Below are 144,179 nucleotides of genomic sequence, written 5' to 3' on the forward strand. Positions count from 1 at the left end.
TATATGGGAGACTACATTTAAACCTACATTGAAGAGAGCAAGGTGGTATGTAGACTCTAAGTGAAGACTGCGTCACTTTCCCATTATACATGGGAGCTTCTCCATATCAAGGTTACGTCAGGATTACTAATAGTCTCTTATATAGAAATCCTTATAGCTTCAAAGTTGGACATCCCCAGGTATTTGACTTCCAAGCCTCAGTTGATAACTAAATGTACATCTCAGTTGTCCTATTACACACATCTTACTGAAATCAAACAATAACCATCATTAGACAGTGGTAAACAAGAAAAACCACAGTCACCTTGTGACAAAACAGATGCATGGTATGATTTTTTGGGCGAATTACTCTTTTGTCCCTCATAACCTAGTGGGCCTTGGTAGCTACTGACAAGAACCATTACTAGGCTGTTTCAAACTGTTCTGCTTGTGCTCAAATATTATATCTATATAACAACCTGTCATTATTATGCATGTCAATATGAAGTCTGAGGTTTATTTTCTGTGGTATCTGAGTGCCACACACTAGTGGAAGTAATGAAGAGACAATTTATGTATTTTGGTGTAAGTATAGAACAGCTTTGTTTAGTGCACAGGGGAAACTTGAAAAGCACTTGAATGTTCCCAGACATTTGTTTTATATAAACTAAACTATGTACATTTTCAGTTGATATAAAATTATGAACAGTATCAGGTAAAATTTGTAACCACTGACAACTTATGCTCAATTTTGCCAATCTATCACTGCAAAATATCGACTATAAACACTGTGTTTTGCTTGTACAATATTTTATCGCTATATCGTGCATTGCATACTAGACATGGATTACCGTATATAGCACATAATTATACACACAGTACTATCTGTTGCTCTAGGTAAGGCAAAACCATAGCAAATGTTCAGTTGTCAGCGATATGCTGAATCAGGTCTATAGTTTTAAATTAATACCTACCATACAATTGTGTCCTCGTGTGGCTGGTCACTTGCAGTAGCTTTGGGGATAGTCAGTTTCTTTCATTATTTAATTTCCTTGCTATCCCACTATGGACTTTGCTTCATGTATATGTCATTTGTTGCATTTGTGTAGTTTTAAGCATAATTCATTTGAGCATTATGAAGATGACAAGACATATCCTACCACCAACAGTAGCAAATGTAAATATAATTTCCTTTGTTTTAAATAAATTTTTTAATTAGCATTTAATAGTCTACTGATAATGACCTTAACCATTGTCCATTATTAACTAGCTTTCCCTTTTGTGCATTCTTATGGGTTTTGTTAACCCAGCCTTGTGATGTCATGTGGTGTACATGTGTTAAAAAGTAGCAGTGATCTCTACAGTGTTTGGGTTAGTCACCTACAAATATTTAATATATCTATACATGTGGGCTTTGGGTGGAACAGGTTGAAAACTGTGATGGACAATGCATAAACGTTTTAGACATTTGTTTGTGTAAACATAATATATACCATTACATTTTGTGCAGTGGTAGTTAAGCAGGTGTAAATACTTGCTATGGTAGCTACCAGGAACTGAAGTTGTATACACTACCTGTTGTTTGATGGGTTATATAACAGCTGGATTCAGGGGCTAAAAGGGGCCAAAAGGCTGTACTGGTAAGTGACTTTTGGCTAACTGTAAATTGTTATGAGGCTAGTTGTAAAACTCAGCAAGGTGAACCACAGAACAGTTAAGTATGTGTAATCTTTTTTACTGGGATATTATTGAAATACCTCAAGGTCTATCTAAAAAAAGCTACTTTTCTCCACCATAAAACATTGCTTACAATCCAATCTTATGACATTATAGCTAGTTAATTTTTATTTTTTATTACAGTCCACTTAAAAATTTTAAATACACAGATTATTCAGCTTTCAAAACATATAGCAACATAGCACTTTTTTTTCATTTGTCTCCTTAGGTTCGTAAAATTACTTCGAGACCTCAACTAATTTTCCCAAATTGCTTCAGATTGCTGTATCTTGTCACAGTTAATTTTAAAAATGGAGTATGCATACCCCCAGTCCCAGCTAGTTGGTGAGAATTCCCTTCACCCTTCTGTTCTACTGGCACTTTGCTACACAAACCCACTCTTCATTTTAATTGTTTGTACAATCATGACAATGTAGAATATAGCTATATATATATAACATACATACTTCAAACATAAATTCATACTTTCAATTTTAATAATTACAGTGTATATTCTGTGAGTGCTTTCCCACATATATGTGTCAAATACCCCCTGGTTTCAGGTTTGGTTAGTTATAAAAGATTACGTAGTTTTTTAGCCACTGACTGGATGTAAAGTTTTATTAGTGATCTCACCCCAAGCCTTAGCTGTGTTGTGGTGTTTATAATCAAGAAGTCATGTTGTTATACTGCAAACATTTTTTTTTCATTTTGATGAATTGGTTTCTATTCCTGCAAGGGAACACCTTCATTGTTCACTAAAATATGTACTGCATTCCCCACATTGTGGCTTTTGCAATGATCTTGTTGAAAACAGTAATCTAATGATTACTTGCTGTTGATATGGTTGAGCCAAGCCTTGTTTTGCTAATGTCTTCTGTTACAGTCATTTGTCATCTCTGTCTTAGTATGGTACAAATGGGACAATTCACACTCCTGGTGTGTAAATCATTAGCACATTGTCACATCAAAGCGATAATAGTAACAACACTATACATGTACTGTAGCTAGTGATATAAAACAGACACTTGCATATATTCTTCTTGTCAAATGTATGTAGCTCATGGCGTCTTTTGCCTTTTCATTTATTGTTAGTTGTTATATATGTTCTATGCATTCCATACCTGTGATATCTTTCATTGAATAGTCCCAAATTTAATTGCACCAGAATATCAATGCATAGCTACTTATAATCCTAAAGTCTAGCACATACTGTAATACAGTACTGATTTATATTGCCTATATATTGTTAATGGTTCTACTACCAGAAAACCAATACGTATGTCCAGAATGTTCACTGGCCAGCAGAAACTGTCTGTTATGTCTTCTCCACTTATAGTTTTTCAGACTTGAAATCGGTATACTCCAGCATTGTGTTTGATAAGAAAACTGCCTCCTTCTGTAATTTTTGCTGCACTGTGGTCTTCTGGCTTGATGCAATGAAACAATATAAACCTGTAGAATTGTTTTGCAACATATTGTTGAAGTAGTTTGTAGTTGGGAAATTGACAAAACCGTTTCTGTTTTTTCCTACTATGCTGAAAAAAGACAAGCCACAAAGTTGCATTATCACTTCTAGGATAGGTACAATATTTTAGGGTGCCATCCTGTTAACATGTATGGTCTAGCTTACACAAGTGTTAATTGATAATGAAATTGCAAACTCTGGTTGGTATAAAATGAGGTAGTCCTGGGACAAGGAGCATAACTCAGCTAGTTCTGGAAGATATTACAAGGTTGCAGCAAGATGAAAGCAGCTTTGGTTTTACTGCTGGTTGGCACTGCTATCCTCTTTGTAGAAGCTACTGTGAGTTATCTGATAGTGAAGAACTTTACATGGAATTAAACTGTTTCTCCTTGCAGAGTTATGAATACTACCGTCCACCATCCTGTGGTCGATGTAACCTCAGAGACTTTAAAGGAAAGCAAGGACCTCCTGGCCCAAAGGTATGGAAAATCTTGTAGACTAAAGTATCTTATAGCTTCCAAGGATATAGTTTACTAAAAGTGTATGTAGGGACCTCCTGGCCCTGATGGCCCCAAAGGACCCTCTGGAGCTCCAGGAGATAAAGGAGAACCTGGTGATGATGGAGAACCTGGTGAACCTGGTGAACCAGGAGAGACAGGACCTAGGGGAGCCCCTGGAAGATGCTTGAACAAGATAGTACCTGGTCGACCAGGAATGAAGGGAAACAAAGGAGAGCCCGGTGAACCAGGAGAGTCTGGTGAAGATGGAGCCCCTGGACCACAAGGACCAAAGGGAAAATGTTGCCGATATGCACGACCTGGAAGCAAAGGAGAACCCGGTGAGCCAGGAGAACCAGGCGAACCTGGAGAACCTGGCGAACCAGGAGAGCCTGGTGATAAGGGACAAAAGGGAAAGACAATTGGACTAGAAAAGCTTGAGGATAAGATTGGTAATGGCATCAGGTTTCTTCGTGAGAAGTTACAAGACTGCTGCGACAAAAACCAGGGGAAAACCTACTATGCTGGTGATGATGATGATGAAGATGATGATGACAAGCGTAAAAGATCAACAGATTACTATAGTTCTTGCCCACCATATGGGAAGGTTAGTGTAGTAATATATTGGCAATGCTGATTTTACACTTTTTCTGGTGCCATATAGTATGTGAAAGGACCACGTGGTGACCCCGGCCCCAAAGGACCACCAGTAAGTTATAATAATACATCTAATAATGCCCTATACTCATCTGTGATGAACTTTACAGGGAGACAAGGGTGAACCCGGCCCAGATGGTAAAGATGGAGCTCCTGGAGCCCCTGGAAAGCCTGGAAATGATGGAGCTCCTGGAAACCCTGGAGACAAAGGAGAAACTGGTGACAAGGGCCGTGATGCTACTGCAAGAGATTGTGCTCCATGTCCACCATCTGGTGCTCCTAAGGGATTCCAAGGCCGTCCTGGTGTTCCAGGAAACTCAGGCCGACCAGGAAGGCCCGGTCCCCAAGGACGACCTGGTGAAGCTGGTAAATGCATCCCTGGAGATCGTGGAGAGCCAGGTGAACCTGGTGAATCAGGTGAACCTGGACAAGATGGCGAACCTGGTGAACCAGGCCAACCCGGCAGACCTGGAGATGATGTTGGTATCCGAAGAGCTCAACGTGCTAGTATTATTTTCCAATTAATTGGAAAAGCAAAGGCTTTGCTTGCCAAGTGCTGCTATGGAGCTTACTACAAGCGTGACACTGAGGAAACAGCTGCAGTAGAAGTTTCAGACAGGGAGGCCAGGCAATCAGGCTACAAATGTGTATACTATGCCCAGTATGCTGATGGAAAATACTGCAGACAGTACTACAGGTACTGTCCATTCATTAAGGGACCAACTGGTCCACCAGGACCTAAGGGACCTCGGGGACCAGCTGGAAATCCAGGAGCAGCCGGTGAACCAGGAGAGTCAGGTGTACCAGGTGAAGATGGAGAACCTGGTGAGCCAGGAGAACCAGGTGAACCTGGTGAGCAAGGACCAAGAGGAAACAACTTCATCCAGAAGTGTTCAGGCAATGGACCACGAGGAGAGAAGGGTGACCAAGGAGACCAAGGTGAACCTGGTGAACCAGGAGCACCAGGACCCAAAGGACCTAAAGGAGAACCATGTGCAGACCTCAAGGGAGCTCCAGGAAGACAAGGAAGACCAGGTGCACCTGGAGAAGATGGAGATGATGGTGAACCAGGAGAACCAGGAGCCAAGGGACCAAAGGGTGACAAGGGAGAGGGAGATATTTCTAAGGATGACTTTGAGCAATACAAGAACATCCTGAAGGAAATCATTAATCGTATTCTCTCAAAGAAATGCTGCAGAAGACCTAATTACTACTAGATTATTGACCCAGATGGAACTATCCATGTATGATATTCTTATTTTTATTATTGTATGTATTTAACATTGATTTATATTCATAAATACTTTAAATTTCACTTATTCCACATTTTAGTACCTTGGGGTTTACCCAAATCCTGAATGGTTGTTCCTTTATGCCAGTGAATGGCAATGTGATGTTAATAATCAATATGACATCCACTAGACTTAAGAATGTATTTTCCCAAAACACTTGCTATCTACAGTACAGCTGACCAAATATTCAGGAAACCATACAGACTGGGAATCAAAATTCTTTGCAATTCAACTGCTCCTTATAAACATCACCACTTCATGATCATTAACTTCTTGCTCTAGTGATATTTCACTTCTGAGTTGATAATGAATTTGGATTTCGAGTTCACCGGAGTGTTTAAAAGGTTGGAAGGTACCAAGGTAGAACAGGTTGTTAGGTGAATGAGCCAATCACCACCATGTACGTCAATCTTGATTGTCAGTGAAATTCAAATTGAAGCAGTCGTATGATAACACTATTTAACCATGTAAGCTGGTTAGCATTTTATACTGTTCTCTAGATGTGCCCTAACAATTGGCAAACCCCTCATTTGGCATACCATGATTCATACATTTCTTATACTACAGTATCCACGGAGCATGGTGACCTACTCTCTGTATTTTGCATGGGTCAGCGCATTGAGAGCTGTCACCAGCTGAAATTCTGAATGAGTAGCATGGATTGGATGTTTGTGAATCGATGATGAATCAATTAAGGTATATGTGTGTACACTGGATTGTTTGCAAATCTGCTAAAATTTTGTTTCAAACTTCAAAAACATTTCCCTGGAAAATTTAAGTTATGTATATTTTATTTCTATGGGTAAGACCTTTGATGAACTTTTAACAGGAGCACTTTGAAACCTGTGTATTTTTGATCTGCTCCTGATACTACTTTCAGATTCATATGGTTTTTATACAATATACATGCGTACACACACATATTACATACATGTGACCAGATTTGCAAATAGGGGGTCTTCACACACACATCCTATTTATCAATTTTGACGATTCATAACTTTAGATTGGAAAAAGCTATTGACTCGAAATTTGGTCAGTAGTGAGTACCAACATTTAGCTTAATGGATGGAGAATATTTCAAGTTTATAAAATTATGCTACTTGAATATTAATTATGATCTACCGAGTTCATATAATTGGAAAATCCCTTTTCAAAAATCCAGCCGGTCACATATGCTGAGCATATATAGCTAGTGAGAATATCTATATTATTGTAATTTTCCTCATTTATTTCATTCACACTTCATTTTTCTTGTACCGGTATATTTTGTGACTATGCATGTTGTAACCTTTGTATATTCCCCATTATGCCAGTATTCAAAGTCTAATAATATTAATCAGTCCCGAATAGTAAAGTAAGGAGCAATTAGCTATGTGCAATTGTACCAGTCTGTCTGTGCCGAATTGCTTTTCTGGGAGGGAGAATACTTAAAGGAAAAAAGCAGTCAGTGCTACCTACAACTGTACATAATTAACAACAAGCTTATTTGTCATAAAAGTATATGCATCTATACGTTTTTATTTATTTTTTATTAAGGCTTTACAGCGCAAGTACTGAAGGTCTGTAGGACACTTGGTCCTACAGCCTGTTTACAGTAAATTAAAATAATATAACTATAGGCTTCAGCCAATTATGCTTTAAAATGATCATATAAATTCACTACAGTTTTAAATTACCTGCATAATGAACTCAACCTTTCGCTTGTTGTGCTGGAATTACTTTACCACTGTAAGTCTTTTGCATAGTAGGACAAGATGTGGTGGAGTGGATATATACTGGTATTTCAATTATATCTAGGCTTAATAATTATGCTAGCATTATGGCTATAATTATGTATACCAGAATGAAATGGGATGTGTAACAGACCACTTTTCCCAAAGTAATTCTACCAATCACCCAAAATTCAATTTACTAAGCTTTAAACATCACTACCAAGCTTTGTCAAATTTATACTTATAGTTTTAAACACCTTCTGTACTTTAACACACCACACAACTGGAATGATGTCTTGCCATGTACGTAATGCAAGTATGATGAATACTTCAACACTGTGATTGACCTAAGTTTAATTGGAAGGTTTATACTAGCAGCAAATAATGATAAAGCAAAGTCACTGTTGAAGCAGTACAGCTAGCGAATTGAAAAGTACTTGACCCAGCTGCAGTTTATGTATGATTTATTTCTGAGTAAATGTTTAATGTAAATCAGATAAATATAATAAACAAATATATACAATTTATAGTGTTCAATCCTCGGTCAGAATTACAACTCAGTAAGCCTTGCGGCAACATTTTCTGGACTGCAGAACTTCCTCGATTCTTCTTAGTAGAGCATATTGTTGATTGAAGAAATTCTTGGAGACATCACCTTCACCTGGGGCACCTTTATCACCCGGTCTACCTGGCACTCCTGGTCGTCCATCTTTACCATCTTCTCCAGGCACACCAGGTTTTCCTGGCTCACCAGCACGACCATAAGAAGGTAAGCAAGCATCTCCCTTAGGTCCAGGAGCTCCAGGACGTCCTGGTCGTCCTGGAATACCAGATTTTCCTGGTACTCCTTTATCTCCCTTGCTTCCTGATGAAGGACAATAAGAGTAGACATTGTCTCCTGGGGATCCTGGTTTTCCTTTTGGTCCAGGAGATCCTCGACTTCCTTTCTGTCCTGGTGGTCCTTTAGGCCCAGGCCTACCAGGTGGTCCATATACGCCAGGGGGACCAGGATCACCATCAGGTCCCTTGGGTCCAGGGGGTCCACTACGACCTTTCTTGAATGGACAAACTCCATAATAATAGTCACAGGAGCTTCCTCCAGGATAGTTGACATAGTACTTGCATGGTTTGTAGTAGGATGCAGTTCTGGTGTCCCTCGTCTCTCCTGTGATATCGCTGCCATCATCCAACTCAAGATCTTCCTCAGAGTTCTCCTCCATCTCTTCACTATCTCTCTTGTGGTAGCCACTGCAACACGAAGACAAGCTGTTCTTGAGTCTGTATATGTAAGATTGGAGCTGTTTTAGACGGACAGCATTCTTCAAGCTAACATCTTGACCAGGACTACCATCATAGCCAGGCTTTCCAGGTGCACCATCTTTTCCAGGTTGTCCACCTCTTCCTGGTTTTCCAGGTTGTCCATGTTTTCCTGGGTAACACTTGGCATCATCTCCAGGTGGTCCATTTGGTCCTCTAGGTCCAGGGGCTCCTCGTTCTCCAGGCTTTCCCGGATAACCAGCATCTCCTTTTTGTGAATAGTATGGACGACACTTGGGGCAATCATCCTTGCTTCCATCAGCACCATCTTTTCCTGGTGGTCCTTGTGGGCCAGGATATCCTGGTTTTCCAGGATATCCAGGACGTCCCTGTTCTCCTTGTTCACCCGGATAGCCAGGTACTCCAGGTTCACCATCTTTTCCCTTGAAAAAATATTATAGTTATTTTTACTGTTTGTTTAAGCACCAACTAACGGCAATGAGTATTAATTTTTCACATCACATTTATCTTACCTTGTCACCACGGTATCCAGGGTGACCTGTACTTCCATATGTGTACTACAAAGAATATTAGATTCAAACTTGATTAATATTTTAGAGTACAAGGTACCTTCCCATGTGGTGGGCACTGGCTGTTGTAACCACCTGTGGTACGCTTGTGTTTGCTATCATAGTTATATCCATAGTATCCAGCTGTGTGTTTTTAAGGTCGTCACTTTTTAAAGCTTATACAGTACATTCTATTTGTCTAACCTCCTCTGCAGCATGTGCTCAACTACACATAATAAACAGGAGCAAGTGATTATTGTAAACTTATTGTTTTATGCATGTTATTACCTTAGATCTTAGACTCCTAACAGCTTCTACAATCTTCTTTTCAGCCTAACAGATGCATGTGGTGTTAGTCATGTACATATTTATTATTGTACGACATCTTTGTTTTAGTGAATCTTACCTCTTCAAGTCCCCAGGTTTTTCCCTGTCTTCCAGGACTTCCCGGGTATCCCTACAAGAGTTAATTGTGTGTCACTAGTTATATGGTTTTGAGTTATCTTACTGGACGGCCTGGTTTTCCATCTCTTCCTGGGTAACCTGGTTTGCCTGGTTGTCCCTAAAATTAGAATATAATTTATGGTGAGCACAACATGGACACCAGTGTGTATGTAGATTACTAGTTCATATAAGGTGAACATACCTTATCACCATATGGTATATATTTGCAGCATTTTCCCTATATAAATTAATAGTACACACATACATGTGAGAGCCTCTTATTGTATTGTAACTAACTTTCTCTCCCTTGTATCCAGGTGGGCCTGGGTATCCAGGAGCACCATAGTATCCCTGTAGGAAAATAATAATTGAGTATGTTTTGATAATTGGTTTTGTGAATTAGTTACATTTTTCCCAGGGTCTCCATCTTCACCAGGTGCACCTGGCTTGCCTGGTCTATTGAAACATCTTCCTGGTCTTCCTGGTGGACCATATGGTCCAGGGTAGCCATCGTCTCCAGGTTCACCATTAGGACCTGGGTAGCCTTTCTGACCAGGAGCACCAGGGGCTCCATTTTTTCCCGGTGGACCAGGACGACCCTACACACAAACCACACAGGCATGGATTATGATATTCATTCAGTTGACTATAATGGTTAGCTAACAAGTATAGGCATGCAGAATTTCATACCGTTGGGCCTTTGGGTCCATTTGGTCCTTTGTAATCATTATAGTCACATTTCCCACAGATCTGATAATCATCATTATAGGGATCCTGAAATAGTCACATCATCTACTATCCATCAACTTCATTAAACTCACCGTAGCTTCTGCCAAGAGGAGAGCAGAAGATAGTACTCCTATAATAACAAAAATTGTCTTCATTTTACAAACTAATGATGTTTGCTGAGCTGAGCTGTCTTTAAATAGTTAACAACTGTGTGCACGGATTTCCTTTTTGGTGTTGTTGATTTTGCAATCAGGTGGTATTTATACTTACTTATTTAATTTTCTATATATGCAGTGTTTGTTCCTTATCATGTTATAGCCTTCCTGATCATTACAATGTGTTACAATGTGTATACACAAATACTTAATTCAATGTTTGCATTTATAGCTCCAACACAAGCATGCAGGTGCAGAATTATAATACACATGAGACCAGATTTATGAAACAGTGCACAACCATTTTAGCATCTCATTATTTACAATTAATTTGGTACTGAAATTTGATTTGAAGTATTTAAATTTGCAGGATAGTCCTTTATTTTTGCGAAGAGAAGTAATTTATAATATGCACATAGGGCAGGTACCAACACTAGTAAAAAAGGAGACAAAGTTGTACTTCTTCTATCATGGGCTTTTTCAACATAAGTCATGTGATGATAGTAATGCTAAACAAACACGCACACACCCAACACACTGTTTATTTATTACTATAATTTACAGGTAAATTATAAGGCTGTCCAGCCTATTGCACTTGATCAACAGGTTAAAAAGATACAACAAGATATACCAATTACATATGTACTATGTATATAAATAGTGTTAGGTGAATAATAATAAACCAATTTGATAACATCATGATCATCCATTAATGTCAGATATTAGCCTGACCAAACTGTCAGATTTGTATGCAAGGAAGAAAGCCATGAATGACGTAATAGTTTTCTCTAATTCATCATACTATACACGTAGGTAACCAACAAATGTAGTACATTATTCAATCAATTTATAGATACAGTATGGTGATAAATTTGAAATAGACAACAGTATATTCAACCATGCAGTCCTATGTGTTACACAAATGCTATTGAGAAGTTCTTGTTTTACACATACAGCATGCAGTGCAAGAAGAACACTGAGATCTGAGTTATTTTAATGGTATCTGCTTGCCACACAATAGCGGTAATATTAAATAAGTAATTTGGCTTGGCAAAACAGAAATAAACTTTACTGGGGAACATTTGAATATTCCCAGACATTTGTTTTATATAAACTAAACTTTGTACATTTTCAGTTGATATAAATATGTATAGTGCTTTATAATCAAAGTTTGTTTACGTTACTACTGGCAACTTATGCTCCATTGCCTACAGTACATATCTATAGCTATTGAGTGATGCAACATACTAGCAACTTGTTCAAATTACTGTCCATGTATGCATGAAATTGTAGATGTTAAAATTTTGCAAACAAAGGCAACTGTTTTCGCTGTGGAGTGCTAGTAGAGTCATTGAACAGTTTGGTGATTTTTCTATGTACAGCGGAGGAAATTCAAGCACGAGGATAATCGGGACATAAAATTTAAGCAGCAAAAACTGACCTGAAAAGTTAAGACACTTTGTACATACAAGATGCCAAGGTGTCCATGTAATGTTAATATAACTATATACAGGTTTCTCTGTATACCAACCTCTATCAAAGTTCATGCAATATTAACGTGTGAAGCTTAAGAGGTGAACCACTTACTCATTTTTATACATGAGTGTACCATATGTGTACTTTAGGGTATATAAGGCCATGAGAATTTTTATTGCCTGGAGAATGAATTGCAAAATCACTCTACAACAATAGTCAGTATAGCTCATATTTGCAACCAGATTTGCCTTTTTCACACACAAAATTTGACCCCTATTTTGAACTTTGAAAGTTCTTAACTTTTATCACTGCATATAACCATCTGAAATTTTCCATGAGTGAATCTGCAGTATCTGGCAAGTTTGATACAAAAAGCAGCTTAACCAGTGAAGGGATAAACTGTTATGACAATTTGTTTGCTTACATGTAAAACATGTTGAAAAGTACTTTACGCAAACCTGGTCACATTTATTTATGCTGTTGAAACATTTATTGGTTTTGCAAACATATTTTTGTTTATGTTAACACTATACAAAATTAATGTTATAGAGATCACTAAAAACATTTCAGCATGTTAAATCGTACAGTGAAGCACGTCAAACCCTACTGAAACCTAGCACTTGAAAATGTCACACACAGATTTCTATTCAAGTCACACTCCATAATAATGGTGATATGAAATAGCTTGTTACATACTTGTAATAACACTAAATAGCTGCCCAATAAGAAAGAGACGTCAGTGGAGACACTTGATGAGTGTTCAGAGATTATACAGTTATATACACTATCCCATAGTTTTTGGGTTATAGTAGCTATCTTATTTAGTACAAACAAACATTTGTGGGTGACTTTCAAGGATTAACTAGAAACATAGAACAATAATATTATGTTAATAATAACACAAGATGCTGCAACCATGTGCACAAATAGGAGCTTTGATCAGTGAGTAACTACAATAAGAAAAGCAGGTAGTGCATGATAGGAAAAATTTGACAGTGTTTTGTTGTAAATAATAAAACTCTAAAAAGCAGACTTATTTCAGGAACTATGCATCACTACCAACACAAATAATGTCTATGTAAGTACTACTAATGTTCAACTTTGTTCCAGGAGAGTATAGCTTCCCTTTCCTCAAGAGTTCTTCAAAAACAGGTTTCGATTGTGGGTTGCATCTCCAGTTACAAAAGTTTTAATTGTGGGTTTGTTTATTCAGTTGATTAGTAGTTGTTTCCATTATGGCTATATGATTGGTATGGATTTTTATATTTTAAAATTGTTAGTTGGTTTATTTGGTTAGAGTTATCAGCTTCAGTATAATCGATGATAATATTACGTAGCTGCCAACTCAGTCATTTAGCAAACTGGTAATTTACAGTTTCATAATGCAGCTATAGCATATTCACCCACTTTTGTCTATGAATGTAAAATTTGTATCAGCTACCTTCTGATTTGACCCCATACATGCTGTGGGTTATGGTGCTGGCATTTGTAGCTAGCTATAGTACGTTCACGTTGAGCTGAACCCTCAAAAACATTTAATAACTCATGGATGCAATTACACACGATCTTGAAATTTGGCTCATTTGTAGTACTGCTTGACCCGCTAAAAATATTTCAAAATCTTTTTGTTCAGATGTTAGACATAATATTTATGGCCAATCAAAGTTTTCACAATACATTTCCTATGGGGAAGCCATATAAGTACAGTGTCCATTACAGCCCTTTCCTGAACTTGTAATGGAGCCAAACCGTATGTGTCTGTTGTTGACACCTTTGCTGTTACCAATAATCATCTGGTTGGCTGAAATGTTAACTCTGTTGAGAAAAAATCCACTTTTAATTTTTATCTGTTTTTCAGGGTTCAGCTCAACGTGAACATACTATATATAGATCAGTCTTCATAACCCCGAGCGGCAGATCTAGAAATAAGTCGACTATCACAGATAGCCCATAAATGCAAATATATATAATTTTATAGTTGCACTTGCTAAGGATTGTCAGTGGACTAGCTAATAGCCACTAGTACCCTCCATTGCATTCTGCTTTTCTAGCTGGCCAAAATACTAAACTGAAATCTGTGAATTGTAACTGCAACTCCCATGCAGTGAAATGCATGCAATACATATTTCATGTCTCCAGCATTGGTAACAAAATATTAATATAGGCTAAGGAGCATGCATACTATGCTAATAAATGCTTGGTAGCTACTAATGAAAAGATTATCATGCATGCATGATAGCTACTCAATACATATTGCAATCAGTCTTGATTTAATGGAAAAGTAAAATTTAATGATATAAACTGAAATTCCACTAAAACACTCAGATTCACCTTTATAGGGCCTAATTTTCAAAAGTTTCCTGGGGGGGGGGGGGGCATACCCCCAGACCCCCTAGATTCGCATGGTAGCACACTAATGTAGTCATTATTCCAAATAGCTAATTTGACCATGGATACTACATAAATCTTACCACTAAGGCCTTGTGAGAAGGCTTGTTATCTTCTAATTTCTGGCTCAGTAGTTACCTATGTCTCTGTCCAGCTTAGCCTCCCATTTCAAAAATTCTAGATCCGCCCCTGATACAGTATTATTAATCCACGAAAAGAGCAGATTGCTTTGTATATAGATCAGTGGAAAGTTGATGCACTTCTTCTAAACACCAAGTATGTACGCATATACCAGTAACTTGCTGTAAACATTGAACAAAGTTATCACCTTGAACTGTGTATAAAACAACCCAACAATCTACATCTGTAAGACCAGCTGCAAGGCATGCACCTAGTTAGAAATACATTATTTAATATATTATAATAAAGTGTATAATTATTGACATTTTTGACTGCTCACTATAGTGGACCTACAATTCTTAGAGAATGTTTTCTAAGATGAGTGCTTTATTAGGATTTTGACAAAAAGCATTAGGTCATCTTTACCCGCTACTGTGTCACTGCATGTGGTTCGCAGTTAACATTCAAGTACCAAGATATTGATCAATTGCAATATCTAGATGCATAGCAGATGGTAGCTTCACAGAATCTTTGTTTAATTTATGCACACCAGCAAGTGAGAACTTTGAAGATAAACCTATCTCATCTGGTATTAAGAAACATAAAATAATTTTTATTGTGAATTCATAAAAAATCTGCATGGGGGTCGCATTAAAAAACATTCCATCTATGCCTTCTTATTGAATTGAGTAAGTATAGCAATGGCTGCTCTATATATTGCAAAATAATTGATGTTGCTGCAAGCCAAAACTGGACCAGCTGACTACTTGCTATGGCTCCAGTATTTAATGCATCTATAAATTACAGTAGGAAAATGCCAACAAAATATTTCGTCTTAGGCAGTATATTGATGAAAAACAGAATCAAGGAATAAATTTTAAAATAATTCACTAACAATTATTGCTGGCAACCACAAGTGAGGGAATAATAACAACTCTATTCTTGATTATTACAGGAGCCCTAGTATATTATGTATTTGTACCATAAATAACTTTTGGTCACTGTAACTTTATCATGCATCAAAAGATTGTGGAGGAAACATATCATGGGCAGCCATGAACACGAGTAGAAGTATCAAGTTAAAAGTATTAATGAAAATCAGTACATATAAAATCAAAACAAGAATCATAAGTGTAGATCTTGTTAGTTCATTTAGTAGTAATATGGGTTTCTGCAGCATTTCTTTGAGAGAATACGATCAATGATTTCCTTTAAGATACTTCTGTATCGCTCAAAGTCATCCTTAGAAATATCTCCCTCTCCCTTATCACCCTTTGGTCCCTTGGCTCCTGGTTCTCCTGGTTCACCATCATCTCCATCTTCTCCAGGTGCACCTGGTCTTCCTGGTCTGCCTGGAGCTCCCTTGAGGTCTGCACATGGTTCTCCTTTAGGTCCTTTGGGTCCTGGTGCTCCTGGTTCACCAGGTTCACCCTGGTCTCCTTGGTCACCCTTCTCTCCTCGTGGTCCATTGCCTGGACACTTCTGGATGAAGTTGTCTCCTTTTGGTCCTTGCTCACCAGGTTCTCCCGGTTCTCCTGGCTCACCAGGTTCTCCATCTTCACCTGGTACACCTGGCTCTCCTGGTTTACCAGGTGCTCCTTGATCTCCGGCTGGTCCCTGAGGTCCTTTAGGTCCTGGTGGACCAGTTGGTCCCTTAATGAATGGGCAGTACCTGTAGTACTGTCTGCAGTATTTTCCATCAGCATACTGGGCATAGTATACACATTTGTAGCCTGATTGCCTGGCCTCCCTGTCTGAAACTTCTACTGCAGCTGTTTCCTCAGTGTCACGCTTGTAGTAAGCTCCATAGCAACACTTGGCAAGCAAAGCCCTGGCCCTGGAAATCAACTGGAAAATAATGCCAGCACGTTGAGCTTTTCGGATGCCAACATCATCTCCAGGTCTGCCGGATTGACCTGGTTCACCAGGTTCACCATCTTGTCCAGGTTCACCTGGTTCACCAGGTTCACCTGGCTCTCCACGATCTCCAGGGATACATTTACCAGCTTCACCAGGTGGTCCTTGGGGGCCGGGCCTTCCTGGTCGGCCTGAGTTTCCTGGAACACCAGGACGGCCTTGGAAGCCCTTAGGGGCACTGGATGGTGGACATGGAGCACAATCTCTTGGAGTAGCATCACGACCCTTGTCACCAGTTTCTCCTTTGTCTCCAGGGTTTCCAGGTGCTCCATCATTTCCAGGTTTTCCAGGGGCTCCAGGAGCTCCATCTTTACCATCTGGGCCGGGTTCCCCCTTGTCTCCCTGTAAAGTTCATCACAGATGAGCATAGGGTATTATTAGATGTATTATAATAACTTACTGGTGGTCCTTTGGGGCCAGGGTCACCACGTGGTCCTTTCACATACTAAATTAATGGTAACAGAAGATCCTATTTCATCATTGTCAACATCAGTAGACTTACCTTTCCATATCGTGGGCAAAAGCTGGAGTAATCTGCTGTTCTCTTATGTTTTCCACTATCACTACCATAGGATTTGCCGTCATTTTTGTCACAGCAGTCTTGTAACTTCTCACGAAGGAACCTGATGCTATTACCGATCCTATTCTCAAGCTTTTCCAGTCCAATAGTCTTTCCCTTTTGTCCCTTATCACCAGGCTCTCCTGGTTCGCCAGGTTCTCCAGATTCGCCTGGTTCTCCTGGCTCACCAGGTTCTCCTTTGCTTCCAGGTCGTGCATATCGGCAACATTTTCCCTTTGGTCCTTGTGATCCAGGGGCTCCATCTTCACCAGGTTCTCCTGGTTCACCGGACTCTCCTTTGTTTCCCTTCATTCCTGGTCGACCAGGTATTATCCTGTTGAAGCATCTTCCAGGGGGTCCCTTAGGTCCTTTCTCTCCTGGTTCACCAGGTTCACCAGGTTCTCCATCATCACCAGGCTCTCCTTTATCTCCTCTATCTCCAGGGGGCCCTTTGGGGCCATCAGGGCCAGGAGGTCCCTACATGCATAATACTTTTAATAAAACTATATCCCTGAAGCTAATAAGATACTTTATTGGTCTATAAGGCTTTCCATACCTTTGGGCCAGGAGGTCCTTGCTTTCCTTTAAAGTCTCTGAGGTTACATCGGCCACAGGATGGTGGACGATAGTATTCATAACTCTGCAAGGAGAAACAGTTTCATTGCCTGTAAAGTTCTTTGCTACTGGATAACTCACAGTAGCCTCTACAAAGAGGATAGCAGTGCCAACCAGCAGTAGAACCAAAGCTGCTTTCATCTTGCTGCAACCTTGTATTATCTTCCAGAACCAGCTGAGGTATGCTGCTTGTCCCAGAACTACCTCATTTTATACCAACCAAAGTTTGGTGGTTTAATCATCAATTAACATTTGTGTAATCTAGACCATGCATACTAACAGAATAGCACCCTACAAATTGCACCTATCCTAAGACTACACAAGTGGTAATGTAATTGGATGGCTTGCCTTTGTTCATCATGCTAGGAAAGACAGTGAATTAATTTCCCCACCACAAATCAATTCACTACAGTCAACCATATGGTGCATTAATTTTCAACAGGTTTGTGTCTCTTTGTGTCAGCCCAGCATGATAGATTTAACACATTTCAACTAAGAATGAAATTTCATTAATTGATTACTCAGACAGGAGGCAACTTTCTTACTGTACACAATGGAACGCACTAATTATATAATATTGGGTGGAACATGGTCTGCGATGTCTATGGTCTATATAAATTTAACATATTGTGATTAACGACAAGCGTAAATTTGAAAGCACTTGTATGCACATATAGCATTGTACAGTAAACTTGCAACTGAATGCTCACAAGAAAATGAGCTGCATAAATATAAATCATATACAGTACTGGTATTATACAGATTAACATTAAAATAATCAAATCAATGCTTCAGAGCTGGCAGCTAGCCTCCACCTATACATACGTAAAGTAGAGTAATACTACTGTATGTTCAGGTATGTGTTACTGCAGCAAACAGTAAACAGTTTCTGTGTAAATAGAGTATAATTTATACTAGACACCTTTTAACTTGCAAACTCTAGTAGATCCTAAAGATAGATAAAATGTATTGATGGCATTATTAATAAGGACACCTAGGGGGTATTATTTGATCAAAGAGGTGGCTCTAGCAAAGAGGTTTCAGTGCAGAGCTCAATGAAGCAGAAGATGTGATAAAACCTGGCATGGATATCAGTTATGAAAGACTTACTATTAATGCTTTGAATTTACACTTGGAGGATTTAGTATAATACGATTACTGGTTTTTATAGCCTTTCCAAATGCATGTATTTAACAATCCATAACTTGTGAATGAAGAAATCTGGTTACCTTGTAGCCATCACATACCACTATTGCCTGATGTAGTCTGTGCTATCTACCTCAATGACAGAGGGAGAATGAGAATTATATATATGACAATCCATAAAAAGTCACAATGATGAAATCACAAATTGCAAAGGATGATGTGTCATCTCCCCGGAAAAGAATTTAAACCTTTCAACTAAAAAAATATGTATATAATATATAGTGACACCAACAGCAGGATTTCTTGAGTAACATAGCATTCAAGTAAGGTTACCAATAAAAATTACCGTAGACATCAAGTTACTATAAATGGTGATATTATATGTATATAGATAAAACAAATGTCTAGGTAGTTCAAGTATTGCCTATCAAACTGCTGTTCTCTACAATAGCTCACATTGATAGATATGTGGGCAACTAACCATAACAATAGCTCAGTAGCATTAACACTGCCACCAGTGATGGAACTTGGTTAACAAAACCCATAAAAATGCATGACAATTAGATTCAGTTGAGAGCCAGTAATGTACAATGGTTAACAGCAGACAGTTAATTTATTGAAAGATTTAATAAAGAACAAAGGAAATAAAGTACCATTACATTTGCAGTCAGTTCTTGTGGCTGTGCTGCTGTTGTTGGTGTAAAGAGTGTCATCTACATTGTACTCTAATGGATCATAAAGTACAGTAAAACTCATACATTACATTCTGAATATAAAACCCTGCTTGAAAATATGGCCAAGCACTCTTTTTGATCTTGTAATATTTCGCCCAGAATTCTTAGTTTAAGATACAATAAACTCTGGGGGGTTTCTTTGTTTCTTAGTTCAAGCCACCTGCAATTAGGTCTAAATTTTTATTGTTAATGAGCTCTCAACTTTTCTGTGCAGGACTGTGTCAGCAACGACAGTTGAATGACAGACAAATTATTATAGTACTGGTATGTTCATGTTTCATGTATTTTTTTTTCTGTGGTGAATACTTTGATGGCCTGTAAACAAAATGTTGAACATTTGAATGAAGACTTTTAATGGGTCAAGTAGCACTACAAATAAGCCATTAGTAATTCCATTTGCAAGTTATTTAATGTTTTTGAGAAATAAGTTCAACGTGAACTTACTATATAATAGTCCATTACATTAAACATTATTATTGGACACACTATGAAATATATACATGCATGTATGCAGGGAGGTAACTTTTATTGTGTCTGAAATTGGCACATCCTATAGGAGAGGCTTATAACAGTAAAATACCAGTAATCAGATTGTTTATCAATACTACATGACTCAGCAGAGTTTTGACTTAACTAGTGAATTATTAGCAGTAACAGGATGGGTGGGTGAGTAGTAATTGGTTGCACACCCACCTCTTCTCTTTGAAATATTATTTGATAAGAGTTAAGGAGAGATGTTTATGCAGTATATGCTAATTCATTTGTCAGTTACTGCCATGTTTATTAGATAATATGGTTGTCACGGTTGACATCATGTGCGGGTCTTGCTACAAACTATAGTCAAGACTAAATGTACTGTAAAATAATGGCCATGAAACTATTAGCAACAATTCACCTGTTTACTAGGAGCCTTACTGAAACATATGTAAAATTGTATAACAACTTTGAGGTCACTGTTATATGTAAACATTACATTGAACACATCAATGGAATAACACATCAATGGAATAACAATTACTTTGTGCAAGTAAGCCAGTTTGCTCCTTACTTCACCATCAATACTAAAAAATTTAATGAAGTTGCATTTATTTGGAGCAATCATGTTGTACAACAGGCTGTTGGTACCATGCACTCAATAGTGAAGCTGTGAACTTTGTCACTAGCAAAAATTTTACCCCTTGAAAATAATTCACTATTAAATACCTTCACGGCGCCTTGGCAGTATTGGTGAGGTATTACCAAGCCCAAAAGTGCCTTCAGTATGATCAAAAATGTTTCCAATAGGTTGGTACGAAATTTTAGTAACTTTTAATTCAGTGGAATTTTCTACTGATTGACTGACTGACTGACTAACTCATGTTGCAGTACGTACAATGCACACATCAAGGACATACCTTTGTCCTCCTTTGTGTCACATTTCTCTTTGCTAACAGCCTTAAGGTGTCAAGCAAATGATGGCTTCCCTACCATTGAAACTGAGTTGTAGTAATAGGATTGATGCATTAGTTACTAACACAAGTATGAGGCAAGCCAAGGACATATGCCAATGAATAATGTATTAACACCTGCCTTTGAGCACATATCGACACCTAACTGTACTGTACATTGTGTCCTTAACTACTATGCAGTTCCATGAACTCTGTACTGTATGACTTTACTGCTCAAGACCAGTAAGACATGCACACATCATAAATGTTTTCCAGTGTGTCAACACTGTAATGCTGTCTGCCATTGCATAGTAGTATCCTTGTAATGCTTACATACTATAAGACTTTCCACTTATTTACAAACACTCTATCCACAGATAGCTAACAGGCCAAAGGCATAATTGTGTTCGTGACTTGTACTAAGACAACAATATTGGTGCTAGATAAAGTCTTAAATTTCCTAGTTACATTGAACATACCTGCAAGCACATGCGTACATAAGCAATATGGTAAACAATGCAGATAAACTTGCAACTGAATTCCTGCAAGAAAATAAGCTGCATAAATATAAATCATATACAGTACTGGTATTGTACAGATAAACATTAAAAGTCGAATCAAAATTTGAATTGCTTCAGAGCTGGCAGCTACTATACATACAGTAGAGTTAATACTACTGTATGTTCAGGTATATATTACTGCAGCAAACAATAAACAATTTCTGTGTAAATAGAGTACAATTTATACTAGACACTTACAAACGCTAGTAGGTCCTAAAGATAGGTAAGATGTACTTGATGACATTATTATAATGTCACCTAGTTAATTGGGGGGTATTATTTGGTCCAAGAGGTGGCTCTAGCAGTGAGGTGGGGGTATTATTCGGTTCAAGAGGTGGCTCTAGCCAATACGAGCTCTGAAAGAAATCGTAATATTGGTAGCATTTGAGTCTGACAGCCATACTGAGTACATAACGAACACGCCTCATCATACACCACATTTTCAACTGACTTCAAGCCTCTTTACTTTCTGAGGAGGTAATCAACATCACTTCAGGGATGGAGTCCTTTTTTGGACTGACAACACAATTTCAAATCATTCACATTCCACGTAATAATGCCATAGATAATAAAGTAAGCATTGACAGCTTCTTCCCACTATACCGTGATCTCAAATAAACTGAAACATGTCTGATCCATTATCAGTTTTGGTGTGACATACCTCATGGAGGTATATGCTGACCAGCTGTAATGTACTCATAAATTATTCATTTGTAGAAATGATTCAATCACTCCTTAACTCTGCAACATAAACTCATCAAGATACTGTTATATTTTTGCCTGTAAATGTGCATAACTTGGATTAAAGGAAGGGAAGCAGAAAAAATTACTGTGCAGTGAGTTGATTAGGTTCCTTGATATAGGGAGTGGTCATAAGTATACTGGCATGTTAAAATGCTGTAATAAAAGATCACAATGGTGAAAAATTCTCGTTCTAGGCATTCAAGGTTCCCAATAGGAATTCTCAAGCGCTAAGGATGAATTATCAAACACACATGTTTGTCTAGACTCATGAGAAAGATATTCTCTGATGTTGATAGGCATCCTTTGATGTGCTGATGTACTCCATAGCAGCTTTTATGAGGTTTCAGCTAGCAATGGTACACTTGTGTTACTTCCTTGGGTGGCTTGTATCCTAGCAACTAAGTGGCCATTATTATTGGTAGAATAAACAGCAGACAACCACATTGGTCATGGATTAGTCAAACAATGTCTGGTCAGATGTCCAAGAGCACATATGGGCATTGTTCAGAAATGACCACATTCCCATCACCATACATATGTAAGCATAAGCTTTTATATAGCTACAACCATCGGCAACACCAAAATTGTACTCTTGGTATCATGATAATTGAAATACCACAATATATTGCAAATACTGATAGTGTTTGCAGCATCAACATTTGAGCCGTTCTAAAGATTCTGTGGTCTTTCAGTGAAATATACTCTTTATATACCTCTTTTAAAAAAAAATCCATAATCTCAAACTTCGTAATACTGTTCATCACTACTGTAGAATTCAGAGTTGCTTGTCACAGCCTGCCAAGCGGGTAACATTTTTCTATAGATCCTGTAATGCCTTTGTGAAACTACACACACTAACACGGCTCTGTATAAATGCTTTTAATTAACTCTTTAAGCTCTTTCAGGAAAATTATAGATCAACATGTTTGTTTTTTTCTTCCACATACTGCAACTAGACTCAACCACGGCACTTTTGGGAATTATTGAAAAGGTTTCAAATCTTTTTGCAAAGGCCTGGAATGGTAAGATTCAACTGTGAAATGATGTTGTGGGGTGATTTTACCCATTTCTAGCCAGCTGGGCCATGGGTACAAAGCAGCTCCTCGGCTTCTACTTTAGTGTTGGAAACCAGTAGCTGTAAGTACATACTACATCTCAGAGTGGAATCTTTGTTTAGTTTGGATATGCATAGTCTGAGTTACAGGAATTTGACCTATGAACATTGGAAGCTTCAAGTATTAGATTAGAAACAAGACAATTGAATACTCATGGAAGCCCTGACTTACACTGCATTGCATCAGAAGCACATTGAATCCTATGGACAACATGGAATCCTTGTCTAGAGGATTTGATAAGCTCCTGATTGTATTACAATAAAGCACTGATAATGTTCTGAGGGTATTTAGCCCACAATTCTAAAACTATGATCGATCACTAGATATAGTATAAAACAAACAGGGATAGTATATCTTGGGATTTGTTGATATGCAGTACATTGGTGAATAACAAGCTAAATTACATTTGATGAAATAAACTTTGGTGAATCCAAGCTCAGTATTTAGGTTATTCTGAGGCACTATGAGTAATTGGCGGGTTAAATAAACGATGGCGAATTTGTGGCAAATCTCCAAATTCGCTAACCCCTTCTATACGGTATACAGTTCCAGCCATCAGGCTTTGGTCAGCAAATCCCTTGCAGCCGTGGTATACTGGTAACTATTACATATATACAGTATAGAAGAAATATGCAGAAAATGTGATACACACATGAAATTATTGAAGCAAAAAAAATGATTGTGATGTGTTCAAGGATTACAGCAAAATCCAGACAAACCATTAGGTGGTTTAGATGTTTAGACCATGGATTTTGCAGGAGCAAAACTATATACCATGGATGCATGGTAAATGTAGCTACAAAACAGTTATATAGCACAGTGCACTATGCAGTAGATTTATTCGGTGAGCTTTTGTACTTACATAAATGCACAAAAATTCAACACCAACTTACATCTAAATGAGTTTCGATTCTTTTGATCACAGTACCTGTATGAAAGTAGTTAACAATAATTACAGTACATCCCATGCTGAATCACGATATCAACATCAGATATTTATGACTGGCTATCTACATAAAAATAGATGGATGAAAGCAGGTTATTGTATATGTATTAGAGCATACAAACGGTAGACCTGACAAAGGAGAGACCACCAATTCTATATATTATTAGTTTTTTACATTTGGAAGAAAAAAAAATCACATTCTAATAATAACTTGAAGGGGAATTCTTGTTGTATTTGCAAGTTTTATATATTAAATCAAATAATAGCATTGTTTGTGTGTTAAAGGAAAGACCCATTCTCCTCAAATATATGCAACACTGCAATATTCGGGGATATTCTAGAAAGTACGGAGTATTGTGATTAAAGTATTATTAATAAGTCAATAATAGTACATATAAAATCAAATCAGAATTTCATGCATGGATAGTTTCATTTTGATTGATTGTTTAGTAGTAAGATCTACCGCAGCATTTCTTTGAGAGAATACTATCAGTGATTTCCTTCAAGATACTCCTGTACTGCTCAGAGTCTTCCTCAGAAATATCTCCCTCTCCCTTGTCACCCTTTGGTCCCTTAGCTCCTGGTTCTCCTGGTTCACCATCATCTCCATCTTCTCCAGGTGCACCTGGCCTTCCTGGCTTGCCTGGAGCTCCCTTGAGGTCTGCACATGGTTCTCCTTTAGGTCCTTTGGGTCCTGGTGCTCCTGGTTCACCAGGTTCACCCTGGTCTCCTTGGTCACCCTTCTCTCCTCGTGGCCCATTTCCTGGACACTTCTGGATGAAGTTGTCTCCTCTTGGTCCTCGCTCACCGGGTTCACCGGGTTCTCCTGGCTCACCAGGTTCTCCATCTTCACCTGGTACACCTGGTTCTCCTGGTTTACCGGCTGCTCCTGGTTGTCCAGCTGGTCCCCGAGGTCCCTTAGGTCCTGGTGGACCAGTTGGTCCCTTAATGAATGGACAGTACCTGTAGTACTGGTTGCAGTGTTTTCCATCAGCCAATTGGACATAGTATACACATTTGTAGCCTGATTGCCTGACCTCCCTGTCTGAAACTTCTACCGCAGCTGTTTCTTCAGTGTCACGCTTGTAGTAAGCTCCGTAGCAGCACTTGGCAAGCAAAGCCCTGGCTCTGGAAATTAATCGGAAAATAGCACTAGCACGTTTAGGTTTTCGGATGTACACATTATCACCAGAACTCCCGGGTTGACCTGGTTCACCAGGTTCACCATCTTGTCCAGATTCACCTGATTCACCAGGTTCGCCAGGGTCACCAGGTTCTCCAGGAATACATTGGCCAGGTTCGCCGGGTGGGCCTGGGTAACCAGGCCTTCCTGGTTTTCCTGGGTTGCCAGGCATACCTGGACGGCCTTGGTATCCTTTAGGAGATTTAGATGGAGGACATGCAGCACAATCTTTGAGAGTAGCATCATGACCCTTGTCACCAGGTGGTCCTTGGACTCCAGGTTTTCCAGGTGCTCCATCACTTCCAGGCTTTCCGGGGGCCCCGGGAGCGCCATCATCTCCAGTTGGACCAGGTTCACCCTTGTCTCCCTGTAAAGTTCATCACAGATGAGTATAGAGCATTATTAGATTTATTATAATAACTTACTGGTGGTCCTTTGGGGCCAGGGTCACCACGTGGTCCCTTAACATACTACATAGTGGCAGATGTTATCAACATTACTTACACACTGTATGCTAACCTTTCCATATCGTGGGCAAGAACTGCTGTAACCAGTTGATCTTTTGTGCTTACCATCATCATGGACATATCCTTGGTTTTTGTCACAACAGTTTTGCAGCTGCTCACGAAGATAATTGATGCTATTACCAATTCTATCCTCAAGCTTTTCCAGTCCAATTGTCTTCCCCTTTTGTCCCTTGGTACCAGGCTCACCTGGTTCACCTGCCTCTCCAGGGTCGCCAGGTTCTCCTGGTTTACCAGGTTCGCCTGGTTTGCCAGGTGGTGCATATCGGCAACATTTTCCCTTTGGTCCTTGTGGACCAGGGGCTCCATCTTTGCCAGGTGCTCCTGGCCATCCGGGCTCTCCTTTGTTTCCCTTCATTCCTGGTGGACCCCGTACTATCCTGTTCCAGCACTTTCCAGAGTAGCCCTTAGGTCCTTGCTCTCCTGGTTCACCAGGATTTCCAGGTTCCCCATCATCACCAGGTTCTCCTTTATATCCCGGAGCTCCAGTGGGTCCTTTGGGGCCATCAGGGCCAGGGGGTCCCTAAATACATAAACCACTCATAGTAAATTACATGCTAACAGCACTCCTTAGTTTGTAAGTAGTTTTATACCTTTGGGCCAGGAGGTCCTTGCTTTCCTTTAAAATCTTTGAAGTTACATTTGCCACAGGATGGTGGGCGGTAGGCCTGCAAGTATATAAACCAGTTCACCTCCTGTTAAATTCTACTTTAATGAATTAACTCACAACAGCCTCTGTAAAGAGGATCGCAGTGCCAACCACCAGCAGAACCAAAGCTGCCTTCATCTTGTACTCTTCCAGAAATGGCTGAGCTATGCTTCAAGCTCCAGCACTGCCTCATTTTATACCAACCAGAGTTGGCAATTATATCAATTAAAATTTAGACTCATACATTATAATAGTATAGTTCTACACAACATTGCACCTTGCTCAAGACTACACAAGTGATATTGTTTGTCTTTGTTCAACATGACAGGAAAAACTGTTTCTTTGTCAATATTCCAACCACAAACAAATTACACATTAGCTATATAGTAAACAAATTTGTCAGCCAATAATTTTTCGCCAGTACTTGGTTGCATGCATTAACTACATCACATAAATTCAACGTATCATGATTAACAATAATTGTAAACTTTAAAAAAGCATGTGCACGCACATACCATTGTACAGTGAACTTGCAACTAGTGAACACCTGCAAGCAGGCCAAGTTGCATAACATAATACAAATATAAATAATATAGTATATGCGTATACTTGAAGATAAACATTATCACAATATAGTTTTCATATGATTTTAATGAATTCTAAATTCTGGATCACCTTCATCATCAGAGCTGTCGGTAGACACCTTAGATTAAGTGTTAAGTGAAACAAAATTTTGACAATGCATATCACAATTATATACTATTTGTGACTGGATCTGCAAGAACTCCACGTTTGTGCATTTTTCGAATTCTATTTTATTACATTTTCTTTTAGCCAAAAGAATAGTCAACTACTATAGTTTCAGCCCTAGAAGCTGAGAGCTTTAGAAATTACAGCACTACAAAGTGGTAACAACAGAAAGATCGATTTGCACAGTAATAATAAGGAAAATAAACTACAGGTGCTTAACAAAACAGTTATAGCAGTTTTGTACTGAATTTTGCCATCATGCTCCCCACGAACGAGCAAATCCACTGCTGGGAAAGTTATGTCTTACAATAATTTCCTAAAACCAGGGTGAAGGTGAAAATTTGAGAAAAATATGAGAGGGAACCACATGTTTACCACAATGTAAACTAATGCATCTTCCATCTCATTGGGAGTACTGACATTGTAGTTCATTACATAAAAACATTCAAAATACTTTTTATTTTTTGTATTATTTTACCCGAAACACATTCTACAGTAAAATTAGGCTTGTGTGGGTGTTTTTGCAGATCCAGTTGCATTTTTACACATACAAATATTATCAACTCTTAATTAATATGAAAAAAGGATACAATTCTCTTTTTCTTTTTTGAACTTGAGCTTTCACCACCTTTTTTGTGACTTCTCTTTTTAGATGTGTTTCCTCCAGTACTGCCAGTACTACTACCAGATGACATCCTTGATCTGCTGGATTTCCTTGTGATAGGACCATCAGCATTGGCAACCTCCACCTACACAGAGTTGTATAAATTTGCTACAGGTTTAGTTGTGCTATTTAACAGTAGGGGAAGATTGCAATTTCCAACCAATAAATACTTTAAAGATTTTTATTTATGTATCTTTTCATTATTAAGGGTTTACAGCACAAGTGCTGAAGATCTGTAGGACACCTGGTCCTACAGCCTGTTACAAAAAGTATGTTTGAAAAGGTGGATTTGTCAGGAGGCACTGGTTGAATATAATCAAGCTGAAACATGATTTTACAAACTGAATCATGTAATGAGTTTCTATGATTGACAGCTAACTATTGTGTGTAATAACACTGCATTCACACTAGCACGATAGCACGGTTCAGTTCAACTCGGTTCAGTATGGCACAGTATTGCCTCTGTTCCACACTACGCAGTCTCACTCACTCACCAAGTTATCCAGTTTCCATAAGCGCACAATTAAATATTAATTAAATATTAATTAAATTGCTTACTAAAATTGAATGCAGCTCTTGCCCTTCAAGCCTTTTGTGCTGGAATTCTTTCATTTCAACAAGACAGCAATAGATAGGCAGCCGTGCAGAACTGCAGAAATCACACCACGAATTGAAGTGAGTGAAACAGTAACTGTCACAACAACAAGTAGTTCATAACTGTCGCTAGGCTTTCTTTCGTGCTGAAACTTGTGTCAAACAGTGTTTCTGGGCCCTTCTTCATTGCATGTTGAGTTTATAAAACTATTTTGTGCACCTGGTGAATAATTATCGTACCGTACCATGCTGGCCTGATTCATTCGGGTGGGCTGGCTCGGTTCAGTTGGGCCCGGTACAGACGGTGTTCACATTGCACTTTTTATCAAGCCATACTGTTCCGAACTGTGCTACTGGGCTAGTGTGAACGGTGTGTTATAAGTGCACTGTAACTACAATAGGCACCCAACAACAAGACTGGTTTAGGTCTGAGATGTGCCACTTTGCACACCTAGACAGATCTCATAAAGGTGTTGATTCATAGGTAGTGCACAAATGGCTTCACAAAGTACACTCTAATTTTCCTTGTGGTTAACATTTTCACACATTATTTCCAATGTATACTAGGATTGGACATTATAACAATATATCATTGCTATTGTGATAAAAGCATGAGATGATAACTGTATCAAAGTTATTTTACACATTGTGATATATCAAGTTCATGATATACCATGTTACATTGCTTACAAATTGAAATACCATTAATGAAACTGTCTTACAAATGTAGCAAACCATATGTTGTATGTAATTTTTATAGATTAAGGGTTATTTTTGGGATGGATACAACAATACGAGTCAAGAGAAAAACATATTTTGCATGTAATATCAAATATCGTGATAAATACATCCATGACAAGTACAAGAAAAAAATTGGAATTTTCAACTAGAGTAGGGACCATAGCACATCGGGTATCTTGGGCACAGTAGGGATATAACACTTCTTATTGTTTTACTGTGATTTAATATCATGGACTACTGCAACTTGTTTCAGTAGTTTATATTGATGTGCTATGGTCCCTACTCTAGTTGAAAATTCCAAATTTTTTTGTGTACTTGTTTGTTAACTTTTTTTTGTAAATAATTTTATTATGACTGGCGAACCCATGTATACCACATCTGAAATGGCACCGTGCACCCCAGCTATATCAATTATTGTCCGAAAAGTGAAGTATCCATTACGCTTGGTTGTCAGCTATGTTCAACCCGTTATACAGCATTTCGAATCAAGAAGAACTTTTCCGGAAGCACCTCTACAATCTACGCATACCAAAAGAAATGGTGCCACGCCCCAATTTTATTAATTATCATCTGAAAAGTGAAGTATCCATTACGCTCCGCTGTTGGCTATGTTCAACCCATTACACAGCAATACGAATCAACAACTGTTTGAAAAGCACCTCTCAATCAAAATAGCCACTATGAAAGATACGGACGATTTCTGTTTAGAAGGGAAGCCATCACGTGCTCGCACCAAATCAACACCTTTCCCTGTCAGTAAAGATGAATGGGACACAAAGGAGGACACTGGTAAGTCCATGAAGAATGCATTGTACGTACTGCGGTATGCCAAAAGGCACCTGTCAGGCCAAAGCAACATTGAACAGTGAAAAAATCAAGCACGTAGCCTTAGCCGTTACTGAGTTACGCTTGTCTGAAGGCATCATTCAGTTACTTACTTACTCAGTCAGTAGAAAAATTCATCGAATAAAAATTTTTTTTAAATTCCATAGCAACTTGTTGAAAGCGTTTCGGATCAATCCGAAAGCTTGTTTGGGCTTAGTTTTACCTCACCAATACTGCCTCGTCGTCAGGGAAAATTGAGGCTGGTTTTTGGGTGAGTGTTATTTCATGAGCCACGCCTATTCCTTTGTGGTCCCTACTATACAGTTACTACTATCGTACTGTATGATATATTGTGGTGCACTTTTTTCAATATTGCCCAACCCTAATGTGTACTTGTGTCATTGTGAAAACATAGTCTAAAAGACATTAAACAGAAAAAGGTTAACACATAGTCGAGCAATGTACAGACAAAGAGTGCTGCTACTTTGGCACCATTCTCTTCCAATTGATACAGTGTGTATGTACATGGCACAATAGTAAACAATCATGTTACCAAAAAAGAGGAAAAATTAAGAGCATTAGGAATTAGAAACAAGAACCTTGCCTTTATTTCAGTCAACATTGTTTTAGTTTGGGATGGATATTGTACACAGTTTGTAGTAGTGTCTGCTTGATACAACGATTGTATAGAAGAAAGATAAATTAGAATAGATTGGTGTCCCCTTCTAGCAAAGTATTCACACAGTTCAAATACAAATTCTCTAAAAGTGATAACTTCACTATATTGACACGTCCAAGTGATGATGAAGTCATTAAGAAGGAGAAGTCTCATAGAGAAGCTTAATTGCTCCTATTGTTTAGTGCCATTAATACAATATTTTTTGAAACTCATCAATCAAGTGTGGTATAGATTCAAGTTTACAGTGAAATTATATGGACACTCTTACTCACTGGGACAATGGATGGGAGAGTATATATAGTTAACCAACTGAATTTCTACAAAGCAACTAAGGTGAAGTCCTTTTGTAAAACAAGTTACATTGCTGAGAGCATCTAGCATGTGTAATATTTGTGTGCAGTTCTTTACACTTGCTATGAAGCAGGAGAAGGTGTTCTGATTAGATATCGTAATTAGCCATTTTCAATTTAAAATTTTTCATGTAAACTAAGTCCACTGTTAATGCATGTAGACTTGAAAACAGAGACATAGCTATGCACGTACAGGCCACAATGTGGGAGAACAAAATGGTGTACGTAGATCACAAACAATTAAGATTTACGTGCCCTCTGTTCCAGTAAAGAACCACAACTTTTCAAAGTGACACTTTAACAAAAAGATGTTTTGCAATGGATTCCTCAGTTTCTACGTAATAGTTAGAGACCTACCATGAGGATCTTCATGATTTTAAAAACCCGAGGCAAAGCCGAGGTTTTTTTCAAGCCACAAATCTCCAGCATGAGGTGCAGCTAAACAAGACAAGAAATCCTAGAGGTTTGTTAACTGTGCTAGGCTCCAAATTTCACGTGGCACATGGCCAATAATAGAAAAAGTGGATTTCTTTATGTTTACCAAGTAAAAAAGTTTTCTTACGGCGTGGAAATCACACTTCATATAAAGGATTTGCACAGGAACCAAATTCCAAATATTGGTACAAGTGGTGACTGCGTTCCACGAGAGTTAATCCATGAACACTCAAGATCAGGTTTTCTTATTAGGTGCATGCACTTAACAAATACATGTTAATAATAAAAAATTGGAAAGTTTTATTAAGTGTATGCACCTAACAACAGCATTATATACATGTATACAAACAATTGTCTATAGGTAGTTAAAGTGTTGTCCATCAAGTTTTAAATTTGCTTTCAGTCACAACTCATGTAATAGCTATATTTGTACTGTTATGTGAATGACTAACCATAACAATAGAAACCATTACCACTACACCAGGTGGCATAAAGCAAAACCCATAAAAATGAGTTGAGTCCATGGGAATAATGCAAGCCAATAATGGACAATGGTTAAGGTCATTATTAGCAGACTATTAATATTAATTGAAAGAATACAAAAGAAATTAAGTACCTTTACATCTGTAGTAGTTTGTGCTACTGCTGGTACTGTTGGTGGTGGAATGTCTTTGTCATCACTGTCATCTTCATCGTGCTCAAATGGATCCAAAGAATTCAGCAAATTCTTAAACTACACAGAAGTATGAAATACATATATACTGTATTACATACAAAGATCCAATATACCTGGAAGTAGATAGTTAAGCACTCTTCTTTTGATCTTATAACCTTTTTCTTAGAATTTTCAGCCTTAAGCATATTAATTATAAACTCTGGGTTAAACACAACCCCTTGTTTCCGAGTTGGGGCTTTGTCATAAGCCTTAGTGTTGCTCTCAGTTGGAGAATATTGCTGGCATTTGCTACAGAAAGCGATAACCATGCTTATACAATAATAATATGTGTGACGTACCTGTCAGTTAGTCCATACAACTGTTTCAAATGTTGTTTAAGAACTAATAATAGCATACAGCCTTGACTATTCGAACAGCAAACATTCAGTGGAGAAAGGTTTTCAACCTTTTGACCTATAGACATTTAAGCACAAAAGATGTATTATATAGCATAACAGATTTCTCACCTAAGCTATCCATTGTTTCTGTGTCGTCATCGTGTGTGGCATTAATCCCAAGTGCCTTAAAACATCACATTACATAAATGGTACACAAGTAAATCAAAACATTACCTCTTTAAATTGTTGTAATATTGAAGAGCCTGTTACTGATAGAGTCATCTCCACATGATGTACCACAAAAAGTGGTTCCTCTAATGTTGAGTAGGGCAGGAAGGCCATAATGTCTGCCAAGTAAAGTAGCCAACCAGCAGGACTCTGTGAAGATACGTACAGCTAACCCTTGAATATTACTCATAAGTTTAATGGCTTTACTTTAATATCTTCAAAATGTCTTAACAAGGACTTTAGAAATGCTCTTCTATGCTGTTTATGTGATCGAATTAAAGAGTAAAGATGAGCTATCTTGCAGTGTGGATTAGTTGATTGCCCAGTACACCCACGAACAACATCCTATAAAGAGAGTACATCTTAATTCGACGATACTAGCCATACAGTTAAAACTTACTGATGCTATCAACTTTTGAAACTCATAAGATTTTTTCACTCCAGCTTGTAGTTGTGTCTATTGCATACAATTTATCATAATACTTCACTGATGTAAAGAAGGTAATAGACCTGCATGAAGGTTCCATATTTACTGTCAATTTCATTCATCAACTGTTCAGCCTTTAGCCTGACAGATGACTCACTATCTGTGCTCATTGTTATTAGGTATGGAATACACTGTAAGATCAGACACCAATATTTATTACCACAACAAACTAAACCTAGTAATTAACAAGTCTAGCAGGTAACTATTCGTAGCTATGAAACCTTGAAAATAAGAGCTACAAAATTCTGCAGACTTTGGATAGTACCACTCGTGACAGAGACAAAGTATCTATCAATACTTAGCAAATCACATAGAGAGGAACTATGCATGAAAAAGCATGATGGGATAATTTGTAAAATTTGGCCTGTCCATTACGAGAGGCCTTTGATAGCAGTATAAGTGCCTATCAACAATATGTGACTCAGCAGTGTTTTGACCTAAACTGTGAATTGTTAACAATAACAGGATGGGTGGATGAGTAGTAATTGGTTGGCCAACCACAACCATTACTTCACCTTAGACAGTCTATTAGATAAGAGGATAACAGGCCAAAACCTAGGAGAATCTCAAGTGCAGCCTGCGGCCAAGAACAATGGCAAATTCTATTTAATTGGATGTCACTTAAGCCCGAGACATGCCTTTAGTGTACCACAAGAATTCAGCATTACAGATTTGCCTATATCCTTCTTTTCTCTAGCAAGAAGCTTTAAATTCGTGGGCAATGTATCAATGGCTTTCTTGAAATGGTTAAGATTGCAAAAACTGGAACCATTCCTGAAATTTTTAACCCATGCTTGATACAGTTGAATTAAGTTGATTAATTGCAGACAACTTTGTTACTTGTTTCAGATTTTTAGAATTAAACTGTGTGGCTGAGGCTTTTGGTACAGATAAAATCCTTACTTCCCTTACTAAAACATCTCTAACTAAGACATTTAGTATACTGTGCAAGACCTTGTCCATGTTGTCGATGAGTATTACTAGCAAGACTATTTATTGACAAAAACAGTACACGCCATATTTAAGTAATGCTAAACTAGTGGCCATTTAGATATTTTGTTATCAGAGGAGATTGGAGACACCTTGTACTGCAAAAGCGTGTGAAATTAAGAGAACAATGTTGCACTGCACTATCTTATGTCCATGTTTTTACTTTCTTCAACAAAACAGGCTTTAGTGTACATTAAACACTGCTTAGTATGTCCAACCTTAAGAGAAGTGGTCATGAAACTACAAGAAATACTTCATATGTTTGTGAATTAAGCACATTGATTTAGTGATGCTACTGCCTAAAAACTCGATGCTAAGCATTAGAAAAGAACAATGCCCAGCTCCTGGTATGCTATACTTAGTGTATACAGTGAAAACTTTAAAACACTGTACTGTTCATAGTACATGACTCACATTATAGAACACAGCACATAGAGACTTTCTACATAGAAGTACAGACATACATAAGAACACAGAAATACACAAGCGCACAGAAACACAGAAACATGCACACACACAGAATTTCTACACAGAAGCATACAGAGACTTTCTACACAGACGTACAGACATAAGAACACAGAAACACACACACAAGCCCACAGAAACACAGAAGAATATACGTACAAAGAAACAGAAACACACACATACACAGCACAGAGAAACCAAATAAGATCTATTGAAATGGAATCACTTCTCATTTGACAGCTGTATAATAGTCATTACCTACTGGACTGTCAGTGAAAACATTCATTTAGTCTAGTAAAGTATTTCTTGTTTCTGACACCATAGCCAATATGGGATGTACATAACAATTACTAAACCAGTAGACACACAAGGGATGCCAAGCACATCATGTAACACTGATGTAATCAAACTTCAAAATGATACGTTGAGTATAACAGCAACAACAATATCTGTAGTAAGTAAAGACCTAAAGTATTTGTGAGAATGTCTGCACACCAGGTCTAATATTGCAAAAAGCAAATAAAATTAGCAGTAACCATTGGAGATATTACCATCACTATATGACAATAACCAATAAGAAATAACTATAGACAGCAACCATATAAAATGTTGACACTTCATTAGAGTTCAGTCAATACTTGAGATACCATAATTCCACAAGTTGCCAAAACCACAGCCATACAGGGTAGTGCTATATATCACAGTTGACAATTGAAGGGGGAATGCATTAAAAAGTTTGGTGTGTGATGACGAACACACCTTAGCAACAGTGATACATTCTCACCTGGGCAGGATGTACCAGTCCTTGTCTTAAAATTAGATTAAGGACTGTTAAACTTGTGAGCCTGACTTGCAAATGGACAGTGAAGAAAGACGCAAAGATGTCTTGTAAAAACAGTTGAGCTGCGGCACTGCTAATACTGAAGAGATTAATGTATAATTCTACATGAAAATATATGTAACAGTTGCTATATACCTTGCGTTTTTGTCGCCTATTGAAATTAGATCTTGTGCCTCTGCATACCCTGAATAAAATCAACAAACTGTAAAGTCTTAAGAGTGAAATACAAAGTGACAAAAAGAGCCACACATTTCATCTATGTAGCAAGTAGCAACTAACATTCATGATCAGCTTCTTGTAATCTGGTTTCTTCAGCATTGAAATGTGCTAACAAATTTTTTAATATCTGCAGAAAATGTTGAAATAGAGCACATGTAGGCAGAATTTCACAATTTGTATGTACGCATCGACATATTTTAAGCACGTGCATTATGCAATGTGTATGTGTGTGTGTGTGTGTGTGTGTGTGTGTGTGTGTGTGTGTGTGTGTGTGTGTGTGTGTGTGTGTGTGTGTGTGTGTGTGTGTGTGTGTGTGTGTGTGTGTGTGTGTGTGTGTGTGATTATGCGTGTGTGCGCATGCACATACTACATATCAAAGCATCTACATATGGTAACACACACATACCTGGCATTTCTTTGGAATAGTAGGGCTGGACAGCCAGGATTGATATAGCTTTTTAATATGCTCCTGTAACATCAGGTCAGGATATCGGATACACAGGAAACCTGTGCATGCAACACAAGACAAAAAAAAACACAGACACAATGAATTGACATTTTACACTTTAACAGTTAGCTAGCTATATATGGGATACATCATATGGTTAAAACACTTACCAATTCCAGTAACTGCTTTTAGTTGTGTTTCAGCATGATCATATGATGTGAAATACATCAGTAGAGGTAAAACTCTGGTCTTCACTAATGACGGTGACTATAAAAACACAATAAATATAAACTACATAAATATATACATGTTGCTGTAGTACATACCTTAGGTGAGGTCTTCTGAGAAATGGCATCAATGTCAAAGTGTTTACAGAATAATCCAACGGTAAATAGTGACCGCAGAATAGAAGGTCTCAGTGATACCAACTTGGGATTTCTCTTGTCCTTCAAGTGAATTGTTCGTACTGACTCTAACAAATCTGCAACAGTAAATATAATAAACTGTATATATACACACACACCAAATAATGTATACTAGTGGTTATCCAAAGACATGGCATGTGGTACAGCCTGGCATGCCACACCAGTGTGCTATTCAATTGGATTCAAGAAATAAGTCAAGAATTGGATCAGTAGATAGAGTAACCATTGTTTGGTGGTTTGAAAGAAAGCAGAATAATGCATGGCTATGGAGTCACAACACAAAACTTGAATGTGTATATAGCATGTGATTGTGTTTCATGAGTCATGTCTACCAGATAAACCAATTACTGAAATTTTAATCTATTTTTATATTAGGTATCGTGAAGGTTTGGGCTCTTCTGGCCAAAAATATCACCCTAAAACCAGCCTCACAATACCTTCATGGTGCCTTGGCAGTATTGGTTAGGTATAACCAAGCCCAAAAGTGCCTTCAGTACGACCTGAAACACTTCTAAAAAATTTAAAAATATATATTTAGTGGAATTTTCTACTGACTGACTGACTGACTGACTGATGCCTTCAGACAAGTGCAACTCAATAATGACTACGGGCTTGATTCTTTCACTGTTCGACGTTGCTTCGTCCAGAGACGTGCCTTTTGGCATACCGCAGTGTGTACAAGGCACGCATCATGGAATACCTAAGTTACCTTTATCCTCCTTTGTGTCCCATTTCTTTTTGCTGACAGCTCAAGGTGTCGATTCGTGGTAGTTAGCATGATGGCTTCCCTATGGGAATCGTCCATATTTTCCATGGTGACACTGTGAAATGGGCTGAACATAGCAGGAAAAGTGATGGCCATTCACTTTCAACTCAGTTGATAGCTGGGGCACACAAACTGTCCGTATTTTTCGTGGTGACTGGATTGATTGCAGAGGCGTTTCTCCTATTGTTCTTCATTTGTAGCACTGTGTAATGGGCTGAACATAGTTGAAAGTGAAGTGTAATGGCCATTCACTTTCGCGTCAGTAATTAATAGCTGGCGTGCGTTCAGACAAAATCATTAACTCTAATTTCTTTTGATGGGGTATGCACATGGGTTCACTCTTCATAATAATGTTACAAAAAAAAGTAAACAAACAAGTATAAGGAAAAATTAGGATTTTAAGTTCGATTAGGGATTATAGACAAAAAATCTGGGAAACAAGGGAGGTTGCCTACACCCACAGATATACTACTGGACTTTTAATCCCTACTTCAGTCATGGGTATACTGTTGTTGTTTTTTTTAAAGGCAAAATTTAACATGATAGTATTTATTTAATTTTTATTTATTTATTAAGGCTTTATATAGCACAAGTGCTGAAGGTCTGTAGGACACCTGGTCCTACAGCCTGTTTACAGTTGCTACATAAAGTGTGTTTGAAAATGTGGAGGAAGAAAAAAAATCCATGGGCAGCCTCAAACCTACAGCCATCCGATTAATGCTCGAACGCTTACAGGAGTCTGCCAGGCAGTCAGAATGCTTTCTCCTTGTCAATTTCATGTATATGTATCCATAGGAAAGCTAGAGAGTGACTTATTATCTAAAAGTATTCCATATGGAACCAAATGGGTATGATTGCATACTATTATTTCTAACAACTATCATGATAATTGATTAATCACCACTATCGCTCAGCTCTATACTGAAAACTGGTATGTAGATGGAATAATCATCTCAAAAGAGTGATTCAGAGCATTACAATAACCTGATTTACAAAACCAAGCACACAACAAGTGCATACTCTAATAGTACAGTCATGCTAATACAGTAGAGTCAATTCTCCGAACCCTGATTATCTGAATGTTTAATTATCCGAATAACAAAGTGACTGCTCAATTAGAGTATTGTGTCAAAACCCTCCTCAATATTAGTTTGAATAATCAACTCTCCACTGTATAGCATACAATCATGGCTGCAAAATTGTTATCAGATATAATAACACAACCATATAGAGGGTTCACATGCGAAAAGTATTGTGGCGCGAATTATAAAAATGCTTAACAACCGTTGCTAATCTGACATTTGTGAGGTTTACTTTTCAATGGTACGCAATGGGGCGAGTACACGTACTTGGTCACCACACTTTACCAAATAACAGAATCTCTGTCAAAAGCTAGGATAAGGTTAGAAACAAACATTAAATACTAGCAATAAGTTGGACAAGTGGAATATCAATTTTTCGTCGATTAGCTATGAACATTAACACTTTGTACAATTTTGACAACGGCTATATATATCCTAGTTTATACAAGTGACTAACCTAGCGAACATGTTCCATTCTACACTGAACCATTGAGAATGGCTGCAGCCTTCACTTGCGTACCTCACAAATGTCTGACAAGCAACGGTTGTTAAGCATTTTACGAAAATACATCATAACGCGTCACGCGTGCAATCCCCCTCTATAACCATCAGCCGATCTGTTATTCCTGAAGAAAACATAAGGCAGGTAAACCTCACCTACATGGAATGGCTTTGGCCTGAAGGGGGCATACTATTACAAAAGAAGTATCAAACAGCCAAGCTATGAGGTGTGGCATCCAAAAATGTCAATGTGAAATCAAAGATGGCAGCCAAGAAATGGCTGTGATGCTATAAGATCAATTCTGATTTGCTAAAGAAACAATCAACCCCTATACTTTTTGAATACTATATTTTTAGCAACAACTTTCGAAGATGTTACATATTAACAGGCAACAAGAAATGCAATTGGTAAATAGATGGTATTGTAACTCAGAGCTTGGTATGAATATGTATGTAGATACTACAACGGGTGTTATCCAAGTTAACAAGGATTTCATATTATTAAAAAAAACCTGCTACCTATGTATTGGCATGTATGTGCGAGCTAGAAAGACATATTTTCTCTATCTGCACTTGTGTGGGCACAGTTGGGTAGATTAGGTGAAACCAAGAGTACATAATATTTTTATTATGTGCTCTTGGTGAAACACTTACCATAAAATTTGTGAAAACTATCCTTGATGAGCTTGAAATTCTTTGTAACTCTATTGACTATTGCACTCAAACAGCTCAGACAACTTTGAACAACCTATACACATATGATTTACGCATGTACACATCAATCGGTTTAAAATAAAATAATATGTGACCGGCTGAGCAAATACCCGCCATTCTTCAAATTCGGATTTTTGCACTTAAGTTTCATTGCGTACCAAAGCAATCATAACGTGCGTAAGCTATTATGTGCCATGTGTATTTTTATTTCACTACATTATAACAAAAAAGAATTTTTGCAAAGATGGGTTTTCTCCCAGCCGGTCACATATGTATGTGTATGCATGTATACATGTACATACATAAGTATGTATAAATGTATGTTGCATGTATGAATGTATATATACATATACAAATGGCATAGCAGAGGTACTCAATCAGCAGATACTGTATAGAGGGAAACTTTGGCGGGAGAAAACTTTGGCGATTTGCTATAAATTTGCCAAAGTTTAGTCCGCCAATTACTCGTAGTGCCTCAGATTAGCATCTTTATAGCTAAACATTGAGATTGTATGAATTCGCCAAAGTTTATTTCGCCAAATGCGATTTAGCTTGCTACTCACCAAAATTTTCCTTCTATATATACGGTACTCAATTAACTGATTGCACAGTATCATTGGTATGGTTGCATAAGAGGTTTCTGTTATCAGAAACAAGACAATTAAATATCCTCATGGATAAGTAGTAATTACAAAAACACTAGCAATGTCATGCACTAAAAATTATACACAATCTAACATAACCAAAACTTTCAACATGTAGGTACGTAACACAACACAACGCAACATAACTCAATGGCTACTTTGCATAGCAGCCAGATGAATGGTGTAGGACACATACAACTATCATGTTAACTTATATACAGGTTATAACTACTTGCCATTTGCCCTTGTTTCATGGTAAGCTTGATAATATCTTCTTCAAGACTGGCTAAGAACATTTCACTGGGGTGGTCAATCAATGGAACTACCAGCTCCAGGATGGAAGCAACATAGTGAACAACCATCACATCTTCTTGATTCTAATAGTACACAAATTTAAAATGTACATCACTTATACTATGGAGCTTACAGTACACTGTGTGCTCAGGTAAGGTTGTAGTGTGGTGGCATGTTTCAACATTAGTCTTGGCTTTACTTTACAAAATATTGTCAGCGTGGACATGCAGTTAGCTAGATGAAACTTTTCACCATCAAAAATACCTACACAAAAGGAATGATATAATACAATTCACAAGTATATAAACTGACCCTTCTCATCAAGAGCAAGAACCACTTTCATTAAACAGTCAACAATCTTCTGGAAGGCTTTAAGGGTAGCATTGATGGTACCAGTATCCTCACTCTTCAGTAACTAAGAGAATATTTTGTGGTCAATATAGGCATGATATGATTACGTGATGTACCTGTTGGAGTAATAACTCAAACCAATCATTCCCTGTGTCTTTGCAAGAACCAACCTGTGTGGGAAAAATAGATTGAGATACACAAACTTTATATAAAAGTTTATAAGTAGAGTAAAATAATATCACAGTGGCAAAGTATGGGTATGTAAAATGGAAAAGGTAAGCAGAAATTTTATGGTATTGAAACTATTAAAAGGAAAATAATCAACCTAACAGGATGCCCAGCTGCATGTATGCATTTACAACTAAAGCCATAGAAGTTATCAATATTTACATTTTCAGTTTACTATGGAAATGTTTTGGTTTCTACAAAATTGTTTTCTTACTAGACACAATAATAGAAACATAGAGAGCTAGTACAGATGTTACTGTCTTACCACTGCTATGATGCTCTTAACTTTCTGGATGAGCTCATCATCAGTGCCAGTACTAGCATTAGTGAACCACAGCTGGTGGAAGGCTCCAGTGACAAGCAACTGGGAAATAACAAAGTGAATATGTTACATCCACAAAACATGTGTAGTATGATCTAATACAGTAATAAAGGCATGAAGTCTACTTACAACCTACTATAAACTGTTTTGAGCACACATGTGACTTTTTAAAGACAGTGGAAAGAAGGTTGTGTGTGTGTGTATGCGTGTATGTGCGTGTGTGTGTGTGTGCGTGTATTATACTTTGACGCCTTCTTCATCAGTAATCCGTCTCAACAACTTAACATGACAATCTGTCAGCTTAGGAAAGTCCGGCATGTGGATACAAATGTCTCTCAATATCTTGATGACTCGCTTCCTTACACTAACACCTGAATCCTACACAAAAACAACTGTAAACTTCAGCTGGTATGTACCATCGAGTGTTTGTTTACCAGTATTCTCTCACTCAACATATCATAGTATTGAAGAGAAATTTCTGGCTGTGTTAAAATGAAGCGCCCTAGTAAGTCAACAGTAGCTTCTCTGACTAAAGTGGACTGGTCACCCAAACGCTTTCGTACAGACACTTGCATCTCGTTCTGCAGTAAAATATGAGAAATTACTTACATATACAAATAAAACAACACAGGAAGAAAAAGCCAACAATGGCTACATAAAACCAACTCGATTAGCAATTACTATAGACTTACCCTTGATAAAATAGTCGGATCAGCTGCTACTATAACTGATAATGCCTTCATAGCTTTAGTCCTAACATGGACGGCTGGTTCATTCAATACTTTCAACAACTACAAATAATCAGCACAAAAAGTTATAAATACAAAATTAATGGTACGTTAAGTATCTAACCTGTAGTAAGTAGAAATCAAAACTCTTACTGAGTGCTCTAAATGATGACAAGTATCTTGTGACTATCATAGCCCCTGCATCATCAATGGATTCCTCCAATATTCTACCATTGTAAAATTCAGCTAATTTTATGATCATGGTACAAGTGTACAACATAGATAGATAGCTACTGGGGTAAAAAAAATTGTATCAATCAGTTGTTTGAGTAATATTCGATTAAATAGTTCTGCTCGTAATATAATGCCTATGAAATTGTATTGTTTGCTACTAAAAATGATCAAATAAAAACAATACATAAACTGTTTGATATTCATATAAGTACGAGACGGAGATATCCTATAAAGTAGTCACACTAATACAGTCAGTGTGTACTGATTGAATATCACACTTCTTTATGATCAATAGAGTGAGTTACAACCTGAAGAACACAGGTAAAAATAAGAAAGCTATGGTGTATTTGTTAGTTATGTTAATTGTTGCTAGTAATATTGCTTTGCAGCTGGAAGAAACAAGGCCATTAAACTAGAGGTACACCGGTACAGAAATTTTCCAATATACCGATAACCAACAAAAATTACCAAATTCTGATACCGATAACTGAACACAAAGGTTTTCAGTATGGACACTACAATAAAAGTTTTTTAAAAATGTGGCAAAAAACTTACTGTAAAAGGTGGTCACTAAAAGCTATGCAAAGAAAAAAAGAATTGTGAAAAAGGTAGTGATAAAAAGGTGTGTAAAAAAGAAAGAAAAAAAAGTGAACAACTCAGGATTTCAACCCTGGCCATCACAAAAACCTTTGCAACTTGAGAGACTCATGCTTTAACCACTGTGCTACCAAGGCAACCATATCATGTTTTGGACAATTATAGTACTTATGTGTAATATCTGCTCATGTCTGCTAAAGTCAGTTTTTCACCAATACCGATATCGATATCAGCACACTTCTACATTAAACTCCAGCTGCTAGTTGGCTTACACCAGAGTTAACCCAGTAAGATAGCATTATGGGACGAGCCTGCGTAGCTGTAATTATGCTTTATATGATCTTGTGACTATATGGCATTGTTTCTGTTATGTAGGTAGTGAAGCAATGGCAGTCATTACATATACTGGAACATGTTCATTCAGTAATGAATAACTACATCAATATTACAATAAAAAACAATGCATTTATATACACCACTGCATATATTATGGTTGGAAGTGTCAAAGCCAGACTGCACAGTCAGTTCACGTGGTGAATAATCTGGTAGCTCTTCATCACTGTCATTACTAGTACTATCAATGTCATCGGCCAGTTGTAAATAGTTGCATTATCACTGCCAGCGAAGGTGCGCATTAATATCTTGGAGTTGCGTTTTCGCTTCCGCTGCTATTGACAATTCCAAAAACGTGCAGACAGCCTCTTAGCTGGTGTTCATTCTGAAGGAAGTGTGAAATCAGGAAGTCACTGTGACATTGACCATAGATTTATGCATTGATGAGGATAAGGAAGTCCAATATTCAGGAAATCCAGTAATCTATGCCGTTCAACTTCGTGTAATGAACGATGATTGACAGTACAAATAAGGAAGTTCAGTAATGACAATGACAAGTACAAATAAGGAATTCCAGTACTCTATGTTGTTAATTTCATCCATGACATTGACGATGACTCACACTTCTTTGTATATATTATTGCGTCCTTGTAAACAATTTGTAAGGTTTGTTTTTCGTATTTAATCGTGAAGTTGCCTTGTAATGAGTGATGGCTAACATATTTGATCGTAAATTGCCATGTAATGGATGATGACTTACAGCTCTCTCGCTAGTATGGGGCTCGCTCAGGCTTGCCCCAATAAGTATTTTCTTTACTTGTGCGCAATTGCAAAAAGTTCCATTTTCTTGGATGGGTGCATTGCCTCAAAAAACATGACATCTACAGTGTTCCCTCCATTATCCGGCTATCAATTCTGTTATCCAAGCTGTAGAAGTGACTGTTCTATTAGAGTATTTCGCCTAAAGTGTATGTTCTATTAGAGTATATTATAAATTGGATGGGCTTTGATTATCCAATTTTTTCCATTACCTGAACACACTTAGGGCCCAATGAGTCAGGGACCACTATAGTAACTTACAATAACGTAAACATAGTTACTCTCTATAGCATACTGTATACACTTACTTGAAATTTTTCTGTGGCTTTCTTAATGATGACAAAAACGATCTCTTTTGTTGGGCCGTTTTGAATATCTCAGAAGTATCCTTTTTACTGTCTGACGGGTTCTTCATAGACTTCTCAACTTCTAATTGGATATCTTTTAGCCACTGAGCCAAGTGGAAATCTCTTGCAAACTAAAATACAAAAAAAATAGATACATTGTGAAGTAATATATACACACACTCACATTACAAGCAGGGTTAATGGTGCTCTTCCTGAAAAGATGGTAGACCAGAGCCTTCTGTAAATGTTGAGCATTTTCTGAAAATGCATCCTGCAAAATTTAAATACATAATAAAATGTGCTTCACACACATCACCAGCTTATATTACAACTACTAAAGTACTGTGTCTAACTACCTATACACACATACCAGTTGTCCAATTTCTGTTGGAGAAGGCGTTTTTGATTCCATTCTACATTGAAGCACCTGTATTTACAAATGTAAGTACACAGAAATAATATATTATATAAATACTTTAGAAAGTATTTCTATGATGGCATCATTGTCCTGTTTAGTACTGGTGACAGCATCCTTTCGTAACCTTGCAGCAATGACACCAAGGTGGTCTAGGGCAAGCACCCTCAGGCTTTGGTCATTAGAACGCATTCCAAATGTGTGTACCTATGAATGAACAACAAATAGCAACATAATTATGTGCATGATATGCTTGTGGTGAACTTGTGAATAGTGTGTGTGTGTGTGTGTGTGTGTGTGTGTGTGTGTGTGTGTGTGTGTGTGTGTGTGTGTGTGTGTGTGTGTGTGTGTATGTGTGTGTGTGTGTGTGTGTGCGTGCGTGAGCACAAAGGAAAGGCAGTCAGTATGTACCATGTGTAGTGGTACATGAGCGATACATATATCACAGTTGATCATTAATACAATTACAGGATCACATACCAGTAATATTCCCAGTTGGGTAACTACTAACTCAGCAGCCGGCCACTCTGGGTGATTAAGAGTAATCAGCAAGTCTTGAACAAAATTATCAAATATTGTTTTAAAATCTTCTTCTTTTGAACTGATACATCTACAAGTGATTGACAACAAGCGGTGATTACCATATACACAGGATAACATCCAATATTATTTACTTCTTCAAAAATTCTGATAGGAAGTTCTGAGCAGTCTTGCATGCCATCTCATAAGAGTTCAACATCACCTCTTCAACAAGCGACTATAAAAAGGTACAGCAGAATATCAGATTTACACAGATGTAAATACATATACTGTATGTGTCGTAGCCAATGTACTCATAACATATTGAGTATACAATTATTTATCATGAATCTATAAAGCAAAACACAATGTTGAATTAAATGCAAGCACAGCTCTTCGTGAAAATAAAATCCAGCCAAAACTTTTTCATGTAATAAGTGAAGGAAGAAGAGACAAAAGCATTTGTGAACACGGTAAACTGTCCGTTATAAGACAGCAACCACCATATAAGAGTTTAAGTTGTGTATTGTAGTGATTCAAAGGCGAATTCTGCTACATGTATTGGACAGGTGACCACTTAAAAACAGACTACAAATGCACACCAATCGATTCACTATTGTATAAAGGGTTTTATTCGCAATTTTCGTAGTTTGGCCACTATCCACGAAATTTCCCCCTTGAAATTTGCCAGCTTGCTCAAAATGGCATTATATTTGAGTATTGTGGAGAAATGAAGTTCCTCCTCAAAATTTTGGATGGCGCAATCCACAAATCTTCAAAAGTCCCGCTATATAGTATTTAATTGCAAATCATGAGCCATAAGTCAATGCATAAACAGTAGGGATATTGATCAATACCTCATGAAACCACAATTAACGATGTGAGTATGAAATAGGTATTAACAAAGCACCAGAGCTTATCCAGACTTCTATAGATAGCCAATTGAATAAACCTTCTGTTAATATATGGTTTAGACAGTTAGGCATGTCTGCTATATATACAGAGCCAATTCAGACACAGCAATTGGGGTTAACACACATCCCTTTAAAGTCCAATCTTTTACAAGGCTAAGACAACACAGATGATACAAAATGTCCTAGAACAGTTTCTATAACAAGCCTGGTGAGATGGTATTTGAATTACCTCATTCACTGGAGTTTCCTTCACACTATCAGCAGAGTTGGGAGTATTATCTGTAGACTGTTTCTGTTGATCTTCTTTAGGTTTGCAATTGATCACTGAGTGAATTAACTGCAACACAAGTGCCGTCATCATCTGAATACTGTACTCATTTGTTATCCTAACACAGAATAGTGTATCATATACAACTATAAGATGTATTTTAAGTACATTACTTGTAGTTGCGTAAGCTTCTTTTACTAGTGGGTAATCTTGTCAAGGAGTGCATTATATCCTCCAAAATCAGAGCTCGGTGTCGGTCATACTTTGAGAAAACCTAAATGAAAAAAATTGTACATCTCTTTGTCATAGTGTACATCACTATAAAAGCACATGAACCAGCACAAACAAACTCTAGGCTTACCGCTCTTATCAGTCTCAGAGCACTTAATTGTAAAGCACTGATATCTTCAACAAAAAATGGAGTAATCCCTAGACTGGATACCTAGTCAAACAAACAGATCACAACACAGCCACACTGTTTCAAATGGTTACCCTCAGTATAGTAGTATCTGGTAAAGTTTGTTTCTCAATTAGCTCCGCAAGGCCTTCAAATATTTCAACCATTTTGTTGTAGATTGGAAGAATTTCCCTTTTTCCACCAGTAGAGCCCATCCCTGTTTTTCTCTTAAGTTTTGGCAACAAGCCACTTTCTACAGCGCATTAAAAATTACAACATATACATATCTCATCCATCAATACATACAAAATGTAAAATTGTTGATATGTACAAAAAAACAAGTGTTGTAATAGCTAATAATTAAATTTAACTGAGAGATCATCACCTGTAATATAAATTTAATTACTATTTTAGATTAAATTTACAATTTAGGTGATGATACCCTTGACTAAGCACCTTTATTGTAATGATCCCTACATACATATAGTTTGTCATGGTGAACTTATATAACATTGTAATGAAAAAAATGGTGCAAGATGTATATATGAGGCTATAACCGTATGACGAACACGAAACACATGGCCATATACTATAATAAACAAAGTAGTTGTTTAGATACTTTTCGACTATATATGTTCTGCCCACTACACAGCCCTACACACGGAGAATGCAATGATAAGCTCACGATGTGTGTGTATTGTATATATTGCAGTGTGCTAAAAGGCACCTGTTGAGCTGCAATGATGTAGTTAAAAATAATAAAAAAAATAATTAATCAAAAAGTCAAGCCAGCAACCTTTGAGTTGCACTTGTCAATCACTAGAAAATTCCAACTAAACATATATTAAAAATTTACTGCAAGCATTTCAGAAGGCACTTTTGGAACCTAACCAATACTGCCAAGGGTCTATTCATGGAAAGTGTAAACCTTACTGTACAATAAGTGTAATAGCAAAATTAATTTGTGGTTGGGTATGTGAAAACACGGCATGTGGACACAAACTACATCCCATCACATATCAGATCATATCTCAGTACTGGAATGGAATATCTGCTTTCTGTAACTTACATTACAAAGCCAATTAAATATTTAATGTAGGCTGAAAATTCCATGGCCTTAACATAATGTCACAAAAAGTTATGAGTCATGAAAGTTTGAAAAAGTAGGCAAATTTAATGTGCCAACATGCCCTACTTTTGTAGGCCTGGTCACATTTACTGTAGTTGGCCATAAGACCCAATTATTACAAACACCAGATCACCTTTTCCAGACGGATCAACCCTATACACTGGATCAAACTCAGGATACACGTTGTTCTCCAGTTGAAACTTAGTCATGGTGATTATAGTTTCAAATGCTTCTTCCATTTGTACCTGTTTAGGTACTTGTGGTGATGTTGCAATAAATAGGATAACTAGAGTGGCTTCACATGATCTTAATATCCTCTCCTTTCCCAATTCTTTCCACATTCTAGGATCTTCATCACAATGTAACTGTATTGTAAAGGGAAGTACATTGTGTTAATGGAACTATACGCTAGCCTGTATAACTGTATGTTCTATTAGAATGTTTTGAATGGCAAATACATAATGTGTACGTACCGACTGCATCAAGAAGAGTTGTTTAGAATCTGTAACATGTTTTTCCATGATATCTATAATCTGAACTAAACTACTTGCTTGAACCTAAAAAAATGTGTTGTGCATACATGTAACAACACACATATATACCTGATGAATTATTCCATGGTGTCTCAACATACAAGTCTGTGTGGCAATATTGGACACAACTCGATGAGGTAATAGTAACTCAGATGATATCGTAACGTCTTCATCTATGTACAGACACACACTATTATAGCAGCAACAATAGGTATGCAACGAGTACCTGATTCCTTAATGTCAGATATCTCCCACTTCTCTGCATGTTGGAACACAGCTTCTAGTAAATGATTGTATGCCTTCAAAGCATTACTCTGAGCTGCATCTAATAGGATAAGGATTTACAGCATGTGTTCAAGAAAAGAAAACAATAAGTACTTGTGGATGCTAACGCTAGATGTACATACAATTCACTTTTATGAAGTACATGTAGATATAATTGTATACATACCTTGAACAGGTAGTAACATTCTTCTTTTCACTTTCTTCTCTTTATGCTTTTTGGATTTCTTTACAGGCTCATCTACAACAGGTGTTGGTACTACTTCTTGCCTTATCATAGGAACTGGGGGACTATGATCATCATCTTGAGGTGATGATAACCTGATATTATGATTGAGTAGGTCTCTTGAAATGCTAATTTTATAGTTATGTTCATTTAAGTCAGTTTTCTTTTTCTTCTTTTTTAACTTTGTACTTTTTTGTTCGATATTTAGTGAAGAAAGTTTTGATCTCTTAATAGACACTACCATTGATACTTCATCTGTTGACCTCTTTCGTTTTTTCTGATGTTTACCACCAGTAGGGACATTGTGCTGCACAACAGATTGGTCCATAACTAAACGTTCTTCTGAAGCTATTTGTCCATCTGTTTTGGCAGTTTCAGGTACACTGTCAACAGATTTACTGGCTGCCATAGCTACTTTCCCTGCACGAATCTGAGAATAAGTACAAGGAGATCCAGAAGCTGTGAATACACAATATTTAAAGCAAAATGTCTGATAACAGTACAAGGGTATACTTTGTACAGCAGCAGGAGGCTTGGCATTTTGATCTGCTGTTTGAGTACTTGGCATTGGTAGACCTAACACAAAATTTTACTTATGATATCAGCAAACATACAAATAAGTATACCAGCTATATCCATCTTATTTACATCCACGTGGCACCTAAAAGCATCAGGTGCAACCTGAAGTAGAGTCTTAACCAGTAATGGATGATTGCTGACTAGTGGAGGTGCCACATTCTTCTTGAACTTTCTGAAATCCAAATTTCCAAAATATTTTACCTAGTAAATACCCTCTTACAAAAATCCTGTATCCACTTCACATAGCACTGATGCCATTTGCTGTACAACCACTGGATCTTGTTGGCTGTTGAGTAGCTTGTTAATCTCATTCACGTCATGTAGAGGAGTGCCTGAGTATATTGCAGTCTCTAGTCTGGTTGGTAGATGTGATGGCAGCGGCAAGTCAGGAAGAACTAAAGGGTTAAAAATAGGAACTGTAGTTATCATGACTACTAAACAAGGGAAAAAACCCCCAAAAAAAACCCAAAAATGAGATGCAGTGCCTCCTGTGAGGATTGAACTCACAACCTTCAGATTATGAGACTGATGCACTACCTACTGTGCCAAAGAGGCAGTCATGTATAGTGTAAGCTTTTTACATAATAACAGCATTGTTTGATTAAAAAATGGACCACAAGCACACACACAATGGTACTGCCTTGAATGCAGGCCTATTGGTCAATAATATTTAATATCATGACAACCAATTTCCTTTCACTGTAACTTCCACATAACATCATCACAAACATGGTTGACTACCATTTAACCATTTTTCACAAACTCTCCAAAGCAGCTCACAATCGCCAGCATTCATTATGCCCCTAACCAAACATTCAGTAAAGCTTACTGAAACACAATATCAATGTTACAACTCTCAAGAGATAACTTGTAGCAACTCATGTGTAAACATTGCATTCAGGCAGGCGAATATGCATACTTACGGTCATTTAGAGGCTTAGTTCCCACGAGAGATGTAAGCAGACTACGGTTAAATCCCGTTGACTCCATCTTGGTGTTTTAAAGCGTGAAACAACACGCCAGGACCACTCTAATATACGGCTGCTCTTTCGACACTAGCAATTGCACACCTACTACATCAACCAGTGATAACAAGTAGGTAAGATAATGGACAAACTCACGTTAGCAACGGTGTAATTGGAGGGTAAGGATGGATATTGGCGCAACCAACTTCCCGCCCAGGTATATGGCGGGGCGTTATTTAGAATGAATACCACAATCATAAATACCAAGCTGCTGTTGTCCCCATGGTGGACAGCTCGGGTTTATTATTCTGCTGTTCGCCAAATGAAAGTGCCGTATGCATTACAGCATACAGGTTTTCGTCTGGGTATGCGATAAAGCATTATAAAAGCGAGCCAGATGCTGGAATCGAGCAAGCTACTCTGGTAGGCTCGGATTATCTCCTTGGCTGCCAACGAGACAAGCCTTTCATATACGTGTGGGCTTTGCAGAAGGTTAGTTAGTGATAATGGCAACCCCTTGCGTTCTGTTATCTGTGATAATGAGTTGTTATTGGCAGTGGCAAAATGATACTTTACAGACCTGGTCAGCAATAGTCAGGGCTACTACAGCAATAGTCATTACATACTACAGTGCGGCTACCTAGCTAACCTACATACGTAGTAGCTGCTTATATATTTTTGTTTAGCTGATTGAGTAGAGCTGTATTATCAATAGTTTAGTAAAAAAAAATTCTTATGCAAATGATATAGCTATATATGCTATGTAACTACATGTACCCATGGTACAGTAGTCCTGGGTGATACTGAAAATAATGCATTGACAAGCTTATATTCACGATATGATTAAATATTGAGTATAATTAAATTTGTCAAACAGTGAGACTAGTAACATTACATAGCATCATATTATATCATAGAATGTGAAATGGTGCCAGGAATTTGCCCATAATTGAATTGCCTTTCCTTGTAGGCAGTGTTGGGAGTAACGAACACGTTACGTAATATTATTACTTTTGTGGTACTGTAACTAAGTAATATAACAAAATACGCTATAAAAACAGGTAACATAACTCAAGTTATTTTACTTACAAATGTAACGCGTTACCTAAGTAATATAGTTGCTGTAACGACTCTAATATTACGTAACATTATTACTACAAGTAAGAAGTTACTAATCTCGTTAGTAATCCACTGAGTAACGCCTAGCCACAATGAAATAATGAAGCCTACTGAATGAAGCTTATTCACCAGCTTCTTACTTATAACCAAGCTTTGCACATTGTCCAACAACGTAATCATGTCACATGATAAGGTGGTAGTTTCACACGTGGGCTGCCATGTAGACTCAAAGTAATATAATATGTAATATTATAGTTATGGGTAATATGTTACTGTAACTAAATAGTTCAGTTGCAAGTAATATGTAATATGTAACTAGTTACTTGTAAAAAGTAACTGTCCCAACACTGTTCACTTGTTATCATGTACATAACTATATGATGTAATTACTTGATTTAATGAAAATTTAGTGGAAGTGATGATAAATGCAGTGTAGTCTAGGAAATTAACTTTGCCTTGCTTTAGGCACACTATAACAACCAGATACTATACAGTTGGTAAAACAAATTGTTGTTTTTCAATACTCTCCATATAACGTAGTCAGTCTGTGGTGAATTATATACTTTTTACCATTGTGTGTGTTATTCAGGAGCAAGTACACATGAGGATGTCATGTCCTGGTAAAGTGGTGTCCATGGCAGTCACTAACGATGGAGCATACTGTGCTGCTAGTATAGGAGACAAGATATATATCTGGCAGGTACCTGAGTATTGCATACATAGTACAGCTGCTTATGCATGTGATGCTTATAGATTTGTAGTGGACATTTGATGGCAATTGGTTCAAGACACTATCAACGTGTCACTGTGTTGAGGTTCACTGATGATGGAGCTTATCTGATTTCAGGTGGTGATGATAATCTGGTTGTAGTGTGGAGCATGTCAAGGTGTGTGTATACTTAATAATAATTTGAGTATATTATATCTGTGCTCAAGTGAATTTGTATCATCATTATGTATGGTACTTAAATACACACAGACACACAGACACACAGACACACACACACACACACACACACACACACACACACACACACACACACACACACACACACACACACACACACACACACACACACTACACAACACACTACACACACTACACACACAATATGACTGTGTTCCTTTATATCTATATCCAGCTTGCTATCAGAGGCATATCTCAGTAGCGGGCTTCAACTACCAGTGGATGCACAGAGTTTACTGAGCAAAGCATCTTCCACTATTACTCTTCACACCTGGTCAGATCATTCCTTACCCATCAGTGACATCTACTGCTCAGTTGGTGGGCTACGTGCAAGAGTGGCCACTGTGTCTATAGATCAAACATGTAAAGTGTGTAGCCTTTGTTGATGCAGTAGACCCTCTCGTATCACTTGCCTGTTTAATTAATTTTATCTTACGTAAGCGACTGCGCAATTAGAAAGTATTTTGTTAAATAGTGTTTTATCTATTTGTGTCATCAGTCAAACAAAAAATTTGTTGATTTACAGGGTAAGGGGTTCTACTACATGTGCGTGTATCTTCGTTTTGTGTAGTACATATATTTTGACTGTTTTTGACACAATGAACTGGGACATATGTTTGTTTTTTATGTTATATCCGTTGGTTTACAGAACCCCCACAATATATTATTGATGCAAACCGGCCCTGAAAAGCACGTGGGATGGGCTGTTTATTTGTTGTTGTTTTTTGACATCTACATCAGGAGCTCATTTTCGTTTATAAGAAATATTTCTGTCTATCATATTTCTTAAATGTGTGCACACATATTAAAGTATGGTGTGTTTCTTTGCAGTTATATGAGCTGGGCTCAGGTATTCTTCTGTGCACGTTCTTATTTGATAGTGGCCTGACTAAGGTCACTATGGACCATGGAACTAGTAGACTGTTTGTTGGGGGCAGTAGTGGTGCCATATGGCAAGTCAATCTTTTCCTACAGGTACACAACTACGTATTTCTGTATTGTGTGTGGTACATATTATGACCAGTACAGTACTATAGTATGTGTGTATAATGTATGGAACATGACATGTATGTGAGTACGTACAATGTACACGTGGATGTGTGTCCTCTGTCAGAGCTTTTCCTAGCAAAATAAAGTAGAACGACAAAACTGTCAATTTGCTGCCAACATCAAAGCCAATTATTTTGTTAATTATACATTCTTTTTACCACATCAAAATAATTTTGAATAAAGTAGAACAGTGCTGCACTGTTTTACTGCTCTTTAGGGAAGCTCCTGTTTGTGCAGGAATAATTCTACAGTGGGAACCTGTGTATAATGGCCACCTTTGGACTAGAAGTTTTGGCATTTAGATAGATACAGGTGGCTGTTATATATAAAGGCAGCATTTTAATGGCTATCACTTATGAATAGGTAATTACTATTAAGTGACTTGCACTAATCGGTTTTGTTAGCAATTATCAGTATGGTAATTTAAAGCAGTGAATAATTCACCACAAGACATAAAATTTACACATTACTCACAAAAACTGCACAAAATTCACAGTGTACAGTGTAGTTTGTTATCGACAATAATTTGCCTGCTGCTAGCGATGATACAAACACTGTGCACACTGTTAACACTGGTAATGAATCTGTCTGTTTTCCCCTAGTCTTCTTTTGTATAATAGCGCACATTGATATAAGTTTTACACCTTGCGTGCATTTACATTATCTAATGATATAGCATCGCCCTATAGCCTTTCAGTAGTTTGCTTGTTTACTCTAGCTTTGCTAGCTCTTTGGTTTATAATGCTTGTAAATAGCAACAAGTGCAGAGTTGCAGTTAACCAAGAGAAACACTTTCCAATGCACACACTTTCAAACAGAAAAGGTAAACTAGTAGCAAGAGTTCAAACGATTAATTATGCAGTCATGCCATTAAAAAGACCAAAGTTAGCTGATGTTCCTCTAATATGCAAGGTAAGACACATAGAGCCCTCCATGTGTGGTATACTAATTGTTTTAGTGGTTGAGAAGGTGTTTGAGCGAACTTTATTTGAGTCCAGTAGTCCAGTCCAGTGAATGGATACACCCGTAAATTCTTGGCTGGTCGCTATACAGGTTAGACAGGTGACCACTTAATACAGACCACAATGCATAAATTTGTATGGTGACAATGGTCTTTCAAAGGCAACCATAAACACAGGTTCCACTCACTGTATAATATACACAACTGCAGTTACATATTTGCACGGAGCTTTTCAATTTTTTTTGTGCCACTGTTAAGTGGTTACTCTATCAGAGCAGTACTAGTGTAGTTTTTAAAGAGTTACTTTTGTTGTTTTCTTGGAAAGCATTTGAAACATTCTCTCTGTTCGGATAGTTACATGTAGTAGTGACCACCAGGGAGTTTAACTGAGGTTCCAGTATGTGTACTGAATGTACATGCGATATATACCTACCATACAGGTGTCACCAGCTGGGGCTGGTACCAGTACTGCCAGTGACGCTGTCACTACTCCCTACCAGAGTGGACACAGGTTAGTATGTTATATCTTTACAATTGTGTATGTCCTAATAGGGTGTTTTATGGATATTTATTCCCATGTATGTATATACCTCCTTCTGAGGGAGTGTTTTCTTTCAATGTGTGTTACCATGTGTTGTATAAAGATCGCTTTAACAGCCCCATGCACGTGTGATGGAATATTCACATGCCTGCACATTGTTCTAAATGATCGCGTCTCGTGAAGATACGTTTTCATATCTTTATGGTTTTGTACATAGCAGTGTAATGTAGTTTACCAGTATGAAGCATAGATTTTGTATGTGTACATATCACTACATTTTACATGTCTTTAATAGTCTATGTTTTTGTATGTGTTATAGCAAGCCCATCACTGGTTTGTGTGTAACAGCATATGGGAACACACTGATATCAGGATCAGGTGATGCTACCATAAGAGTCTGGGATATCGGCAGTCACCAGACCATCAAAGTGATATCCTCAAAAGGTGGGATGTATGTACATACATGTATTATGTACACTCTATGGTGGGCCACTCTCTGTGTCTAGTTGTAACTTACAGACGCTGAAGTTTACTTACATATGCGATCATTGTTTACTGTAGTTCCACCAATCACACTATAGCTTCCCCAATATCTATAGTAAAAGAAGTTTTGGAATTAACAAAAACTCTCTGTAGTAAAGAGCAGAGCTGTGGTTTCATCTCTAACTTTGACTTTGTAGGACAGCATAGGTCTATAGTAGGTCCTGAAGTGTCTGTTATGAGAGTGCATAGTTTTTGCTCTAGGTTCCTCCATGAAATGTGGTATACATGTACCTTATATACCTGGTAAGATTTAGTTGCACAAACCTTGGTAGTGCTCAGGTAACTTGTCGCTGAAGGTTAGTTTGCTGCAAAGTCAAGAAAAGCAAAGACAAGTTGTGTTGTGTCTGTGTTGCCAACTAGTGTGACAACCAAATTTACAAATTTCTTTGAATCATTTGGCACGTTATCATTTACTCTTCTCTATTTCAGCTCCAATTACTGACATGTTGTTAACCATGACAACGCCATACAATGTAACATCTGTGGAGCCATTTAAGCCAGCTAAACTTGTACCACTGAATTATTTTGAGAAGAGACTACACTTTGCCACAGTGGCCACTGCTCCTGAGCAAGAGGCAAGTAGCTCACAACAACAATCTTATGATGGTGCCATTCCTCTTCGTATTAACAGGATAGACCCTGTAAGTTGGCAGTTTAATGTGTACATGTGGTGAAACTTTACTTGTGGTCACTGTGCTGATAAACTCATTAATAATACCACTTTTGGGATCAAACATGTGGCTTTAAGAATGCAATGGCCTTGTAGTATACTGACAGTGTGGGACCTCTGTAATGAGGTGGTCATATTGAAGAGGTAGCCACTTATAATAGTTTAAGATGTATGTATTTATCCACAGTGGAGAGCTGATTATCCTACTGTTAACATCAGCTAATGAATGACTGTTCTATTAGAGTATTTCAATAAAAGAGTGTGTTCTATCAGAATTAGTATGTGCTCTAGATGATAAGAGTAATTGAATAGAGCTCTGAAATGATTGAGTCAACCTTACCAGTCACTTTGTGAGATTAAGTGTGTATGCATACAAAGTGTTAACATAAAACTTATACAATAAATATGTTTTGCATGGATCAAATGTTTGATCAGCATGAGTGGTGTATATTACATTTTGTCTTGTTTGCTTTACTTCTATGTGACCACTTGTTCTCAAAGTTAGTGGATTTAGGTAAGTTTGATGATTATGAAATGCATTGAGTTACTGTTGTACATATACAGATCAGTTAGAAGAACTCAAAATGAACATTGACAGAGACTGCATGTCCGGGGTCTACTTCCACCAGGTATTAATTCCATAATTGATGATTTTAGTTAGCTAGTGTTATTTACAAATTATTACAGATCAGTATTAGTGTATTGTGTTGTTCTGAAGACCACTTCCTCTCTAAGGCTTGAAATGTTTGTACAGGGGGGGGGGGGGGGTATGATTTTATTCTCTCAGTGCTTGTTTGTTGTTATTTTGATGTGAAGTTTCAAATTGCTGAGAAACTATCTTCTTTAGTCTGTTGAACTGCTTCTCATAACCTCTTCATGAGGCCAGAATGCTTGAGTAAAGCGGATCCTTATCCAAAACACGATCATTAGCTAAGTATTTAATGGCTGAGTATTTGTGGCTAGTGTGTTCTATTAAAGTAGATGTTAGTGTGGGAATGCTGCTCATAAAATCGAGATCATTTAGTGATAGAATTACATCCTGTGCCACAATTCAACGCAATACAATGGTGTTCACTGTACAGCACTAGTGACCTAAGCAATTAGTTACGTAGTCAATACTAACTATAGCAGTTTCACTCTGCTGTACTCTACTGTATGCATGTATGTAGTGTCCCACTGTATAGTAATACATGTTTCTAATTTAAATCTGTTTCAGTCATGTTTTACCATGATGTTAGCCTAGAGAAGAAGGGGATGAGGATGTGGAGACCCTCAATCCAACACTACTGGCAGAACAGGTCTGTAAATTGAAAGACGTCCATCGAACACTGTACAACTTGAGCACCAAGAAGATACTAAACTCTGATAGAACGTACTCCAGTAATGGCAATAAGCAATAGTGTTATCATCCATGATAGTTATACGTAATAATGTGCAAACAATTGTTATAGGTGGGTCCATAACTATAATATTATATGCCTCTGAGAATTTATAAATATATACTACAGTGCATTATAGTGTAGCAGTCATTTAAACAGCTTGTGTGGTACAAGGGGTTAAAGCTGTATTACAGTGGAACCAGTTCTCTGGACCCCACTTATCCAGATTATCAGTTAATCTAACTACAGAAATGACTGCTCTAATAGAGTAGTGACTGTTCTATTAGGGTAGTTGTTAAGGTTATTTATAGTTTCAGAGAAATGGACTTTTCAGAGTTATGGACCACCCCTGGTCCAGATAACTGAGTTTCTACGGTATTTTTTGCAAAATACTTGTATAACCACATGGCTTAATAACAGTATAAGATACTATCTATCACCTTACAGGTACCTAAAACAGATCCTTACTATACAACAGACTGTTGTATACTACAAATGTCACACATTTAATTATTAATCTGTTGCCTCTTGAATTGCTGTATACACACTGATTCTATTGTAGAGTAACCAAGTCATGTACAACAAAAGCTTCACCGCATAATAATTGAACACGACATGTTGCACCCAACAATACACCCATCACACCTATACATTATTCAAAAATGCACTCACATAATATGAATGGATTAAAATTTATAATCTTTTTAACACAACAATTGATTTATACACAATAAAAACCATATGCAACATTTACATAAAACACTAGTCACTGTACATTGTGGTGTGGGTTGGCCTATTCATATGGTGCAATGACAAAGTGCAGTGTGCAATAGTTGGAATTATTATGAGGTTGATGTCAGTTCGCCGACTCACAAGCATCGATCCAGTCCCCGTAAACATCAACCGCTTCTGATAAATCTACAAAATAGAAAGTGAATAAACAGATTGCACAGCTAATTAAAAGTGAGTAAAAATTTTTTGTAGTTTGTATTATTTCCATATAAATCTCCTAACAAATTCACCACCACCAATCTGTCACTAAAATATTTTAATGGTACTGTAACTTGCTAAGGTTTCCTACTACACATGTGAGTTAATACCTTGTGTGTAGCCAAAAATAGCCACAAAGTAATGACACCCATGTATGACTTGTATATCAAACATCAATTTTTCTCTAAAAAATTGATACATGACATTGCATGTGTGTGCACAGGCAATTCTGAAGAATGAAAACTCATACAAATTGTTTTGTGGTCTAGAGAATATCACAACTCCTTCACTATTAAATTTTCAGACTGTCTTAGAATCTTTCCACATTACAATAAAAGTTCTCAGCTTAAGCGTTATCTGTCATCAATACGATATACCCCTTGTCCTTTTAGATCATTCACCAAAATAATATGTCATTGCAGGAAGCACACGCCCACCACTAAATTTAAAACTTTACAGAAGAAAGCAAATGGGGCAATTGGAAACGGAAAGTGGAAATGGAATGCGGAAATGGTCAAATCATCATATAAATGTACCCTAGAGTGAAACCCTTGTTTGGTGACCACCTCTTAAAGACCACCTGTGTACAAAGACCACATTGTAATTAGATCTCTAAGATGGCTAAGGACCACTTTGTGGTCACTTTTGATAAAGACCACCACTTTGCATGGTAATATTTGGTAAGCTTCAAACATGTGTTTCATGACTCATATCAATGTCATCTCCTCCACAAGTCATATACCATCATCACTTAGTTTGTACCAGTATATATAATACTATGGTACCAGAATGTGTCGTACAAAAATATATATTCCATGCAAGTGAAATGTAGCTAGTACACTACAACCTACTGTATCAACGAAAAATGAGGTTTGACGACCTTAAGAGCCTAGTCTTTTTCAAAGCGGTCATGACATAGGATGTTTGGAACCTAGCTATTATTGCAATGTGAAGAGGCGGTCTTTGCAAAGAGGTGCCATGAAGTGGTCAGTATGCCATTGAGATCTAATTATAAAGTGGTCTCTGTACAGAGGTGGTCTTTATAAGAAGGTGGTCTTTAAGAAGTGGCCACTAAACAAGGGTTTCACTCTAGGGTACATTTATATGATGATTTGACCATTTCTGTTTTCCATTTCCACTGTTTCCAATTGCCCAAGCAAATGTGCAGATACAAGCAGAATTACCATGGGAAACTGATACTTGTACAATTAACACCAAGCATAATTGTATGTTTGTAATACTGACCTACAGTAATGTAGAATGGAACCCTTTTATGTACCTAATGTAGGGAAATTGTATTCTTAGCTAATGGTGTAGCTGTTGATTTGGGACCTAGAGAGATGTTCTTTATAAAGAGGTTGTCTACTTCAAGGGTGTGTTTTAAGAGGAGTTCCACTGTATTCATACTGCAGAGGTTCCTTAATACAGTTCCCCAAGGAGGTATGTGACACATAAACAATACTATACACACAATACTTACAGTTGATAGCTGTTTGAAAGTCTTCAAGGCACACCCGACATGTTATAGTGGCTGTTTTACGCTCTCGATCCCTATCACAGAAATGTTATTATAAGAAAGGAACCATAACACTGTATGTAGATAAGTAAGCAATATCCATAGTATGCCTGAATGCTCAATATAATGTACTCAGTACCACCTGCAATGTCAAAAACTACAAGAACAATTCATTACAAAACAAAAAGCTAGTTTCAAAATATGAATGGCAACACAGTGTAGTGTCCTGTTAGTATAGTGGGTGTGCTTGTTTCAAGATTTATCCAAGGGTCTTGTGGTCAGTTTCAAAAGGTTCAAAGGTGTGTGGTCTATATAGTGTGGGTGGAGTAGTGGGTGTGTGGACTTCTGAGAAATGACACTCCAACAAATAAGGTTCTTCTTGTTTCTATAATAAGAAGTGGTCAACAACAGCAAAACTATACATGCTACATATGTTAACAAAAGCTGTGTGCACTATTAAAATTGCAGCCATTTCTTGGCCATCACTTTTATTTCATAACCTTTTCTCATTGGCTGTAAAGGCTGCTAGGAAATTTAAGTTTGATTAGGGATCAAAGTAGTGAAACAAGGGAGGTTGCCTAAACCTGCAGATATACTAGTGGACCATAATTTCTACTTCAGTCTAAGCTGCCCATGACCATGGTATTCAGTTGTATGGGATAGAGCACCAACAACATCTTCAAACTGACCTGATTATCATTGACTTCACCTACCATGTATGGAGCAAGTTCAGTCCAGTTCTGATACACCAATAGATGCAGAAGTCATTGCCACAGGAGATGTCCCTTCAGCTTTAAGCTTACTAGCAAACTAGTTATAAGTCATCATTGCTTTATTGGCTAGTGAAGGCTCGCAACTTATGGCAGAATGGAACAATGATTTCACCTACTCATCATCTCCCACTCCTAACAAAGACCACCTTTATAAAGACTGTTTTAGTTGTTGAGTGTCTTAGTACAAGGCAATTAATTTACCAAGTTTAATGTACCTAACATACGCATGCACGCACGCACGCACATCTGCTATACACAGAGAAGTTGGTAATTTTAAAGGGGATTGCCAAACAAACATATCACCTCATGTGATTAATAATATTGACCAGGTACCATACCAGAACAACTGCTTTGAAACTGAAGTCAACCACAATTGATTCACAATTGATTTTCCAAGAACTGATCACATTATCCATCAATGCAGATAATCCCATATGCATGACCACATGCAATGATGTAATTTTTCCTGTTTCAATTTTACTCTCAATGGGAAATAACATACTGCGCATGGGTGCATGTAGCTAGCTGAGTTTTGACGAAAATGGTATAATAATACTAGCTGTACTAGCATTTGAGAGGTTGGCCCCATGTATGGTGAACCTATATACCGAGGTTTATAACCATGGTAATATATATCTATAACACTTGGTCATTACATTACATGTGTATAGCTATAGGGATTTTGTTACTGAAAGTTTCATATGCATGCGATCCATGCATACCACGTTGGACTTTAACATAATGCAACATATAGCAAGCCATTGCACTCATAACTATAGTCAGGTGTGAAATACTTTCTAAACAAACCTGTGCATGGTGCTTACCCTGTCTGTTATTGGTGACTGCATGTAACACAGTAAGAACAAACTAAAGGTCACTACTAATGTCTGCCATGTTACTCACTATTTTTATGTAGTGACATTCACTACTTCTACTTTGTAGTGAACATCACCACCATGTAGTGATGTTCGCTACTTGACTGAATTAGGGATTAAATGTCCACTAGTATATCTACAGGTGTGGGCAACCTCCCTTGTTCCACTACTTTCTATGATCTCTAATCAAACTTAAAACTCCTAATTTTTCCTTATATTCGTTTGCTTACTACAGGACGCACATCAAAGAAAGAATGGAGTCAGACTTTAATGTTTTCATCTGAATGTGTGCTCCCAACTATTAATTAATTACTGAAAAGAGAAGTGGAGGTTTTCTGCAGTGTGAACAGTAAGAGAAGCATGTCTGCAAGTAATTCAGTTACCATGGGAAATACAGATAATTGGTATTACAAATATAGGGAATCCATCATGCGCTACTGCAAAACGACACCATAAGCTGTTAGCGAAGAGAAATGGGACACAAAGGTAACTTTATAAGTTTTGGCAGGAAATACGGAATGAAACCATAGATCTCCATATGATGGATGATTCTGAACCATGAACAAAGTAAACCAACAAGTGAGTTTCAAGGTTAAAGAAGGAATGAGTGTTTGTTTAATAATGCAGTTTTTTAATGCATGGAAGTACACCATCATACTGTACTATGCATAGAGAGAAAGCAGAGCCTTCAGTTGCTTGTTTCATAGACATGCCTACCCAGTTTAATTGGGACACCGAAGCATAACCAGGTTCTATTAGATCATGCTTTTGAAGTCATAGGAAACACAGTACAGTAGTACTGTAATTAGGGATCATGGAGGTTTTCTCAAAAAACAAAAACAAAAAAAAACCATTTACTAGAAAATACCTTCATGGTGCCTTTACTATATTGGTTAGTAGTGCTGCACCGATAATCGGTTGAATTATTGGTAACAGCTGATATTAGCTAATTTTACAAGTATCAGTATCGGCTACGAAGCGGAAATAATTTGCCGATTAACCGAAACCCACAATCAATCGTTAATGACGGCATTGGACAGGTGAAAGTAAAGAAGGTGGTGAATGTAGCAGTAAGTTGTTTGCTGTAACTGTTTTGGCTTGTTTGTTTGCACAAGTATGGTTGCAAGGCTATAGTAGGTTGTGTATATTTATCGGCCGCCCACGCAATTAGTTGATCACTCTTCACAAAGGGTCTGGAGTCCCACTAAAAACACTGTTTGATAAGCTGGCTTAGATGTTTTATAACTACTTGGCTTCCTTTTCCATGAAAGGAGTTAGTGGCAAAACGGTAGAAAACATTGTAAAAGTCGGCCTCCCACGCAATTAATTACATCATCATTACAAATACAGTTTATACACATAAACATTAGGTGATTTTCTGCTCCTCCTCTCCAGTTCTGAAGAATCAAAGAATATCGGTAAATATCGGCATATTGGTTGCAGGAATAGGAAAATAATCGGTATCGGTAAATGTGAAAAAATGCTTATCAGTGCAACACTAGTTAGAAGCCCAAAAGTTCTTTCAGTGCTGCTACAGAATTCTAATTTTCTTCTGTTTAATCGATTGATTTAATTACTAATGCCTTCAGACAAGCGTAACTGCTAAGGCTACACGCTTGATTTTTTCACTGCTAGATATAGCAACAAGTGCCTTTTTGAATACTGTAGTACGTACGCACAATGCACACATCATTAACAGCTTTACTCAGGCAATCTCACAATTTTTCGAAAAGTGTGCAACTTTTTGTGATTGTTTAGTGGTGTACAATAGTTTCAGTAGTGCTTGACAAGGTACATAGATCAATTGCTGGGTGACTGCTGTGCCAGTAATCTGCTACAGATTGGATTAGTAGGGCATTTGGGCTTTTACATGATACGTATGCCCTCATACCCGTGTTACAACTGTTATTAGTTGAAGTACCTTTATGAATTATGATCAAGGTCTTGTGATATTATCAAAAGACCTTCACAAAAATTCTTAACACCTATAAGAACCTTAAAATTTGCTTGATAAATACCGATTAGCTTTACCTTCCCTTTTATAACACTCCTTACAGGGATTAATTGTGGGTCTTAAATTAATTCACAAATTCCACTTATTCTACACAGACTTAGTAGAACATTAAAAATATAGTTTACCCCTTACAGGCCAGTCCTATTATGTAATGTTGGAGTCAACCAGTAACAAGTTATGAAAACATAGGTAGTAGTTGTAACATGGGCACAAGTGAATTGCCAGAAATATATGCATGAGCATGAGGGCCTGCATATGTAATAGTTATACCACTGGCTTCTAATACCATTTCATTTGCCATTTTTTGATATGTAGGCTTGAAAGTCTAACAGAAATCAACAAAAACACACTATAGTATGTTCACGTTGAACTGAATCCTGAAAAACAGCTAAAAGTTAAAAGTGGATTTTTTCTCAACAGAGTTAACATTTCAGCTAACCAGATGGTTATTGGTAACAGCAAAGGTGTCAACAACAGACATGTACGGTTTGGCTCCATTACAAGTTCGGGAAAGGGCTGTAATGGACACTGTACTTATATGGCTTCCCCATAGGAAATGTATTGTGAAAATTTTGATTGGCCGTAAATATTATGTCAAACATTTGAACAAAAAGATTTTGAAATATTTTTAGCGGATCAAGCAGTACTACAAATGAGCCAAATTTCAAGATCGTGTGTAATTGCATCTATGAGTTATTAAATGTTTTTGAGGATTCAGCTCAACGTGAACGTACCATAGTGCGTCAGTGGGATCCCGCGTTAAATGCACTGGTATGTTTGCAGCATCACAATTTATACCTTGTATTCATGTCAAGCCATTGGCCAATAACACTGTATACATGGGGTCCTATGCACATGATATACAATGACATTTTGTCATAAGTTCACTGATGTACCATATCCATCCCACACTTTAGTAACTGACCATAGTCTAGTGATAGGAGACCATAGAATAAATCCTGGAGCAAGCACACACACCACATACTAACGTGCACAAGACACTATTTACATGTACGTGCTTAAGTCAGTTTAGTGATAGCTTTAATTGCCTTTAAAGACCAAGCATGCATGTGCATGGAAACATAAAATTTGTATACTTTTTCAAATTGTCGTGTCTCATATTTTAATGCTACAGCCAAGACATCTTTATCCCCAATCAACCTGTTAATCGGCTTTGTGATACAAGTTACAATAGTTGGCAAATATCCAAACGCCTAAGAACAGTGCTAACAGATCCTGATGTCTGTAATTGTGATTACTTCCATTTGTTCATTACATGTACATCATTGCAGTTAAGCTTATAGCTAGTCCAGCTATAAAAAAATTTGACCAATAATGATGAAAGTTTATCCTATCACTGGACTGTGGTCAGTTTCTAATGGTTCAAAGGTGTGTGGTCTGTATAGTGTGGGTGGAGTAGTGGGTGTGTGGACTTCTGAGAAATGACACTCAACAAATAAATTCTGTTTGTTTCTATTATAACAAGAAATGGTCAACCACAGCAAACTATTTTATTCCTACATACTACAAACACTTCATTGAAGTATAGCACTGCAATCATGTGTAGTGACTATAGTTCCAATGACTCCCTATTGTTCCAGAGAATTTTGTTAGCATGACTAACAGAATTTGAGTATGGAAAGAGGCATGACTATGTAACAAGTAACTGAAGGCTTTCAATATGTTATTCACACATGCATGTGTAGCGTAGTATGATGTTGTCAATATGCAAATACCCACATCTGGATATCTACATTACTACATAACACAATTTATACTGTGCATGTCCATTGGCCAAGAACACTATACATTGCACCACAATGCAATGATGCCCTATGCACACATATGATCTGGTACACCTGTAATTTCACCATAATTCCTTGACGTTTCACCCAAATCCCCTTCCATTGCAACACAGTGGGAGTACGACTATTTATATTGTACAGAGAAGAGACATTATTATCAAAGACATTATTGTGGGATATAAGGTTCAAGTATTTTAAACACATTGCTTATTATTTTATACTGCATTCTAATTCTTCCTTGTTGGAGTGACACACACACACACACAAACTAAACATACATGCATATAATTATTAACAAAAAGCAAGACAAAAGCAAACATTTACACCACACGCACACAAACAACATAGCTAACAAGAAACACCTATTAAAGATTGCTGGGGCACTTTATTTAGACAAGATATAGTCTATAACGTAATTAACTGAGCACACAATATATAACCCCACGCCAAAACCAGTAAGGCCAGTCGTATAAACCTATACGTCAGAACGTAGGCGTTACTCATGGTTAAGCTTACATTTTCACTTCACACGATTTTTCATGATTGCAGAACGGACAGTTGAACTGAGTGTCCAATGATCCAGTGAGTTTCTTCTTGGGCGGAGGCTTTCTTTTCGATTTCCTTCTTCCCATCGCTGTATTCTAATATTTTAACCAATAAAAATATCACCTTGACCGCTCTCGCGCACGTGATAATGTCGTCTTTTTCGCGAGTATTTAAGTTGGAGTTCTAAAAAGCTATTTACCATTTCCTGTGAAGCTTTGCTCAAGCGAAGACTATCCTCAGACAAGTTTAGTACCTAGTCTACGTTGATCGACAGGTGCAAGAAAGTGTAGCTCTCCGCGGTGTAGACTACTCTCGGTGTAGCCATAGACTCCCTTGTACTGCAGGTAGCTACTGATTGTTGCAAGGATTTTTGTGAGTTTTACTACCTGGAGTTTATAGTACATCTATGATTTGCATGTTTATTGTTGGTTTAATTATTCATTGATACTGAGCCTAGTTATTTTTTTCCGGCGTACTTTTATTATTTCAGTTTAGCCTTAGTGGTTTATAGCTACCCCGATCACCTAGTCTGACTCACGAATTCGCCGGAAATGCTGATTATTAGAGCACCAACTGAAAAACGTGATCCATCAACATTGAGATGTGCTGTTGCATGCAGGGTGCGGCGTTCATCTGAAACACCATAGTCGGCCTTAGTCTCGCGTGGCCAGACCTCGAGACTATAGTCGGCCTGGCTATATCAGTATAGTGCAGCAAAAAAAGGCGGCCAAATTACCTGTCAATTAGTAGAACACAGCCGAATTCTATATTTTTTTACAATTGTGCGTGCCATTGATGTTTGCTGCTACTGGTGGCATGGGGCCCACTGCATGCTACAACAGTTTTAGGAAGCTTGCTTCTATGTTGGCTGAGAAATGTAGCATTATAATTACAGTAAATGCTTATTCTGGCTGCGATGTATAGGCTTTGTTTTTCGCTTTAAGATCTTCAGTGATGTGCTTGCCAGGATCATTGCTCTTCAAATTGCAACATTAAAATTATTGATCTGGCCTACTCCGAGGGTTGCTTGGAGTCTGCATGGTGGCCTTGTTTGATTGCTGGTATTTCCAGCTGCATGTCCAGCACTTAACACCTATAGTGCTTGGGGTGGTGGCAAGGGCAGTCCATCTATAGCCTGGGAAAATTAGTTGTGGGTCAACATTCATTCTTGGCCGTTTCAGATAGCTATCAGCTGTTTTGGTTGCCAGCTTTATAACATGGGTGCACCTGTTTTACAGTCAAGGCCGTGTTCTTGCATGCATACTATATTGCATAGATTAAAACTTTGGTAATTATCATTAAACTACTGGGCCACTCCAGATATCAGCTCTATGACTTTCTGGTTTTTATCAGCGCCTGCATGTATTTCCCCATTATTAAAGATTTAACTGTTATTTTATCTGATTAACTGAACAAATATTGCAGCTGTGCAGTTATAAGATTGCTGCACTCATACATGCTGCACATTGTAGCCAAGAGAATGTGAAAGATTAGTACAATGAAGTTACAAGTAAGAAGTTGATCCTTGAGTGGAATTGATCACGTGATGAAGGATGACTATAATTATGTAGCTACGTACGTCTAAAGAGGATAGGAGCTAGTTGACAAACTAGCTATGTTCAGTTAGCTAGCTAATTAGCAAATTGCATGTTATGCAGAGACCTGGAGAGTATAGAGGTATGAAAATAAGTATAGCTAGCTATATTGTGGCAAGTGCTAGGGATAATGGTAATGACCTGCCTGCTTGCATTCTACATTTGGGATTCTCTGATGAAAAACAGAAAATCACCAAATAGAGGCCTTACTTATACTTTCATGAGGTCTTTCTCCACAGCTGAGTGGGTTTTTACATTGGATTACAGGTACTTGTATTTTCTTGGGTATGTATTTTTTACAGTGAAGGTATTTTTGGGGGGATTGCAGCTACAAAAATGTAATGTTACATTGTTCTGCTATTCTGTCGGCCAAAGTTCTGCAGCATTGATAATTTCCTATTATCCAGTACTTATTAATATACTAGAATGGTACATGGTCTGCTTTCTGACTAAACAGTGAAAATATAGGACCATAAAGAGTCAAAATCAAATAGTAAAAAGTTACCTTCTAGCTACTTTATTTGCACATACATTTTAGAAACAGGCCCATCTGTGAGTTAGAATGGCAAATCAATGCTGCATGCATTCTTTACTCATACCTATAGGTCAAGAAAGCTCTTTAAATGCATTAAATAGGCATCTGGTTTTGTGAACGTGTCAGCAATAAACAGACTATCGTACTGTATCATGATTCGTAACATCAGAAACCAGACCAGCTACACTGCTCTCATCCAATATACCTTCAGATAAGTAAATGTAAAATGGTTAAGCTATCCATACATCCACTGTGGCAGTAGAATTGAAAACGCAATTTTTATGTACTATGGCAATGGATTCTTGCCACAAGCACAAATTGGTTAAGTGCACTTAACACAATTTGCTTAATGTGGTTAGCTACAGCAAGAACTCTATAACAGTGTTGCTATAGTTGAATGTTTATTACTTTATAATACCATGCATGCAGTGTATAGGGAAATCATGCACAGAGTGCAGAAAATAATGCAGTTAGCTATATGCATGGTGGTTGAGCTGGCTTGAGTGGATACCTGGGCAGTTATGGCACCGGTTTGCTGACATACTTCGCTACTATACTGTATCAAGACACACGGTAGTGTGTCGTGCGGCCCAAGAAGCCGGCGCGCAACACCCGTGAGTATATTGACAGGAAGAAAGAAAATGCAATTTTCGCACCTCTGTAGCTCTGTGCTGCCTTGATGAAACAAGACGATATTTGCTGTGGACACTCCCTCCAACCTCAGCACTCCATATTCCAAATCTGAGCGAAATTGCTTCAAGCATTCCCGAGATATGCGACTTCAAAAAGTGACTTAGTTTCTTCGGGGTTTTTTTTCTTCTTATTTTTATTCCTCTTTTCGCACACTTACAAAAACTGCTATAAAACGTGACCGCCATATCCGATTGCCTTGAAATTTGGCACACAGAAGGGGGGGGAGGGGGGGGGGGGGGGGGGTGCAAAGGCGCATCTCGGTACCAACTTTGGCAGGAATACGATAAACAGGCAAAGAGTTATGAGCGAATATTCACGAAAAATAACACCATTATGTTGTCACGTCTACAGGGTAAACTGCGTATGGGAAGAAACTGAAAATCGGTGGGTGAATAGGTTAACTATTGAACCTCAAACCTTTTGTGGTTTGAAAGAAATCGAGCTAAAAACCAGGAAGATACAACGAAAAAACCAACAGTGTGTAACAACTACGAAATCGAGATTAGCTAGTAAAAAACGACTGCTTGCCATGCCTACCAGATAAACCGCTTGGGGTAATGCTTTGAAAATCGCTGTATAGATGGAGTAATCATCTTAGAAAGGCTTTTCAATGGTGTAGAAGAATCAGACATAAAGCCACGGAGTTATAACACGATGGTGTAGCAAGTGCGAGATCAAGATACTCTAATAGAGCAGTCATCCTAATAGAGCAGTCACCCTGAAGAGAATTCAAGAGATCAGCTAGAAACAGGTAACCTGTATAGAGATCAGTTACAAAGAAACCACCATGTAGAGAGTTCAGCTACAAACATATCACCCTGTAGAGAGATCAGCTAGAAGAAGTTACCTTGCAGAGAGTTCAGCTATACAAAGAAACCATCATGTAGAGAGTTCAGCTACAAACAAATTGCCCTGTAGAGAGATCAGCTAGAAGAAGTTACCTTGTAGAGAGTTCAGCTACAAAGAAACCATCATGTAGAGAGTTCAGCTGCAAACAAACCATGTAGAGAGTTCAGCTACAAACAAATCTCCCTGTAGAGAGATCAGCTGGAAGAAGTTTCCTCTTAGAGAGTTCAGCTACAAACAAATCACCGTGTAGAAGGATCAGCTAGATGAAGTCACCTTGTAGAGAATTCAGTTACAAAGAAACCACCATGTAGAGAGTTCAGCTACAAACTAGTGACCTTGTAGAGACATCAGCTAGAAGAAGTTACCTTGTGGAGAGTTCAGCTACAAAGAAACCATTCTGTAAAAAGCTCAGCTGCAAACAAATCACCTGTACAGAATTCAGCTACAAACAAATCACCCTGTAGAAAGATCAGCTAGAAGGAGTTACCTTGTAGAGAGTTCAGTTACGAAGAAACCACCATGTAGAGAATTCAGCTACAAACTAGTGACCCTGTAGAGACATCAGCTAGAAGAAGTTACCTTGTAGAGAGTTCAACTACAACGAAACCATTCTGTAAAGATCTCAGCTGCAAACAAATCACCTGTAGAGAGTTCAGCTACAAACAAATCACCCTGTAGAGAGATCAGCTAGAAGAAGTTACCTTGTAGAGAGTTCAGCTACAAAGAAACCATCATGTAGAGAGTTCAGTTGCAAACAAATCACCTGTAGAGAGTTCAGCTACAAACAAATCTCCCTGTAGAGAGATCAGCTAGAAGAAGTTTCCTTGTAGAGAGTTCAGCTACAAGCTAGAAGAAGTCACCTTGTAGAGAGTTCAGTTACAAAGAAACCACCATGTAAAGAGTTCAGCTATAAACTAGTGACCTTGTAGAGACATCAGCTAGAAGAAGTTACCTTGTGGAGAGTTCAGCTACAAAGAAACCATTCTGTAAAGAACTCAGCTGCAAACTAATCACCTGTACAGAATTCAGCTACAAACAAATCACCTTGTAGAAAGATCAGCTAGAAGAAGTCACCTTGTAGAGAGTTCAGTTACAAAGAAACCACCATGTAGAGAGTTCAGCTATAAACTAGTGACCTTGTAGAGACATCAGCTAGAAGAAGTTACCTTGTGGAGAGTTCAGCTACAAAGAAACCATTCTGTAAAGAACTCAGCTGCAAAAAATCACCTGTACAGAATTCAGCTACAAGCAAATCACCCTGTAGAGAGATCAGCTAGAAGAAATTACCTTTTAGAGAGTTCAGCTACAAAGAAACCACCATATAGAGAGTTAATTCAGCTGCAAAGAAATCACCCTGTAGAAAATTCAGCCACAAACAAATTGCCCTGTAGAAAGACCAGTTAGAAGAAGTTACTTTGTAGAGAGTTCAACTACAAAGAAACTATTCTGTAAAGAGCTCAGCTGCAAACAAATCACCTGTACAGAATTCAGCTACAAACAAATCACCCTGTAGAGAGATCAGCTAGAAGAAGTTATCTTGTAGATAGTTCAGCTACAAACAAATCACCCTGTAGAGAGATCAGCTAGAAGATGTTACCTTGTAGATAGTTCAGCTACAAACAAATCACCCTGTAGAGAGATCAGCTAGAAGAAGTTACCTTGTAGATGGTTCAGCTACAAACAATTCACCCTGTAGAGAGAGAAGCTAGAAGAAGTCACCTTGTAGAGTGTTCAGTTACAAAGAACAGGGCCATCCAGAGAATTTAAGGTGCCCAGGGCAAAGAGTTAAAGTGGGGCCCCAGAGGCAAGGAGGTTTCCATTCTGAATCACAACTTCAACCAAGCTGTAAGTTTAAAGACCAAAAAAAAAAAAAAAAGTCATAACCTGCTCACAATGACAATAACTACCCCTCACTAACCATATCTTCTTATCTATAAGCTTGCTACACTGCTCCTCTGAAGAATACTGTGACTGCTCTATTAGAGTATTTAGATCTGACTGCTCTATTAGAGTATATCGATCTTTTAAACAGGTATTCAAGGGGCCCTTCATGGGGCCTCCTGGGGCCCCTTTCAGGCTTGGGCCCAGGGCAAAATTCCCCAGTTGCCTCCCCCCCTGTGGGCGGCCCTGACAAAGAAACCACCATGGAGAGTTCTGTAATAAATATGTATTATTGTACATTTACTGATAAAATCAGAAATATTTATAGTATATCTGCTTCATCTTTTCTTCTTCCTGTCGTTAAGAAAAAAAGATATGTTAAAAAAGTCCCAAAGCTGGCCTTGGGGTATGCAAATACAAAAAGAAGTGAAATCTAATCCAAAACAGCCAAGCTGTAAAAAAAAGTGCGGCCCTTAAAAAGGCTATGGTGAAAAAAGATGTGAAATCCAAGGTGGCGGCCAAGAAATGGCTGTGATGGTAGGTTAATGGTAAAAATTTTAATAACGACAATTCAGGTGAATGTTGTGCTAATTGACCAAGTGGCACCAAAATTCACCTGAATTGTCGTTATTAAAATTTTTACCATTAACCTACCATCACAGCCATTTCTTGGCCGCCGCCTTGGATTTCACATCTTTTTTCACCATAGCCCTTTTGAGGGCCGCACTCTTTTTTTTGTTTTGGATTAGATAAACTTTATCCCTCAGCAGAACTAATATATATAGAGGCTCCATGATACCATGCAGCGTGATTGTACAATAATAATATTATTATGCTATAAATAACATAGCATGCATGGTAACCCTAACCAGCACAATAGCTATAATAATATTGGTATTGCATGTCAGGCTGGAATCTCAATAAGAAACCTTACAAGAAACTTGTTCATGTTATAGTTACTTCCTGCATGCATAATAAAAGTGCATGCATTAACCACTGATCAAGATTGTGTAAATACATAAGCAGCTTGTGAGATCAGAAGCAACATGATGATTGATTGCTATATGTATCCAGTGCTAGTTATGATGTTACTACTACATCCCTTCACTGTAAAAGATTAGTAGTGAATTTCACTACTAATTTCTGCCACAATACTCACTATTTTAAGTAGACGCTTCAGTGGCGGATACAGGGGGGTTGCAATGGTTTCAGCTGAAACCCCCTCTGAAAATAGCGCGTGCCCCAACTTTATTGACGAGTCGTCGTGTGGGTGGTAAAATCACCATGAGTCATACATTGTGTGTTATAGAAGGACTTTCTACTGGTGAAACTCCATACTTTGCCTTTGAAATCACAATTATGGCATTCAATTGTGACCTTTTTTTTTTTTTTTTGGTCTTCAACTGAATCTGAAACCCCTTCTAAAAATTTATAGACCCACCACTGCGCCTTCTATGACTTTCACTGGATCATTTCTTGACTAACTTTGATGACAATAACAACTGCACATTGTGTCCTTGCTCAAGATGCCATCAGTCATGACCATGCACCCATTTCCAACTTGAATCATTAATAGAAACTGTATAATATATGTATGTATAGTGAGTATGTAAATAAGTTTTGTAGTGTAATGTACATAATGGGTGTTGTTACTTGTTACCTCGAGACCTTTGGTGTGTTTACACCATAAAGCAATAATAAATAGTAGCGAACATGTTCACTACAAAAGTAGAAGTAATGAGTGTCACTACATAAAAATAGTGAGTATTGTGGCAGGCATTAGTAGTAACCTTTAGTTTGTTCTTACTATGTTACATGCGGTCACCAATAACACACAAGGTAAGCACCATGCACAGGTTTGTTTAGTGAGTAGTTGTATTGCCTGCTTTCACACATGACTATAAATACATGAATGCAATGGCTTGCTATGCGTTGCGTTATATTAAATCAATTGTGGTTGACTTCAGTTTCAAAGCGGTGGTCAATATTATTGATCACATGAGGTGATATCATGCATGTTTGGTAATCCCCTTTAAATTTTAAAATTACCAGCTTCTCTGTGCATAGCAGTTGTGTGTGTATGCGTGCGTGTGTGTGTATGTACGTGCGTGTGCATTCGTGTGTTTGTGTGTATGCGTACTGCATGTGTGCGTGTGTATGTATGTGTGTGTGTGTATGTATGCATGTGTGTGCTTGTGTGTGTATATGCGTGCATGTGTGTGTGTGTGTGTGTGTGTGTGTGTGTGTGTGTGTGTGTGCGTGTGCGTGTGTGTGTGTGTGTGTGTGTGTGTGTGTGTGTGTATGTTAGGTACATTAAACTAGGTGATACACATGCACACGGTAGCTTTGTGTGCATAATAAAGATGAATTAATTGTTTTGTGCTAAAACACTCAACAACTAAAACAATCTTTATAAAGGTGGTCTTTGTTAGGAGTGGGAGATGATGAGTAGGTGAAATATTATTATCGAATTCATTGTTCCATTCTGCCATAAGTTGTAAGCCTTCACTAGCCCTTGATGACTAATAAATTGTTTGCTAGTAAGCTTAAAGCTGAAGGGACATCTCCTGTGGCAATGACTTCTGCATCCAGGGGCATATGCAGGAATTTTGAAAAGGAGTTTCCACTACAGCTAAGTGACTGCTATGTTAGAGTAGTTTATATTACCTGACTGCTTTATTAGAGTATCTCGATCTTTTCACCAAAATCATAATTCAGAACAATGTGAGAAACTATTATTTAACTAAGATAAAAGTTTAAAATGTGTCCTGTTTTGTGACAGATTCCAGATTCTGGAAACCTGAAGTATAGTGTGTAAAATCCAATGGGGTTTCCTGAAACCCCTGAAAACCCCCCTCGGTATGCCCCTGGCATCAATTGGTGTATCTGGACTGCTAGTTATCATTGACTTCACCTGCAGCAACCTCATAGCAACCTGGGGGGCAAGGGGGGCTCCACCCCCCTTGTGATTTAGATTTAGATACTGTAATAGAACAGTCAGTTACTATACTACAGCAGTGTAGCAAACTATGAACTTGTGAATAAGGATTTTTATGTGCTTTAGCAGTGATACAATCTATATTATTTAGTGGAGGGCAGCCATTCTTAGCAGGTGTTGACTTTTTATATATATATATATATTTTGCTACACCTATTGATTTTAGTGACTTTAGTTCTAAGTTTACACCAGAGCTGCGAGAAGAGGTTTGGTCCCCCACAAAAGCCATGATGAAAAGTTGTGATTAATTAAAGGTGGCAGCCAAGGCTGCAGATGTAAGGTGGCTTGTTTCTAGCTGATCTTTCCACAGGGTGACTTGTTTTTAGCTGACCTCTCTACAGGGTGACTTGTTTCAAGCTGATCTCTATGCAGAGTGATTTGTTTCAAGCTGATCTCTACACAGGGTTTCTTGTTTCTAGCTGATCTCTCTCTACAGGGTGATATGTTTCTAACTGAATACTGTACAGGGTGATTAATTTGTTTTTAGCTGAACTGTCTACTGAGAGATTTGTTTGTCGAAATACAACACCGCAGGAGCGCCACAGCAACAACTTCACTGTCAGAACTGATTTATCAAAAGTAAGAGTAAATTCTGTACAAGCACAGTTTATAGGTACAGATAAAGATTATTCTAGAAATTCCTAGATCTGATATACAATGTTATAACTACGTTTATTAATTAATTACACAATAAATAATACAATTACGTAATCGTTAATTACAACACTCCTCCTCGATTTAGTAATTGTTTAGTTCAGTCCCAATCTTCTTCTTAAATTCACAAACTGAGTTTTCGGTAACTGTTTGGTAAATACATCAGCAAGCATATTTGCTATTGGACAGTAAGACAAAGTAATTGTTCCAGTCTGTACTGCTTCTCTAATGAAATGATGTTTGATATCAATATGCTTTGTCCTCTTGTGTCCTGCTGAGTTATTGGCCATTGCAATTGCACTCTGATTATCTTCTAGTATCTCGATTTTCTTTGGAGCAGTGTTCAGATCAGCCAAAAGCTGTTTCAACCATATGGCTTCTTGAGTAGCAGAACCCAAGGCAATGTATTCTGCTTCAGCAGTAGATAAGGCGACCTTTGCTTGTTTTTGGCTTAACCAACTAACAGCTCCTCCTGACATTGTGAACACATTACCAGTTGTTGAGTGCCTGTCATTCAAATCATTTGCCCAATCAGCATCAGAGTATCCTAATAGTTTTTCATTAACTGGTTTGTATTGCAACTTCAGATCAATAGTACCTTTGATATACCGGAAGATTCTCTTGACTGCAGTTAGGTGGGCTTGTGTTGGTGCAGCACAAAACTTTGACACTTTTCCAACAGCATGTGCTATATCAGGACGTGTAGCTTTTGCTGCATGTAACAAACTGCCTACCATAGATTGATATTGAATTGGATCAACTTTCTTGCTATAGCCATCATCCTTTACTAGCTTTACACTAGGATCCATTGGTGTAGCCACGGTATTTGCTTATGAGAGCCTGTACTTTTCTAATAATTTTATTAGGTACTGCTTCTGACACAGAAATGACTTGTTCGGTAACTTTAAAATTGATGCCTAGGCAATAACGGAGTTGACCCATGTCCTTCATTTTAAAGGTTTCAGACAATCCCTCTTTCATCTGCTCAATTTCAGCTAGGGTTTTGCAATGAGAATCAAATCGTCAACATAGACAGCTGTTATCTTCATACCTTTTCCTCCACTTTGAATAAAAACACATGAATCTGCTCCACTCTCTTTGAACCCAAGAGATTTCAGGTGATTACAGAGCTTCTCATTCCAGCAGCGCGGAGATTGTTTCAAACCATAAATGGACTTCCTTAGTTTGCACACTAACTCCTCCTTTCCTTTAGCTCATATCCTGGGGGTTGCCTCATATAGATTTTCTCCTTTAGTTCACCATTTAAGAAGGCGCTAACAACATCCATCTGGTGAATCTGTAACTTATTCTCAGCTGCGAATGCTAGAAGGACACGGATTGAAGATAAATGTGTAACAGGAGAAAACACTTCTCTGTAATCGACTCCATGCCTTTGCGAAAACCCTTGAGCAACAAGTCTGCCTTTGAAACACTTCACATTACCATTACCATCATACTTCACTCGGAATACCCATTTACATCTGACAACATTACACTCTTTGGGTGGCTCAACTAAACTCCAAGTTTGGTTTTCCATCAAGGCACCATACTCAAGATCAGCTGCAGCTTTCCATTCTTTAGAATACTCACCGTTTAGGGCATTATCGATAGTAGTTGGCTCTTCAATTTGTACTGCCTGGTAAGCTACATGTTGACTAGTACAATTACGTAATCGTTCATTACAACATTGTTTGTATAGTGCCAATATATTTAATGGTTACTGTCATAATTAAAAATGATTTTATTAACATCATTCATCATTGCAGCCATTTCTTGGATGCCAAATTTAATTTTACAACTTTTTTCATCCTTTATTTTAGGAGGCTGCACCCATTTCTACCACCCCATCGTTTAGTAGTAAGTGCAGTGAGTAATAGCATGGCATGCAGTACAGCACAATTATAGTAGTATACATCATCCCATAGGGAAAGATTTAATATGATACTCTAATAGAGCAGTCAGGTATACTTTTATAGTCAGATATACTCTAATAGAGCATGAATATTCATGTATTAACAGATTATAAATGATTTTCTACCTGGGTTAATTCTCCTTGTTTCATTGTTATGATCATTACTCAAGTATAAAATTTCTAACCTTTTTTTATTCTACTTTTTTTGTAACATAGACCAAAAATCAAATTAATGCATGTCCAAATTGGAAAGCAATGTGGCCATGTTGCTTCGTTTTCAGCTTTGATTGCAGAAGTTCTTCTGGTGTTGGTTTAACTTTTGCTTGTGATGCTGTAGAACATACCTGAAAACAAAGTGGAATAGCTGCTTCACTACTCAGTGTTTGATAGTCAGCTAGGGCACACGTTTATTTGCATTGACTGGACTAATCACAGAGGTTTCTTGTACTTTTATTCATTTCCAATACATTGAATTAACAAGTCGCTATATGGAAATTATGGACAACTCTTGTGATAGCCAACTGCTCTGAAGCCACTGTGTTACCATGAATCAACATCTCTATGCAGGTAGTGGAGAAAGAAATGGGACACAAAGGAAGACAAAAGTACGTCTATGATATATTGGTGAAAAGATGCATCTCAGGATGAAGCAATGTCAAACCGTGAAGAAATCAAGCCTGTAGTATTTACCATACTCGGTCAAGTTATGCGTGGTTATGTGTTGGAGGCATCAGTCAGTCAGTCAGTCAGCAGAAAATCTAAATTTTTACAGAAACTTTTGAAGGGTTTTGGATCACTCTGTAGGCATTTTTGCGCTTGATTTACGTACCTAACAGATTTTGTACTGTGTGATGACTGCTGGATATTTCATGAATTACTGTAACCTGTACAAAGTGCGCTTGTGAGTCAAGGCTGATCTGGTCCCCTGTTGTCTACTACTGTCCTATCTCCTAAAATAAGAGTGCAACTTGGTAAAAAGGAGAAAATTTTAATGTTGTACTTATTATAAGTATTCATTTAAATACTACTTATTAAATACTTACATATTGACTACAGATTTGGGGCTTGTGAGCTACCCCTCAACAGTGACATATGAAGGCACTGGTGTATGAATTGCCAAGTTTGTCACTATTGTCTTTGCATGAATATGATTAATGACTGATCAATACCATCAATTTATGACTTATCTGTGCAAGGTGATCAGTTCTTGGAATTACTTGTGGTTGACTTAATTTTCAATGTATAGTTATCTGTTATAGTATCTGATCATTATCATGTTTAAAATAATTCCCATCCTATTCAGTACATTATTACTGCAGTGTATCTGAATTGATTACAAACAGTAAACACATGCTGCACACACAAGAAGTATCTATCTACAAGACCACACCATTATATTTATCCTTTATAAAGAGGTGTTCTTAATTAAGGGGTGCATGTACAAGCTACTAACATTGTTGATTTGGGAATCAGATGGATGTCCTTTATAAAGAGGCTGTTGAGTGTTCAGGGGCATTCTTTGAGAGGGGTACTATATTTGGAAAGACTATTAGTGCATTGCATATATGCAGTGATTATGGACCTGCCATATGTGTGCACTTAGGTCGACTATGGCTCAAAATTATGTCTACTTATATGAATCAGTTTGCTTGGCCTGCCATTTTAAATGTTTTTGACATGTGAACAGTTGTACAGTTTCATAGGCAATGAGTATGTTATGATAGGCAGTGTAGTGATGATCTGTACACTATGATGTGGCTTTGTTAGTGCTGTATTGTGGCAATTGCATTTTCTGTAAACCCACAACCTTATATGGCCATTGTTCATCATTGCATAGCACATCTCAGTTAACTACAGTATCATATAGTGCAATAAAATTCTTTAAATTGAAAAGTATACAGATGTTGTTGATCATAAGAGAGTGCATGAAGCCATAAATGACCATTTCTTGGAATCAGTTATTTACATGGCTTGACCTCCACTTATTTTAAATCTGGTTATCCTGGGATAGTACCTGGTCAAATGACTATTCAGTGTAATGTGATAATATCATATATAATTAGAACCAGCTATTGACTGGTGATTACCACTGACCGTGACCATATTTGGCAATCAAATTTATATGTGTGGTTTGTTGTTATGACTTGCTCATTGCGTTGTTTCTTTTTTTTTTCAGATTGAAATGGCTGTTTCTTTGCTGCAACTATTGGTAATATGGATGACCATTTCACTGGGGGCATCATATCTCCATCATGTGAGTGTTTCAGATAATCCAGGAGCACCAGAATGCAAGTGGTTTTATGTGGAGTACCATTGTGGATCACTAGACCACATGTTTGATGTATTGAGCAAGAAATCTAAATCAGTTGATGTTGCTATTAAACCTGGTAATTATAATTTAATGTCATCTTATTTTCTCTATGATTTGCACAATGTCAGGATAAGATCCAGCAATCAACCCAAACCTGTTAAAATATTTTGTAAACAAAACCCTAATGTGGATCAGGATGGTGATACCGGTGTTGCGTTTATGCGAGGTAGTGATTTGATCATTGAATACATAATGAATGGTGTGGAATGACGCATGTTAGCACCAGCCAAACCTCTATAGGAAAGTTTGTTTATTTTCGTAGCGCACTCTATTTTGCTAATTCTACTAATATAAAAGTAGCACATGTTAGCCTGCAACATAATAATGGGATTGGAATGGCAATCGTGAACTCCAATGGGAAAATTGAGATTAAGCATTCATTGTTTGTGAATAATTCACTAAATCCTAAGGAACAAAATGAAACATTTACAGGTGGTGGTGGATTGTACATTGAATTCACACGTTGTGTTCCAGGACTAGCAAACTGCTCCAAGGTGCATACACATAATCAATATTCACAATATATCATAGATCAGTGTTTGTTTGATGGTAATAATGCTACATACAATGTGATTGAAACTGATCAACCTGTTCATAATCGTTATGTCACTATTGGCCGTGGAGGTGGTATATCCATTTGGTGTTTTGGGATTGCAGCAAGCAATAAATTTTACATATCTTCTTCTAACTTCACTAGAAATGCTGCAGATCAAGGTGGAGGGATTAACATTGATTTTAGAGATGACAGCTACAACAACCATGTTGAAATCTCCCAGTGTTTATTCAGACAAAACAAAGCTGAAAAATACCAAGGTGGTGGTGGAGCAATAGTTGGCTATGTCATATATCAGTCTGGGGGTCATGTGACCAATAACAATGTTACATTTGTTGATTGTAATTTTACTGAAAACTATGCTCTGTTGGGTGGTGGAGGAGGCATAAATTGGTTTGGGAGTCGTGAACCTAATGTCCTCAAACCATCTAATCACTATGAAGTTACAAGGTGCAAGTTTGAAAGAAATGAAGCTCAAATTGGTTCAGCTATGGTCATTTCAAAAGAATTTTTTGAGTCTATTCCTGGTGGTATTTTATCAGCTCTGATTATCAACAACTGTTCATTTATCAATAATAATATCCAGCAATCAACAAAAACTATTCATACCCATAAATCTGCCTCTGGGATTGGTGCAGTTGTCTCTACAGGATTCGGCTTACAGTTCAAAGGATGTACAGTATTTATAGCAAACAATTCTACTGCAGTTGTGGGAGATGATGCTGTAATAGAATTTTACCACAATTCTACTGTGACATTTACTAAAAATAAAGGAGTAAAAGGTGGAGCAATATTACTTATTGAAGGTGCTTTTCTAAAATTATTTCCAAACAGTGCACTCATGTTTTTTGAAAACTTTGCTCTTCTCAATGGAGGAGCTATATTTGTGGAAATGGAGACACCGTATGAGTATTTTCAGTCACATATTTGTTTCATTCGATACCACAAAGAAAATATCAGTCCTAAACAATGGAATGTTACATTAAAATTCACCAATAACACAAGCATTACTAACAATACAATATTTTCTAGTACACTGCAGCCATGTTTTAAAGAATACTTCAATATTGCATTTCTCCAGGACAACTTTTTCACTTATGAGCCTTTATTTGCCAACAGCACAGTTGCAACATCTCCCAGCAAGTTTAAAGTCAGCATGTCAAACATTTCTGTTTCTCCTGGTAAGGTTTTTAAACTTCCTGTAGAAATGATAGACGAACTTGACCATGTTGTACCGGTCTTTGTACTAATTGCTACATGTAACAACCATGGACAAGGAGCATATGTTCTATCACCTTATCAATATGCTAATGGATCCATGAGAATAGCAGGCAATCCTAGTGAGACATGTTCTTTGAAGTTAACAACTGACAGTAATCATCAAATTAGTACTACTATTATGGTACATTTATCTCTGTGCTCTCCAGGATACTATTATAGCTAAACATCTAAACAGTGTGAATGTATTTCTACTCACTTGCATGGTAACTTGATTTTTAGGTGTGATATTTCTCAGTTCCAAGCTTATGTTAATCCTGCCTATTGGGTTGGGTATACACCAGTCAACACTGACAATGAGACTATTATTGGTTCATGTCCATTTGGATACTGCTACAGTACTCACTTATCCCTCAGAGATGCGCTGTTACCACAAGATGCTAACAGGACCCTATTGAATCAAACTGTATGTGGTGCTGCACATAGAACTGGCACGTTATGTGGATCATGTATTAAAGGATATAGTGTAGTGATGAACTCTCCCACGTTTTCATGTCATGACTGTAGAAATAAATATTATGGAGTCTTTTTCTTCTTACTGTCTTATATTATTCCAGTTACAGTGTTATTCTTCTTGTTTATGCACTGCGAGATCGCAATCACATCTGGGTGGTTTGTTGCATTTTTGTTTTTGCTCAAATTGTTGGTAGCGATATTAACTTTGCTTTTAATTATCGTATTAACTCTGCTTCTTCAGTAATATTCATCTTTTCTAATATCTTGTATTCTATTTATAGTGTTTTTAATTTAGAGCTATTCCAAAACAATGTATTTTCTTACTGTCTCTTTGAGAGTGCAGGAACAATTGATATTTTAGCTTTTAAGCTCTTATCATCATTATATCCATTAGGATTGATTATTGTATATTCCATTATTCGGCATTGCTATGACTACTGTGATAGAAAGAATTACTGTATGTGCTGCATATGTGAAAAGTGTAAAAGATGTTTGCAGATAAACAGATTAATTGATCATAAAGTAAAAGCATTTTTTGTACTATGCTTTGCCAAAGTAAATTATATAGCCCTTTCCATTTTGAATTCAGTGGAAGTTCAGCAATATGATATTCAAGGGTACTGGAAAGGATACAGAAGAGTTGTATACTTACAAGGAGACATGGAAATGTTTGAAGGGAGACATTTACTGTATGGTATCTTTGCCATAGTAATGACTATAATTATTGTGATCATACCTATAGTGATTTTGTTTTTTTATCCATTGATCCAGTATCTACTAGGAAAATTAGGGTGGGGAGAAAGTAGACTAACAAAGTGCATTGAACAAATACTTTGCATTCATAAATTGAAGCTTATGTTTGACACTTTTCAACAAGATTACAAGCTCGAGTACAAATTTTTTGCAGGGCTACACTATTTTCTTTACAGAACATTGATATATGTCATTGTGATGATAGCTCCAACCCAGAGTGTCAGTGATCTGCAGTTAATATTACTTGTAGTGCTCTTTGCTATTCTGGTTATCCATTTGATATCGATGCCCTTTAAAAGTCCAGCTGATAACAAAGTTCATTCCCTTGTCTATGTACTTCTCATCATCCTTATAGGAATCTTGTACTTGTTTGTAACAGATGATGACAATATCTTTACTATTTACCTTGGGACTGTGTTGTCATACATCCCCCTTCTATGTCTAATTGCTTACATTACATGGAAATTATGGCAGCAATACCTGAAAGTTTTCTTTTCACACCTGAAATTTTTCCTTTCAAAAACGCTGTATGGTGTGGAGTTAGAAGACTATACTACATATGAACAGATCACTACATGTGAACAGATCAATAATAGCTCTTATGAAGACACAACATAACTGCATGGTTGCACTCATTGAACTTTTGACTTGCATATATGGCAGTGTTGCTACAATATAATGTGTGTAGTGTGTGTGTGTATATTCATGTTATAAAGATGCTTTTGATGAGTCATGCTATAGATGTAACCCATTTAGTTAGCTAACATACAATAATGTAAGTGTAGTAGTAAACTTGTGATATCACTGTCTTTAGCTAGTTTAAAAATAGACCCCTTTTCCTCATATTTATATGTTTAGTGATTCATACACATAATAGATATGTGTGTATTGTCAGTATGGGGAGCTACGTACTTCTCATTATCCTTGTAGGAATCTTGTACTTGTTTGTAACAGATGATAACTATAATTCACTATTTACCTTGGGACTATGTTGTCATACATCCCCCTTCTATGTCTAATTGTTTACATTACATGGAAGCTTCCCTGGAAATGATGGGAGAGGCATCTAAAATTTTTAAAACTCTAGATCTGTGGTGTGAAGTTAGAAGGATATGGACAAAGTCATGAAGATCGAGGCATGTATCTCAGTGGTGTTATGATGTATTGTTGTTTAATCGCTTACGTACATGCACAGAGAGAGAATAGTAGAGTTTAAGAAGAGTGTGTGTTTGTGTGTGTGTGCTGAACTTGTTGGTTTTAATTTCACTTTATAGTTGCAAGTTTAACCATGCATGGTAATAGTCAGAGTTCTATGAGCTTTAAAAAGTTGTTTTGTGTGCTTCTGGATAAAAAAATGGAACTTGGCACATAGTTTGCCTGTATCATAAGGGAGCCACCTCAAATTTGACCTTTCTATCCAATTTTATGCTCACAGTTGCAGTTCTTTCTCTTTATACATAAACCACAGATTTGAGCAAATTAAGTGACTTTTTCTGTTCAATACATTTTATTCATAATACAAATACAGTGCATTTCAAATAAATTAAAGAAAGTCCTTGCCTTGCTCAAACTGTAAGCAGCAGGGGCGGAGGAAGTAGTTGATATGAGGGGGGGCTGGGCTAACCCAGACTTATGGTAATGAAGTACTACATTGTCTCTGGTTTGCCGGTGAGACCAAAAACCAACAAAGAAAGAAAGAAAAAAAAAAAAAGGTCACAACCATCTGACAATAGCTGTCCACCTCACCAGCTACGAATTTATAGCTGATAAACTACATAAAAATCCTTGCTAGAGACGGTTATCATGATTTTCAGCTTCACTCTAAGAAGGATAATTTTCGGGGCGATGTCATTCTGAGGGGGGAGGGGGGGGGGGGGGGCTATGGTGGGCAGAGAAGCAAACTCTGCCCAATTCCAGCTGTGTTGATGGAATCATTGCCATTAAATGATGCATCATTGCCACGTTGAACCCCACAAACATAGTGTGAAACCAATGCTTTTGCACTAAAAATATGTTGGTTAATAATTTACTATGTTCCAAAGTTACAGCAATTTTTGAAGCATACCACTATCTCCCATTCACGCATATGCTTAGGAAGGTGCTTAAATTTTATCAACTGTGTATCATGATTTATCAATGGGTGCATATGTATTCAGAAAGTATTGGAGTAAAATATACGAGGGTGGGGGCACTGGGGGAGGGGGTACACAGTATAGAGTATACACTTTATATTCTAACTAAGGTTGTAACAAGGAATCCACAGTTTTGCTAAACACATTGAGTGGAAAGAAAATCATTTGCATATATAGGATCCCTATTAACAACTTGCACATACTATGTTATGTTGTTGGTTTGGAACACATACGTACAAGGCACAACCCCAGGAAGAGTATAATTATGATTGATACACAACTCCTTCCGGGGTTGGCCTGGTAGTAGAGAAAGCAGCCCCTGTCTAAGAGGTCATGGAGGGACTTAGCCCTATAAAAATACTGTGAACAATTGTGCTGATAGTAATACACCAAATAGTCAACTATGCAATGCTTAGACAAATGCTTACACAACTAACTACCTACAGACAATTCCATTGAATATATCCTAATAAAGCAGTCACCCTAATAGCTGCAACAGTCAGCGAGTAATTATTATAATCATGATGTTGATCCATGACTGCTGAAATCAGTAGGATTTCCCTGATTCAGGAATTTGGGGCAGGTGAAAGTACGTATGATAAGTATAGCTACACTTTCAACTACGTAAAACAGTTGAAATATAGTTGCCATAATTAGATATAGTCATTTAACGCTAGCTGTGTCTCAAGTGTTGATTTTTAAGATTGGGTGAAGCCAGATCCTATAGTTATTAGAGCTTGATAAGTGTTGTAATGATGTAATATCTAGGACAACCACTGCATATGTACTTCATGTATGCAGCTAGTATAATGTATACTGTGTATGTCGAATCTGTTATATATAAACAGTTTGTATAAGGTATTGTATAGACCATAATTGTATGATAGCCAGCTAGCTACCACAAGGCACTACAGCAAATCAAAGATCTGGGTGGATGTCTCGCAAAAAATAACTTAAAACTTTTAAATTATTTATTTAGGCTTTACAGCACAAGAGCTGAAGGTCTGTAGGACACCTGGTCTTACAGCCTATTTAAACTTAACTTGAATATTCTTGAAGGTATTTTCATAGCAAAGCATTTTTTTAAAATCAGGCTTTCTGAAATTAAATCTGGAGATATTTTTACTGGCTGTGCATGCTATTTTGATGGGAAAACTGGCTTGCAAATTTTAAAAATTAAGTTAAACATGTTATAAGAAATTGGGTAAACTAATAGGCTCCCAAGTCAGATATTGACTTAATGTAGATGTCAGTTGTATGTGTAGCTAGCTACGTACCCTGAAGATGTTTAAATGGTCTAATAACCTGGGAAAATTTTGCATATTAAGCACTCTGAGATTGCATGAAATCTTAAGCAACTTTTGATACTGAAAGCTATTATAGTTTTGTGTGCTTTAAATAGCTTTAATATTAAACTACAGTGGAACCTCCCTTATCCGGACCTCTATTTTCTGGGCACCTCCATTGTCCGGACAGCCCAAATTGGTCATGTGGCTTGTAGTTTATTGACCATAATGAAGTTTGGTTTAGATGAAAGCACAAGGAGGGAGCCTAAAGGCTGCTGTTTACTTGTTTGGTGGCTTGTTTATTCTACTACTAATAACTACCACTTGGTTGCTAGGTGATAATGCATTTTTACAGCCCAGGGGAGTGACCATGACTGCTCAGTAGTGACTTCCCCCTCTGCCCACTAAACTGCATAGCACTAACTGATAGCAAATAACAACATTACTTGTATTTAAGTTAGTCACTTTAGCATAATGGCATGTTATTCTTAGTTACGGACATTTCTGAGATACGGACAGTAGTAGGTACCAGACCGCCCGGATAAGAGAGGTTCCACTGTATACACATTTCACTCACATTTTATTGAGATTTTATGGAGAAATCCCCCTAACAGCCCCAGAATAAACACTGGCTGAAATTCCGCTTACAGACGCGCCTTATACATTGGTATTTCACGTGAGTGAAGAAACGGAAACTGCACTGTAGATCGCTCTCGCGCACGTGATATATATGGTTCCGCGGCGCGGAGCACAGCACTCTGTTCATGTTCCGGCCTTTATTAAACGGTACTTATTCTCTATCAAACAAAGAAGAACCAATTGGAATATATACCAGACAAGTTACTATCTAGGTGACCTGAAGTGATACCGACGCTGATATAGTCAGGTGAGTAGAAGTCACAGCTAGCTACGGCTGTTCAGTATTGTGTATAGTTAGCTATTATTAATTGTGGTGCATAAGATAGATTGTACAACATCTATGATGCTACGACCTCGAGCATGTCGATGACTCTTTTCAGTGTATCTCGCCGACATTTGGGTAGGCCACCTACGTCTAGCACTAGTCGAAGTCCGGCCTCGCCGAATTCAGTTCTAATTTGAATACCGCTGTAATTAGCTAGCTAACTGCCCAAGTTCCATTGACTGATACACTTCCTTCAGAATCACCCCTGTACTGACCAACACCCATAATTTAAATTAGAGTAAATTATCTATTCTCGGACACCATGTATACTCGGACACTCGTTCTCGTAAACTGCTGGACAGAATCCTACGAAAATTGGTGTGGAAATACCTTACATATAGCCTAACCTATGTAAGGTATACCGTACATATACCTTACATATAGTCGTTCTGGAAGAAATCCCCACTGTTTGTTCCTAGAATCAGAACCAACTATGGCAAGAGATCTTTACGGTATCGGGGAACCTTGATATGGAACCGTCTATCTGCTATGTTGTACAATGCCACCTCTGTCAGACAGTTTAAATCATTATTTTGTTCTTTGTAAATTTATTCTTGTTTTGTGTGCTGTACTATTTTGTGTTGTTTGATTGCATGTAATTTCACAGGGCACAGCTGAAAAACAGCCTCTTCGGCTGATGCTGTTTTCCCTGTATAAATACTACTAATAAATAAATAACTATACCTCCAAGTTTAAGCCAAAACTCTTGTTATTATTATTATAATAATTGCAGGACTCTGAAAGAGTATACGTGCAATATAGTATGTAGTTAAGTTAAGTAGTTAATTAAATATAAAAAGAATTATAAATTATAATTTGTTTAAGAAATCAGTAGCAGATCTACGGAATGCCTCAAAGGAATCCAAATTAACAACTGAGTCAGGTGAACTATTCCACAATCTGACAGTAGCTGGGAAGAAACTGAATTTGTGTATATCAATTCTTGAAAAAGGTGTTTGATATCTTCTATTGTGCCCTCTAGTAACAGTGTTGATGAGAAATATCTCATAGGGTAGTTCTAGTGTGACAGAACCTTGCAATATCTTATAAAACATCATCAGTCTACTTACTTGTCTTCTAACCTCCAAGCTACACGATTTAAGCTCATTCAGGATACTGGTAACACTACTTGAAAAATCATAATCAGACACCACAAATCTGGCAGCACGTCGCTGAACACTTTCAAGCTTCTCAATGTTAGTCTTAGTATATGGTGCCCAAACTATTGATGCGTATTCTAGTATTGGTCTCACATACAAGAAATAGGCTTGGCTTCGTATTTGAGAATTACAATGATATAGATTACGCTTAAGAAGCGCCAATACACTATTAGCTTTTCTGCAAATAGTGGTAATATGTTTGTTAAAGTTCATCTTAGAGTCCAATATCACACCAAGGTATTTTGCGTGACTAACCAATCTTAGTTGATTATTGTACAGGAAATAGCTTGTGGGTTTTGGATTACTTAAAGTAACTTGTAATACTTCACATTTATCTGTGTTAAATGTCATCTTCCATTTATTAGCCCACTCTTCAATTCGTAACAAATCCTCCTGTAAGAAACGACTATCATCTGTAGTATGTATTGGTCTATAGAGCAGACAATCATTAGCAAACAAGCCACAAGAAGATGATACACAATCAGGTAAGTCATTAATGTAAACCAAGAATAATAAGGGTCCGAGGACAGTGCCCTGGGGCACTCCACTAATAACATCGATGGGTGATGATTGAGAACCATTACAAGTAACATATTGAGTGCGGCTGCTCAAAAAGGATGAAGTCCATTCTAAGATCTCATGACGTATTCCATAATGCTGCAACTTATGTAGGAGATAACGATGTAACACCTTATCAAATGCCTTAGATAGGTCAAGTAAGATGGCATCAGTTTGAGTTTTCTGGTTAAGGTTTGACACTAAGTCATGAACTGTGTGTAACAATTGTAGCTCAGTAGAGTGTTTGGCACGAAAACCGTATTGACACTTTGAGAGTATATTCAGACTATTCAGATGTTCCATAATATTAGTGTGTACTATTCGTTCCAGAGTTTTGCAACACACAGATGTTAATGAAACTGGCCTATAGTTTGTAGGGTTACTACGATTGCCCTTCTTAAATATAGGGGCCACAGAGGCTATTTTCCAGTCATGTGGAATCCCTCCTTGTTTCAATGATGAATTAAACAGCAATGTTAAACTAGGAGATAATTCAAATGCCATCTCTTTCAATATTTTGGGAGGGATACCATCTGGACCTGTAGCCTTGAAAGGATCGACTTGTGTCAATAGGGTATATACTTCTTCAATAGATGTTTCAAATAATGGAAGATCAGGGTATGGGCTAGGACCCAGGTGTGGAGCTGGTGAATCATTATCATGAGTAAACACTGAGGCAAAATGTTTATTTAATACTTCTGCTTTATCCAAATTATCAGTATATGTAACCCCTTCGTTCTGTAACATAGGCACACCACAATTATCTTTACGGAGAGATTTAATGTAACGGAAAAAATTCTTCTTTCTTCCACTTCTAAATGGGTTAAACAGTGATCGAGTCATGTAAGAATTACGTGCATTTCTGCATTCTCTCTGCATCTCCTTTTTAAATGATTTATAATGCAGCCAGTCTGATGGTGAATTACTTACTTTAGCTCTTTTGTAGCACTTTTTCTTCCGTCTACCAAGTTGCTTAATATGGCGATTAACCCAAGGCTGTCTGTTACTATTTGTCACCATTTTTGATGGGACGTACTTATCTAGCAGGTTTAAGAGCATAGATTTAATATGAAACCATAAGTGTTCAAATGGAGTATCAATACAAAAATGATCAGTGAACCATGCAGTGAACCTTGTCATCTCAATACTCATCTCTTGGAAATCGACCCTGTTCCATAAATAACGCTTACGCTCACTTCCTTTGTGGTAAACTACCTGTGTCGTAAAAGAGGTCAAGACAGCTTCATGGTCACTAATGCCAGGTATAACTTTACAATAGTTAATAAGAGATGGTCTATTAGTGAAAACGATATCAAGAATGTTTTCATTTCTAGTGGGAGTACTCACTAGTTGGGTAAAATAACAGTCTTCTACCATTTTGAGAGTTTGTTGATTAATATCCAATGGGTAACTGTGCGAAACGATAGAATGACTGGTCCACTCTATGTCTGGTACATTAAAGTCACCAGCACAGAAAATAAACGAGTTGGGTCGTGATGCTGTAATGTCACAAATACTTTTACATAGATTCTGCTGATATTCAACATCTTTGCTAGGGGGTCTATACGCACCAATTATAATAAGTTCCTGACCATGAGACAGCTGCAAACTGATAGCACATACTTCACAAGGTGTACCAATATCAACAGGTTTGCTGGATAAGGTAGTGCTAATGCCAATCAGCACTCCACCATACCCATCTTCACGATCTTTTCGGTACAGTTTATAGTTCTTGGGCATAATTTCGTTATCAAGGATTGATGAATTGAGCCAGGTCTCGCAACCAATCACAATGTCAGGGGTATAATCGTCTAGCGTCTCCCAAAAACTTTCTTTTTTACTCAAAATACTTTGTAAATTAATCAGAAAAAGATTCAAGGAATTGTTAGAGTTTAAGTTACTTTGATGGTCAGAATCCACTAGGTCAGACGAGTCAAGGTCACTGTTATCTTCTAAAGAAGTATTACTAAGTTCACTATACAATGTATCAGGATTACTAAACTGAGTATCCGAGTCACTAATAATAGTGTCATTATCTGAAAGTAGACAATTATCAGTTTGATTAAAAAAGTTGCTATCAAAAATTTGGCTTAAATTAGGGTTATCAAAAATATTCTCTCTAATTTGACCTCTGTCAGGTACACTCCTCATTAAGATCAAGCATGATTGGGGTTACTGATTGCTGTAGAACTGGTTGTAACATTGGCTGAGTTCCGTGTTTTGGGTTACGATCTCTTCTAAGCACAATTTCACCATTAAATATTATTAAATATTTCTCACCCCTTTCTCTCCTTTGCTTTAGCTCTTGTACTAGTTTCTTGTGCTTCTCACGCTGAAATTTGGTCATGTCAGTAGAGACATAGATATTCGTATACTGGGAGTGACGTCGGAGGTAGTAGGAGTGGGAAACTATAAATTCTTTGTGAGATAAATTATCCAAAACAATAAGTAGTGGTCTAGCCTTTTCTTCAGCAGGCTTGCCCAATCGCAGGATCTTGGTAACTTTTATGCCAATATCAAAGACAGTTTTGCAGAGGTCCACAAACCATTTCTCATCCTGTGATGGACTTGTTTTGGGTAGGTTGTAAATTATCACATTATTCCTTCTGCGTTCTCTGTCATCTAACTCTTTAGCAACCGTAAGGAACGTTGATGCTGGTGACTCAGTTTGTATGATACGTAGGTGGACTGACTAATTCTGAAGCTGTCTCGACTTCACTATATTTCTCGACTTCTCGAGCTTCTCGAGACTATACTTCTCGACTTCATCATTTCTAGACTTTAAGTTGTCAACTTTCGTGGACACTTTAGAAATTAACCGGTGTAAATTAGCTTGTTCAGCTTGTAATGTTCTTAAAGAAGGGAGGTCGACCTGCTGGTCAACGTTGGCGTAGTGGGTATGAACAAGTTGTTTAATACGGCTGTTGCAATGATTAGCCTCACAATAATATGACAAGCTACTAACATTTGCACACACATCATTGAACTTATCATATAATTCATTTGAAATACCCTCACATACAGCGTGAACCCATATTCCACACAAGTCACATTGGACAGCCTTACTTTCTGAGAGACAAGCCTCACCACAGTGTGGACATTGCGCGCCAGGAAGGGACGTAAAAGCATCACCGCCATTGATTGGGGGCGAACCTCCTTGGTGCTTCTTTGCTTGATTAGCCTCAGGAGACACTGAATCTGCGTTTAGCTTTCTTTTACTTCCACCATCAGCCATCGTTTCAATGCTAGTTCCAAATGTCGCGTACTGTCTATCATAAACGAAGCACACAAGAACAGATCAGCAACTAAGTGGTCAAACCTTCTCGGGTACCGTTTCGAGAATCACCACGGTACCACAGCTTGTAGATTTGTGTCCCAGGAATGAGAAGGTCGGAGAAGAGAAAAAGTGACGCCGCCACGGTCACGTGATACTTTGTTTGATTATTGTGCTAGACTAAATCAAAGTCGCTGCCCGAAATCATATATTCTCGGACAAAATTCAAGTATTGTCGGACGCCGGCCAGTAATCCTACATCAAATACTTTAAAGACTTACCACCAACACCATCTTTTTGGGCTATTCATTAGCTATCAGCAGAGCCATAGTTTATTTTTTTCTATCTCATTTGCAGGAAGCTGTGATCGGAAATATGCGAGCATGTCACCACCTCTATTCTCGGACACGAGCTATCAGCTGGTTCTCGTACACGGTTATACCAAATCGTATGAAAATCATTGTGGACATACGTTATACATAGTCTATGTGAACCTCCAAGTTTGAGTTAAAAAGCTTTTATGGTTAGCTAACTAGAGTGGATTAAAGTTTCCACGAGAAAATTAGTGTTCTCATTTTTCTCAGATAATAGCCAATGCTTCCTACCTCAAATAATTTAGCGACTTCGTACCACTACCATCCGATAGAGCTGTTCATTGGCTATCAGCAGAGCCATAGTTTATTTTTTCCATCATCGTTATGGATAGTTATGATCGGAAATATGCGAGTATGTAATTACATCTATTCTCGGACACATTGTTTCTGTGCTGTCTGATTGAATCTTGGCTCCAGCTATTTTTGGTGGTACAAAAAGGTACTTCACTGGTATTACATGCTATTTAAAGTAGTTCAAGTCAATGAAAAGTAAAAAATTTTCACCAGAAATAGCTGGAGCCAAGATTCAATCAGACAGCACAGAAACAATGTGTCCGGGAATAGTGGTAATTACACACTCGCATATTTCCGATCATAACCATCCATGACATTGATGGAATAAATAAACTATGGCTCTACTGATAGCCAATGAGCAACTCTATCAGATGGTGGTGGTACAAAGTGGCTAAATTATTTGGGGTAGGAAACATCGGCTATTATCCGAGAAAAATGAGAATGCTAATTTTCTCTTGGAAACTTTAATCCGCTCTAGTTAGCTAACCATTAAAGCTTCTTAACTCAAACTTGGAGGTTTGGATAGGCTACATGTACAGTATGTTCACAATAATTTTCATACAATTTGGTATAACCGTGTATGAGAACCAGCTGATAGCTCGTGTCCGAGAATAGAAGTGGTGACATGCTCGCACATTTCCGATCACAGCTTCCTACAAATGAGATAGAAAGAAATAAACTATGGCTCTGCTGATAGCTAATGAATAGTCCTAACAGATGGTGTTTGTGGTAAGTCTTTAAAGTATTTGATGTAGGATTACTGACCGGTGTCCGACAATACTTGAATTTTGTCCAAGAATATATGATTTTGAACAACAGCTTTGATGTGGTCTAGCACAACAATCAAACAAGAGTTTTGGCTCAAACTTGGAGGCATGGTTAAGCTATATGCAAGGTATCTCCACACCAATTTTTGTAGGATTCCGTCCAGCAGTTTACGAGAACAAGTGTCCAAGTATACATGGTGTCCGAGAATAGATAATTTACTCTATATGGACGATATTTATCCCAACGTACCACCGCCATAGGTGGGGCTGTCTGTTGGTGTCTGCATGATCATTGATAATCTACTCTAATTTGAAGGAGCTGCATGAATGTGGTGCGTGGCCAGTGTTGAGCTATGGTCAGTTGGTAGCCAACTAGGCTATGGATAAACACCTCGAACAGGCTCTGCCTTCTGTGTACACCCTCCAGTGCCTAACTGGTAAAGTGGATTAATAATAGCAACTAGCGACCATTAAATATGTGTAGTCTAAATGCTACTTGATCTGTAGTTGGTGACACCTACCATAGATCCATGTGCCTATACTCAGTTTGCTTTTGGTAAACACCTAATTGTTTCTTGCAGGCTCTACTTTCTCTGTTCAAATTCACCCTCCAGTAGTGTGCAACTGCGTGGCTATAAATATGTACGTAGCTAAAACTGAAACATACAGAGGTTGATACCATCAAGACTCTTGATACCATGCATGCCACATGACACGTTTTACAGTTGGGCGGTTGCCATGCAGTATAGCTATCATGCATGCATGATATGCAAGTATGTGGCATCTCGTGTTTTAGGAATAAAATTAGGTAGCTATCAACTTAGCTATGGCAAAAGCAGCATGTATCATTTATCATTCATGTTTGTCCTAGGAAACAGGCAGGGCCACCCATGGTTTGGAAATAGGGAGTGCACCAAGGTACGTATTAAATGAGTAGCTGGTATGCTTAAAGTTGTAGCCATTTTATAAATTTGTAAAGATGTTTACAAATATCCAATTGTATAGGAGTTATGCTTTCAAATTGTATAGAAGTTATGCTTTCCAAGTGGTCTTCAGTCATAAGGATAAGTGACAGTGGTGATTTCCATAAGTAGTTTACAGTATGACCCTAAAGTGCTCTGTGTTGTATGGTTATGGTAACAGACAATCCTCAGTATAAAAACTAGCATTTGCAGTGCAGCATCATGCTATGGGAACACTTAGATGTCTAGATAAATTTTGTAAATGGAATGCACTTGGAAAATTTTCTATGCATGCAATGACTGTTCTATTAGAGTATTTGACTGTTATATCAGTGTACCTCAATCTTGTATAAATATTTCTCTGGCTTGCATGAGGATGGAGACGGTGGAGAGTGGACACATTTCCCTTGCTCCCTCCTTCTTTGGGCCTACCATTGAATTTGCTTTTGTTGAACATCATCAAATAATATTTAGTATGTTCAAGTATTATGAATGACTCTGATGTGTATTGTAGGGGGTGCACTTGCTCCCTGTGCACCCCCTAGATCTACCCCTGGAAACAGGTATAGCAGTGATAATCAATTGCTGCATGGGTGCAATGTCTTGATGTCATCGACCATGCACATCCGATGGGTGTGTATAGTACCATTATGCAGGGAGAGCATACACATCTGTTTAGTGAGTACCTGCACATACATGTACTGACCGGAACTGCAAAAAGGGTCTTATAGTCTTTCCAAATATCTAAGTTTGACTGGTCATAACTCATCACATGTTTAACCCATTGTCTTATAATTACATCCAGGAACAGTGCTATGTTAGGAGTGTAAAAAACTTCGAGATGGTACCATACACACAAGTCTAGTTATGGATTGCAATTGGAAAGGCTATAAGACCCCTTTTCACAGATCCAGTCACGTATATAGACTATAGTAACACAGTAACATGCCGAGCCATTTCAGGTTGCGTAGACACTGACAGATATTATATGACTATACAAGTTTAGCTAAAGGATGCTGAGTTCAGCAATTCTGCTCCTTAGTAACTCACACTCAAATAAAAATCCTGGCAACAATATGCACTTTAAGCAGGTGGCAACTGACTGGTAGGCCTGATATTAAACATAAATCAAATGGACTATTATCACAATTGTCAGTAAAATATTGCTTAACCTCTAGTCATACTGAGACGGGGTTGTTCTCTTCAACTACCAGTAACCTGATCTGCTATTGTCCCCCAGTTCATGGCACATGCATTATAAACTTTTTGGAATCTTATAGTCAAAGCTGTTTGGGCTTGTTGGCAATCAGTAGTACTACATCAACATCTTTTATGGGGGATAGAGAAATTGGTAGACAAGTTCTATTCTGGATAGTATACACGTGGGGGTGCAGGTAGAGTACGCAAACAATATGAATGAGAAGTATGGAGCTACAATGCCATCCGAGCATGTATATTCCATTGTCTCTACACACATTGGAAACTTTGGAAAGAAGCCAGGCCTAACTCAAAGTACCCATTATGTAAAAGATAAACATTGAAAAGCAGACGATCTATCTGTGAGATGCAACCAAGTAGCTATCTTGTATGGTAAAAAACTCTAATTAATTTTATCATGACCTATAATCTTTTTTTGCAGACCTCATATAACGGGTACGTATGCTGCAATACAGTACTTGTATATATCCATATATGGGATTATGGGACATCATACATATAGAGAGCCTAGCTAATGAGTTCTTGCACTCAATCACTGCCTTCAGTTTCAAGTGGTTATCCTGGTGTAGTAGTATACCTGCTCAGTATAACTGATCACACAAGATGGTATTATGTTTACAGTAAATCCCCTTAAAATTACCAGCTATTCAGTGCAACAACTGTTGACTGTTTATTATCACAGTGTATCTGAATTTGATTTACAAACAGTAAACACTTACTGCACACAAAAGTATCTACCATATTTTGAAAGACTATTAGTGTATCACATGTGGTCTGCTATAACTATGTATATATATATATACGTATATGTGTGTGTGTGTGTAGCACAAAATTAAGTTACTATAGTAGTTTGATTCTACAACATGAACTGCTGTTACATTATTCCTACACACAATTTAACACCATGCTTGTAAGTTGATCAGTTTGTTTGACCTGCTATTTTTTGTTCTACATAGGTTTTTACTTTTAAAACATACTGATGTATGAGCAGTTATGCAATATACAGTGTATACAGCAATAATTTGGGACTGGTATTAATTGTGCATACATATATACTTGACATTATATTGTTGGAGTATGTGTGCATGTTGCAGTGTGGCTTTATCAATGCAATTTTCATAAGGTCACAATTAACCTGCTGCAATCGTGGCCATCAGCCATCATTCATCATTGCTCTATTTATTGAACTGCATACCTGTAGAAGCAGCAGATGTTATTAATAATGAGATCATGTACAATAATTTATGAAGCCAAATAAAAATTGAATTTTATTGAGCAGTTCTTGGAATCTGCTGACCTCCACATCTATAGGTATAGATTGGGACAGTACCTGGTCAAATCACTATACAGTATGTAGTGATATCATGTGTATGGTTTGGGGGCTAACATGCAGTTATTCAGTGTAGTTGTTGATTGTTGATTACCACTGACTATGAGTAAACAGATAGTGTGGTAGGCTATAAGCATATACTATAATTGGTAATGAAGTGTAGCCTGATACAGGGTTGACAATTATCAAGTAGTATTGTATATTAGGAATTATTGACTTACTCACAAAAAATATTTTATTTTTATTAAATGCTATCCCACTAGGGACCTGTGAGAAGGCTAAAGCCCGACCAGAAACCAGCCTCACAATGCCTTTATGGCTGTGTTGGTCAAGCCCAAAATTGTCTTAATATTTCTTCTGATAAGTTACTTTGGAATTCAAATATTATACTTCATAATTTTCTATCAACCGGCTGACTAGCTATCTGTTACCTGCCTGATGCCTTCAGACAAGCATAACTGCTAACTTAAATGCTGATATTTTGTTGCTTCAGCCCGACAGGTGCCATTTGGCATACCGCAATACATACAATGTATGCATCACGGTTGCCTTCTTTGTGTCCCATTAATTCTCACTGACAAACATAAGGTGTCGATTCGTAGTGATATGTGATGTAAGGTGTGATGGCTTCCTTACACTTGCAATGGAAATCGTCTGTATAATTATTCCATAATGACTGGATTGATCACAGAGGCAATGCTTGTAATGCTCTTCATGTGACTCTGTGTAATGGGCTGAACATAGTTGAAAACATAGTATAATGGCTGCTTCACTTTTTCAGTAACCAATAATTGAGGCATGTGTACAGATGAAAACATAAAACACAAGTCTGGCACCATTCTTTCCTTTGATGCGGTTTGTGCTGGTTTACTGTCATAATTATGTTACAAACAAAAATTCAAGTTGGGATTTTAAGTTTGATTGTGGACATAAAAAGTAGCAAAATCACTTATACCTGCAGATATTCCGCTAGCTAACCTAATAAGTGTCCACAAGTGTATCTCCAGGCATGGCCAGGTTATCTCCTTTGACTGAATTAGGCTGGGATTAAATGTCCACTAGTGTCTGTCGGTGTAGGTGTAAGTGACCTCCCTTGTTTCCCTACTTTTTATGTCTATGATCTCTAATTGAACTTTAAATTCCTAAATTATACTTGCATTGTATGGAAGTAAGTACTAGTGTATATGTGTTATGACTTGCTCATCGAGTTATTCCTTTTTCCAGATTGAAAAATGGCTGTTTCTTTGCTGCAACTATTGGTTATATGGATGAATATTTCACTGGGGTTATCATATCTACATCATGCGATTGTTTCAGACAATCCAGGAGCACCAGAATGTAAGTGGTTTGATCTGAAGTACCATTGTGGATCACTGGACCACATGTTTGATTTGTTGAGCAAAAAATCTAAATCAGTCGATGTTACTGTTGAACCTGGGAATTATAATTTAATGTCATCTTATCCTCTTTATGATTTACGCAATATTAGGATAAGGTCCAGCAACCAACCAATGACTGTTAATATATTTTGCAAACATAATCCTAATGTGGATCAGAATGGTGATACTGGTGTTGCATTTATGCGAGGTAGTGATTTGATCATTGAATACATAAGCATCAATTGGTGTGGGATGACACATGTTAGCACCAGCCAAACCTCTATAGGAAAGTTTGTTTATTTTCGTAGCGCACTCTATTTTGCTAATTCTACTAATATAAAAGTAGCACATGTTATCCTGCAACATAATAATGGGATTGGAATGGCAATTGTGAACTCGCATGGGAAGATTGAGATTAAGCATTCGCTGTTTGCAAATAATTCACTAAATCCTAAGGAACAAAATGAAACATTTACAGGTGGTGGTGGATTATACATTGAATTTACCCGTTGTGCTCCAGGACTAACAAACTGCTCCAAGGTGCATACACATAATCGATATTCACAATATATTATAGATCAGTGTTTGTTTGATGGTAATAATGCTACATACAATGTGATTGAAACTGATCAACCTGTTCATAACCATTATGTCACTATTGGCCGTGGAGGTGGTATATCCATTTGGTGTTTTGGGACTGCATCAAACAATAAATTTTACATATCTTCTTCTAACTTCACTAGAAATGCTGCAAATCAAGGTGGAGGGATTAACATTGATTTTAGAGATGACAGCTACAACAACCATGTCAAGATCTCCCAGTGTTTATTCAGACATAACAAAGGTAAAAAATACCAAGGTGGTGGTGGAGCATTGGTTGGCTATGTCATATATCAGTCTGGGAGTCATGTGACCTATAACAATGTTACATTTGTTGATTGCAATTTTACTGAAAACTATGCACTGTTGGGTGGAGGAGGAGGCATAAATTGGTTTGGGAGTCATGAACCTAATGTCACCAAGCCTACTAATCACTATGAAGTTACAAGGTGTAAGTTTGAAAGAAATGAAGCTCAAATTGGTTCAGCTATGGTCATCTCAAAAGAATTTTTTGACTCTATTCCTGGTGGTATTTTATCAGCTCTGATTATCAACAACTGTTCATTTATCAATAATAATATCCAGCAATCAACAAAAACTATTCGTACCCATAAATCTGCCTCTGAGATTGGTGCAGTTGTCTCTATAGGATTTGGCTTGCAGTTCAAAGGATGTACACTATTTACGGCAAACAATTCTACTGCAGTTGTGGGAGATGATGCTGTAATAGAATTTTGCCATGATTCTACGGTGACATTTTGTAAAAATGAAGGATTGAAGGGTGGTGCAATATTACTTATAGAAGGTGCATTTCTAAAATTACATCCAAACAGTACGGTTTTGTTTTTTGAGAACTCTGCTCTTCTCTATGGAGGAGCTATATTTGTGGAAATGGAGACCCCATATGAATATATTCAGTCACATATTTGTTTTATGCAATACCACAAAGAAAATACCAGTCCTAAACAATGGAATGTTACATTAAAATTCACCAATAACACAAGCTTTACTAACAATACAATATTTTCTAGTACACTGCAGCCATGTTTTAAAGAATACTCCAGTGTAGCATTTCTTCAGTACAAGTTCTTCATTTATGAGCCTTTATTTGCCAACAGTACAGTTGCAACATCTCCCAGCAATTTTAAAGTCAACATGTCAGTCATTTCTGTTTCACCTGGTAAGGTTTTTCCACTTCCTATACAACTGATAGACGAACTTGACCATGTTGTACCGGTCTTTGTGCTAATTGCTACATGCAAAAACCATGAACAAGGAGCATTTGTTCTATCACCTTATCAATATACTAATGGATTCATGCGAATAGCAGGAAATCCTACCGAGACATGTTCTTTGGAGTTAAAAACTGATAGTAATCATCAAATTAGTACTACTATTACGGTAGATTTAACTTTGTGCCCTCCAGGATACTATTATAGCGAAACATCTAAACAGTGTGAATGTATTTCTACTCACTTGCATGGTAACTTGATTTTTAGGTGTGATATTTCTCAGTTTCAAGCTTATGTTAATCCTGCCTATTGGGTTGGGTATACACCAGTCAACACTGACAATGCAAATGAGACTATAGTTGGTCCATGTCCATTTGGATACTGCTATGGTACTACTCACTTATCCCTCAGAGATGCACTGTTACCAAAAGACGCTGACAGGACTCTATTGAATCAAACTGTGTGTGGTGCTGCACAAAGAACTGGCACATTATGTGGATCGTGTATTAAAGGATACAGTGTAGTGATGAACTCTCCCACGTTTCCATGTCACGACTGTAGAAAGAAATATTTTGGAGTCTTTTTCTTCTTACTGTCTTATATTATTCCAATCACAGTGTTATTCTTCTTGTTTATGCACTGTAAGATTAGAATCACATCTGGGTGGTTTGTTGCATTTTTGTTTTTTGCTCAGATTGTTGGTAGTGACATTAACTTTGCTTTTAATTATCGTATTAACTCTGCTTCTCCAGTGGTGTTTTTGTTTTCTAATATCCTGTATTCTATTTATAGTGTTTCTAATTTAGAACTTTTCCAAAACAATGTATTTTCTTACTGTCTTTTTGAAAATGCAGGAACAATTGACATTTTAGCTTTCAAACTCTTAGCGGCATTATATCCATTAGGGTTGATCATTGTATATTCCCTTATTCGGCATTGCCACAGATGTCAGCGGTGTGAGCAATGCATGCAATTACATAGATCAATTACATTTGGAGTATCAGCATTTTTCGTACTATGTTTTGCCAAAGTAAATGCTATAGCCATTTCCATTTTGAATTCAGTGGAGGTTCAGCAATATGATATTCAAGGGCACTGGAGAGGGTACAAACGAGTTGTATACTTACAAGGAGATCTGAAAGTTTTTGAAGGGAGACATTTAGTGTATAGTGTCTTTGCCATAGTAGTGGTTGTGATGATTGTGATCATACCTACAGTGATTTTGTTTTTTCATCCATTGATCAAGTATCTTCTAGGAATGTTAGGATTGGGAGAAAGTGGACCAATAAAGTGCATTGAAAATAAACTTCGTATTCATAAATTGCAGCTTTTATTTGACACTTTTCAAGCTGACTACCGACGCAAGTACAAATTCTTTGCAGGACTACACTTTTTTCTTTACAGAACATTGATATATGTCATTGTGATGACAGCCCCAACACCGAGTGTCAGTGATCTGCAGTTAAAGTTACTTGTAGTGCTCTTTGCTATTTTGGTCATTCATTTGATGTTGAGACCTTTTAGAAGTCCAACTGATAACAAAGTTCATTCCCTTGTCTATGTACTTCTCATCATCCTTATAGGAATCTTGTACTTGTTCGTAACAGATGATGACTATACCTTTACTATTTACCTTGGGACTATGTTGTCATACATCCCCCTTCTATGTCTAGTTGCTTACATTATATGGAAATTATGGCAGCAACGCCTGAAATTTTTCCTTTCAAAAAAACTGTATGGTGTGGAGTTAGAAGATTCTTCTACATATGAACGAATCACTGATAGCTTTTATGAAGACACATTGTAACTGGTTAAGCTCATTAAACTGTTGACTTATATAAATGGTTGTATTGTTATGATGTAATGTTTGTCGTGTGTGTATATATTCGTACTAGACATCCTTTTGATGAGTCATGCTATAGATGTAACTTACTTTTAGTTAGCTAACATACAATAATGTACAGTGCAGCAAACGTGTGATATCACTGTCTTTAGTTAATATATATATTAACTAAAGACAGTGATACACACATACCTACATGTATATGTACATAATTTTAAACCAAATTACTAAACTTATATAAGTTTAGTAATTTGGTTTAAAATTATGTACATATACATGTAGGTATGTGTGTACCTGACCCATAATATTATGGTATTATGCAAGAAGTTATTATGTATTATCAAATAACATTATATACAGACAATAATGATGGACATTATAGTAATGATCGTTGCGTTATATGGATTAACAGTGCCAGAATGATCCTGAGGTATTGGGCACTTCAGTGTACTGATATCGATGTTGATGACAATCCCCTTTTCCCTTAGTTATAGGTTTGTAGTCTGTAGCTACCAGAGCTGGTTCCTGGTAGACCCTCAGAATTATATGTCTCTTGCAAGCCTAAGTTTTTCTGTATGTGTAGCTGTATCACAATTCTGTAAAGCAATATCATACAGTACGATAGTATCATACAGTACGTACGATAGTACTGTATAGTAGAGACCACAAAGGAGTAGGTGTGGCCCAAGAAATAATATCACCCAAAAACTAGCCTCAATTTTCCCAGATGACGATGAGGCAGTATTGGTTAGGTGAAACTAAGCCCAAACAAGCTTTCAGGTCGACCCGAAACACTTTCAATAAGTTACTACAGAATTTAAAAAAAAATTATTTAACGGAATTTTCTACCGACTAAGTAAGTAACTGACTGATGCCTTCAGACAAGTGTAACTCGATAACAGCTAAGGCTACGGGCTTGATTTTTTCACTGTTCGACATCGCTTTGGGCCGGGAGGTGCCTTTTGGCATACTGCAGTATGTACAATGCACTCTTCATGGATTTACCACTGTCCTCCTTTGTGTCCCATTCATCTTTGCTGACAGCGAAAAGCCTCAATTTGGCGGCAGCACATGATGGCTTTCCTTCGAAACGGAAGTCGTCTGTATTTTTCATAGTGGTTACTCTGATTACAGAGGTGCTTTTTCAAACAGTTCTTGATTCATACTGCTGTGTAACGGGTTGAACGTAGCCAACAACAAACCGTAATGGATACTTCACTTTTCAGATGATAATTGATATAACTGGGGCGCGTGGTACTATTTCTTTCTTTTGGTATGCATGGATTGCAGAGTGCTTTTTGAACAGTTCTTGATCTGAAATGCTGTGTAACGGGTTGGGAATAGCTGAGAATGAAGCGTAATGGATACTTCACTTTTCAGACGATAATTGGGGTTCGCGGCGCCATTATTATTTTTTATTAATTAGCAAAGCCCACCAGGGGCAACACGCTAATGTCCATTATAATTACATACAATACTAATCAGATTGTTTTTAAAAGTGTCAATGTCAATCTTGTTAATATCAGAGATAGGTAGTTGGTTCTATTGTTTGTGGTAAGAAAGAGTACTTGTAAACATCAATTCTTGTTGGTAAGTGAAATAGCTAGAGGGGGTGGTTGGAATGAGTGTATGATACTGGAACTGATGGAGGTATACAACGATCGGGTATGACTATTAACCTTCTCAAAATTTTGAACAGCAAAGTAAGTCGAGTCATTGTCCTTCTGTCTTGGAGACTTGGCCATTCAAGGTATGTCAGCATGTCTGTTACACTGTCGTGCTGTTGCTCACTAGATCCGAACCACGGTTTGTTTAGAACAAAATGAGCAGCCCGATGCTGGATCATTTCAAGTTTGTATATACTAGTGTTGTGGTAGGGATCCCAGATGGCTGAACAATACTCAATGGATGGTAGTAGTAGTTGTTTGTATAGATGGTCTTTAATTTCTATTGGTGCAGTGTGCAAGGCCCTTTTTAGGAAGCTGAGAAGTTGGTTAGCCTTGCTGCAAATATAGTTGATATGGGGGTCCCAGGATAATCTGTGATGAAGACGGATACCTAGATAGTTATGTTTCAACAGTGTTGGGCAAGTTACATTTTAAAAGTAACTAGTCACATATTACATATGTGACCGGGCCTGCGAAAATAGGGCATGTAACACATAAATATTGCCTACTTTTTTGAAATTTGATGTGTCATAACAGTGTATTCCATAACTCTGTAGCCATGACATTTTCAGCACGTATTAAACATTTTGTTGGCTTTACAATACAAGTTACAGAATGAAAATATTCTATACCAATACTAAGATATGACATGTTATGTGACGGGGTGTAGTTTGTGCCCACATGCCCTATTTTTGCAGGCCCGGTTACATATTACTTGCAACTGAACTATTTAGTTACAGTTACACATTACTCATAAAATAAAGTAACTGTAATAATATTACATATTATATTACTTCTGTGCCCACAGCCTTAAGTTGTCACATGTGCAACTACCACCTTATTACGTGACATAATAACGTTGCTGGACAATGCGTAAATCTTGGTTATAAGTAAAAAGCTGGTGAATAAGCTTCATTCAGTAGGCTTCGTGGCTAGTCATTACCCAGTGGATTACTAACGAGATTAGTAATTTTGTTACTTTTAGTAATAATAATACGTAATATTAGACTCGTTACAGTAACTTCATTACTTAGGTAACGCGTTACATTTGTAAGTAAAGTAATTTGAGTTATATTACCAGTTTTTATAGCGTATTGCATTATATTACTTAGTTACCACAAAAGTAATAATATTACTTAACGTGTTACTTATGTAACACGTTACCCCAAACACTGTGTTTCAATACTGTATTGAGTGGGATGTTGGACATTTTGTATGTAAAGCAGCTTTTGTTGTGATGTAATGTTATTTGTAAAATGTTACATTTAAGAATATTGAACTCCATCAGCCAGTCGCTTGCCCATTTGGTTAAAGAATTTATTCGACCATGGAGAAACGATTTCAGCTAATGCATCATGTTTCCTCTAATTCCATAATATTCTAATTTGTATAGGAGTCTTGAGTGTGCTACTTTATCAAATGCTTTGGAGAAGTCTAGTATTGCAGCATCAATTTGATGGTTGTTGTCCATGTGTTTAGCAATATCATTATTGGTAATGAATAGTTGAGACTCACAGGAGTGTTTGGATCTGAAACCAAACTGGCTTTCTGATAGGATGTTTTTTTTTATGTGTGGGTTCACCAAGTCATAATAATTATTTTACAAAAAGGTTAACAAACAAGTACACAGAAAATTTGGAATTTTCAACTAGAGTAGGGACCATAGCATATCGATAAAAAGTATTGAAACAAGCTGGAGTAATGCACGATATTAAATCACAGTAAAACAATAAGAAGTGTTATATCCCTACTGTGCTCAAAATACCATAATGCACAGTAGGGATATAACACTTCTTATTGTTTTACTGTGATTTAATATCGTGCACTACTGACTCCAACTTGTTTCAGTACTTTTTATCAATGTACTATGGTCCCTACTCTAGTTGAAAATTCCAAATTTTTCTGTGTACTTGTGTTATTATTATTATTATAGTTTTGTAGACTCTTTCTCTGTCTTGTCATCATGGCAGTTCCTGGTATTATAGCTATGTACCTCGTAGACATAGGCCACTCATTCTAGATAATGTACAGGGATGATTAACGTCTTAAGACAATAATATAGTATACAAACAGGGGCCTAGACTCAGGGTTACCATACACTGATAGCCAAAGAGTGATCAGTGCAGGAGCCCTGACAAGACTTAGTTACATTACTTAACTTACAGTACAAAATTAATTACACAGTAACAAAGTTCAGGTCAAGAGGTCCAATAGATCCCACTCCAGGGAAGCTCTAGAATTGAAAATTCCGTAAGAGCAGGAGATTGCAATACAAGCAGCCTGCTTAAACAGTGACCGGACAGTTTTCTTTGACACACAACAAGTAGTAGCCATTTGAGCAAGTGTTTCTTGCATAAAGTGACCTATCTCAATAGAAATGAGATCAACAACTAGTCCAGTGCTTTGAAGATCATCATACAATAAAGAGCCATATCTATTTTCCTTCCGAGCTCTTGCAGTCAATAAGTGTTGCTGGGTTTTAGTGGGAATGGTCAGCTCAAACAGGTAGATGGAATCCTCAGAAACCAAGACCAAGTCAGGTCTGCTAAGGGAGGTAGAAAGTTTAATGGGGATAGTGCTAGGAGGGCTGACACTGGCAAGATAACCTGGAAGGTCAGCATAAAGTTTAAAAAATTCTGGTAAATGCTTTTGAAGCCCGTGAACGAAAACCTGCAAGACTGAATCATGCCTCCAGGTATACCTACCCTGAACGAGAGCAACAGAACATCCGGTCAAGATATGATTCGTGGTAGGTTGGGGTTGTCGTGCTTTATTTTCTTTTCTATTTCAATCCCCCCTCCCACCCCAGGAAGCAAAAGAAATTCACTATTTTGAAGGGCTGCACTTCTCACTATTTTGATGTATCAGTTAGAAGCACACTCCATCCTGGTTTTCTAGTTCTACTCCTGGGTTTGCAGTCTTTCAGGGTGAAATGGAGAAGAATTCTAAACACAACAACCTAGTGGAGGCTGCAGGTGGTAAGTTTTTACCACTTGTGGTAGACAATTTTGGGTGTGGACACCATCTAGCATAGAAACATTATGATCTATTGCTCGTTCTTCTACTGTTAGAAATAGACTTTTGGTGGGAAAAGTTTTCGCTACTTTATTGAAAGACTAAGTGTTCAACTATATAAAAATGATTTTGTGCGTTTGGTATCTTCATCCTCATTTAGAGGATGATTGGTTTGAGGGTTACTCAAGTCAAGAGGACAATTCCTTTGATGATCATTGTTATGAGAGTTCCAGCAACCAGATTTGTGTTACTGATGGTGAGAAGGTCTTGCAGGATATTTGTAGTGAACTGGTAGTTAAAGAAGCCTCTCATTCCAAGTTAGAAGATAATGATTGTGACAGTAGTGATTCTCTTTCTACTGATTGTAGTGCTTCTTTTGCTGTTACTATTACAAACACGTTTTCTTGATTTTTCTTCACTTGTTATGGAGGAGGTTCCTAAGAATCCTCAATACTTAGAGCCTCTGGTCTCAGTTCATTTGGTGCCTTCTCCACAGCTTCAGGTAACTATTGGGAGGAAAAAGGGTGGACAAGCTGCTTCATCAGGGTTACCTAATGTGGCCATTTACCCTGCTTCTGAGGTGTTATATGAGGGGACTGCTCCTCTATCCTTGGCTACAGGATTTGCAGTGGAACCAGATCCTAGTTTATCTCAATAACACTTTCACCTAGCTCCCAAACCTCGTTCACCAAAAGCCCCTTTATTTCTTCCATTTGTCAGCCCTTTCCTACCCAACACTGCTGTCTTCCTAACTACCTTCAGCAACAAGCAGAGTCAATTTGGATGCCATCTTTCCTTCATTCTAGCAATGTGTTAATGTATCAAAATTCAAGCACAACTATCCCCACCACACCTCTCCCTGCTGCACCCTTCCCTTTCCCTACCGCTTCTGGTAAACTAATGTACTATATAATTATAATCAGTGCTATCGATGACATCATTAAAAGAGAAATCAATAATGCAACTACTGGAAATCTGAATATGTCAACGGCTGTGGGGTCCACACTCTGAAAAATCCTGTACGAGATTTGAAGTTTCAGAGCATTTAAAATCTTAGTAGCATTACGTGTTACGTAGCAAGGTAAGTGTCCCTAACATGAGACAGTACACATTATGGGACACTTCGATAATTTGAGCTATAATTACTCAAAAACTATTAGGCACTTACTTCAGTGTTGTAGCATGCTAATTCTCACAAGTGTGTAAAAATTTAGCTAAATAGTGCATAAATCATGAGAGCTGTTGAAGATGTCGATATAGCTTAAAACCATGTAGATCAAGCTTAATCTTGTTGTCTAAAGATGACCCTGTAAAAAGCTGGTAAATATGATGAAATTCAATTGTGTGTAGAATCTCATTTTCATAAAAAGTTGCTTGAAACATTATCTATTATCTAAAAGGTAGAAAAAGTAATCACTCAACTAAGGAGTTCAGTAGTTTTGGCATGTTCCAGTAACATCTGAAGTGAAGGAAACACATACAGTGGTTATATCTGCCTCTGCATTGGAATTGTACTGCACTGATTGTCGATATACTTTGAAGATGTATTAGTAAAGGTTTTAGTGTACCTTCACATAAATTAGAAGCTATTTGCAACTTTCAGTGTCTGAAAGTAGAACCGTCTCATAATATGATCGGCTGTCTCTCATAATTATGGGCATTTACATGTCAGGAAGCCATACAAAGAAATTATGGTCTCTTGCAAGCAATATCCATCAAATTTTAATATTCTATATGGAACATATTGGTGTGAACCTGGTCCAAATTTTATTGCTTTACGTGTTTTCTGCTTAAGTTAGAGGATATTGAAATAGTTTGCAAATCTTTCTCTCATAATATGTAGCTACACTGTCTCATGATTATGTACACCTACAACATTGAGACATGCACCTTAGAAGTTCTCATCATTGGATTATGCTATATGGCTAATTTTTTTTTGACTAAAGTAAATAGACCAATTGATGAGTCCCCAATTGGTCATAAATTTAAGTCCCTATGAGTTATCTGTGTGAAGTAATATTCAATCATCCTTAAGTGTTTTTTAAAATTTTTTATTTATTTTTTATTCCGGCCCTAATGGTACTCCCATCCTCCCCGATCTCTAGCTAGTTAATTTAATTTATAAAAGACAAAAAGCAGAAAAAAGCAGCTAAACCTACAGAGCCTACACAGACCTGCAAAAACACCGCATGGGCCGCCAGCATACACACAGCAAAAACCCCCGGACAGGGGCCTTAAGAAGAAAGCCCTGCAGACTACTGACCAAACTGCGGGGAGTGGGAGCATGAAACAGAGTTCAACTCCCACAAAGGACTGCCAGGCAACAAGCTAAATCCTTAAGTATCCCATAATGTAAAGCGCTAATAATAATAATAATAATAGTAACACTTACCTTATACGGAAATACGCGTAATCGAATTCTCTGCAAACTTGTGGGGATGCTGGACGTAGCATACGTGGTGCTGAAAATACGGAAGTATAAGGAAATATACGGAACTTTATAACAATTTTGAGAGATTTCAGAAAAAAAATAAAAACATTTCAAAGAGGGCTGGACGAAGATTTCAAAAGAGTTGTGGACCCCTCGCCGACGTGATTCGTTGTTTGAGGCTACATACGGCGCTGAAGAGTCCTTGGCATTCAGGTTGCAGGTATAGCTAACAGACCATCAATACATACTTGTATTAATAATAATAATATGTGTTTAACAACACGATTGTGCATTTATTAACCTTGCATGTTATAGCTACATGTTGTAGCTTGTCAGTAGGCTGGTCTTTGTGCCGTCGGAATACGCTAGTCCCTTCGGCATATAGCTACAGTCGATTGCATGCAAAATTCTCATATGCCGCGTACCGTGAGTGCATGTTTCCGTAAGGCTCCTTGTGAGTAAATTTTAAAGTTGTTGTCCGGTTTCGCCACGGATTCAACAGCAATTGAACTACACTAATATTTTTCCTCAGTCCAGTTGATCCGGTGTCACTACAAATAGTTTCAGTCCAGCCGTGGCCACGGAATATTTACGGCACGCGAGAAAATATTTTTCAACAATCTCCTATTAGCTATATATATTCAGCCTGTAATTGACTGAACTCCGGCGGTGGCACACCGCTAACTTTTTTTTAAGGAAGAAGAACCGGCCCTAGTTGGCACTCTAATCCACCACACTCTAACTACTGTGCGCTAAGATGTTCTATACTGAAACGCCGCTAACTGTAGTAAAGTAGTGGGTTCTGACAGCGTTTCGAAAAGCATGTAGCCTACTAACATTATCAGTACAGTGGAAACTGAAGTTAGCCACGAAATAAGATTCATTGAAGCCATAAACTTAGGCCACTCCAAATAAATTTTCTGTTTCCCGTCCACCGCCCGCATCTAGCCTAGTTACTGTCAGCTTTAAATATTCCATTATTCCGTATTCTTCCATTATTTTCCGGTTATTCTTGCATACTGAAAGGCTCAGTAAAAGCCATCTTGAAATAGTGTCAGCTCACATGTCAGCAGTGCTGTCAAGTCGGCACAGACTGCACGTTTGTGCTATTTTTGCAACTTGAAAAGGAAGGTACAAACTTAAGCATGCTTTTATGCAGCTTTTCCAGGAAAAAAATGGCTTGAAAAGCTGCCAGCATCATAATGAAATAATGGAAATGGACCACCCGCCCGCATGCAAATATGCTTGAGTCCAGGACGGGAAACAGAGAATTTATTTGGAGTGGCCTTATCTCCGCGTAATTAATAGCCACAAAACCAGCAAACTGCAGTTGATGGGATTAGCAAATGAGTTTAGTAAGCTAAATCACTAGCTGTTTCTTGGGAGAAATGTCTGTGGGGCAAAGTATCGGTATCGGATCGGTATCGGCCATTTCTGGCCTCAAATGTATCGGTATCGGATCGGTAGTGAATAAGTGGTATCAGTGTATCACTATTAGTTACTACCACGGTAACTGTAATGCTTGTTCTGTAAAAGGAAGAGAGTGCAATGGGGATTATTTGTGTGACGCAATTCATGCATCCATATAGATCTAAGCGGAATTTTATTTTCCACTGAAACCACTGATTTCTTAGAATATAGTTTGTTTAGGTACCAAAATGGTATTATGGTTGCTATGGAATCTACAGTACAAGCGTTGATTAGCTATGTACATTCATTGGGATTTGTGGATAACTATAGCTATACGTGTAGCTATGCATCCACATGGTAGGGTCTGCAATCCAAATAATCAACTTTTACAAATCAATCCCCCTACCATTGTGGGATGTTCACTGTAGTATTCCATTGCTAGATCCACCATGAAATTAAACCGGAGGCATGTTTGATGTCTTCACACAGAAATATCGATTTTGGTGTATTGTGAGATGCAAAAAAAAAAATTTTTTTTTAAAATTTGTGTGTGCTCCTTGCAAAGAACTTGCTACTTAGCTAGATATATATTATCTAGAGTTATTGTAGTTAAAAAGTACGTACAGTAATAAGTAGCTAAATGATTCACTGGGTTCCCGGCACAGGGTTGCTTCTTTCAAAAATTAGGAAACGAAACAAAAAAAAATTCGATTTCAAACTGCGCTTACAGCCAAGGCAAGAAAAACCAACTCTTCCTCATAGTGATGTGATAAGGTTGGATACGTAGTCTGTCTATGCTGTTAGTCTTGAAAGGATCTGAGACTTCTCACCATCTGGGTGAAGAGCATCAAATATTCGTGCATCATTCCAAAGGATTCTCTCAATGGTGCCAAAGTCCTTTCCAGCACTTCTGATACCACACTAGTCACCTAATTTTGTTTAGAATGATGATAAATGATGGTACAAAACATTTAGTAGTAGTAGCAGTTGGTGTTTCGGTGATTTCATATGATGCAGTATACCAGCAGCTCACCAGGAGCTCCATGCACCCAGCTCGAATCGAAAATGAAAGATTTTGTGCTTTTTTCGGTTTGTTTTGGGATATTTTGCAACATAATGGTGATGTAGGATGATCTAGTAAAGATTTGAAGGTGCTGTGGAGTGTGAGAGATGAAGTCAAATTTGGACAATTTAGTTGCCTCCCGTGGTGCATAGCTTAGAGCTAGGTGTGGAAGCTGTGGATGAAATAATAATTGACAAACGCTGCTACCAAACATCCAGGGACATTGTTTAAGTAATGACTGTTGTGGCTGCAGAAGCACTGGAAATGGTGAGAAAGCATGCACGATGCAATTTCTAATGCTGCAGAAAAGTTTGACGCTCCGGGCTCATCACCCAGATGGTGAGAAGTCTCAGATCTTTTCCAAACTACGTAATAGCATAGACAGACTACGCACCCAACCGTATTGAAACACTATGAGGAAGAGTTGGCTTCTCTTGTCCTGCGGCAGGTTGAAATCAAAAATTTGTATTTCTTTGTCTGTTTTTTCAAAGAAAGCAACTAGGGACCCGCCGATTATGCTGGCATAATAATGAGCATAATAGGTGCCTGAAAGCATTGAGCATAATGCTAGCATAATAGGCAGAACACTTATGCATTACCATAAATTCTTGGTTATCAAAATACATATCACAGAAAAAGATCGATATACTCTAATAGAACAATCAGAGAATAGTCCTACAGCTGACTGTTCTATTAGAGTATATCGATCTTTTCTGTGACATGCATTTTGACAAGCAAGAATTTAGAGTCTGTGCTTCAGCAACTTGCTATTTACTATAAAGTGCAAATTTACTAGGAAAACATGGGAATTGAGGTATAGATTCGAGCATAATTTGAGCATAATAGGTAAACATTGAGCATTAATTTAAGCATAATAGGCAAAATTTTGAGCAGTGCAGCATAGCATAATAGGTAAAATAATAAGCATAATCGGCGGGTCCTTAAAAGCAACCCTGTGCCAGCAAATCATTTACTTATTACTGTGCCTACTTTTTAACTACAACAACTCTGGATATGATTTGGCTAAGTAGCCAGCAAGTTTCATCCGGTCCTTTGTGTGGAGCACGAAATTTTAAAAATAAATTGTGCATCTCGTGAAATACTAAAACGATATTTCTCTGAAGACAACAATCGTGTTTCCAGTTTCCAGTTTCATGGTGGATCTAGCAATGGGATACTACAGTGAACATTCCACAATGGTAGGGCAATTGATTTGTAAAAGTTGATTTTTTGGACTGCAAACCCTACACATGGCTTAGTTACACACATTTGATATTGTATAGAGTCTCTAGCTATGCGTATTTGTATACAACTAGCTAAAAATTAATGCTTTTTAGTAGCTGAAAGCGAGTGAATAGCTGTAGATGTGTTGCAAGAGAGTGAATAGCTGAGGAGGCACCTACAGTAGTTGTGTTGTACATGTAATGTAGGATATGTGCCAGAGGGCATTGGTGATTTCTTTAGCAAAATCCTTTTGAAGGACCTATATTAGTTTTAATGGATAAAAGTGTATGCATGCTAACTAGTTGCACATGTTTGATACTTTAATTCTTTAGGTAACAAGATGGTGATTGTCAAACCACAACTTTTAGGCATGCTGTTGCTATTACATATGGGGATGGGATTATGTTATGAGCATCAGGTGATCGTTTCAGATGCTGCGAAACCAGAATGTATATGGGATGATTGGATATATTATTGTGGCTCCCTAGAGTCTATGTTTGACCTTCTGAAAGATAAAACAGAGTCAGTTGATGTTTCCATCAAGCCAGGGAATTATAATTTAACATCATCCTATTCCCTTAAAGACCTGCGCAATGTCAGAATAAGGTCAAGTGATCAATCTAACATTGCTAATATATCTTGCAAACCAGACTATGGGGTTGATCCTGATGTTGACACAGGTATTGAGTTTAAACATGGTTCTAACCTGATCGTTGAATATATCAACATCAGATGGTGTGGAATGAAGCATATAAGTACAAGTCAGGTTAAACCAGGAACATTTGTTTACTTCCATAGTGCTCTATACTTTGTCAACTGCACAGGTATAACTGTGATGCACGCTGGCTTGTATGATAATAATGGTACTGGAATAGCTATTGTGGATTCCACTGGGAATGTGGAAATCAACAATTCAAAATTTGTGAACAATTCACTAAACTCTACAAATCCAATGCTTACAGGTGGTGGTGGAGTTTACATTGAGTTTACAGACTGTGCTCCAGGTTTTACAACCTGTTCTGGGGATAACAAGTATAATAAACAGTCACGCTATGTCATAGACCAATGTGCATTTGACAGTAATGTGAATATCTATGAAAACAGTTCTGAACCTGATGACCCTGTCAACGACCATCACATTACTTCTGGTGCTGGAGGAGGGTTATCAATTTGGTTGTTTGGAGGTGCCCAATACAATTTGTTTTATATATCTTCCAACTTTACCAACAATCATGCAAATCAGGGTGGAGGCTTCAATTTTGAATTTCGAGACAACAGCAGTCATAATTTTGTAGATATCACCAATTCCCACTTCTATAACAACTCTGCTCTTAATTATCAAGGAGGTGGTGGAGCACTAGTTGGGTATATCATTTACCAGTTAGGTGGTCGTACTACCAGTAATAGTGTCACTTTTGCTAACTGTAACTTCACTCAGAATCATGCTTCAGAAGGTTTTGGAGGAGGCATAACATGGTTTGGTAGCCGTGAACCTGATGTATCAAAGCCTTCTAATTCTTTTATGATAGTTGGCTCTTACTTTGAAGGTAATGAAGCTCAACTTGGGTCTGCCTTTAGTGTTACGAAGGAATACTTTGAGTCTATACCTGGAGGAGTATTGTTAACAATGGTTGTTGATAATTGTTCATTTATTGGTAACAGTATTCAGCAACCAGTGGGTGCAAATTTCTTTATCCCAAATTCCCCCTCTGGAATTGGTGCAGTGGCCACTACAGGCTTTAATATACAATTCAGAGCATTTACAAGATTTATATCTAACAATTCCACTGCGGTGATTGGTGATAATGCTGTCATAGAATTCTATCATAACTCAGTTGTAACTTTTAAAGGCAACCATAGCTTAAGGGGTGGAGCAGCCTTACTAATTGAAGGGTCATTTATGAAACTTTATTCAAATGTGAGCATTACATTTTGTGAAAATACTGCAACACTCTTTGGCGGAGCCATATTTGCTGAAATGTCAACGCCATTTGAGTATCTCGGGTCACACATTTGTTTTTTACGATACTATAGAGAGGAGAAGGAACCACATGAATGGGATGTTACACTGAACTTTATCAGCAACAACTGTTACAGTACTAGTTATGTAAACAATACAATATTTTCTGGCACCTTGCGGCCATGCAAGAAAGAACACTCCAATCTTAGATTTCTTCAAATCCCAAATTTCAACTATACACCTCCGTTCTCCAGGGGAACAGTTGCCACATTGCCTACCAAGATTATTGTTACCACTTCAACCATTCAAAAATTTCCTGGTGAATACTTTCAACTTCCTGTGAAATTGATAGATGAACTCGACCATAATGTACCAGTCTTTGTGCTAATTGCCACATGTCATGGATACGGAACATATGTTCTATCTCCCTATCAATATAGTAATGGTTCCATGCGAATAGCAGGTAAACCCACTGAGACGTGTTTATTGGAGCTAAAGACTGACAGTAACTATCAAATCTCTAAAACTATCATGGTAACCTTGTCAAAGTGTCAACCAGGGTATTATTATAATACAACTTTGAGACAGTGTGAATGCATTGACAGAAAGCTTCATGGCAACCCAGTCCTAAACTGTGATTCTACTCAGTTTCTTGCTCACATTAATCCTGCCTATTGGATAGGATTCAAATCAAATAATTCAAATGTGACTTTAGTAGGTCCATGCCCAAATGGATACTGCTACAGAAAGTATTATCAGGATAGTGTACTGTTTTCAAAAGATAATATTAATGGCACTTATTTATCTCAACAACGTGTGCAGTTACCAAACAATGCCAGCAAGACCATATTAGACCATGCTGTATGTAGAGCTGCCAGCAGAACAGGTGTGTTGTGTGGGTCATGTATTGAAGGGTACGGTGTAGTGATGAACTCTCCCATGTTTTCCTGTGCCAAATGTAGTAATAATGAACAGTACAACGCACTTATTTTTATTCCATCTTATCTCATTCCAGTGACTCTGTTATTCTTTTTATTTATGAGCTGCAGAATAAGAATCGCATCTGCCTGGTTGAGTGCATTTTTGTTTTTTGCACAAATTGTTGGCAGTGAAATTAGCTTTGCATTAAATTATCAACTAAATGCTGATTCTCCAGTAGTTTTCATGTTTTCTAATGTTCTATTTTCAATTTACAGCATATCAAATTTAGAGCTCTTTGAAAATTTGTTTTCTTATTGTCTGTTTGATAGTGCAAAGACAATTCACATTTTAACTGTTAAACTTGCAGCAGCATTATATCCATTAGGATTGGTCATGGTTTATTCTCTTCTTCGAGCTTACTGCAGATCTAGATGTGGATTTTGTGAACATTTGATGCAATTACAACGGTCAGTTACATATGGATTGTCAGCATTTTTTGTGCTCTGCTTTGCTAAGGTTAATGTTCTTGCCTTTGCTATATTGACTCCAGTAGAAGTGGTATGGTTTGATACAGTGGATGGCAAGTGGAGAGGATTTGAGAGAGTTGTCTACTTTCAAGGAGACATGCAGTTTTTTCAAGGTGAACATTTACCATATGCTATAGGTGCCTTAGTAGTAGTGATAGTGATTGTAGTCATCCCAACAGCTATTTTGTTGCTTCATCCACTTATGGCTCGTTTGCTAGGGAGGTTAGGATTGGGAGAAAGCAGATTAATGCGATGTATTGAAAGTACCCTTCAAGTTCACAAATTGATGTTACTGATTGACTCATTTCAATTTGACTACAAGCCAAAGTACAAATTCTTTGCAGGGCTACACTTTTTTCTCTACAAAACACTTATATTTCTTATTGTCATGGTGACACCAACACAAAGTGTTAGTGATTTGTACTTAATCCTACTTGTAGTAATTTTGGTCATTCTGATTATCCATGTAATAACACGTCCATTTAAAAGTTCAAACCATAACAAAGTTTATTTCCTAATGTACTTACTTCTTATAGTCCTAATAGGAACACTGTATTTGCGTGCTACAAGAGATGGATATTCATATACTGTTTACCTTGGGACCATCTTGTCGTGCATCCCTCTCCTATGTCTACTGTGTTGTGTTTGTTGGAAGATAAAGATTTTTGCTCAAACAAAGCTTTGTGGTGTTGAGAACATAGAGGATTCACAGACATATGACATCATTTCAATTGATGATAGTATGTCTTGACATTTTTGCTTGATACTACTGCCAACATAATATAAGGCTGCATTCCTAATGTGTTATATTTTATTGTAGAATTGAATAATAACTATTTAAATAAAAATTTAAAAAGAAAGTAGGGACAATACATATGCTATAAAAAGTAAGGAAACAAGTCAAACAAGATTAGATGACTACTTGCTAAAATAAGACACATTTTAATCCCTACTTTTAGCTAATTTGATATAGCTAGTCTTATTTCAAGATGTTAGCCAAAAGTGGACATTAAAATGCATCTCATTTTAGCAAGTAGTCATCTAATCTTGTTTGACTTTCTTTCCTACTTTTTATAGCATGCGTATTGTATTGGTCCTTACCTTCTTTTAAAAATTTTAATAAAAAAAACTAGTTTGTTAACTTTTTATGTCTAGATATATTCCCATCCTTTCACTGAATTTTAGCACTAGAACAGAGTTCATGGCCTCCTAACTCTTCTTGATATTTTGCGGGTTTGGTCAGGCAAAGTAATGGCTAGAGTCAGGTTACCACTAAATAGGGTTACCACTAAAGCTACATGCAAAACTAAGTATGCATGCATTTTAGGGATCTGGATTGCCTCCATCTAGGACAAAATTTAATAGCCACTCTGAGATTGCATCTGAGAGTGTTTCAAGACAGAAACCAGTGGTTTATTTGATGACTGCTCTATTAGAGTATTTTATTGCTTGTCTGTTCCATTAGAGTGTATCCATCTGTATTTTTTAATCAGCAAAAGTGGCCATAGTGGCCGTATAGTGCCTTGTTTTTTTCACAGCTATCTTCTCTTTGTATATGTATAGTGCTTTTGGTTGTAGCTTTTTCTTTCGTTCCATTCAAAGGCATGATTACCTCGCCAAAAACTAAACTGGTAAGACCATAAAGCAACTAGAGATAGCAATTCCTTGACTACTATTCCCATTCATATGAGGGCACTTCATTAAAATCACGTTCACTCAATAATCATGTGTTAAGGCAGTAACGCGTGCCGCAACTATCAATTATTTTTTTGGTGAAGGAAGGCAGATATGAACAGTGTGGTGCAGTGGACGAAACGTAATCGAAATAACAGATTTGTGTATTCGCCGTCATTACCTTGGCTGTCTGAAGTTTCCGGAGCACTACCGGGTCTGGCAGGCAGGCAGGCAGGCAGGCAGGCAGGCAGGCAGGCAGGCAGGCAGGCAGGCAGGCAGGCAGGCAGGCAGGCAGGCAGGCAGGCAGGCAGGCAGGCAGGCAGGCAGGCAGGCAGGCAGGCAGGCAGGCAGGCAGGCAGGCAGGCAGGCAGGCAGGCAGGCAGGCAGGCAGGCAGGCAGGCAGGCAGGCAGGCAGGCAGGCAGGCAGGCAGGCAGGCAGGCAGGCAGGCAGGCAGGCAGGCAGGCAGGCAGGCAGGCAGGCAGGCAGGCAGGCAGGCAGGCAGGCAGGCAGGCAGGCAGGCAGGCAGGCAGGCAGGCAGGCAGGCAGGCAGGCAGGCAGGCAGGCAGGCAGGCAGGCAGGCAGGCAGGCAGGCAGGCAGGCAGGCAGGCAGGCAGGCAGGCAGGCAGGCAGGCAGGCAGGCAGGCAGGCAGGCAGGCAGGCAGGCAGGCAGGCAGGCAGGCAGGCAGGCAGGCAGGCAGGCAGGCAGGCAGGCAGGCAGGCAGGCAGGCAGGCAGGCAGGCAGGCAGGCAGGCAGGCAGGCAGGCAGGCAGGCAGGCAGGCAGGCAGGCAGGCAGGCAGGCAGGCAGGCAGGCAGGCAGGCAGGCAGGCAGGCAGGCAGGCAGGCAGGCAGGCAGGCAGGCAGGCAGGCAGGCAGGCAGGCAGGCAGGCAGGCAGGCAGGCAGGCAGGCAGGCAGGCAGGCAGGCAGGCAGGCAGGCAGGCAGGCAGGCAGGCAGGCAGGCAGGCAGGCAGGCAGGCAGGCAGGCAGGCAGGCAGGCAGGCAGGCAGGCAGGCAGGCAGGCAGGCAGGCAGGCAGGCAGGCAGGCAGGCAGGCAGGCAGGCAGGCAGGCAGGCAGGCGAATTTCGAAATTTCAAAACTTTACTGTACATCAAAACAGTCAACTTTTCATTATGTTTAACCAGAGTACAGCATCATTATAGCTGTATTAATGCATTCTAGGTGGTTTTATCTGGGAAAATGTATTGCAAGGCTGTTTTTGAAGTGCGAAAATTTACGAGGCCATATGATTTCTTACCGTTCCCTACCTATTAAGTACTACCATACTTTATGATTATGTATGTACAGTGTGCTTAAGTATAATGAGCTGCTTATTCCATGTGTAGTTTGAAACATTTCTTAAACTATAGCAGCATTATTAAATTGTTTTGTGCACAGAATTATACTGCAGTGCCATGAAGTTAACTACATCTTCAGTTCACTAGAAATTAGACACAATGATCGATGCATTTTTGCAGCTGTAGATAATGAAACATTGTCTATTTGCAATTGAGCGGCCAATTATAGTGAGGCACAATGGCATCAATTGCTATGATAACATTTCTATTATTGTGATTATGATATAAAGTTTTCTTGGTATCAGATGTCATGATACATGATGGTGTAGTACTTTCATACAAGGTTTACTGGAAATGATATTTAAGACAGTCACAGTAATGCAAAACTTATTTTCTTTACTGGTGATTTACCACTTGTGCATAGGTTAGGAATTATGTTATGTTGTATTACTACTTTTGTAACATGGAAGTAAATTTGTCAGTAACCTGGCTTCTTGCTGATTTTATACACCATTGTAATTGTGACTGGGCTCAGCTGCAAAAATAGGGCATGTGACCCACACAAAATTTCATGATTTGTACCTTTTATGGTATCATGCTATGGAAATGTAATTTTCAGCCCTATTAAAAATTAATAAGTGGTACTGTATGGCACCTTTTATGGCTATACGTATTTGTACATACCAGAAGCTATGCATTAATGAGCTGGAGTTTAATTTTTCTTCATACACGTCAATACTGCCATTATAAATGTTGTTTGATGTAGTACCATTTTAGTTTACTTATTAATTATTTACCACCAATTCCTTATATATGAGTAGGACAGGTCATGAATTGATTGTCATCAAGTTTACAATATTACTGGTACAATCCTCATGGGCAGCAGATCACAAAATACTTTAGTAAAAAAGAATGCTGACACTGTGTAATATTCTCTGGCACTTTGGTGGCTGTAGGTAAGTATTACATAACATTACCATTAGTACTCTATTAGAACGTACATAAATATTGGTCTCTCTTGTATGAACAACTCTATGGCAGAGATGCTTCCAAACACGATGTTTGTGGTGACAAAATAGAATGTTCCAACCCTGTTTGTGATGGATACCAACTTGTACATACACGCATGCATGCACACATGCATGTACGCACGCACGCACATGCACACACACACACACACACACACACACACACACACACACACACACGCACACGCACACACACACACCATACAGAGGTTTAGATAAATTAGCAGACATGTTCCATTCTGGATAGCATACATGTGGGGGTGCATGGTAGGGTGTGCAAACAATATGAAAGAAGAAGGGATGGGAATTGGGAAGTATGGAGCAAAGTTATACGTAGATGAACTCTACAATTCCATCTAAGCCTGCATATTCCACTGTCTCTACACACGTTAGCAACTATGTCAAGAAGCTATCCAATCAAGATCTAATTAACTCAAAGAAAACTCATTATGCAAAAGATAAACTTTGAAAAGCAGATAATCTATCTGTGAGAACAGTGTATTGTGTGACTAAGTAGTTATCTTTATGGTAAAAAATCTCAAATTGATTTTATCACAACCTTTAATCTTTTTTTTGTGGATCTCATATAACTGGAGTCAGTATGTAAATCTGAAGTTGTGATACAGCTGCAATACATGCATATATTCATCATGCGCATGTGGGATTATGGGACACCATGTGCATAATTCTAGCTAATGAATTCTTGCAATCAATCACTGACTTCAGCTTCAAGTAGTTATCCTGGTGTAGTTACTGTAGTATACCTGCTCAGTGTACACAAGATGGTATCATGTTTACACTAAATCCCCATTAAAATTACCAGCTATTCAGTGCAACAGCTGTTGACTGTTTATTACCACAGTGTGTCTGAATTTGATTTACAAACAGTAAACACATACTTGCTGCACACAGAAGTATCTACCATATTTTGGAAGACTATTATTAGTCTATCACATGTAGTGATTGTGCACCTGCTCTAACTGTAGTGCAAAATTATGTGTACTCATTTCCTAGTTCCTATAACTGAAGCATTGCATGAGTACAGATAGTATCTTGTATCATGATGATGATGATGAATATGTGATTCCTATAGTGGTTTGATTCTACAACATGAGCCGCTGTTACATTATACTTAATACATAATTAACAGCATTCTTGTAAGTCGATCAAGTTGCTTGAGCTGTTATTTTTTGTTCTACATAGGTTTCTACCTTAAGACATACAGGTTTTGCAATGTCCAGTATACAGTGTAGGCAATGAATAGGGGACAACATTAGTTGTGCATACTTGGTATATTATACTTGATATATACTGTGAATGGTAATGGAGTGTGTATGTGTGTGTATGCTGTAGTGTGGCTTTATTAATGCCACGTCATGTATAATTGAATTTTCATAAGGCCACAATTAACCTGCTGCAATCATGGCCATCAGCCATCATTCACCATTGCTCCATTTATTGAATTGCCACAGTTTACAACATACCTGTCCAGTAGATGTTATTAATGTTGAGATCATGTACAATAAGTTATGAAGTCAAATAAAAACTGTATTTTATTCACCAGTTCTTGGAATCTGTTGATCTCCACATCTGTTGGTATAGGTTGGGACAGTACCTGGTCAAATCACTATACAGTATGTAGTGATATCATGTGTATGGTTTGGTGCAGTTATTAAGTGTAGTTGTTGATTACTGACTATGAGTAAACAGTTATTGTGGTAGACTATAAGCATACCATAATTGGTAATGAAGTGTAGCCTGATACAGGGTTGACAATTATCAAGTAGTACTGTATATTAGGAATCATGTGGGTTAGGACTTTCTCGCAAAAAAATATTGACCAGAAACCAGCCTCACAATGCCCTTCATGGCTGTGTTGATCAGAATCAAGCCCAAAATTGTCTTAAAATTTCTTCTAAGTTACTTGGAATTTAAATATTATTCTTCATAATTTTCTATTAACCGGCTGACTATAGCTATCTGCTACCTGCCTGATGCCTTCAGACAAGCATAACTCGATAACTGCTAACTTGAATGCAACGAATGTGATTTTTCACTATTAGATGTTGCTTCAGCCCAACAGGTACCATTTGGCATATCTTCTTTGTGTCCCATTTCTTCTCACTGACAGTGTAAGATGTTGATTGCAGTAATGTATGATGTAAGGTATGATGGCTTCCCTATGCTTGCAATGGAAATCGTCAGTATAATTATTCCATAATGACTGGATTGGTTTCAGAAGCACTGCTTGTAATGCTCTTCATTTGTACCTTTGTGTAATGGGCTGAACATATTTGAAAACATAGGATAATGGCCTGATAGTTGAGTCATGTTGTACAGGTGAAAACATTAAGTCTGCATGGCACCATTCTTTCCTTTGATGCGGTTTGTGCTGGTTCACTTGTCATAATTATGTTACAAACAAAGATTTGGAATTTTAAGTTTGATTATATATGGACATAAAAGTATACACCTGCACTTGCAGATATTCTAGTGGACCTAATAAGCGTCCAGAAGTGTATCTCCAGGCATCATGCATCTTATTTGACTGAATTAGGGATTAAATGTCCACTAGTATCTGTACAGTAGGTGACTTCCCTTATTTCCCTACTATTTATGTCTATGATCCCTAATTGAACTTAAAATTCCTAAATTATACTTGCATTGTATGGAGGTGAGTACTAGTGTATATGTGTTATGACCTGCTCATTGAGCTATTCCTTTTTCCAAATTCAAAAAATGGCTATCTCTTTGCTGCAACTATTGGTTATGTCAATGACCATTTCATTGGGGGCATCGTATCTCCATCAAGTGATTGTTTCAGATTAGTATTTCTTCAGTACAAGCTCTTTGTTTAAGAATCATGGACAAGGAGTGTTTGTTCTATCACCTTATCAATATACTAATGGATCCATGCAGCAGTAAGTCCTACCGGGACATGTTCTTTGAAGTTAACAACTGACAGTAATCATCAAATTAGTACCACTGTTATTGTTGATTTATCTCTGTGCCCTCCAGGATACTATTATAGCAAAACATCTAAACAGTGTGAATGCCGTATTTCTACCCATTTGCATGGTAACTTGATTTTTAGGTGTAATACTTCTCAGTTTCCAGCTTATGTATGTTAATCCTGCCTAATACACCAATCAGTCCTGACAATGCCAATGAGATCATAGTTAATCCATATCCATTCACTGTTAAAGTTGGGTGTTTGAGAACACCCATGTTGCTGTGTTACCTAAACACCCACACCTGATTTGGTGTAGTAGGAACACCCTTGGGTGTTTGCACTACACTAATTCAATTTTGAACACTTCTTGGTGTTTGTCAACACCCTTTGGTGTTTATGTACACATCATTTAGTTAATAAAACTAACCCAATTTGGTCACACATTAAGTTTGTTAAGTCAATAAAAGCATACAGGCTAGCATTTACAAACAAAAATATTTTCCAGCATTGCACATACATTAAATCATAAACAATGAAGAAGCAAAACAATGGAAGACATACATATAGCATGTGACTCTACTACTGATGTATCTCATGCACATGCATAATATGTACATGCAATAGATTTGCGTAGGTGCTAATTACAGTGAGATGACAGTGTGATGGCATTATCATGTACCTGTACATATACACTGTATTATTTCTTGTGACAACAATGCAGTAATTCATTTCAGAGCTTTTTAAAATGAAACCCACAATCGAATGTCATGTTTATTGGCTACGTTATAAATACAAACTGTAAACCATAAGAGGTAGGGAGAGTTAATGATACTGAATGTGTGTATTACTATCATATATCCATGTTTCTTGTATGTTCTTTGTGTTAATTATATCTAATCCAAAACAGCCAAGATGTAAAAAAATAGTGCAGCCCTCAAAAAGACTATGGTGAAAAAAGATGTGAAATCCAAGGTGGCGGCCAAGAAATGGCTGTGATGGTAGGTTAATGGTAAAAATTTTAATAACGACAATTCAGGTGAATTTTGTGCCGCTTGGTCTTGGCACCAAATTCACCTGAATTGTTGTTATTAAAATGTAACCATTAACCTACCATCACAGCCATTTCTTGGCTGCCACCTTGGATTTCACATCTTTTTTCACCATGGCCTTTTTGGGGGCCGCACATTTTTTTACAGCTTGGCTGTTTTTGATTAGATATCACTTCTTTTTGTATTTGCATACTGCAAAGCCGGCCTATGGCTGGCTTTGGGGCTTTTTTAACCCATGTGTTTTTTCTTTACTACAGGAAGAAGAAAAGAACTTCAAGAAGAATTTTAGTACTTCAATTATTTTTGATTTTATTAGTAATTATACAAATTATATACATATATTTATTACATGCCGATTATTACCCACAGGATATTTTTTTGCAGCTGATCTCTCTACTGGGTGACTTGAAATGTAGCTGAACTATATACAGGATGGTTTCTTTGTAGCTGAACTCTCTACAAGGTAACCTCTTCTAGTTGGTCTCTCTACAGGGTATTATGTTTCTAGCTAAACTCTCTACAGGTGATTTGTTTGCAGCTAAACTCTCTACATGGTGGTGTCTTTGTAGCCGAACTCTCTACATGATGGTTTCTTTGTAGCTGAACTCTCTATAAGGTGACTTTGTCTAGCTGAACTCTCTACAGGGTGATTTTTTTGTAGCTGAACTCTCTGCAGGGTGATTTGTTTGCAGCTGAACTCTCTACATGATGGTTTCTTTGTAGCTGAACTCTCTACAAGGTGACTTCGTCCAGCTGATCTCTCTACGGGGTGATTTGTTTCTAGCTGAACTCTCTACAGGTGATTTGTTTGCAGCTAAACTCTCTACATGGTGGTTTCTTTGTAGCTGAACTCCCTACATGATGGTTTCTTTGTAGCTGAACTCTCTACAAGGTAACTTCTTCTCTACAGGGTGATTTGTTGTAGTTGAATTCTCTACAAGGTGGTTTGTATGAGGCTGAACTCTCTACATGGTGGTTTCTTTGTAGCTGAACTCTCTACAGAGTGATTTGTTTGCAGCTGAACTCTCTACATGATGGTTTCTTTGTAGCTGAACTCTCTACAAGGTGACTTCTTCTAGCTGATCTTTCTACAGGGTGAATTGTTGTAGCTGAACTATCTACAAGGTAACTTCTTCTAGCTGATCTCTATACAGGGTAATTTGTTTGTAGTTGAATTCTGTACAGGTGGTTTCTTTGTAGCTGAACTTTGTACATGATGGTTTCTTTGTAGCTGAACTCTTTACAAGGTGACTTCTTCTAGCTGAACTCTCTACGGGGTAATTTCTTTGTAGCTGAACTCTCTATATGATGGTTTCTTTGTAACTGAACTCTCTACAAGGTAACTTCTTCTAGCTGATCTTTCTACTGGGTGATTTGTTTGCAGCTAAACTCTCTACATGGTGGTTTCTTTTTTTGCTAAACTCTCTACCAGGTGAATTCTTCTACCTGATCTCTCTACAGGGTGATTTGTTTGTAACTGAACTCTGTACAAGTGCGTTTTTGTGGGTGATCTCACTGCAGGTTGATTTGTTTGTAGCTGAACTCACTAAAGGGTGATTTTGCTTGTAGCTGAACTCCTTGCTAGTTTCTAGCTGATCTCTCTACAGGGTGATTTGCTTGTAGCTGATCTCTCTACAAGTTGATTTGTGTGTAGCTGATCTCTCTGCAGGTTGATTAATTTGCAGCCGATCTCTCTACAAGGTAATTTGTTTGTAGCTGAACTGTCTGTAAAGTTTTTTTTTGTAGCTGATCTCTCTGCAGGTTGATTTGTTTTAGCTGAACTCTCTACAGGGTGATTTACTTGTAGCTGAACTACTTACATTGTGTCTAGTTTCTAGCTGATCTCTCTACAGGGTGATTTGTTTGTAGCTGATCTCTCTACAAGTTGATTTGTGTGTAGCTGATCTTTCTACTGGTTGATTTGTTTGTAGCAGATCTCTCTACTGGGTAATTTGTTTGTAGCTGAACTCTGTACAAGGTACTTTTTTGTAGGTGATCTCACTGCAGGTTGATTTGTTTGTAGCTGAACTCACTAAAGGGTGATTTGCTTGTAGCTGAACTCCTTACATTGTGTCTAGTTTCTAGCTGATCTCTCTACAGAGTGATTTGTTTGTAGCTGAACTCTCTACATGGTGGTTTCTTTGTTGCTGAACTCTCTACAGGGTGTTTTGCTTGTAGCTACTCTCTACAGGGTGATTTGTTTCTAGTTTATCTCTCTACAGGTTGATTTGTGTGTAACTGATCTTTCTACAAGCTGATTTGTTTGTAGCTGAATTCTCTTCAAAGTGTTTTGTTTGTAGCTGACCTCTCTTCAGGGTGATTTGTTTCTAGCTGATATCTCTACAGGGTGATTTTTTTGTAGCTGACCTCTCTTCAGGGTGATTTGTTTCTAGCTGATCGCTCTACAGGTTTGTTTGTTTGTAGCTGAACTCTCTACACGGTGATTTGCTTGTAGCTGAACTCCTTACATTGTGTCTAGTTTCTAGCTGATCTCTCTACAGGGTGATTTGTTTGCAGCTGATCTCTCTACAAGTTGAATTGTGTGTAGCTGATCTCTCTGCAGGTTGATTTGTTTGTAGCCGATCTCTCTACAAGGTAATTTATTTGTAGCTGAACTGTCTAAAAGATGATTTGTTTGTAGCTGATCTCTCTGCAGGTTGATTTGTTTTAGCTGAACTCTCTACAGGGTGATTTATTTGTAGCTGAACTCCTTACATTGTGTGTAGTTTCTAGCTGATCTCTCTACAGGGTGATTTGTTTGTAGCTGAACTCCTTACATTGTTTGTAGTTTCTAGCTGATCTCGCTATAGGGTGATTTGTTTGTAGCCGATCTCTCTACAGGTAATCTGTTTGTAGCTGAACTCTCTATAAGGTGATTTGTTTGTAGCTGATCTCTCTGCAGGTTGATTTGTTTTAGCTGAACTCTCTACAGGGTGATTGCTTGTAGCTGAACTCCTTACATTGTGTCTAGTTTCTAGCTGATGTCTCTGCAGGGTGATTTTTTTGTAGCTGAACTCTCTTCAGGGTGATTTGTTTCTAGCTGATCTCTCTACAGGTAGATTTGTGTTGATTTGTTCATTGCTGATCGCTCTAAAGGTTGATTTGTTGCAGCTGAACACCCTGCAAAGTGTTTTGTTTGTAGCTGATCACTCTAAAGGGTAATTTGTTTGTAGCTGAACTCTCTCCACAGTGACTTGTGTGTAGCTGAATTCTGTGTAACTGAATTCTCTAGAGAGTGACTTAATTGTAGCTGAATTCTCTACACACTGCATGACTTGTTTATAGCTGAACTTTCTTCAGTGTGACTTGTAATGTTCTGAATCTCTATAGTGATATATTTGCTTAACTCTCCACATGGTGACTGTCTTCTTGCTGAACTGTCTATAAGATTAACTGTTTGCAGCTGAACTCCCTACAGAATAACTTGTGATGTAATAAAATTCTATAATGGAATAAATAAATTAGCCGAATGCTCTATTAGGGTGACTGTTCTATTAGAGTATCTCGATCTCGCATTTGCTACACGGAGTTGGCTTTCGAATCATAAATCAGTGGTTTGTAATCCGATTCTTCTGTACTACTGCAAGGACTTTCTATGAAGATTATTCCAGCTATGCACCGATTTTCAGCTCATTGCTCTAAGCGGTTTGCCTAGTAGGCGTGAAAACTAATACTTTTTTATTCATAAAAATCGATCGCGTAATTGTGACACAGTTTGGGTTTTGTGTCATATCTCCGTGGTCTTTATCTCGAATCCTTTCAAACCACCAAAAGGCACTCCTACGATGGTTACTCCATCTACATAGCAATTTCCAACTCATTCCATGAAGCGGTTTACCCTGTAGGCGTGACAACAAATCGATCTTGTTTTACGCGAATAATCGGTCATAACTCCTCAACCATTCATCGGATTTGTACCAAATTTGATGCTAGGATTCGCCTTTGGACTCCCTTTCTGTGTGCCAAATTTCAAGGCGATCGGAGTACGCGTTTGCTTGTTATAGCAATTTTTGCAAGTGTGCGAAAAGACGAAGAAGAAGAAGAAAAAAACGAAACTTTGGCAGCTCGTATCTCGGAAATGGCTGGAGCGATTTCCTTCAAATGTGGAATGTAGACTCCCTTGGCTGGCGGGCAACTGTGTAGCAAATTTGGTTCCAATCAGATAAGTGATCACCGAGATACAAAGGTGTGAAAATGACGTTTTCGTTCTTCCTGTCAATATACTCACGGTGTGGCGCGCCGGCTTCTTGGGCCGCACGACACACTATCGTGTGTCTTGATCTAATCCAAAAAAGCCAAGTTGTAAAAAAGTAGTGCAGCCCTCAAAAAGGCTATGGTGAAAAAAGATGTGAAATCCAAGGTGGCGGCCAAGAAATGGCTGTGATGGTAGGTTAATGGTAAAAATTTTAATAACGACAATTCAGGTAAATTTTTGTGCCGCTTGGTCTTGGGAAAAAATTCACCTAAATTGCCGTTATTAAAATTTTTACCATTAACCTACCATCACTGCCATTTCTTGGCCACCACCTTGGATTTCACATCTTTTTTCACCATAGCCTTTTTGAGGGCTGCACTGTTTTTTTTTTTACAGCTTGGCTGTTTTGGATTAGATTTCATTTCCTTTTGTATTTGTATACCACAAATAGGCCGGCTTTGGGACTTTTTAAACCTGTCTTTTTTCTCTACAACAGGAAGAAGAAAAGATGAAGCAGATGTACTTTAAATATTTCTGATTTTTATCAGTAAATGTACACATTATATATATATATAATACATATATTTATTACAGAACTGTCCATGGTGGTTTCTTTGTAACTGATCACTCTACAAGGTGACTTCTTCTTGCTGCCCTCTCTATACAGGGTGAATTATTAGTAGCTGAACAATCTACAAGGTAACTTCTTCTAGCTGATCTCTCTACAGGGTGATTTGTTTGTAGCTGAACTATCTACAAGGTAATTTCTTCTAGCTGATCTCTCTACAGGGTGATTTGTTTGTAGCTGAATTCTGTGCAGGTGATTTGTTTGCAGCTGAGCTCTTTACAGAATGGTTTCTTTGTAGCTGAACTCTCTACAAGGTAACTTCTTCTAACTGATCTTTCTACAGGGCAATTTGTTTGTGGCTGAATTTTCTACAGGGTGATTTCTTTGAAGCTGAACTCTCTACATGGTGATTTCTTTGTAACTGAACTCTCTACAAGGTAATTTCTTCTGGCTGATCTCTCTACAGGGTGATTTGTTTGTAGCTGAACTCTCTACAGGTGATTTCGTTGCAGCTGAACTCTCTACATGATGGTTTCTTTGTAGCTGAACTCTCCACAAGGTAACTTCTTCTATCTGATCTCTCTACAGGGAGATTTGTTTGTAGCTTAACTCTCTACAGGTGATTTGTTTGCAGCTGAACTCTCTACATGATGGTTCTTTGTAGCTGAACTCTCTACAAGGTAACTTCTTCTAGCTGATCTTTCTACAGGGAGATTTGTTTGTAGCTGAACTCTCTACAGGTGATTTGTTTGCAGCTGAACTCTCTACATGATGGTTCTTTGTAGCTGAACTCTCTACAAGGTGACTTCTTTTAGCTGATCTTTCTACAGGGAGATTTGTTTGCAGCTGAACTCTCTACATGATGGTTTCTTTGTTACTAAACTCTCTACAAGGTGACTTTTTCTAGCTGATCTTTCTAGAGGGTGATTTGTTTGTAGCTGAATTCTCTACAAGGAAGCTTCTTCTAGCTGATCTCTCTACGGGGAGATTTGTTTGTAGCTGAACTCTCTACAGGTGATTTGTTTGCAGCTGAACTCTCTACATGATGGCTTCTTTGTAGCTGAACTCTCTGCAAGGTAATTTCTTTTGCTGATGTCTCTACAAGGTCACTAGTTTGTAGCTGAACTCTCTACATGATGATTTCTTTGTAACTGAACTCTCTACAAGGTGACTCCTTCTAGCTGATCTTTCTACAGGGTGATTTGTTTGTAGCTGAACTCTCTACAAGGAAACTTCTTCTAGTGGATCTCTCTACAGGGAGATTTGTTCGTAACTGAACTCTCTACAGGTGATTTGTTTGCAGCTGAACTCTATACATGATGGTTTCTTTGAAGCTGAACTCTCCATAAGGTAACTTCTTCTAGTTGATCTCTCTACAGGGAGATTTGTTTGTAGCTGAACTCTCTACAGGTGATTTGTTTGCAGCTGAACTCTCTACATGATGGTTTCTTTGTAGCTGAACTCTCTACAAGGTAGTTTCTTTTAGCTGATGTCTCTACAAGGTCACTAGTTTGTAGCTGAATTCTCTACATTATGATTTCTTTGTAACTGAACTCTCTACAAGGTGACTCCTTCTAGCTGATCTTTCTACAGGGTGATTTGTTTGTAGCAGAACTCTCTACAAGGAAACTTCTTCTAGCTGATCTCTTTACAGGAGATTTGTTTGTAGCTGAACTCTCTACAGGTGTTTTGTTTGCAGCTGAACTCTCTACATGATGGTTTCTTTGTAGCTGAACTCTCTACAAGGTAATTTCTTATAGCTGATCTTTCTACAGGATGAATTGTTTCTAGCTGATCTCTATACAGGTTACTTGTTTCTAGCTGATCTCTTGAATTCTCTTCAGGGTGACTGCTCTATTAGGATGACTGCTCTATTATAGAGTATCTCGATCTCGCACTTGCTGCTCCAAGTTGGATTTCATGTTATAACCCCGTGGCTTTAAGTCTGATTCTTCTACACCATTGAAGAGCCATTCTAAGATGATTACTCCTTCCATACAGCGATTTTCAAAGCATTCCCCCTAGCGGTTTATCTGGTAGGCGTGCCAAGTAGTCGTTTTTTATTAGCTAATCTCGATTGCGTAATTGTTACACACTGTTGGTTTTTTCATTGTATCTTCCTGGTTTTTAGCTCGATTTCTTTCAAACCACAAAAGGTTTTAGGTACAATAGTTAACCTATTCATCCACCGATTTTCAGCTTTTTTCCATACGCGGTTTACCCTGTAGGCGTGACAACATATTGGTGTTATTTTTCGTAAATAATCGATCATAACTCTTTTCCTGTTTATCGTATTCCAGCCAAAGTTGGTGCAGAGATGCGCCGTTATACCCCCCTTCTGTGAGCCAAATTTCAAGGCAATCGGATATAGCGTTCGCGTTTTATAGCAGTTTTTGTAAGTGTGCGAAAAAAGGAAGAAAAATAAGAAGAAAAAAAACGAAGAAACTAAGCCAATTTTTGAAGTCGCATATTTCGGGAACACGTGAAGCGATTTTGCTCAAATTTGGAATGTGGAGTGCTGAAGGTGGAGGGAGTGTCCACAGCAAAATTCGTCTTGTGTCATTAAGGCAGCACAGAGCTACGGAGGTGCGAAAATTGCGTTTTCTTTCTTCCTGTCAATCTAATCTAATCTAAAACAGCCAAGCTGTAAAAAATGTGTGCGGCCCTCAGAAAGGCTATGGTGAAAAAAGATGTGAAATCCAAGGCGGCGGCCAAGAAATGGCTGTGATGGTAGGTTAATGGTAAAAATTTTAATAACGACAATTCAGGTGAATTTTTGTGCCGCTTCACAAAATTTACCTAAATTGTCATTATTAAATTTTTTACCATTAACCTACCATCACAGCCATTTCTTGGCCGCCACCTTGGATTTCACATCTTTTTTCACCATAGCCTTTCTGAGGGCCACACACTTTTTTTACAGCTTGGCTGTTTTGGATTAGATTTCATTTCTTTTTGTATTTGTATACCCCAAAGCCGGCCTATGGCCAGCTTTGGGACTTTTTTAACCTATGTTTTTTTCTTTACTACAGGAAGAAGAAAAGATGAAGTAGATGTACTTTAAATATTTTATCAGTAAATGTACAAATTATATATACTGTATAATACATATGTGACCGGATTTGCGAAAAGGGGTCTTCCACACACATCCAATTTGCCAACTTTGACAATTGATAACTTCAGATTGGAAAGAGCTATTGCCTTGATATTTGGGAAGTGGTGAGCACCACTATAGCTGAATACATGGTGAAATTTTCAGGTTAATATGTTACTTGAACACTCAGTTATGGTCTCCAACGTTTACGGAATTGGATGTGTGTGGAAGACCCCTTTTCGCAAATCCGGTCACATATATTGATTACAGAAATCTCCATGGTGGTTTCTTTGTAACTGAACACTCTACAAGGTGACTTCTTCTAATTGCTCTCTCTACAGGGTGAATTGTTTGTAGCTGAACGATCTACAAGGTAACTTCTTCTAGCTGATCTCTCTACAGGGTGATGTGTTTGTAGCTGAATTTTGTATAGGTGATTTGTTTGCAGCTGAGCTCTTTACAGAATGGTTTCTTTGTAGCTGAACTCTCTAAAAGGTAACTTCTTCTAACTGATCTTTCTACAGGGCAATTTGTTTCTGGCAGAATTTTCTACAGGGTGATTTCTTTGCGGCTGAACTCTCTACATGGTGGTTTCTTTGTAGCTGAACTCTCTACAAGGTAATTTCTTCTAGCTGATCTCTCTACAGGGAGATTTGTTTGTAGCTGAACTATCTACAAGGTAACTTCTTATAGCTGATCTCTCTACAGGGTGATTTGTTCGTAGTTGAATTCTGTACAGGTGATTTGTTTGCAGCTGAGCTCTTTACAAAATGGTTTCTTTGTAGTTGAACTTTCTCCAAGGTAACATCTTCTAACTGATCTTTCTACAGGGTGATTTGTTTGTAGCTGAACTATCTACAAGGTAATTTCTTCTAGCTGATCTCTCTACAGGGTGATTTGTTTGTAGCTGAATTCTGTACAAGTGATTTGTTTGCAGCTGAGCTCTTTACAGAATGGTTTCTTTGTAGCTGAACTCTCTACAGGGTGATTTGTTTGTAGCTGAAATCCCTACAAGGTAACTTCTTCTAGCTGATCTCTCTACAGGGTGATTTGTTTGTAGCTGAACTCTATACAGGTGATTTGTTTGTAGCTGAACTCTCTACAAGGCGATACTTCTAGGTGATCTCTCTACAGGATTCCTTGTTTCTAACTGAACTCTCAACAGGGTGATCTGTTCATAGCTGAACTTTCTACTGGGTGATTTGTTTGCAGCTGAACTCTCTAAATGGTGGTTTCTTTGTAGCTGAACTCTCTACAATGTGACTTCTTCTAGCTGAACTCTCTACAAGGTGACTTGTTTCTAGCTGATCTCTCTACAGGGTGACTTGTTTCTAGCTGAACTCTCTACAGGTGATTTATTTGTAGCTGAACTCTCTACATGGTGGTTTCGTTGTAGCTGAACTCTCTACAAGGTAACTTCTTCTAGCTGATCTTTTTACACTGCATATTTGTTTGTAGCTGAGTTCTCTACAGGGTGATTTGTTTGCAGCTGAACTCTCTACATGGGAGTTTCATTGTAGCTGAACTCTCTACAATGTGACTTCTTCTAACTGAACTCTCTACAGGGTGACTTGTTTCTAGCTGAACTCTCTACAGGTGATTTGTTTGCATCTGAACTCTCTACATGGTGGTTTCTTTGTAGCTGAACTCTCTACAAGGTAACTTCTTCTAGCCGATCTTTCTACAAGGTGATTGAGTTTTTTGCAGCTGAACTCTTTACATGGTGGTTGCTTTGTAGCTGAACTCTCTAAAAGGTGACTTCTTCTAGCTGAACTCTCTACAGGATGATTTGTTTGCATCTGAACTCTCTACATGGTGGTTTCTTTGTAGCTGAACTCTCTACAAGGTGACTTCTTCTAGCTGAACTCTCTACAGGATGATTTGTTTGCATCTGAACTCTCTACATGGTGGTTGCTTTGTAGCTGAACTCTCTAAAAGGTGACTTCTTCTAGCTGAACTCTCTACAGGATGATTTGTTTGCATCTGAACTCTCTACATGGTGGTTTCTTTGTAGCTGAACTCTCTACAAGGTAACTTCTTCTAGCCGATCTTTCTACAAGGTGATTGAGTTTTTTGCAGCTGAACTCTTTACATGGTGGTTTCTTTGTAACTTAACTCTCTACAGGGTGATTTGTTTGTAGCTGAACTCTCTACATGGTTTATTTCTTTGTAACTGAACTCCCTGCAAGGTGACTTCTTCTAGCTGATCTCTCTACAGGGAGATTTGTTTGTAGTTTAACTCTCTACAGGTGATTTGTTTGCAGCTGAACTCTCTACATGATGGTTTCTTTGTAGCTGAACTTTCTACAAGGTGATTTCTTCTATAGCTGATCTTTCTACAGGGTGATTTGTTTGTAGTTGAACTCTCTACATGATAGATTCTTTGTAGCTGAACTCTCTACAAGGTGATTTCTTCTATATCTGATCTTTCTACAGGGTGATTTGTTTGTACCTGAACTATCTACATGATGGTTTCTTTGTGGCTAAACTCTCTACAAGGTAACTTCTTCAGCTGATCTCTTTACAGGACAATTTGTTTGTACCTGAACTCTCATATGATTGTTTTTTTGAAGCTGAACTCTCTACAAGGTGATTTCTTCTAGCTGATCTTTCTACAGGGTGATTTGTTTGTAGCAGAACTCTCTACAAGGAAACTTCTTCTAGCTGATCTTTCTACAGGGAGATTTGTTTGTAGCTGAACTCTCTATACATGATTTGTTTGCAGCTGAATTCTCTACATGATGGTTTCTTTGTAGCTGAACTCTCTACAAGGTAACTTCTTCTAGCTGATCTCTTTACAGGGTGAATTGTTTGTAGCTGAACGATCTACAAGGTAACTTCTTCTTACTTATCTCTCTACAGGGTGATTTGTTTGTAGCTGAACTTTCTACAAGGAAACCTCTTTTAACTGAGCTCTGTACAGGGTGAATTGTTTGTAGCTGAACTATCTACAAAGTAACTTCTTCTAGCTGATCTCTCTACAGGATGATTTGTTTGTAGCTGAACTATCTACAAGGTAACTTCTTCTAGCTGATCTCTCTACAGGGTGATTTGTTTGTAGCTGAATTCTGTATAGGTGATTTGTTTGCAGCTGAGCTCTTTACAGAATGGTTTCTTTGTAGCTGAACTCTCTACAAGGTAACTTCTTCTAGTTGATGTATCTACAGGGTCACTAGTTTGTAGCTGAATTCTCTACATGGTGGTTTCTTTGTAACTGAAGTATCTATAAGGTGACATCTTCTAGCTGATCTTTCAACAGGGTGATTTGTTTGTAACTGAACTCTCTACAAGAAAACTTCTTCTAACTAATGTCTGAACAGGGTGAATTGTTTGTAGCTGAACTCTCTACAGGGTGATTTGTTTGTAGCTGATCTCTATACAGGTTACTTATTTCTAACTGATCTCTTGAATTCTGTTCAGGGTGACTGCTCTATTAGGATGACTGCTCTATTAGAGTATCTCGATCTCGCACTTGCTACACCAAGTTGGATTTCGTGTTATAACTCCGTGGCTTTAAGTCTGATTCTTCTACACCATTGAAGAGCCTTTCTAAGATGATAACTCCATCTGTACAGCGATTTTCAAAGCATTACCCAAGTGGTTTATCTCGTAGGCGTGGCAAGCATAATAATAATAATAATAATAAAATAAAATAAATTAAAAATTAGCTAATCTCGATTGCGTAATTGTTACACACTGTTGATTTTTTCGCTGTATCTTCCTGGTTTTTAGCTCGATTTCTTTCAAACCACAAAAGGTTTGAGGTTCAATAGTTAACCTATTCACCCACCGATTTTCAGCTTCTTCCCATACGCGGTTTACCCTGTAGGTGTGACAACATATTGGTGTTATTTTTCGTGCATAATCGCTCATAACTCTTTCCCTGTTTATGGTATTCCAGCCAAAGTTGGTACCGAGATGCGCCTTTATACCCCCCTTCTGTGTGCCAAATTGCAAGGCAATCGGATAACGCGTTCGCGTTTTATAGCAGTTTTTGTAAGTGTGCGAAAAGAGGAAGAAAAATAAGAAGAAAAAAAAAACGAAGAAACTAAGCCAATTTGTGAAGTCGCATATCTCAGGAATGCTTGAAGCGATTTCGCTCACATTTGGAATGTGGAGTACTGAAGTTGGAGGGAATATACACAGCAAAATTTGTCTTGTTTCATCAAGGCAGCACAGAGCTACGGAGGTTCGAAAATTGCGTTTTCTTTCTTCTTGTCAATATACTCACGGGGTTGCGCGCCGGCTTCTTGGTCCGCACGACACACTACCGTGTGTCTTGATCTAATCCAAAACAGCCAAGCTGTAAAAAAAGTGTGCGGCCCTCAAAAAGGCTATGGTGAAAAAAGATGTGAAATCCAAGGTGGCGGCCAAGAAATGGCTGTGATGGTAGGTTAATGGTAAAAATTTTAATAACAACAATTCAGGTGAATTTTGGTGCCGCTTGGTCAATTGGCACAAAATTCACCTGAATTGTCGTTATTAAATTTTTTACCATTAACCTACCATCACAGCCATTTCTTGGCCGCCACCTTGGATTTCACATCTTTTTTCACCATAGCCTTTTTGAGGGCCGCACACTTTTTTTACAGCTTGGCTGTTTTGGATTAGATTTCACTTCTTTTTGTATTTGTATACCCCAAAGCCGGCCTATGGCCTGCTTTGGGACTTTTTAAACCTATCCTTTTTTCTTTACCACAGGAAGAAGAAAAGATGAAGCAGATGTACCTTAAATATTTCTGATTTTATCAGTAAATGTACAAATTATATATATATAATACATATATTTATTACAGAACTGTCCATGGTGGTTTCTTTGTAACTGAACACTCTTCAAGGTAACTTCTTCTAGCTGTTCTCTCTACAGGGTGATTTATTTGTAGCTGGATTCTGTACAGGTGATTTTTTTGCTGCTGAGCTCTTTACAGAATGGTTTCTTTGTAGCTGAACACTCTACAAGGTAACTTCTTCTAACTGATCTCTCTACAGGGAGATTTGTTTGTAGCTGAACTCTCTACAGGTCATTTGTTTGCAGCTGAACTATCTAGATGATGGTTTCTTTGTAGCTGAACTCTCTACAAGGTGATTTCATCTAAGTGATCTTTCTACAGGGCAATTTGTTTGTGGCAGAATTTTCTACAGGGTGATTTCTTTGCAGCTGAACTCTCTACATGGTGGTTTCTTTTTACTGTAGCTGAACTCTCTACAAGGTAATTTCTTCTAGCTGATCTCTCTACAGGGTGATTTGTTTGTAGCTGAATTCTATACAGGTGATTTGTTTGCAGCTGAGCTCTTTACAGAATGGTTTCTTTGTAGCTGAACTCTCTACAAGGTAACTTCTTCTAACTGAACTCTCTACAGGGAGATTTGTTTGCAGCTGAACTCTCTTCATGATGGTTTCTTTGTAGCTGAACTCTCTACAAGGTAACTTCTTCTAGCTGAACTCCCTACATGTTGGTTTCTTTGTAGCTGAACTCTCTACAAGGAGACTTCTTCTAGCTGATCTTTCTACAGGGTGATTTGTTTGTAGCTGATTTTTATACAGGGTGATTTGTTTGCAGCTGAACTCTCTATATGGTGGTTTCTTTGTAGCTGAACTCTCTACAAGGTGACTTCTTCTAGCTGATCTCTCTACAGGGTGATTTGTTTGTAGCTGAACTCTCTTCATGATGGTTTCTTTGTAGCTGAACTTTCTACAAGGTAACTTCTTCTAACTGAACTTTCTACAGGGAGATTTGTTTGCAGCTGAACTTTCTTCATGATGGTTTCTTTGTAGCTGAACTCTCTACAAGGTAACTTCTTCTAGCTGAACTCCCTACATGGTGGTTTCTTTGTAGCTGAACTCTCTACAGGTGATTTGTTTGCAGCTGAACTATCTAGATGATGGTTTCTTTGTAGCTGAACTCTCTACAAGGTAATTTCTTCTAGTTGAACTCTCTACATGGTGGTTTCTTTGTAGCTGAACTCTCTACAAGATAACTTCTTCTAACTGATCTTTGTACAGGGCAATTTGTTTGTGGCAGAATTTTCTACAGGGTGATTTCTTTGCAGCTTAACTCTCTACATTGTGGTTTCTTTGCAGCTGAACTCTCTACATGGCGGTTTCTTTTTACTGTAGCTGAATTCTCTACAAGGTAATTTCTTCTAGCTGATCTCTCTACAGGGAGATTTGATTGTAGCTGAACTCTCTACAGGTGATTTGTTTGCAGCTGAACTATCTAGATGATGGTTTCTTTGTAGCTGAACTCTCTACAAGGTAATTTCTTCCAGCTGAACTCTCTACATGGTGATTTCTTTGTAGCTGAACTCTCTACAAGATAACTTCTTCTAACTGATCTTTCTACAGGGCAATTTGTTTGTGGCAGAAGTTTCTACAGGGTGATTTCTTTGCAGCTGAATTCTCTACATGGTGGTTTCTTTTTACTGTAGCTGAACTCTCTACAAGGTAATTTCTTCTAGCTGATCTCTCTACAGGGTGATTTGTTTGTAGCTGAATTCTATACAGGTGATTTGTTTGCAGCTGAGCTCTTTACAGAATGGTTTCTTTGTAGCTGAACTCTCTACAAGGTAACTTCTTCTAACTGAACTCTCTACAGGGAGATTTGTTTGCAGCTGAACTCTCTTCATGATGGTTTCTTTGTAGCTGAACTCTCTACAAGGTGACTCTTCTAGCTGATCTTTCTACAGGGTGATTTGTTTGTAGCTGATTTTTCTACAGGGTGATTTGTTTGCATCTGAACTCTCTATATGGTGGTTTCTTTGTAGCTGAACTCTCTACAAGGTAACTTCTTCTAACTGAACTCTCTACAGGGAGATTTGTTTGCAGCTGAACTCTCTTCATGATGGTTTCTTTGTAGCTGACAGTGTGAATAAAGAGGAATATAAGATGGTACATCTAATGGATTAAACTATACAAATAATCTCAGTATAGTCTTGCATTATACTAACTATCTTATACTTTAGTAAAAACCCCATCTTATATTATGGGAAACAGATTATACTTTAGTTTAATACACATTCTTTGTATGGCTTTGTTTACTTAACTAAATGTGATAACTTTTTAGCTTCACCATCAGATCAGTCATTATTGTCTCATTTTTAGCTTCACCATCTCATGTGACTTAAGATTGTTTTTGTACCAAACAAAGTCATGATGATTTTACAATAAGTAGCTACACTTCTGTTAATCACTATAGCTAGCTAACTAGCTTCAGTTTGTTGTGATAATTTCATACACACACATTTTCATACAGTCAGTAAAGCATATAATACCAGAAAAAATATTTATTCAATCTAAGAGTCATACAAATCTAGATTTTCTTGTTCAGTTAGCACACCTGCAAAAGTTCGTAGTAATGCTTGTTTAAAATTGAGGGGTCAGTGGTGTGCGCATGCATATTAGATGCAATTAAGTCGCCATCTTTGTCGCTATTGTTGTATCAGAGGTTGTAAATGTGAGTGATATGACGGTGTATCTCGCGGAAAGAGTGTGCACGATTGGCGCCATCGTCCAATGAGCCACGATGATAGTTATGGACCACAACTGTACATCCCTGTTGGCTGTGTGAGTGGTGAAGTTGCGCGGCCAAGTGGACAATTCCTTCAATGGCAGCAATCAAAAACAGCTCTAGATGAGTAAGTATTAGACTAAAATGATAGCTTGTACGATGGGTTTATCCGTATTAAATTGTTTATTGTGTATTGTATGACAATGACCTGCAAATTATTCAACTTTGGTGTTCAGTGCTGTGTACGTATTACATGTTTTATATCCTGTTATCTCAGCTTATGGCGGATGATGAGTGGACACAGTTCATCAGCCATCAACAGTAAGAGTATGCATGATCTGCTGTTATGATTTTGTATATTATCTCTTCAGAGGTACAATTTCTTGTCGAACCTCTTAATTCTACAGGCTGTCAGTGTACAGCATCTGCAGTGTTAGTTTCCTTCAATGGCAGCTGCTTCCTTTGAAGAATCTGGTAGCGACCATATATGGACAGTTTTGTTCTTTTTTCATGGAGTTGTCCAACGTCATCTTCTAATTACTTACAGCTGTAAGTGCATTAAGCCTGATTGTGTTTTTATTCATTTTCTTTTCAATAGGGTAGGAATTACAGACTTGATCTCAGTTCTAGGAGATTCTTCTTATTGCTAACATCTGTAAGTAAGTACACTGAGAGTGTCCAGTATACAATTTATATTTACCTTCGTTTAGGTTTGTGGAAACTGGTCTCATTTCTTCTGGGAACCGGTCTCATTTCTTCATGTTTTTCACTACTTTTTATCAACAGCTGATGGCTGCTACCTTGTCTGGCTCTGTAAATGAGTTGAGTGCTTTCAAGAACCTGTTCCGTCTTGTTTGTCCTTATTCACTGACCATGCTCGTATTGCTAACAAAAGTAAGTTCACTGAGAGTATGCAAATTATGTTATATTTAGTCTTGTTTCAGTTTTACTTTAGTGATTACAAGATTCTTGGACTTGGTTATCAGTATATCAGATGCTTCTTGTGAGCTTACGTAACACGTTAGCCCAACAAAGTCACATACTAAGTGGCTGTTTTATGTCTGGTTAGACTCACTGATAACACCTGTAAGTACACCAAATAATCCAGAATGTGAATTATGTTTGCCTCCACTTAGGGTTGTGAGACCTGGTCTTATCAGACTTGTCTTAGTTGTACATGGATTGTCGGTCTCAGACTCGGTTTCAGTTTTAAAAGATTGTTACAAACTGTAAGTACAATGATTGTTCAGTATACGCATTATATTTACCATCCTTAATAGAGTTGTGGGACCTAGCCGCCGTTCTACATTGTAATACTAGGTTTCCAGACAAGGTCTCGGTTTTATGAGATTCTTATTGTTACAGACTGTAAGTCCAACGATTGTCCAGAATACACATTATATTTACCGTCTTTGTATTAGAGCTGTGGGACAGTTCTACCAGACAACTAACAGATTGTCACAGAGTTCTACATAGTGATGATAATACAGGTAATTTGTAATAGAACTTGTGAATTGTATTTACTGTCTTACCTGCTGCATTTGGATAAAGACTGATAAATGACGAAATTGATTTGATACTGTCATGGCCAAGGAGACATTGATTTACTAGCTGTACCTATTGTGGTTTTAACATATTTACAGAATTAAATTCGTTATAAATATAATTATAGAAATTATTTAATTAAGGTTATGGAAAGTAAAAAAGTACAGTAGTATAGTAGCCAATATATGGTTGAAATAGGCTTAGTATAGTCTGATAATACACTGCACTATACTAGTGATTTAATCTCTAATATATGACTGTCTTAAATGTATTCAATAAGCTTGTTATAGTAAAGTCCTAATCTATTAATATACGCTGTACTATTTCATTCCAATACTAACATAATAAGACTGTTATAGACCTTATTATTCTGAGCTTTTTTCACAGTGTGAACTCTCTACAAGGTAACTTCTTCTAACTGATCTTTCTACTGGGAGATTTGTTTGTAGCTGAACTCTCTACAGGAGATTTGTTTGCAGCTGAACTATCTAGATGATGGTTTCTTTGTAGCTGAACTCTCTACAAGGTAATTTCTTCTAGCTGAACTCTCTACATGGTGGTTTCATTGTAGCTGAACTCTCTACAAGATAACTTCTTCTAACTGATCTTTCTACAGGGCAATTTGTTTGTGGCAGAATTTTCTACAGGGTGATTTCTTTGCAGCTGAACTCTCTACATGGTGGTTTCTTTTTACTGTAGCTGAACTCTCTACAAGGTAATTTCTTCTAGCTGATCTCTCTACAGGGTGATTTGTTGTAGCTGAATTCTATACAGGTGATTTGTTTGCAGCTGAGCTCTTTACAAAATGCTTTCTTTGTAGCTGAACTCTCTACAAGGTAACTTCTTCTAACTGAACTCTCTACAGGGAGATTTGTTTGCAGCTGAACTCTCTTCATGATGGTTTCTTTGTAGCTGAACTCTCTACAAGGTAACTTCTTCTAGCTGAACTCCCTACATGGTGGTTTCTTTGTAGCTGAACTCTCTACAGGTGATTTGTTTGCAGCTGAACTCTCCACATGATGGCTTCTTTAAATTTGTAGCTGAACTCTCTACAAGGTAACTTCTTCTAGCTGATCTCTCTACAGGGTGATTTGTTTGTAGCTGAATTCTGTACAGGTGATTTGTTTGCAGCTGAGCTCTTTACAGAATGCTTTCTTTGTAGCTGAACTCTCTACAAGGCAACTTCTTCTAACTAAACTCTCTACAGGGAGATTTGTTTGCAGCTGAACTCTCTTCATGATGGTTTCTTCATAGCTGAACTCTCTACAAGGTAACTTCTTCTAGCTGAACTCCCTAAATGGTGGTTTCTTTGTAGCTGAAATCTCTACAAGGTGACTTCTTCTAGCTGATCTTTCTACAGGGTGATTTGTTTGTAGCTGAATTCTGTACAGGTGATTTGTTTGCAGCTGAGCTCTTTACAGAATGATTTCTTTGTAGCTGAACTCTCTACAAGGTAGCTTCTTCTAGCTGATGTCTCCACAAGGTCACTAGTTTGTAGCTGAACTTTCTACATGGTGGTTTCTTTGTAACTGAACTCTCTACAAGGTAACTTCTTCTAGCTGATCTCTCTACAGGGAGATTGGTTTGTAGCTGAACTCTCTACAAGTGATTTGTTTGCAGCTGAACTCTCCACATGATGGTTTCTTTGTAGCTGAACTCTCTACAAGGTAACTTCTTCTAGCTGATCTCTCTACAGGGTGATTTGTTTGTAGCTGAATTCTGTACAGGTGATTTGTTTGCAGCTGAGCTCTTTACAGAATGGTTTCTATGTAGCTGAACTCTTTACAAGGTAACTTCTTCTAGCTGATGTCTCTACAGGGTCACTAGTTTGTAAATGAATTCTCTACATGGTGGTTTCTTTGTAACTGAACTCTCTACAAGGAAACTTCTCCTAGCTGATTTCTCTACAGGGAGATTTGTTTGTAGCTGATCTCTCTACAAGTGATTTGTTTGCAGCTGAACTCTCTACATTATGGTTTCTTTGTAGCTGAACTCTACAAGGTGATTTCTTCTAGCTGAATTATCTCTTTCTATAGTTGCATGAATTCCCTACAAGGTAACTTCTTCTAGCTGATCTCTCTACAGGGTGAATTGTTTGTGGCTGATCTCTCTACAGGGTGACTTGTTTGTAGCTGATCTCTATACAGGTTACTTGTTTCTAACTGATCTCTTGAATTCTCTTCAGGTGACTGCTCTATTAGGATGACTGCTCTATTAGAGTATCTCGATCTCGCACTTGCTACACCAAGTTGGATTTCGTGTTATAACTCCGTGGCTTTAAGTCTGATTCTTCTACACCATTGAAGAGCCTTTCTAAGATGTTAACTCCATCTGTGCAGCGATTTTCAAAGCATTTCCCCAAGTGGTTTACCTAGTAGGCGTGGCGAGCAGTCGTTTTTTATTAGCTAATCTCGATTGCGTAATTGTTGCACACTATTGG

The 144,179-nt window shown here is 37.9% G+C and overlaps 9 protein-coding genes, 2 long non-coding RNA genes and 1 other non-coding gene across 20 annotated transcripts; 6 read left to right on the top strand and 6 right to left on the bottom strand.

Moving 5' to 3' along the window:
* Positions 1-3,372: 3,372 nt before the first annotated feature.
* LOC136256975 (collagen alpha-1(III) chain-like) lies at positions 3,373-5,632 on the top strand. The gene is made up of 5 exons (XM_066050063.1): positions 3,373-3,502; positions 3,559-3,642; positions 3,713-4,267; positions 4,325-4,369; positions 4,428-5,632. Exons 1-5 carry the CDS (start codon positions 3,443-3,445, stop codon positions 5,532-5,534), a joined length of 1,851 nt encoding a protein of 616 aa, XP_065906135.1. The 5' UTR covers positions 3,373-3,442; the 3' UTR covers positions 5,535-5,632.
* Positions 5,633-7,787: 2,155 nt separating this feature from the next.
* Positions 7,788-26,805, bottom strand: LOC136254996 (collagen alpha-1(III) chain-like). Its single transcript, XM_066047716.1, has 23 exons — positions 26,660-26,805; positions 26,526-26,600; positions 25,928-26,455; positions 25,834-25,878; positions 24,674-25,775; positions 24,173-24,207; positions 17,635-17,757; positions 17,495-17,578; positions 16,882-17,415; positions 16,780-16,824; positions 15,623-16,721; positions 10,416-10,513; positions 10,285-10,368; positions 10,002-10,193; positions 9,892-9,945; positions 9,797-9,832; positions 9,659-9,712; positions 9,557-9,607; positions 9,439-9,483; positions 9,355-9,376; positions 9,212-9,294; positions 9,115-9,159; positions 7,788-9,024 (listed from the first exon to the last, which is right to left on the bottom strand). The coding sequence occupies exons 1-23, from the start codon at positions 26,717-26,719 to the stop codon at positions 7,882-7,884; spliced, it is 5,637 nt and encodes a 1,878-aa protein (XP_065903788.1). The 5' UTR covers positions 26,720-26,805; the 3' UTR covers positions 7,788-7,881.
* Positions 26,806-27,032: 227 nt separating this feature from the next.
* On the bottom strand, positions 27,033-51,220 carry LOC136256970 (nipped-B-like protein). The gene is made up of 46 exons (XM_066050056.1): positions 51,119-51,220; positions 50,921-51,070; positions 50,218-50,392; positions 50,045-50,169; positions 49,932-49,994; positions 49,362-49,877; positions 49,137-49,235; positions 48,980-49,083; positions 48,851-48,934; positions 48,511-48,742; positions 47,344-47,501; positions 47,213-47,293; positions 47,025-47,125; positions 46,813-46,969; positions 45,825-45,907; positions 45,631-45,760; positions 45,211-45,357; positions 45,106-45,162; positions 44,920-45,006; positions 44,697-44,866; positions 42,530-42,632; positions 42,370-42,468; positions 42,112-42,258; positions 41,921-42,055; positions 41,621-41,719; positions 41,244-41,297; positions 41,089-41,191; positions 40,910-41,040; positions 40,719-40,859; positions 39,779-39,872; positions 36,677-36,831; positions 36,521-36,617; positions 36,309-36,409; positions 35,963-36,029; positions 35,819-35,867; positions 35,627-35,762; positions 33,411-33,518; positions 33,301-33,357; positions 33,108-33,245; positions 32,907-33,050; positions 32,802-32,856; positions 32,634-32,748; positions 32,409-32,583; positions 32,236-32,352; positions 27,922-28,080; positions 27,033-27,284 (listed from the first exon to the last, which is right to left on the bottom strand). Exons 2-46 carry the CDS (start codon positions 50,985-50,987, stop codon positions 27,231-27,233), a joined length of 5,469 nt encoding a protein of 1,822 aa, XP_065906128.1. The 5' UTR covers positions 50,988-51,070; positions 51,119-51,220; the 3' UTR covers positions 27,033-27,230.
* Positions 50,480-50,552, bottom strand: Trnam-cau (transfer RNA methionine (anticodon CAU)). The gene has a single exon. It is a non-coding gene; the product is annotated as a tRNA-Met (tRNA).
* Positions 51,217-58,255, top strand: LOC136256977 (WD repeat-containing protein 18-like). 2 transcript variants are annotated; one of them, XR_010701750.1, is made up of 11 exons: positions 51,217-51,454; positions 52,671-52,781; positions 52,835-52,968; positions 53,224-53,416; positions 53,880-54,023; positions 55,500-55,570; positions 55,920-56,044; positions 56,573-56,784; positions 57,001-57,327; positions 57,378-57,442; positions 58,052-58,119. XR_010701750.1 is itself a non-coding variant. In XM_066050065.1 (11 exons), exons 1-11 carry the CDS (start codon positions 51,245-51,247, stop codon positions 58,211-58,213), a joined length of 1,440 nt encoding a protein of 479 aa, XP_065906137.1. In that variant the 5' UTR covers positions 51,217-51,244; the 3' UTR covers positions 58,214-58,255. The 2 variants fall into 2 exon arrangements, 1 of the variants encoding a protein (XP_065906137.1); XM_066050065.1 differs by having other exon boundaries at positions 57,315-57,327; positions 58,052-58,255.
* Positions 58,256-58,870: 615 nt separating this feature from the next.
* LOC136255549 (transcription elongation factor 1 homolog) lies at positions 58,871-66,841 on the bottom strand. Its single transcript, XM_066048341.1, has 3 exons — positions 66,682-66,841; positions 60,663-60,733; positions 58,871-59,110 (listed from the first exon to the last, which is right to left on the bottom strand). Exons 1-3 carry the CDS (start codon positions 66,795-66,797, stop codon positions 59,049-59,051), a joined length of 249 nt encoding a protein of 82 aa, XP_065904413.1. The 5' UTR covers positions 66,798-66,841; the 3' UTR covers positions 58,871-59,048.
* A 57-nt stretch (positions 66,842-66,898) lies between these two features.
* On the top strand, positions 66,899-82,572 carry LOC136255548 (uncharacterized). The gene is made up of 2 exons (XM_066048340.1): positions 66,899-67,083; positions 80,005-82,572. Exon 2 carries the CDS (start codon positions 80,406-80,408, stop codon positions 82,194-82,196), a length of 1,791 nt encoding a protein of 596 aa, XP_065904412.1. The 5' UTR covers positions 66,899-67,083; positions 80,005-80,405; the 3' UTR covers positions 82,197-82,572.
* On the bottom strand, positions 75,910-77,453 carry LOC136256424 (uncharacterized). The gene is made up of 2 exons (XM_066049379.1): positions 76,968-77,453; positions 75,910-76,911 (listed from the first exon to the last, which is right to left on the bottom strand). The coding sequence occupies exon 2, from the start codon at positions 76,723-76,725 to the stop codon at positions 76,012-76,014; it is 714 nt and encodes a 237-aa protein (XP_065905451.1). The 5' UTR covers positions 76,726-76,911; positions 76,968-77,453; the 3' UTR covers positions 75,910-76,011.
* LOC136255550 (uncharacterized) lies at positions 81,675-85,019 on the bottom strand. The gene is made up of 3 exons (XR_010700954.1): positions 82,230-85,019; positions 82,048-82,183; positions 81,675-81,951 (listed from the first exon to the last, which is right to left on the bottom strand). It is a non-coding gene; the product is annotated as an uncharacterized lncRNA (long non-coding RNA).
* A 2,383-nt stretch (positions 85,020-87,402) lies between these two features.
* Positions 87,403-102,697, top strand: LOC136256038 (uncharacterized). 2 transcript variants are annotated; one of them, XM_066048956.1, is made up of 3 exons: positions 87,418-87,543; positions 94,920-94,966; positions 98,783-102,697. In XM_066048956.1, the coding sequence occupies exon 3, from the start codon at positions 98,791-98,793 to the stop codon at positions 102,574-102,576; it is 3,786 nt and encodes a 1,261-aa protein (XP_065905028.1). In that variant the 5' UTR covers positions 87,418-87,543; positions 94,920-94,966; positions 98,783-98,790; the 3' UTR covers positions 102,577-102,697. The 2 variants fall into 2 exon arrangements, with proteins under 2 accessions (XP_065905027.1, XP_065905028.1); XM_066048955.1 differs by lacking the exon at positions 94,920-94,966 and having other exon boundaries at positions 87,403-87,543.
* A 6,739-nt stretch (positions 102,698-109,436) lies between these two features.
* Positions 109,437-122,309, top strand: LOC136255545 (uncharacterized). Of its 4 annotated transcripts, none has more exons than XR_010700949.1 (3): positions 109,619-109,945; positions 121,921-121,984; positions 122,031-122,309. XR_010700949.1 is itself a non-coding variant. In XM_066048336.1 (3 exons), exons 2-3 carry the CDS (start codon positions 113,763-113,765, stop codon positions 119,944-119,946), a joined length of 3,228 nt encoding a protein of 1,075 aa, XP_065904408.1. In that variant the 5' UTR covers positions 109,672-109,945; positions 113,755-113,762; the 3' UTR covers positions 119,947-121,913. The 4 variants fall into 4 exon arrangements, 2 of the variants coding, with proteins under 2 accessions (XP_065904408.1, XP_065904407.1); XM_066048336.1 differs by lacking the exons at positions 121,921-121,984; positions 122,031-122,309 and adding exons at positions 113,755-116,943; positions 119,900-121,913 and having other exon boundaries at positions 109,672-109,945; XR_010700948.1 differs by lacking the exons at positions 121,921-121,984; positions 122,031-122,309 and adding an exon at positions 119,900-121,913 and having other exon boundaries at positions 109,437-109,945.
* A 15,981-nt stretch (positions 122,310-138,290) lies between these two features.
* On the top strand, positions 138,291-141,860 carry LOC136255546 (uncharacterized). Of its 4 annotated transcripts, XR_010700951.1 has the most exons (10): positions 138,291-140,321; positions 140,472-140,515; positions 140,566-140,743; positions 140,793-140,849; positions 140,905-141,088; positions 141,139-141,280; positions 141,331-141,423; positions 141,475-141,562; positions 141,616-141,684; positions 141,746-141,860. It is a non-coding gene; the product is annotated as an uncharacterized lncRNA (long non-coding RNA). The 4 variants fall into 4 exon arrangements; XR_010700952.1 differs by having other exon boundaries at positions 138,293-140,515; positions 140,793-140,853; XR_010700950.1 differs by having other exon boundaries at positions 138,298-140,515.
* Positions 141,861-144,179: the final 2,319 nt, after the last annotated feature.

Source organism: Dysidea avara, chromosome 5 (genome assembly GCF_963678975.1).
Source record: "Dysidea avara chromosome 5, odDysAvar1.4, whole genome shotgun sequence".
Taxonomy (NCBI): domain Eukaryota; kingdom Metazoa; phylum Porifera; class Demospongiae; order Dictyoceratida; family Dysideidae; genus Dysidea; species Dysidea avara.

Coding starts and splice junctions, on each gene's coding strand:
- LOC136256975 (XM_066050063.1), top strand. CDS start 3,443: ATGAAAGCAGCTTTGGTTTTACTGCTGGTTGGCACTGCTATCCTCTTT. Junction 3,503..3,558: donor TCCTCTTTGTAGAAGCTACT/GTGAGTTATCTG, acceptor TTCTCCTTGCAG/AGTTATGAATACTACCGTCC. Junction 4,370..4,427: donor CCGGCCCCAAAGGACCACCA/GTAAGTTATAAT, acceptor TGAACTTTACAG/GGAGACAAGGGTGAACCCGG.
- LOC136256977 (XM_066050065.1), top strand. CDS start 51,245: ATGGTGGACAGCTCGGGTTTATTATTCTGCTGTTCGCCAAATGAAAGT. Junction 51,455..52,670: donor ACGTGTGGGCTTTGCAGAAG/GTTAGTTAGTGA, acceptor TGTGTTATTCAG/GAGCAAGTACACATGAGGAT. Junction 52,782..52,834: donor ACAAGATATATATCTGGCAG/GTACCTGAGTAT, acceptor TGATGCTTATAG/ATTTGTAGTGGACATTTGAT.
- LOC136255548 (XM_066048340.1), top strand. CDS start 80,406: ATGACGCATGTTAGCACCAGCCAAACCTCTATAGGAAAGTTTGTTTAT.
- LOC136254996 (XM_066047716.1), bottom strand. CDS start 26,719: ATGAAGGCAGCTTTGGTTCTGCTGGTGGTTGGCACTGCGATCCTCTTT. Junction 16,722..16,779: donor CTGGCCCCAAAGGACCACCA/GTAAGTTATTAT, acceptor TGAACTTTACAG/GGAGACAAGGGGGAACCCGG. Junction 9,608..9,658: donor ATGGAAAACCAGGCCGTCCA/GTAAGATAACTC, acceptor TAACTCTTGTAG/GGATACCCGGGAAGTCCTGG.
- LOC136256038 (XM_066048955.1), top strand. CDS start 98,791: ATGGCTGTTTCTTTGCTGCAACTATTGGTTATATGGATGAATATTTCA.
- LOC136255545 (XM_066048335.1), top strand. CDS start 113,763: ATGGTGATTGTCAAACCACAACTTTTAGGCATGCTGTTGCTATTACAT.
- LOC136256970 (XM_066050056.1), bottom strand. CDS start 50,987: ATGGAGTCAACGGGATTTAACCGTAGTCTGCTTACATCTCTCGTGGGA. Junction 49,236..49,361: donor AATGTTACTACCTGTTCAAG/GTATGTATACAA, acceptor TTATCCTATTAG/ATGCAGCTCAGAGTAATGCT. Junction 42,259..42,369: donor ATCCGACTATTTTATCAAGG/GTAAGTCTATAG, acceptor ATTTTACTGCAG/AACGAGATGCAAGTGTCTGT.
- LOC136255549 (XM_066048341.1), bottom strand. CDS start 66,797: ATGGGAAGAAGGAAATCGAAAAGAAAGCCTCCGCCCAAGAAGAAACTC. Junction 60,734..66,681: donor AAATCGTGTGAAGTGAAAAT/GTAAGCTTAACC, acceptor TTTCTGTGATAG/GGATCGAGAGCGTAAAACAG. Junction 59,111..60,662: donor CTTTCAAACAGCTATCAACT/GTAAGTATTGTG, acceptor TCTATTTTGTAG/ATTTATCAGAAGCGGTTGAT.
- LOC136256424 (XM_066049379.1), bottom strand. CDS start 76,725: ATGGATCCTAGTGTAAAGCTAGTAAAGGATGATGGCTATAGCAAGAAA.